This window comes from Rattus norvegicus, chromosome 3, assembly GCF_021556685.1.
Source record: "Rattus norvegicus strain SHRSP/BbbUtx chromosome 3, alternate assembly SHRSP_T2T, whole genome shotgun sequence".
In the NCBI taxonomy this organism is placed as follows: Eukaryota; Metazoa; Chordata; class Mammalia; order Rodentia; family Muridae; genus Rattus; species Rattus norvegicus.
The window spans coordinates 92,409,609-92,531,504 of NC_141536.1; the positions used below are offsets into that span (position 1 = coordinate 92,409,609).

Here is a 121,896-nt window from a genome sequence, read left to right on the forward strand (position 1 = left end):
GGAAAGTTCATCTACTCTGCTGCTCAGGCGTCCTTCACAAACATGAGAATCCCAAAGTATTGGGATTCCAACATACACTGAAGACCAGAAGCTTTCTAGGAATTCTCTGGACTCCAGCACCATATTTGTACTGAAACATCCAGTCTGTGGACTGACAATGACCAGATTCTTGGCCTCTCTCCATTATGAAATAGCAATTGTTCTACTAACAAAACCAGTGTCTGTAAGCTGCTCTAATCAATCCCACATATATGTGAGTGTGTGTGTGTATGTGTGTATGTATGTATGTATGTATGTATGTATGTATGTATGTATGTATGTGTTTTCCTTTAGTGAACTCTAACACATCCATGGTGGTCAATATGGCAAAATAAGGACTTTGACACACACTGAATAGAGCGCACTTGTGATGTCTGGAGATGCTCTTAACAATGTTTATCAAGGTCATTAAAAACACTCAGCTCTTTGCACGGAACATTCTTTTTGTATGGATTCTTGTTACAAGAAGGATGTTTATCTTGGTGTTTTCTTTTAAATTTCATATGATTTTTTTTTCTAATTTTTTTTTGCATTGCTTAGATCAAACCCAAGACCTATACCTGCCAGGCAAGTTCTCTACCATTGTGTTACATCACAGCCATCAGTTTTGACTGTTTCCGAGGCCAAACCTCAATGTAGCAGATTTGGTCCATCTGCTACCTGTCTTTATGACATTTTATTGAAAGAGAGCCATATATATATATACCACCTATGATTATGTCTGTCACAGGTTTGGACAGGAACCTTCAAGATCACAAAAGACAAAAATGATTTGCATTTGGCTTCTTTAAACAAGACTTCCTTTTAAAGCAGCATAGCAATCGTACACATCTTCAGGGTACATCTGCCATCTCGATACATCGCTACAGTGACATTATCTGTCCTATTTCTGTGTCTATTGACTATCTCTGTCTCTCTACATCTTCCCTAGCCTCTAATAGCACCACTTCTTGGAGAGCAAGTTTTTAAATGTGTTGTTTTACTACATTGAATTATGTAGTGTGTGTATGTGCGTGTGTGTGTGAGATGCTATGACAAGTGTGTACAAATCAAAGGGCATCTTGTAATAGTCTGTTCTCTCCTTCCACCGTGTAACCTCAGGAATAAAACTCAAGTCTTCTGCTTAGTGACAAGCACTGAGTCATCTGACCCGCACCTGCTCAACTTTAAAACTTTCACATGTGAGTGAGAACATGAAGGTTTTATGTTCGTGTGCATCTGGCACGTCATTAAAAAAAACAACCTATTGTCATGCTCTTTTTATATCAATCCCTAATATATAATAATAAAATGCTAAGTGTACTGAGTGTCTAATAATGTAGCAAAGTTTATGTTGTTATTATAATCAAATACAATATTCCAATATTACAGTATTACAATAGTATTGAGCTATTTAGAGACAATGGAACATGTTGTCTATATAATGTTAAGTGTGAAAAGGCAGAATTCAAAATGGATTATGTAATTCCTATTAGATGTAAAAATACGCATATATACACAAATAAGTGAGAGAAGTCAGACACCAAATGTTAGTGGTGATTATTTGCAGGGGTAAAATTGCTACTGGTATTTGTGTTCTCTATACTCAGTTATGTTTTTCAATGTTCCAAGTGGTGTTTTTATCATTGGATAAATATTAATTTTATTTTCATGCCCGAAGGATGAATTAAGTGGTGTAATTACTATGTCACAGAATTCTTTCTCATATTCTCATTTAACTAATAGCAGGGGATGAAAAGCACACTCAAGGAGGCCGCATACTTGACTGGGAATTGAGCTGACAATCACCGCCACTTCCATGTGTTCAGCCTTGGAGCCGAGCCCCGGTGACACAATATCAAACTGATAACGTGTGCGTCATTTTCTACCTGCCCTTAAAGAAGGATTTGAGAATTTGATTTTCAAGTTACAGAATTTGAGAATGCAGGAATGAATACGCTGAATTTGTCCCTCCTCTCTCATAGACAGGAAGTTTGGTGCAGACAATTGGCTATTTAACAGGTTACCAGCGTTGTTGGACTTCACATGGTCAGCTCTGAACAGACATTTTCTTACTGGCCGCTAGCTCCCAGTGGACATTCCCGCTGCTGTGAAAATTCTTCAGAGAATCCGGATGTGTTTTAGAGAAAGTTTGTTTCCTCCTTGGCTTCCTAGATCTACAACCGTTTAAGTGTTTCTGCTTAGCTGTGCTAACATTTGAAAAGATGTCTTTTTGATTCATCTGCCCCTGGATCGACTATAAGTACCTGTCAAGGGTAAAATTTTATTACTCTGGAAATGCTTCTCCAGCTCAACAAGTAGGTTATGTAACCTCCATGTAATTGCTGAGGAGGGAAAATGTATGTTCAATGTCATGGATGCAGAGAGAGGAAGGAGGCTGTTTGCATGTGAACTTCTTGCAGCTGCCTAAGCAGGAGGAAGCAATTAAGAATCTCAGGTGTGGAGCCCAGAACTCAAACCTCAGGAACGAAGTTGATGTGGGAGAGATTAAGGATGAGAACCTGCTCATTAAAGTGAGATATAAGGCTAGAAGATCATAAATACTATGATATAACTACCTCTAATGAGACGTGTTTACTGTCTGCACGTTGCAAGTGAGGAAGAACAGGTAGAACAAAGATGGGTTACTTTCCTGCAGACTCACAAACTATTGGACCAGGAAATAAACTCAAATGTTTTGTGCACCAATGGGCACAGTCTGTGCCACAGTTACCGCACATCTGCCAATCTTAATGAGATCACTGATCCTTCAAGAGTGATTCCATATCCTCACTCTCAAACATAGATATTAGGACACATTAGTCACAGACATCATCTGCTTCCAGAAGCAGCTATTATCTCAGGGTTCCCATGTCAGGCAACAAAGAGATATTACAGTGCCTTTCACACCATAAGATGTCAAAGGAAATCAGGAGTGAATTAAAAATCTGAAGGCTCATGTTGATAATACTCATATGTATAGTACCCAACATTGTTGGAGTATTTTACACAATAAATTAAAATCAGATATGGGAAGAGGCCATAGCACAAATGGTGACATAGCTTCCAAACCCTAACATTCTGGGTCATGGTTTTCTTCACTTGTGAACTGCAAGTGGCATTTATGACATCCCTGGGATATAAGATTATATGAAGGAGGTTATGTGAAAGACTAAGGTAAAGAGATTCTGTTCAATTAAAAATTGGTATTTTATTAACTTTGAAAAGCTAGGTATAATCTGGAAAAATGGCTCAGCGGCTAAAAGCACCTGCTGCTTTTGCAGAGGACCCTGGCTTGGTTCCCAGCACCCACATCAGACCCCTCACCACTATCTGTGTAATTCTAGCTCCTGGAGATCAAACACCCTCTTTTGTAGTCCATAGGCAACTACATGCACATATACCATATACATACACATAAATAAATAATAAAATGTGTATTACAAGTACAAATAGAAACAGGCACTCTGTGTAGAGCCGTGGATTTGATTCCCCAGCACTGAGAATAAGTAATCAAAAACTCAGAAATGAGGCATGGACCCTTGAAGTACATTTACCATGCTGTCACTGTTTTCTACCCTTTGAAGGATACTACTCTTTTTTATCTAAATTGGATATTTTTTATTTACATTTCAAATGTTATTCCCTTTCCAGTTTCCCGACCATAAATTCCCTATCCCATCCCCCTCCACCTTCTTCTATGAGGGTGTTCCCCCTCCCCAACCACCTACCCTTTCCTGCTTCCCCACCTTGACATCTCCCTAAACTGGGGCGACCAGCCTTGGCAGGACCAATGGCTTCTCCTTCCATTGGTGCCAAACAAGGCTATTCACTGCTACATATGCTGCTGGAGCCATGGGTCTGTCCATGTATAGTCTTTGGGGAGTGGTTTAGTCCCTGGGAGCTCTGGTTGGTTGGCATTGTTGTTCTTATGAGGTTGCAAGTTGCTTCAGCTTTTTCAATCCTTTCTCCAATTCCTCCAACAGGGGTCCCGTTCTCAGTTCACTGGTTTGCTGCTAGCATTCGCTTCCGTGTTTGTCACGCTCTGCTGTGCTTCTCAGGAGACAGCTGTATCAGGCTTCTGTCAGCATGCACTGCTTAGCTTCATCAATCTTATCTACTTTTGTTGGATATATATATATATGCTGTATATATATATATGCTATATATATATATATATATATATATATATATGCTGTATACCCATGTGGGGCAGGCTCTGAATGGCTATTCCTTCAGTCTCTGCTCCAAACTTTGCCTCCATCTACCCTCCTGTGAATATTTTTGCTCTACCTTTTAAGAAGGAGTGAGACATCCACACTTTGGTCGTCCTTCTTCTTGAGCTTCATGTAGTCTGTGGATTACATCTTGGGTAAGGGGAGCTCTGAGGCTAATATCCATTTATCAGTGAGTGCATACCATGTGTCTTTTTCTGTGATTGGGTTACCTCACTCAGGATGATATTTTCTAGTTCAATCCATTTGCCTATGAATTTCATGAGGTTTTTGGTAGCTGAGTATACACAATTGTGTAGATGAACCCCCATTTTCTGTATCCATTCCTCTGTTGAAAGGCATCTGGGTTCTTTCCAGCTTCTGGCTATTATAAATAAGGCTGCTATGAACATAGTGGAGCACGTGTCTTTGTTATATGTTGGGGCATCTTTTGGGTATATGCCCAGGAGAGGTATAACTGGGTCCTCATTCAGGTGGTGCAATGCCCAATTTTCTGAAGAATGTTCAGACTGATTTCCAGAGTGGATGTACCACTCTGCAATCCCACCAACAATGGAGGAGTGTTCCTCTTTCTCCATATCCTCGACAGCATCTGTTGTCACCTAAGTTTTTGATCTTAGCTATTCTGACTGGTGTGAGGTGTAATCTCAGGGTTGTTTTGATTTGCATTTCCCTGATGACTAAAGATGTTCAATAATTCTTTACTTACTTCTCAGACATTCAATATCCCTCTGCTGATAATTGTTTAGCTCTGTACCCCATTTTTAATAGGGTTATTTGGCTCTCTGGAGTCTAACTTCTTCTGTTCTTTGTATATTTTGGATATTAGCCCTCTATCAGATGTAGGATGGGTAAAGATCTTTTCCCAATCTGTTGGTTGCCGTTTTGTCCTAACCACAGTGTCCTTTGCCTTACAGAAGCTTTGCAGTTTTATGAGATCCCATTTGTCGATTCTTGATCTTAGAGCATAAGCCATTGGTGTTTTGTTCAGGAAATTTTCCCCAGTGTCCATGTGTTCGAGACTCTTCCCTACTTTTTCTTTTATTAGTTTGAGTGTATCAGGTTTGATGTGGAAGTCCTTGATCAACTTGGACTTAAGCTTTGTACAGGGCAGTAAGAATGGATTGATTTGCATTCTGACCTCCAGTTGAACCAGCACCATTTGCTGAAAATGCTATCTTTTTTCCATTGGATGGTTTGAGCTCCTTTGTCAAAGATCAAGTGACAATAGGTGTGTGGGTTCATTTCTGGGTCTTCAATTCTATTCCACTGATATATCTGCCTGTCTCTGGACCAATACCATACAGCTTTTAAGACTATTGCTCTGTAATACAGCTTGAGGTCAGAGATGGTGATTACCCCAGTATTGTTGAGTACAGTTTTTGTTATCCTGGGTTTTTTGTTATTCCAAATGAAGAATCTCTATGAATCTATATCTATGAAGAATTGAGTTGGAATTTTGATGGGGCTTGCATTGAATCTGTAGATTGCTTTTGGCAAAATAGCCATTTTTACTATATTAATCCTGCCAATCCATAAGCATGGAAGGTCTTTCCATCTTCTGAGATCTTCTTCAATTTCTTTCTTCAGAGACTTGAAGTTCTTGTCATACAGATCTTTCACTTGCTTGGTTAAAGTCACGCTGAGGTATTTTATATTATGTGGAACTATTGTGAAGGGTGTCATTTCTCTAATTTCTTTCTCAGCCTGTTTATCCTTTTAGTAGAGGAAGGCTATTGATTTGTTTGAGTTAATTTTATACCCAGACACTTTGCTGAAGTTGTTTATCAGGCTTAGTAGTTCTCTGGTGGACCTTTTGGGGTCACTGAAGTATACTATCATATCATCTGCAGATAGTGATATTTTGACTACTTTTCTAATTTGTATCGCTTTGACCTCCTTTAGTTGTATGATTGCTCTGGATAAGACTTTGAGTACTATATTGAATAAGTAGGGAGAGAGTGGGCAGCCTTGTCTAGTCCCTGATTTTAATGGGATTGTTTCAAGTTTCTCTCCATTTAGTTTGATATTGGCTACTGGATTGCTGTATACTGCTTTTACTGTGTTTACATATGGGCATTGAATTCCTGATCTTTCCAGGACTCTTATCATGAAGGGGTGTTGAATTTTGTCAAATGCTTTCTCAGCATCTAATGAAATGATCATGTGTTTTTTTTCTTTGAGTTTGTTTATATAGTAGATTATGTTGATGGATTTCTGTATATTGAACCATCCCTGCATCCCTGGAATAAAGCCTACTTGATCATGATGGATGATCGTTTTGATGTGTTCTTGGATTTGGTTTGCCAGAATTTCATTGAGTATTTTTGTGTTGATATTCATAAGGGAAATTGGTCTGAAGTTCTGTTTCTTTGTTGGGTCTTTGTGTAGTTTAGGTATAAGCATAATTGTGGTTTCATAGAAAGAACTGTGTAGTGTTCCTCTGCTTCTATTTTGCAGGATAGTTTGGATAGTATTGGTATGACTTCTTCTGTGAAGATCTGATAGAATTCTGCACTAAAACCATCTGGTCCTGGGCTCTTTTTGGTTGAAAGACTTTTAATAACTGCTTCAATTTCTTTAGGAGTTATGGGATTGCTTAGATGTTTTATCTGATCCTGATTTGACTTTGTAGCTGGTATTTGTCTAAAAAATTGTCCATTTCCTCCAGATTTTCCAGTTTTGTTGAATATAGGCTTTTGTAATTGGACCTGATGATTTTTTTAATTTCCTCATATTCTGTTGTTATGTCTCCCTTTTCATTTCTGATTTTGTTATTACACTCTCTGTGACCTCTGGTTTTTCTGGTTAAGGGTTTATTTATCTTGTTGACTTTCTCAAGAACCAGCTCTTGGTTTTGTTGACATTTTGTATAGTCCTTTTTGTTTCTACTTGGTTGATTTCAGCCTTGAGCTTGATTATTTCCTGTCTTCTACTCTGCTTGGGCATATTTACTTCTTTTTATTCTAGATCTTTTAGGTGTGCTGTCAAGCTCCTGATGTATGCTCCCTCCTGTTTCTTTTCGGAGGCACTCAGAGCTATGATTTTCCTCTTAGCACTGCTTTCATTGTGTCCCATAAATTTGGGTACATTGTGCCTTCATTTTCATTAAATTCTAAAATGTCTTTAATTTCTTCTTTATTTCTTCCTTGACCAAGTTATCATTGAGTAAAATGTTGTTCAACTTCCATGTATGTGTGGGCTTTCTGGTGATTTTGATTGTTATTGAAGTCTGTGGTGATCTGATAGGATGCATGGGATTATTTCAATCTTCTTGCAACTGTTGAGACCCATTTTGTGACTGATTATATGGTCAATTTTGGAGAAGGTACCATGAGGTCCTGAGAAGAAGGTATATTCTTTTGTTTTACGATGAAATATTCTAGAAATATCTGTTCAATCTATTTGGTTCATAACTTCTGTTAGTTTCTCTATGTCTCTGTTTAATTTCTGTTTCCATGATCTGTCCATTGATGAGAGCGGGGTATTGAAATCTCCTATTATTATAATGTGAAGTACAATGTGTGATTTGAGCTTTAGTAAGGTTTTTTTCATGAATGTAGGTACACTTGAATTTGGAGTGTAACTATTTAGGATTGAGAGTTCATCTTGGTGAATTTTTTTCCTTTTATGAATATGAAGTGTCCTTCCTTATCTTTTTTGATAACTTTTGGTTGAAAGTCGATTTTATTTAATATTCGAATGGCTACTCCAGCTTTTTCCTTTGTACCATTGGCTTGAAAAATTGATTGTTAGCCTTTTACTCTGAGGTAGTTTCTGTCTTTGTCTCTGAGGTACATTTCCCGTATGCAGCAAAATGCTGGGTCCTCTTTATGTATCCAGTCTGCTAATCTATGTCTTTTTATTGGGGAATTGAGTCCATTAAGAGATATTAAAGAAGAGTGATTGTTACCTCCTGTTATTTTTGTTGTTAGAGTTGGAATTATGTTTGTGTGTCTCTCTTCTTTCAGTTTCATTGCTAGGAGATTTCTTTCTTGCTTTTTCTAGGTTATAGTTTCCCTCCTTGTTTTGGAGTTTTCCATCTATTATCCTTTGTAGGACTGGATTTGTAGAAAGATATTGGTTTTGCCATGGAATATCTTGGTTTCTCCATCTATGTTAATTGAAAATTTTGCTGAATATAATAGCCTGGGCTGATATTTATATTCTCTTAATGCCTGTATGACATCTGCCCAGGGTCTTTCATAGTCTCTGGTGAGAAGTCTGGTGTAATTCTGATAGGTTCGTCTTTATATGTTATTTGACTTTTTCCCTTACTGCTTTTAATATTCTTTTTGTTGTTGTTATTGTGTACATTTGGTGTTTTGAGTATTATGTGATGGGAAAATTTTCTTTTCTTGTCCAATCTATTTGGAGTTCTGTAGGTTTCTTGTATGTTTGTGGGCCTCTCTTTCGTTAGGTTAGGGAAGTTTGCTTCTATAATTTTGTTGACGATGTTTACTGGCCCTTTAAGTTGGGAGTCTTCACTCTCTTCTATACCTATTATCCTTGGGTTTGATCTTTTCATTGTGTCCTGGATTTCCTGGATGTTTTTGTTTAGGAGCTTTTTGTGTTTTACATCATCTTTGACAGTTGTGTCAATGTTTTCTATGGTATCTTCTGCCCCTGGGAATCTCTCTTCTATCTCTTGTATTCTGTTGGTGATGCTTATGTCTTATGGCTCCTTATCTCTTCCATTGGTTTTGTATCTCCAGGGTTTGCTCCCATTGTGATTCCTTTATTGTTTCTATTTCAATTTTGAAATCTGGGATGATTTTGTTCAATTCCTTCACCTGTTGGTTGTGTTTTCCTGTAATTCTTTAAGGGATTTTTGTGTTTCCTTTTTCAGGGCTTCTACTTGTTTACTTGTGTTGTCCTGTATTCCTTTAAAGGAGTTATATATGTCCTTCTTAAAGTCATCTATCATCATCATAAGATGTGATTTTAAATCTAAACCTTGCTTTTCCAGTGTGTTTGGATATTCAGTATTTGCTTTGGTGGGAAAATTGGGCTCTGATATGGCCAAGTAGACTTGGTTTCTGTTGCTTAGGTTCCTGAGCTTGCCTCTTGCCATCAGGTTGTCTCTGTTGTTAGCTTGTCTTGCTGTGTCTGATAGTGGTATGGCCCTCATTGTAGGCTTGTATGTCGGCACTCCTGTAAACCTGTTTTCTTTCAGTTGGATCTGGAAACAGAGAGCTGCTCCTGAGGTTGTGTGACCTGAAGCCTCCAGGCATGTTGCTTGGCACAGAGGAGTTGGTCTTACTTCTGCTCTCAGGTGTGAGGCACTCTTGGTGACTGGTTTTCAGCTCTTGGAGTAGGCAGAAACCCGAAGGATCCTGCCCCTGACTCCTCCTAGGTCCCTGTGCCCATAGGGCACAGAGGGCATTAGGCACTTTCCTCTTGGGTCAGGAATGTGGGCAGAAAGTAGTTGTCTCCCCTGAGTTCTCAGGATTGTTTGCACTTCTGAGGGTCCAGCTCACTCCCTCATGGGATTTGGATGCAGGGGGCTGTGGGACTGGTTGAGTTCAGTTCTGAGCACAGACAGAAACCAGTAGGTTCCTGCTGCTGACTGCTCCTATATTCCTGTATTCAGAGGCCACTATGCAGGTTCCTCTTGGACCAGGAATGTGAGCAGAATATGAGCAGAAGTGGTGGTCTCCCCTGAGCTCTCAGGATTATCTGCACTTCTGGGATTTCAGTTTTCTACCCCATGAGATTTGGGTGCAGGGAGCTGTGGGCAGGGACTGGGGATAGGGGTTGAAACTCTTACCAAAAATGTTTTGTTTCTGTCTCCTTACCTATGAAGAAAATGAGTCAGTCAGGGTCTCTATTGAACACTGTCACTGGACAACCTTGGCAAGCTCCCATGCCGGCTACCAATAGGAAATGATTTAGATATTTGGAACAAAGATGTCAGTGGTTGTCTCGAGGCCTGCCTGCTTGGAATAAATGGGCTGAAATCCTAGCCTCCAAGGTGATGACATTGAGGTAGGACTTTGGATCATGAGAGTAGTTCCCTTGGGCGTGCTTCTTTTTAGCCCTGTTCTTACAAAAAGGCCAAAAAGGACTCCCTGGCCCATCTGCCACACAAAGACAGAAGAGAAGGTAGGGTCTCTTCAGAAACTAAGTTCACCAATGCCTTAATATTGGACTTCCTGACTTAACCACAGCCACGAAAAAGAAACTCTTGTTCTGTAAAAGCTGCCAAGCTTTCTGGAACTTTCTTGGAGCAACCCAGAACATCTTTCAGAGGATGACCTGCACCTCCTGGGAACTTGTTAAAAATAGAAAACCCAAGGCTATACCCTGGACTCACTGAGTTGGAGTCTACAAGGGCTCAAAAGCCCAGTTTATTCAGCACAGGTACTTTGAAGTTTAGACAACCTTGCAGGATGACTGTTAGAAAAGGAGGATCTACAGAGACAACTAGCCAAGGAACAGTTTGGTTATACTGTTGTTCTAATGGCCAGCAGAGTGTGGCATGATTTCTCATTTGGTCATTCAATTGACAATTGCTCATAGATACCTGTTAGATGCCAGTTAGCAGTAATCTGGGTATGGAGAAAAGAAAGTTCAAGAATAATTTCATCATACTCTTAGAGTTCACATCTTTACTTGCTTTATCTTGATCTCCCCTGATGGCCTCTATCTAAGGTCACCATCTATTTCCTCCCCCAAAAGGAACAACACAAAACAGCCCAAGAAGGCTTTGAGTTGGGATAAGAACATTGCTGAATGTTTCAAACACTGTAGTGGGACTCTCTATTTGGGGGACTCCAACCTTGATTTGTTTGTTTGATTGGTTGATAGGGTTTTGTAGCAGTATAACAGGTCCCTTTGGGTAATAATGGAGAAAGCCATTTTTCCTGTACCCTCTGGCATGAGGCAGCACAACTCATGACCTCCAAGGTTAGGTTAATCAGAAAATTTTTTTCCTTGATCACCTTTCGGAACCTGTGATCCAGTATCCAGAAATGAGACTTAATCCCAGGACTTCTGCTAGAACTATGGAATTCTGAATAAAAGCTACTTTTTAAAGAATATCTCTCTCTCTCTCTCTCTCTCTCTCTCTCTCTCTGTGTGTGTGTGTGTGTGTGTGTGTGTGTGTGTGTGTGTGTGTGTGTGTGTGTGATGTAGTGTGGCATGTTCATATTTGAGAATGCAAGTACGGGTATCACAGTGCATGTAGAGGTCCAGTGTGAGTACTTGATCCAGCGCTGCTGTGTATAGCAGACTAATTGGTTTTCAACTTTCCAGATATGCCCCTTGCTGTAGGAGCATAATGATTCCAGATCCCTGGATAAACATGGATTTACAGGATTTGAACTCAGGTTCTCACACTTGCACTTTAACAGGTTTACCCATAGAAACATCCCTTCAGCTGCCTAGAGTTTCTCTTTCTCATTAGATTTGCTAGACCAGTAGAATGTCTATTTGAAGCTAATTGCTGCTTGCTATCCTTGCCAACCCATGAAGAGAGTCTCCGTGAGAATAAAGCCAACTCAAAGAAAAGCAGAGCCAAGAGCTAGCGAACAGGCAGGTTTGAATACATGCACTAAGCATCTCTGCCCAACAGTGCATAAAGGCATCTTTGTACTCTGTTCTCCAACATATGAACTGATAAATTCCCTTATTTATTTCAGTGAGTTTGCTACAGGTTTTTTATGCCCTGCCACTGTTGATCTCCTGGCGGCACATATAAATGTTTCCAATGAGGTCCTTAAGCACATCATGAAACAGACACTGTTAATGTACCCATTTTCCTGAGAAAAGGGCCAGAGACTTTGAGAGCCTTTGATTGAAAAACAAATCAAATTGCTTGCTCAATAACATATAGCTGACTGTCTGGTAAGCTCAATATGAAATCTCACAAGGTCTCATTACAACGATTTACAATTCATAAGACTATTTTAAGTAGTATTTAATGTATGGAATTACTAAACACTGCATTTGAAAAAGATTGAAAAGAGATGAATATTCTAAAACCACATTCTAATGATGTCCTTACTAGGAAAGCACAGCCCCAGAGGAGCACATGAACAACTGCCCCATTGATAACTTCCCATAACTGGATGTCTTTGAACACAGTTTGCTACAGAATCCCTCTTAATTCAGCCCATGCTATAATAGGTTACAGGTTTATAGTTACAGCCATAGGTAATTTACCAAGGTCAAAGCCAGCAAAGGGTATACTTGAGAAATAAAATCCTTTTTAGCTTCATGGTTCTCCTCCAGGGTTTTTCTATTTCCCAACAGTGAAATAGTTCCCTCTCACGCACTTTTTTCCTGGAACCAATTAAAAGTTCTTTAATAAAAGAATCACAATATCTTTCACATTAATTTTTCCTATATTTATGATGAAAAGCTACCTTCCTTTGGACCTTAAGTCATCTAGTTTAAGCCCACAGCAATGACCTACTGATGCTGGAAGTCTGTGATGAAGGAATGCAAGCTCTAGAGTGTCGCAGTCGTAGTACTGACCCCAGATACACATAGTCTAAATGTCAGCAGTACTGTGTGCTTCTGGGCCTGAAAACAGTCACGCTAGCCAAATAATCATTTTAGAATTAAATTCATTTTTAAAAAACTAGCCATGTTATGGTTTGAATAATAGTGTCCTCACAGATTTATGTGTTGAAGGCTTAGTCCCCAGAGGGTAGTACCATCTGCAGAGAAGGCAGAGACTTTGAAAGGTAGGGCCTAGCTGAATGAGAGTCACCGAGGACATACCTTGGAAGACTGTCTTGCCCCTTCTCCATAGGGAAATTCTGCTCTTTTTCACCCTCTAACATAACCAAAACCATTCATGAAATACATATATAAGAACATTTTCTTGAGCCTAGAGAGATAGCACAGCAGTCAACAGCACTTACTGCTCTTGCAGAAGACCCTCCCTAACTGTATCCTTGATATATGACAGCTCTTCTTCCTCACTCTCTCTCCTCCATGATGTTTTACCTGAGCCAAGGCACGTGGTCGACACAGCCAGGCAGCCATGGAGTGGACTGTTCTAAAACTACAAACCAAAATAAGTTCCTCCTCATTTTAAATCACGCTCAACCTCAAGGATTCTGTGGCAGAGACAAAGGTGTAACAACACTGTAAATGTGTTGTTCCCAAGTAACAGAGCTCAGGCAGAGGAATGAGAAGAGGGCATCGCGGAGACTGTGGAAAGGTGAAATGGAGAGTTTGGCAGAGATGCACCATTCCCTTGAATGTAGACCTACCAGCAGAATGAAGGAGAACATGTGTGTGCTGCCCACATGCTTCTGTGGGTGGTCTACCCTACTCCAGCTCCCTCTCTCTCCCATCCTGTTGCTCTTATGCTTGCAGAAAAAAAACATTGTTAATTTGTCCTTTCAGCAGATTTCACATACATATGCCACACTGAATCTTTCAGCTGCTTTGCGCTGAGGTGAAATTGTTGGGAACTACAAGAGAAAACACAAACCTCATCTTCGTCTCCAGTGTCTATAGGGAAAAACTTACTGCCCAAAAGTCTTCCTTTCAAAGGAAAATTCTGCTGTTTCCTACCCTCTAATATAACCAGAACCATTAATAAAATATATGTATAAACACATTTTCTTGAGCCTGGAATGATGGCTCAGCAGTTAGCAGCACTCACTGCTCTTGCAGAGGATTCTGAGTCCATCCTTAGCATCCACATGCTGTCTCACAGATGTCTGTGACTTCAGTTCCAGGGAATCTGAGACCCGCTTCTGATTAATTTGGGACCAGGCGCATATACAGGATATGCCCGTACATTCAGGCAAAACATTCATACCTATAAAAATAAAATAAATCTAATCTAATTTTTAAAATTTTTTCACTTAATGTAAACACACATTTATTTCTTCATTTAACAAGCATTTTCCAGACCTCTGTCAGTGAGATGCTATGAATGGTATAGTACTGAATGACATGGAAACTAAAGAACTGTGTGCTTCTGTTTGCAATAAGTATTAATTGAGCAAATAAAAACTGGCTAGGAATTGTGGGACAGAACCCTGAACAACTTAAGCAAGGTTTCCATTCTTACCAAAGGTACATGCCGGTGGAAAAGACTGTGTATAAAAGGAAGTCTCGGCAAACTAATTTAGTTTCAGAAACGGTAAGAAGGCAAAGAAGAGGAAGAGACTATGAAGCAGCCTGGAGGAGGCAGATGTGTCCAGGTGGAGTTTCATATTTTCTCATGAGTATGTTAAGGTGAGGCTCTGTATTTGAGGCAAGTATGTTATAGAAACAGGAAATGAAAGTAGAACCAGACACAGTAGAAAAGAGTCTGGCTGTTCTTTGAGAAACATAAGCTAGCAGCACTGTATAGCCCGGCAACTCACGTTCTAACTCATCATCACAGAGCACATCAAGTCTGCATCCATACAGACATCTGCGATCCCACGTTCTCTTCAGTATCATTCATGATTGTCAAGGTATGTGTGATGCTAAATGTGGATTGCCAAACTGACAGGATGTAGAATCCCCGAGGATACAAGGGTCTGGGTGTGCCTATGAGGGACTTTCTAGATTAGTTTCATTGAAGTAGAAAGATTCACCCTAGCTGCCAGGCCAAATGAGAAAGATAAACAAGATGAGCGGGAACATCCTCTCTCTTTCTCTGCTTCTGTGCTGTGGATGCCATGGACCAGCCACCACTTCAAGACCCCAGTGTCATGCTTTCCCCATCATGATACACAGTAGCCAAAATAAGACCTTCTTTGATCTGAAGTTGCTTTTCTCATATACTTTGTCTTGCCAATACGAGGATAGCCTAAGTGTCTACTGACAAATGAAGGCAATATGTCTTCATATATATGTGATTATATATACAATCAGTCTTTTAAAATGAAATAGCCATGTTCTTTGTAACAACATAGAAGGTCATGGACATTAAGCCATGTGGGAAAAGACTGATACAGAAAGACAAATACCACATATTTCATCTTATATGCAGAAACATAATCAAGTCACTCACACAGAAATATAGTAAAAGGGTGGTTACAAGAATAGAGAGATTCAAGGTTACAAAACTGTGGTCATATAGGCTAAGTATAGAAATATAATGCAAACCATGAGGGCTGATGTCGATAGTATTGTGTTTGACGCTGGAACTGTGCCAAGACAGCATATTTTAGGTGCTCTTTTCACGGTACATTAAAAGAGAAAATATGCGAAGTGATGGATAAGCTAGTTTGCTTGACTATACTAATCATTTCACTTTATATATGAATGTCAAAACACCATGTTTTATAGCATAGATAGTATATACAAGTTTTAGAAATAAGCAACATAGCAATCATACTGTCTCGAGTCTTTCTCTAAGTAATTTATGGTATTCGTGTATTTATTAGTTTTGTAACCTTGGTCACTTGGCAAACCATCTTTTAGAGAGAATATCCCTACATTCCGGTACCCCGAGTAGGACAGCACCATCCTTTGGCTTCTGATTGTTTGTCTTGTTTGTCTGGCCTCAGTCTTAAATTCTCTCATTGCTCCTATGAGTTCCTTTCATTGGAGACTGGTGTTTAGAAATCAAGAACTGCTGTGTGCATTGCTATTGAGATGCCATTGGGTCTAAGCCTAAGGAGCAGAACTGAGAGAGGCATTCTATATCTAATGCACTGTGCTGGTGAGTTATTGTCAATGTTATACAAACTGGAGATACATTGGAAGAAAGAACCTCAATTGAAGAGGCATCTTCATCACATTGGCTTATGGGAAAATCTGTGAAGTATATTGATCTGATTGCTGATTGATATAGAACAGCACATTCCACTGTGGGCAGTGCTATCCCTAGGCAAGTAGTCCTGGATTATGGAAACAATCAGGCTGAGCAAGCCATGAAGTGCAAGCTAATAAGAAGAGTCCACTATGTTCATAGCAGCCTTATTTATAATAGTCAAAGCTGGGAAGAACCCAAATGTCCTTTAACAGAGGAATGGATTCAAAAGATGTGGTATATCCGTGCCCTATCTGGGTGGATTGCATATTTGTTCATATCTCTCTTAGAAAAGTCATATCACGTAACATGGCCAGTCCTTTAAGCTAATAATTCATATTTTCCATTTCAATCCAATACTTCAACATCTTCGCTTTAGTTTTTCTCTCCGCTATTTATAAATGTGTTCTCTTATAGTAGGAAATCCAACTCCTACTATTCACAACATATTTACCTATCTGCTTAATTTTAGAGGGCTCTAATGTACCAGCCTTTAAAAAAATGTATTTACCAACAGTATTACAAAATTTATGCATAAATAGCTCATTACATCTTTAGCCTTATAAAACAGTTTTCCAGAGTCAGTTCATCCTTGTCCTCCTCTGTTCACTCAGAATGGGCACGTTGTTCATTACTGAGTTAGGACCCACGTTAGTGTTTCTGATCCGTCTTGTATCCTGGGTCCATCCTGGCTGTCCTTAACAGGTCATTAGTATTTTGGCTTTTACTGAAGGAAGCATCACTATGGTTAAAGCTCTTATGTCGATACCGAAATGTCATCTGTGTCTCAGCCTTGCCTGACTTTTCTGATCCTTATTTCAATTTGATCCTTTCTTCCTTTCATTTCCTCTTTACTTTTCCTGGATCTCTTCTGTACACACACACACACACACACACACACACACACACACACACACACACACACACGTTCTCTTATTTTAAGGGTATCTGATTATAAACACTCATTTATATTTTGCTTCTTAATAAAGCAGTGTGTCTCGGAAATTAAAACTGTAGTAGAAAAGTAGAGAGGAAATGTCATATTTTCTCAATCACTTAAATTTTTTCTCCTACAAATTTAGTGCATAATACCTTTGAATTAGAGAAAAATAAATTTTAGGATAATATAATCAAGCAAAGCACACTGTTGAAGTATAAACCTTTACCATGTTCTTATTTTGCTTCCGTCTATATTTCTGGCAAAAAAGCAACTATTTCAGACCAGACCACAGACTTGTATACTCTGGGCAGCATTTGCCATTGTTAAGCTCAGATTTCCTTGAAGGCCAGCAGACTTGACTTGACATCTGCCGTGAAGTCAAGCAAATTGTCTTTCCATTTCCACAGTTGGAAACTATGCATGGTGAGGAGGGAAAAAAATCTAGAAATGACTGGCTGTGTTTGGTTTGGACCAGGCCCACAAAAGTGAGGGTGCCCAGCATGAGCTCGGCTTGAAGGAAGTCTGAGAGCGTCGCTCTGGGGTCTACCTCTGAATCCTAACTATTGCACTTTGACTACAGCTCAGATACATAAACCAAACAGCTCTGCTTTGGCCTCTCTTGAGTCAGATCAGTCTCCCTCTCATCCAGAGTATGAGGTTGAGAAGAACAAGGGACCAATTGAGCATCTGAACCCCAGCTGTTAATTTTGGCCTTCGGGGACATCAACAAATGGGCTTCCAAGTGTTTGCTTAATCATGTTTCATTGGTACCTTTTGTGGCTAGTAAAAGGAATGGTCTTTTCTATTGTCAACATGAAGAATTTATATCTACCAATGCCAACTTTTAAATTTGGGGTTTTTCTTAAAACTGCCTTTATAAAAAGAAAATACTTATCCAGAGAAGCCCTGCCAGGGAACGCTGACAAAGATTGATTTGTTGGGAATATTTAGAAAGCCAATTCCATTTCTGGTCATCCATTTAAAAGATCTTTTTGTGTTCCCAATGCTGTGTTTCAAAACGTAACTTAATGGTTTATCTACATTCAGAAAGATTAACAACTTAAAAAGGATATCTTGAGGAAAAGCAAAAGTGGCTTTAAACATTATAGAATTTAAACCAGAACTGCAAATACTACATTGTAATGCACTTTTTCTCAGAAACAGAGGAAATGCTCCAGATAGAAAAATGTCATATGAAATACCCATATTGTCAAGGTTAAGAGTGTTGGAAAGCAATTTACTGACATATCACCTACTCTCTATCTTGCGTTTGCATGTAAATGCCTTGATATTGTCAAATTTCCAACTTAGAAACCTGTTTTAAGATGTGCATATGATCCTAGAACTTTGCGCATGTGTGCGTGCGCGTGTGTGTGTATGTGTGTGTGTCTGTGTGAGTGTGTGAGTGTGTGTGTGTGTGTGTGTGTGTGTGTGTAGAAACATTTGTGAGCCATTAAAATAATAATTGTTAGAATCCTCTATCCCCATAGACTTTGATTAAATCTGGTCCTGAAATCTACTTTTACAACAAGAGCAACTCTTAAGGAACAATGTCCTAGACATGTAGGCTACAAGATGATCCTAGAGTAATCTAATACATATGCCTTACAGACAAAAGTGTTCAAGCCATAAAATTGCCCTAACTCATTTAAAACTCATTAATAGAAGTGCGTCCTTCATATGGTAGGCATTGGGACTAGAATGGCAGATTTACAAAAAGACAGTGTGGATTTTACTGTTATAATCTAGCAGGGTCAGTTGTGGAAACAAGGGCATGAGGACTTGATTGTTTTGGTTTTAATTATTACAACTCAGTAATGTTAATGGAAAAAACTATAACATCAGAAAGTGTTTAGAGACTAGGTGCTTGGGAGATGGCTAAGGGGTAAAGAATAAAAACTGCTCTTGCAGAAAACCCAAGTTCAGTTATTTGAACCAATGGCACTTGGTCCACAACCTCCTGTAACTCCAGTTCCCTCTGGAGGCCTCTACAGCTAACACAGTCACGTGCACATACATACACACAGAGACACAATCTTCATAACACATATGCACATAATAAATTAATAAAAGATAAAATACAATCTTTTTTAATATAGAGACGGGAAGGATATTGTTGAAGTAAATTCTACCAGGAAATGGTCATGGCAGTTTGCCTTTACTTTTTTACAAGTAACTTAGATGATTTCATGAGTAAATATGTCAATTTTAATTGCTAACAAAGTTCCTGCTTCAGGTTTTTCTTGAGTTCTTACAACATCTATTAAAATTTCACATTATATTTCCTTCCCTTCTTCCTCCTTTGAAACATTTGAGGTTTACATGGACATGTAGGAACTGGATGTCCCTTAACTAACATTTCCCACTGTTAGAACCCACAGTGGGTCCAAGCTGACATGACATCTAACTTCTATCCAGCTTCCTTCTGCTTATGCTAAGTAAGGCAAGCTTGTACAATATTATAAAATCCTCTTACTTCTTTCACGCTGGTAGGGGAAATAATATAGAACTAATACTGAGAAGAGCTCCAGCTGTCGGGTAGAAGTTGATGTGTTCACCGTGGACTTTAAGTGTAAAGGAAACCTCAAGGTGAAGACCTGGAGGTATTAAAACTCTAAGATATGCCAGGTCAGGGTTCCTGTATGAAAGATGACAGTTTGGAGATTAATTTAATCCCAGGGCTAATAGTTGGTCTTGCTGCTGCGAAGTCTGAAGTTTGGACACAGTAAACCTCTGCTGTCAGAGTTCTTTGGTTTGGTTTTTTTTTTGTTTCTTTGTTTGGTTTTTTTTGTTTTGTTTTTTTTTTTTATTAACTTGAGTATTTCTTATATACATTTCGAGTGTTATTCCCTTTCCCGGTTTCCAGGCAAACATCCCCCTCCCCCCTCCCCTTCCTTATGGGTGTTCCCCTCCCAACCCTCCCCCCATTGCCGCCCTCCCCCCCATAGTCTTGTTCACTGGGGGTTCAGTCTTAGCAGGACCCAGGGCTTCCCCTTCCACTGGTGCTCTTACTAGGATATTCATTGCTACCTATGGGGTCAGAGTCCAGGGTCAGTCCATGTATAGTCTTTAGGTAGTGGCTTAGTCCCTGGAAGCTCTGGTTGCTTGGCATTGTTGTACATATGGGGTCTCGAGCCCCTTCAAGCTCTTCCAGTTCTTTCTCTGATTCCTTCAACGGGGGACCTATTCTCAGTTCAGTGGTTTGCTGCTGGCATTCGCCTCTGTATTTGCTGTGTCTCTCAGGAGCAATCTACATCCAGCTCCTGTCGGTCTGCACTTCTTTGCTTCATCCATCTTGTCTAATTGGGTGGCTGTATATGTATGGGCCACAAGTGGGGCAGGCTCTGAATGGGTGTTCCTTCTGTCTCTGTTTTAATCTTTGCCTCTCCCTTCCCTGCCAAGAGTGTTCTTTTTCCTCATTTAAAGAAGGAGTGAAGCATTCACATTTTGATCATCTGTCTTGAGTTTCGTTTGTTCTAGGGATCTAGGGTAATTCAAGCATTTGGGCTAATAGCCACTTATCAGTGAGTGCATACCATGTATGTCTTTCTGTGATTCGGTTAACTCACTCAGGATGATATTTTCCAGTTCCAACCATTTGCCTACGAATTTCATAAACTCGTTGTTTTTGATAGCTGAGTAATATTCCATTGTGTAGATGTACCACATTTTCTGTATCCATTCCTCTGTTGAAGGGCATCTGGGTTCTTTCCAGTTTCTGGCTATTATAAATAAAGCTGCGATGAACATAGTGGAGCATGTGTCTCTTTTATATGTTGAGGCATCTTTTGGGTATATGCCCAAGAGAGGTATAGCTGGATCCTCAGGCAGTTCAATGTCCAATTTTCTGAGGAACCTCCAGACTGATTTCCAGAATGGTTTTACCAGTCTGCAATCCCACCAACAATGGAGGAGTGTTCCTCTTTCTCCACATCCTCGCCAGCATCTGCTGTCACCTGAGTTTTTGATCTTAGCCATTCTCACTGGTGTGAGGTGAAATCTCAGGGTTGTTTTGATTTGCATTTCCCTTATGACTAAAGATGTTGAACATTTCTTTAGGTGTTTCTCAGCCATTCGGCATTCCTCAGCTGTGAATTCTTTGTTTAGCTCTGAACCCCATTTTTTAATGGGGTTATTTGTTTCCCTGCGGTCTAACTACTTGAGTTCTTTGTATATTTTGGATATAAGGCCTCTATCTGTTGTAGGATTGGTAAAGATCTTTTCCCAATCTGTTGGTTGCCGTTTTGTCCTAACCACAGTGTCCTTTGCCTTACAGAAGCTTTGCAGTTTTATGAGATCCCATTTGTCGATTCTTGATCTTAGAGCGTAAGCCATTGGTGTTTTGTTCAGGAAATTTTTCCAGTGCCCATGTGTTCAAGATGCTTCCCTAGTTTTTCTTCTATTAGTTTGAGTGTGTCTGGTTTGATGTGGAGGTCCTTGATCCACTTGGACTTAAGCTTTGTACAGGGTGATAAGCATGGATCGATCTGCATTCTTCTATATGTTGCCCTCCAGTTGAACCAGCACCATTTGCTGAAAATGCTATCTTTTTTCCATTGGATGGTTTTGGCTCCTTTGTCAAAAATCAAGTGACCATAGGTGTGTGGGTTCATTTCTGGGTCTTCAATTCTATTCCATTGGTCTATCTGTCTGTCTCTGTACCAATACCATGCAGTTTTTATCACTATTGCTCTGTAATACTGCTTGAGTTCAGGGATAGTGATTCCCCCTGACATCCTTTTATTGTTGAGGATAGCTTTAGCTATCCTGGGTTTTTTGTTATTCCAGATGAATTTGCAAATTGTTCTGTCTAACTCTTTGAAGAATTGGATTGGTATTTTGATGGGGATTGCATTGAATCTGTAGATTGCTTTTGGTAAAATGGCCATTTTTACTATATTAATCCTGCCAATCCATGAGCATGGGAGATCTTTCCATCTTCTGAGGTCTTCTTCAATTTCTTTCCTCAGTGTCTTGAAGTTCTTATTGTACAGATCTTTTACTTGCTTGGTTAAAGTCACACCGAGGTACTTTATATTATTTGGGTCTATTATGAAGGGTGTCGTTTCCCTAATTTCTTTCTCGGCTTGTTTCTCTTTTGTATAGAGGAAGGCAACTGATTTATTTGAGTTAATTTTATACCCAGCCACTTTGCTGAAGTTGTTTATCAGCTTTAGTAGTTCTCTGGTGGAACTTTTGGGATCACTTAAATATACTATCATATCATCTGCAAATAGTGATATTTTGACCTCTTCTTTTCCGATCTGTATCCCCTTGATCTCCTTTTGTTGTCTGATTGCTCTGGCTAGAAATTCAAGAACTATATTGAATAAGTAGGGAGAGAGTGGGCAGCCTTGTCTAGTCCCTGATTTTAGTGGGATTGCTTCAAGTTTCTCTCCATTTAGTTTAATGTTAGCAACTGGTTTGCTGTATATGGCTTTTACTATGTTTAGGTATGGGCCTTGAATTCCTATTCTTTCCAGGACTTTTATCATGAAGGGGTGTTGAATTTTGTCAAATGCTTTCTCAGCATCTAATGAAATGATCATGTGGTTCTGTTCTTTCAGTTTGTTTATATAATGGATCACGTTGATGGTTTTCCGTATATTAAAACATCCCTGCATGCCTGGGATGAAGCCTACTTGATCATGGTGGATGATTGTTTTGATGTGCTCTTGGATTCGGTTTGCAAGAATTTTATTGAGTATTTTTGCGTCGATATTCATAAGGGAAATTGGTCTGAAGTTCTCTTTCTTTGTTGTGTCTTTGTGTGGTTTAGGTATAAGAGTAATTGTGGCTTCGTAGAAGGTATTCGGTAGTGCTCCATCTGTTTCAATTTTGTGGAATAGTTTGGATAATATTGGTATGAGGTCTTCTATGAAGGTTTGATAGAATTCTGCACTAAACCCGTCTGGACCTGGGCTCTTTTTGGTTGGGAGACCTTTAATGACTGATTCTATTTCCTTAGGAGTTATGGGGTTGTTTAACTGGTTTATCTGTTCCTGATTTAACTTCGGTACCTGGTATCTGTCTAGGAAATTGTCCATTTCCTGAAGATTTTCAAGTTTTGTTGAATATAGGTTTTTATAGTAAGATCTGATGATTTTTTGAATTTCCTCTGAATCTGTAGTTATGTCTCCCTTTTCATTTCTGATTTTGTTAATTTGGACGCACTCTCTGTGTCCTCTCGTTAGTCTGGCTAAGGGTTTATCTATCTTGTTGATTTTCTCAAAGAACCAACTTTTGGTTCTGTTGATTCTTTCTATGGTCCTTTTTGTTTCTACTTGGTTGATTTCAGCTCTGAGTTTGATTATTTCCTGCCTTCTACTCCTCCTGTGTGTATTTGCTTCTTTTTGTTCTAGAGCTTTTAGGTGTGCTGTCAAGCTGCTGACATATGCTCTTTCCTGTTTCTTTCTGCAGGCACTCAGCGCTATGAGTTTTCCTCTTAGCACAGCTTTCATTGTGTCCCATAAGTTTGGGTATGTTGTACCTTCATTTTCATTAAATTCTAAAAAGTTTTTAATTTCTTTCTTTATTTCTTCCTTGACCAGGTTATCATTGAGTAGAGCATTGTTCAATTTCCACGTATTTGTGGGCATTCTTCCCTTATTGTTATTGAAGACCAGCTTTAGGCCATGGTGGTCCGATAGCACGCATGGGATTATTTCTATCTTTCTGTACCTGTTGAGGCCCGTTTTTTGACCAATTATATGGTCAATTTTGGAGAAAGTACCATGAGGAGCTGAGAAGAAGGTATATCCTTTTGCTTTAGGATAGAATGTTCTATAAATATCCGTTAAGTCCATTTGGCTCATGACTTCTCTTAGTCTGTTGACATCACTGTTTAATTTCTGTTTCCATGATCTGTCCATTGATGAGAGTGGGGTGTTGAAATCTCCCACTATTATTGTGTGAGGTGCAATGTGTGTTTTGAGCTTTAGTAAGCTTTCTTTTACGTATGTAGGTGCCCTTGTATTTGGGGCATAGATATTTAGGATTGAGAGTTCATCTTGGTGGATTTTTCCTTTGATGAATATGAAGTGTCCTTCCTTATCTTTTTTGATGACTTTTAGTTGAAATTTGATTTTATTTGATATTAGAATGGCTACTCCAGCTTGCTTCTTCTGACCATTTGCTTGGAAAGTTGTTTTCCAGCCTTTCACTCTGAGGTAGTGTCTGTCTTTGTCTCTGAGGTGTGTTTCCAGTAGGCAGCAGAATGCAGGGTCCTCATTGCGTATCCAGTTTGTTTATCTATTTCTTTTTATTGGGGAGTTGAGGCCATTGATGTTGAGAGATATTAAGGAATAGTGATTATTGCTTCCCGTTATATTCATATTTGGATGTGAGGTTATGTTTGTGTGCTTTCATTCTCTTTGTTTTGTTGCCAAGACAATTAGTTTCTTGCTTCTTCTAGGTTATACCTTGCCTCCTTATGTTGGGCTTTACCATTTATTATCCTTTGTAGTGCTGGATTTGTAGAAAGATATTGTGTAAATTTGGTTTTGTCATGGAATATCTTGGTTTCTCCATCTATGTTAATTGAGAGTTTTGCAGGATACAGTAACCTGGGCTGGCATTTGTGTTCTCTTAGGGTCTGTATGACATCAGTCCAGGATCTTCTGGCCTTCATAGTTTCTGGCGAGAATCTGGTGTGATTCTGATAGGTCTGCCTTTATATGTTACTTGACCTTTTTCCCTTACTGCTTTTAATATTCTTTCTTTATTTTGTGCGTTTGGTGTTTTGACAATTATGTGACGGGAGGTGTTTCTTTTCTGGTCCAATCTATTTGGAGTTCTGTAGGCTTCTTGTATGTCTATGGGTATCTCTTTTTTTAGGTTAGGGAAGTTTTCTTCTATGATTTTGTTGAAGATATTTACTGGTCCTTTGAGCTGGGAGTCTTCACTCTCTTCTATACCTATTATCCTTAGGTTTGATCTTCTCATTGAGTCCTGGATTTCCTGTATGTTTTGGACCAGTAGCTTTTTCCGCTTTACATTATCTTTGACAGTTGAGTCAATGATTTCTATGGAATCTTCTGCTCCTGATATTCTCTCTTCCATCTCTTGTATTCTGTTGGTGAAGCTTGTATCTACAGCTCCTTGTCTCTTCTTTTGGTTTTCTATATCCAGGGTTGTTTCCATGTGTTCTTTCTTGATTGCTTCTATTTCCATTTTTAATTCCTTCAACTGTTTGATTGTGTTTTCCTGGAATTCTTTCAGGGATTTTTGCGATTCTTTCAGGGATTTTTGCGATTCCTCTCTGTAGGCTTCTACTTGTTTATTAATGTTTTCCTGTGTTTCCCTAAGGGAGTTCTTCATGTCTTTCTTGAAGTCCTCCAGCATCATGATCAAATATGATTTTGAAACTAGATCTTGCTTTTCTGGTGTGTTTGGATATTCCATGTTTGTTTTGGTGGGAGAATTGGGCTCCGATGATGCCATGTAGTCTTGGTTTCTGTTGCTTGGGTTCCTGCGCTTGCCTCTTGCCATCAGATTATCTCTAGTGTTACTTTGTTCTGCTATTTCTGACAGTGGCTTGACTGTCCTATAAGTCTGTGTGTCAGGAGTGCTGTAGACCTGTTTTCCTCTCTTTCAGTCAGTTATGGGGACAGAGTGTTCTGCTTTCGGGCGTGTAGTTTTTCCTCTCTACAGGTCTTCAGCTGTTTCTGTGGGCCTGTGTCTTGAGCTCACCAGGCAGCTTTCTTGCAGCAGAAAAGTTGGTCTTACCTGTGGTCCCGAGGCTCAAGTTCACTCGTGGGGTGCTGCCCATGGGCTCTCTGCAGCGGCAGCAACCAGGAAGATATGTGCCGCCTCTTCCGGGAGCTTCAGTGCACCAGGGTTCCAGATGGCCTTTGGCGTTTTCCTCTGGCGTCCGTGATGTGTGTGCAGAGAGCAGTCTCTTCTGGTTTCCCAGGCTTGTCTGCCTCTCTGAAGGTTTAGCTCTCCCTCCCACGGGATTTGGGTGCAGAGAACTGTTTATCCGGTCTGTTTCCTTCAGGTTCTGGCGGTGTCTCAGGCAGGGGTCCTGCAGCTCCTGGGCCCTCCCCCATGGGAGCCCAGAGGCCTTATACAGATTCCTCTTGGGCCAGGGATGTGGGCAGGGGTGGGCAGTTTTGGTGGTCTCTTCCGCTCTGCAGCCTCAGGAGTCTCACAGTTCTTTGTTAACCTGAAAGATTAACCAAGTCAGATTCCATTGCATGAATCCGTGAATTCAGCAAAGGCAGTTTTCGAGAGAATTCTTAGGGAAATGTTAAAGAGTTTTATAGTAAATTATTAGCCTGACTGTCAAGTTGTAGGCTTCACGGAAGGTGCTCAGTGTGAATTTCCTAAGCATACTAATAACAGTATTAACATTTGATTTCATATTAGCTTAATAGAAGGTATAATATATTAAAATAAATATTAGACTTCAAATCACTTCATTCATTCCAATTAAGTTTTCACTTATATTTAGATAGACTTTGGGTGGAATTTCATACAATTTTTAAGAAGGGCAAAACATGAGGAATTATTTCATTGGATGTTGAAAAGTTTGCCTATTTATTCAGACCTTCTTAACCTTGCGAGGCTGCTAGAGTAGTGTGGAAATTGCTCACGAACAGGCTTTCTCGTTAGATTTTGGCACCCTTACATCAGTCTCAGCCAGAACCCTGAAAGGCAAAGGGAAAGTTGGAACACATTTATCTAAATATTTCAGAGTCTCCGATGAGAGTACTTTACAAAGCTAAAGGAGGGTCATGGGGATCCTTTTTCCCAGTTTCTTCTTCAACAAAAGCTCTCATTATCCAAATTCATTATGGGAAAAAAGTGCTATCTCTAAAAGTATGCTTTATTTGTAGAATGGCTGCAGGGGGGAAAAGAAAAATAAAACAAAACAAAAAAGTCTTTGGTTGAGTTTCAGGTCCAGAAAACAATCTTGTTAAACACTTCGGCCATCCAAGTGCAATTTAAAGATCCCATGGCAATTTTCAAAAGGAATAAGGATTAGTCCCAAATCCTGGCCAATATCAATAAAACTGTTTCTAATTTCCACAGTCGCATTGAGCTACTGTCAAGAACCTAATGGCTTTCTCCATTAGCACACATAGTTTGTCACTGCGAGTGTTTAACTCATTACTTTGTAAAGCACTTTAAAGTACTTTAAAATACCCCAAGTATAAAAACTGCTCTTTCAAAACAATGCCATGCTGTTCTGCACCACATCAGAATAACCTACCTTGCCCACCTGAAATAACACTAATGATTCCTGAACTTGGGGCCTTATAAAAGCCTTTTCTTCCTCCACCAATTTCAAATAAAATGCATGGCACCATATAGAGTGCTTACAACCCATATCTAATTAACGTGCTATAGCTTAGCACACTTTTGGAAATGGCCATGACTGGTATCAGTCACTTCCTTGACTATTGACATACTGAAAACAGGCTTGAGTTTTAATATCTCTTTCCAAGAGCCAGTAATGGTATCTTTCAACTTACACAGCTATTTGGCATAAAATTGTCATATATTGATCCTTTCCCATACTCTATCTATCTATCTATCTATCTATCTATCTATCTATCTATCTACCAATCTACCTACCTACCTTCCTATTTATCTACCTATCATCTATCTTTCATACATGACAATCCTGAATAGGGCACCAGGATAAAGAATTAAATTTCAATAGATAAAGGTCAGTAAATATAAATATACCTCCCCATAGTTCTTGCAATGATGTCGAGAAGTGATAATAAAATGAAAGCCATGAATCCCTGCATAGAGAGTTTCATGGGAGCACATGGATGCTGGATGACAGACACTGAGGTACATCACTAATGAAGAGTACATGACAGCAAGAACAAGCAGAGAAGAATCCCACATAGAGAAATGAGACCAAGCAAACTGTGCAGAGAATTCTAAGCACTTAGTATAATCAGGGCCATATTCTCTATGGGAGTGGGACCAGCCCAAGATCCTAGAGGATTGTTTAAAATTTTGATGGGGATTTTTCTCATTATAATTACTGAGAGGCACTACAGACCTAAAAATGATGAAGGGCCAAGGGACACTGATGTTTTAAAATCCTGCATAATGAAAAATTTCCTCAACTTCCAGTTGGGATGAGTTTGGAACATCAGTCCAGGGAGTGTCAATGAAAAGCCTGTATATAACTGTCTTGGCATAGAACCTAATTCTTAATACATATAATGCAAAATGTTTTTGAATGGTTTTAATATGCACTGGATTTTCCAGGAATGCAATTTTTGTGTGAATCAAGTTAAGAGAGTACATTAAGCTGTTTGTAACTTTGTCAAGAGTCATTCACCATTCCAGAAAATAACGTCAATGGTGCAGTTCAGCTGCCTGCACCAATGTCTATCTGTAGTTCTAGTCAGCAGGACCCTATATTGAAGTCCAAATATCTCCCAACTCCATAAACTCCCCAGTACCAATGTGAACAAAGACTTTTTTATATTATTAAACAGGAAGTTTTTTTCTTTAATTATTCTTAGAACTTTTAAAATTCAATAACAAGATAGATTATTTACCTCTGAGTTAAATTCAAGGATAGTAAAATTGTATTACTTTTTTATGCCTGCCTTTCCAATGAGGGCTTAAAGGTGCAAAGACAAGTGTGGGCTTGGTATAATAGCATCCGTTTACACACAATCCAAGTTTTAAGCATGAACTTTTAATTTCTATGTCTCTACTTCTAAGTGTCTGGCTGTGATTTAATACTTTGTGGAAAAATAAATGAGCAAAATCAAATTAGGAGACCACTTAGTTTTCCCTCCATGACACACTTTAATGTGACTTTATACTTATATTTCCCAGCGATGTAATAGCTCTATGTAATCTCAAGGCCCAAATGAATAAATTCAAGAGCTGTTTTTATCTTAACTTCCCTAATTGGTTCTTCAGTATAAATCACAGATGGTAACAATAACATCAACAAAGCAGAATTTATTAAGCACCCACTCCTTGCTAGGTACTATGGCAAGTATTTGCCAAATTTAATTCCCCGGCCTCAGAGTTGACTTCGAAGGTATAACAAAGAAAAGAGCAAACAAACAAACAAGCAAACAAAAACACTTTTACCCTCACACTGTAAATGATCAATGAGGAGTAAGTCACGATGCTGGTTTTTCAAACGCTTTAAGACCTTACATGTCAAGGGTCCAGAGGTATTCTTCTGTACCAACAAACTTTGCTCACTAAAGATTGTTTTTCTCATTTTGTTTCTGTGATATCTCACATTTGGGCAAGGCAGGGTCAGGTACTAAGGTGGGACACAGCATCGTATGAGGCCAAAGGCTGATGACCTCTGGCCTTGTCACTCTCTCTTACTGTTCTGGAATCCAGAAGCTGCTGCCTTCTGGTGACTGAACTAACTCTCTCTCTCTCTCTCTCTCTCTCTCTCTCTCTCTCTCTCTCTCTCTCTCTCTCTTGCTATACAGGTACCAAAAGCTGTTTTACCTTGGTAATTCTTTAAGCCTTTGCTAGTCTGTGGGAAAAAAAGTGTTTCTTTCTGGATCAAGGACCCCTTACTGGCCAGGCAAAAGGCTCAGAGTTCATTAACTCTTCATGAGCCAGTGAGAAAGATAAGGATAAAGAAAAAATCATGCACACACACACTAGTCAGGCCTGACCACACATCAATTTCACAAGTGCATATGCATTCTAATATACATACACCTATGTTTACATATTTATGCATGCACATACAGACAGACAAACATACATACATTTGGTGGATGGTACTAAGCCCCAAATGCCACCCTTTCTTTTCTCTGGCAATTTATACCTTCGTAGACAAAAGTTCTTTATAAAATTACCTCATAGATAAAGTCTAACACAAAAAGGCAGTTACAGAAGGATGTCTATAGTAAGTTCAAAGCATTGTTTCATTCTGTAGGCTTATTATAAGTTCAAAGCAACAGTTTCACATGGCCTTGCTTTACCATAGTGCACACCTGGGGCTTCATCCTAGGGCCTGACCTAGAATGAATGTTTTCCCTTGATCACAAAATCTGTCCCAAGCCTGTATCTCTTCTCCATTCAATTTATGATATCTCATTGTATTCCATATTGTGCATTCTTTACTTACTATTCTATGAGGAGGAGGCACATTCTATTCTTGATTCTAACTTTATTACACCTTTCTGGCAAAACAAGTAAAACCATCTCCTTAAACTTTCTTCTTGAATTATTTGAACCAAATCAGGAATGCTTATAGTAATTAATTAATCTAAACAGCATTAAATCATGAATGTCCATCTTTATGTTAGTCTATAGAAAATCTGTGCAATGGGGGACTAATGCCAGGAATCATCAGGCTATGTAATAATAGTGACAGGAAAGGCATCTCAGTAGTAAGAAGCAATGCTAGGATGAAGTCTGTAAGGACCCTGCACTCTCAGGGATCACCATTGCACACCATGCAGAACACTGGGCCATTGTGCTTAAATATGGGATCCTATGGGGGACATTCTCATTTAAGCCACTATAGCTATTATGGCATCATGACAAAAATAGCAAATCCTCAGGCTTCTTATGAGATGTAATAACTACCAAGGACCAGCCTCGACATGGAGAGGGGTTCTAAGAGAAGGGATGTCTGGGAGCAACAAATACAAACGACTCAAAGTCAAATCCCGGATCCAAGCTGAGAACCCGTGTTCTTGATACAGCTTTTCCAGTCTGCTTCTGTCTATATTCTGCTTGCTCGCTACTCTAAGAGATCTCTCTATTCATGTCCTGCACGCGCGCGTGTATGTGTGTCTGTCTGTCTGTCTGTCTGTCTGTCTGTCTGTCTGTCTGTTCTCCAAGCAGTTCTCCTTCCTAAAAAAATTCTCTGGATAGCTCACCTCCTGCAGAACACAAGTCTTGTCTTTTAGTTTATATATCAATCCAGTCGTTTACTCCAGGTTTCCTTTTGATTATCTTATGAATCAGCATCCCCTGGCAATAGCAGTCTTTAGTTTTCTAAACATTGCAAAAGAATTCAGAGATCTGTCTGCCTTTGTTAAGCACAGACAATAAACTAGTTGAATGGGACCCTGCCCTGAAGTTATCATTTCTACATACCTGGGCCTAACCTTGCTCTGTCCTAGGCTGACCTTGCATTTAGAAATCTGCTGGGCTTTGTATCTTTCTGACAAGCTTGCTCATAATTTAGCTGCCTTTGTTCCTTTACATTCATGAAGCCCTTCATAATTCTTATTGCATCCTCACATTTTGCATAGTTAAAAAATTATATATATTTTGACCCTCTATATTTAGAGTTCTTTTCCATAGCCTTAAGGGCTGTCCGGAAGATCTCAGTGTTTACCATTTTGCTGAGACATTAGCCACGCCTTTGTTTCCTGGGCTCATGCTGTCTCAGATTATCATGGAGTCATTAAAGTTGACAGAGAGGACATTCCTCTGAGGAATGTGAAAACATGTGCATTATTACACAAACAAACCTTATGTTCACAGTAGCCTTTGACCACGTGGAGGCTCACACCCCAGGGGCAGAGAGCTTGCCACTCTGTCCCCACCAGGGACATGCTAGGCTCAGCAAATGACAGTAAACCAGGCAGAATCATATTTATTCTGAGCTCATCCACAGAAAACTAATATTGCTGTAAGTATGAATGAAATAATTGGTATTGATGTAGCTGGCACCAAGCAGGATTGGCTGAAATAGGGAGTGTGATAATGATAAGTTAACGGGAGGATGGTTCCCACCAGAGTATCTTAAGAAATGACTTTTCTCTTTTTGTTTCATTGTATTAAAAATAAAAGAGGATGTGACATTGAACTCTTCATTGTGTGAAATGACCAAGTCCTTTATGGTACAGGCAAAGGGCCCATCCCATTGTTACTATGGTAAACAGATATCTATTCTGAGATATGTTATATAAAGATTTCAAGTAAGCTATGAAACAGATTGGGACTAGAGAGATTGCTCAGTGGTTAAGAGAATTTAATGTTCTTGTAAACGACCCAGCTTTGATACTCAGCACCCACGGCTCACAACTATCCATAACACCAGTTCCAGGGATGTTCAATTCTCTCTTCTGAACTTCGTGAGCACTGGCATGTATGTGGTGCATATACATACATACATACATACATACATACATACATACATACATACATGTAGTCAAAACATAATATATAATCATAAAATACATTTAGATTAAAAAACATTCATGCCTTATAAAATAATTTTTAGACAGCATTTGCTTTAATATATAAAACTAAGTGCCTGCTTAGTCAGATTTTCTCTCATTTTTGCTCTCCTTTCTTTCTTTCTTTCTTTCTTTCTTTCTTTCTTTCTTTCTCTCTCTCTCTCTCTCTCTCTCTTCCTTCCTTCCTTCCTTTCTTTCTTTTTTCTTCCTTCCTTCATTCATATTTATTTCTTTTTTCTTTTTTTTTGTTTTCTTTTTCTCTTATTCTTTTATCACCACCACCATTCATGAATGGAAACTACTAAGTTGAGAGATAATCTTTGGAATCAGAGAATTTTAGATTAAGATTCTGAGTCTGGGTAGGAGGCCTGGAGAAAGCTGTTGTTGTTATTGTTGTTGTTGTTTTTCTTCTCTGTAATTCTAATTTTCCTGAAAATTAAGAATAATTAAGAAAATTAAGAATAATATGGGAGAAAAAGTCCAGGCAGCCTTGCACAATAGGTTGCCTCAAAGGGAAAGATGTAGTCTTAGTCCATTTTGTGCCTCTGTAGAGATCAGGACTGGGCGACGTAGAAAGAATAGAGATAGTTTTGGATTATGCTTGTTTGCTCCTCTGTGGCTGTGCTAAAACAATGACCAAAACCAATGTGTGAAGAGAATGGTTTATTTCATCTTGCAGGTTATAGTGCATCATTTGAAGAAAGCCAGAGTAGGAGCTCAAGCCAGGAACCTAGTGGCAAGGACAGAAACAAAGACCAAGTAGGGATGTTACACATTGGCTTGTTCCAGGCTCAACACTAGGCTACCTCTCTTATTCAATTCAACACCTCCTACCTGGAAGTGGAACCACCACAAGGGGATGGGCCCTCCTCCATCAATTAGCAAGTTAAAAAATGCCCCCCACAGTCATTCCCACAAGCTAATCTGATATGGGCAATTCCTCATTTGAGGCTCCCTCTAGGTATCTCTAGTTTTTAACCAGCATCATCATTGAGCTAGAACTAGAAAACCCAAGAGCACCAGCACTTGGAAAAGACCTCTGAGCTATATCATTCCATGAGGGAAGAAAGAAGAAAGTAGAAAAGACGGAGAGAGAGGTAGAGGAGAGAGGACACAATAGAAGGCCGAAACTTGCCTTCACAAGACAAGCAGTTGCCTCTGACAGCAATTGTGCTTCCGCCAGATGGCATCCTCACATTCCTGCAGGCCCTGGCCCAACAATCTTAAGTGGAAAATTCCAAACAAAAATGAATTCCTGAGTTTTAAACTCTTTTCCATACTGAGTAGCACACTGACTCTCTCATTTCTTCTCTTTCCATATCTGCACAATACATACCACCCACCTATTAATCCCCTATCCTAGTGACTGTCTCAAGGGCTGTGGTTTTGTAAAGTTTGTTGTTGGTTAACACAATTTACTTAACAATGACTGCAAATTGCAAGAGTAATAATGATGGCAATTCTCTATGTCAAAGAGAAGTATTATGCTTCTTTGAGTAAAAAAGCAGACGTTTAGACGTTTATCATAGGTACGTAAGTATAGAATTCACGAGAAATATTCAATATTATCTTCAGTTTCATGGAGGCACTGAAGTCCAGGAACACATCTTCCTCAGATAAGAGATTATTAACATGGTTACAAAACCTTAGTTTTAGTATTTTCATGGAAGAAAAAACTCATAGGCTGATGATTCCAGAGCACACATAAATCATAGCACAGCCTTACCAGAGAGGAGTCGGGGAAACTTCTGAAATCTTCATCAGTCCCTTTCCTACACTGCTTTAAAGAGTTTGAGTCAGATACATTAAAACCAGCAATCTGCTACCTAGAAACCCTAACTTGATTAATTTTATAAATATATAGCATTTTATGTATTAGTTCATAGACATTTAGTTGGCTCCCATTTCTAAAAATGGTATACATAATACTGCTATGAATATGTAAATATGAACTTGAACAGAATCCTCTATTTTCATGAAAGGAAAACTATGAGTGGATTTTCTAGTGGATTTTAAAAAGCTAGGATCTAGTTTTTTAAAAAATGAAAATTTACTTCTAAAGAGATTTATTAAATTGGGTAGGGGCAATTGATTTCCATGTGTTCATATATTGTAAATTGAAACTTTCATATGTGTTCATGTGTTGTACATGATCCATATTGTGCTATAAGGAGATCTTCATATAAGTATACATTCTCCGTAAAACATATTCTAACTCTCCCTATCACTGTAAAAGTGAATTTTAAAGGAGGAATTTAATAACACATGAAATTTTTCATCCCTTTAAATATCCTTTTATTCTGCCTCATAGCAATCTCCTGAGCCGACGACTCTAGGTTTCTCAGAGCTCCCAGGGCAAGCTCTTCAACCACAGGGACCCACCAGGATGGAGCTTCTCTGTGCCTGTGTCCTCCTGTGCTCTGTTCAGATGCTCACTGAATTAGATGCTGTGAATTCCATCCCCACAGAAGCAGATGGAAACCAAAGCTTCTGGCTGGGATTTCTCCTGAGATTGTGGTCACTGACAGGAGAGACAGCTGTAATACTCCTCACTGAAGAAAGAGAGAGAACGGCTAAATTTGATGTTTGCTTGTTGTTTAATTTTCTTTCACAAAGAGTTAAAAATTACCATTGTATTTTGTGAAGGTTAAGCTCGGTGGTAAGCTTGATGGAATTTAGAGTCACCATGGAAATAAAACTCGGGACTTGTTTATGACAGAGTTTCTAGATTAGATTAGTTGAGTTAGAAAAACTCATGCTAATATGGCAGCACCGTCCCTTGGGCTGTGGGCCTAGACTGAACGAAATGGAGGACATGAGTGCAGCATGGTTCTCTGCTTTCTCCCTGCTCCCCGATAAATTCAATGTGTCCAGCTGCCTGGAGCACTTCCACAGCACGGTAGACCAGAACGATGAACTGTGAGCCAAAAGAAGCCTGTTTCCTTTGCTCTTGTGGGTGTGTTGTCACAGCAATGAGAAAGGTTACTTCCTTCTTGTGTTCAGAATATGGTGAACAGGCCCCAAACTCACTGCTGAGGCCAATGTCATAGTAGGGAAGTAGAGTTGGTTTCTTTTCCCCCTGAACTCTTTCTAGTTGAGACTCATGGTCTCAGAATAACATGAACACATGGAAATGAAATTCACCTACTTCCTTCTATTCTGTCTTTAGGACTGCAGCTAATTTAATCCTCATCACCACATTTGTACCTTATTCTTCCACATAGCGTCCCCATAGCTGATGGCTGGATTTTCTTTTTCCAAGTTGGATGATGATGGTGATGGTGATGGTGATGGTGATGGTGATGGTGATGGTGATGGTGATGGTGATGGTTGATGGTGGTGGTGGTGGTAGTGGTGGTGGTGGTAGTGATGGTGATGGTGATGGTGATAATCACCACCATCATCTTTTTATCTATTAGAATTTTGAGGAACAAATTTACATTGTTTTTGTTCATCCATCATTCAATACTTGCCCCTTTAAACATTCCAAACCAACCAATCCATGTTCAGAATATGGAAATCCCACCATGAGCACTGCCTGCTGTTTAACCTGTGTCTCTCAGGTCACCTCTGCCTGATGTTATAAACCCAATCCTTTGGTATTGCATATTTACCAAGACTCTGATTGTCACTTTATTTTACATGCCACACTTACTTCATACCTTCTGTATCTTTTATAGACATCTTTGGATTTGATCTCTAGCCCAGTCCTTGTACTCTCTAATCACGATCTGGGTTCTGGTCCAAGGATGCATGCACCATTACCTCTGTAGACGATATCCCTATTTCCTGCTCTAGTTCTACAGACTCCCACATGCTTACTTCACAGCATCCTCTGCAAGAAATGGGATATTAAAAACTGGGAAAACTGGGCATCTTCTCATAATGGTCCACTATCACTTCAATTTCAAGATGACAGGAGTCTACCTGACATCCATTCATATCCCTTCTCCTTTGTTATTGGGTCTAATTACTTTCTGATGCTCCTAAATTTGAAATTTTCTGCTTGTCTATTTTTCCTTAGATTATTATTTTATATGCACATCCTACTTTGTGGTCCATTGTTACCCCCTCCATCACACTTTGGTGACATTAAGTCAACTTCCATGTAGGTTCTACTATCTCCAGTTTCTATTTCTCATTAAAGTTCATGTCATGACACCAGGGCAAAGTTCTCCAAAAAGCATTTCTCCAGGGAAACATTAGAGGCTAACTTGAAGGAATGCCTATGATGATCTATCCATATTATGATGTCAGAATAAAACTGAAATGAAATGAAACTTTTCAATTCTTTTGAAAATATTGATCAATCTTAAAAGTTTTCAACACAGTATTTTTTTCTAAAAATGTTCTTTTCTCTAATAAGATCAGTAACAGGGTCTGAAATTAGAGGAGATTAGATTTTAAGAACAGTTTGTTTTGCTATTTTCCAGGCCTGCCTAGCCTTACTATTGGCATTTACATCTTTGTTTTATGATAGGTTTGGAATTTACTCTTTGACATAAGGATGATTCAGCTCTTTATTCTGGAAATCTTTACACTGAAGACTGAACATCCGCTAATACTTAAAATGCAAAAAGATTATTTTTTGCATTAAAACTAATGCTAATGTTCCAGTTATATAAAGCCTGCTAAGAATCTAGTACATAATGGCTACTGGATGAATTTCATGGGTTTAACAGCTTATAAGACAAAAATGTAAAATATAACATCTAATGAATTCACACTGATGAGATGGCATATTAGAATATTATCAGATTTGATGCTAAGAGATATGAGTTCAAGCCTCAGCTTTAGATGACTTGGGTCAAAGCTCTTAATGTCTTTGAGTTGCAGTTCTATTTAATTGTGAAACTAGAAAAATGATGATATTATATCACAGAATTTGCTGGTTGGAATTTCATATAAAATTACTAATATTATGTAGCCAACTCACATCCTAAGTCATGTCAATGGTTTATAAATTTTCTTTATTAATAGTAAACTATTCCTCAAATGTAGGGGGAAATGATAAGATTAATAGCTTTATATGCAATTTTATGTTTTTTATTATTTATATCCTCTACATGTGATATAAATGAGAAAAATATCCTATGCTTTAGTAAATTAGCATAGGTTCATCCTCATAGCCTATAACTACTCTTGGAATATAAACAGTACTAAAATAGTGTGTGCACTGATTAGTTTAAAATGTCAGCTTGACATGACCTAGAATCACCTGGGAAGTGAACCTAATGAGTCATCATCTTGATCCGGCTGGCCTTCAAGCATGTCTCCTGTTACAATTGAAATGGGAAGACCCAGCTCATCTCAGACAGCACCATTTCCTAGGCAAAGGTGAAGAGAAAGCTAGCTGAGTGCAAACAAGCAAGTGAGCACCCATGAATTCTCTCTCTCTCTCTCTCTCTCTCTCTCTCTCTCTCTCTCTCTCTCTCTCTCTCTCCTCTTGATTACAAAGATATGTTTTTGCTCCTGTCTTGACATCCCCAAAAATAATAGATTGTAAAACCAGAACTGTAGGCTGGAATAGGCCCTTTCCTCCATAGGTTGGTGTTTTGTTTTGTTTTGTTTTATTTTGTTTTGTTTTGTTTTGTTTTGTTAGGGTATTTTATCACCACAATAAAAATGAAATCAGAATAATGTGCTATCTGAGTGCTGAAACTGTTACGAGATTCCACAAAAGTCTTAGCTGATGAGAGAAAGGATGAGAACTCTATGGAAGAGGAAAAAGGACAAGCAGGAAAATTACCAAAAGAGGAAAATTGAGTTATTCCTGAGAAGTGGCAGAAAGAAGTGGCACTGTTCCTTCTTTGAAGGAAATGACTGGACTCTGCTTCCCACAAGCGTGAGTGCCCAGCTGCCCAGTAAGTCCTGGCAAGCTGACCAGCCTCCCTCTCAAAGTCATGTTTACTTTTCATCTTTCTGATGTCTCTTGCCTCCTGTCTTCTTCGTTCTGCCTCACACCTACGCTGCCTCTCTCTTCACTGCCGACTGCATGTACATGGGAGTCCTCACCCTTGGTGAAGAAACCCTCGAACAATCTAAAGAGATAAGGAGAACCCTTGACCTCAAGACAATGGTATTTTAAAGACTCAGAGTTCATTCATTGACTGATAGGGATTTACTTTACTTTGCTTTCAAGTTTCTAGATACTTCTTCCAGGATCTACTCTCCTAGACCTGCTGATCTAGATAAGGGAAAGAGCTATGGTGTCAGGTTCTTGCCACATGGTGTCAGACCTAATGATTTTGGAAGGACGTGTAATAGCCAGAGCTGTATATTCACAAGTCAAGAGTTGACAAAGGGTTAGATAAACATTTTGGTAGGGTTCCATCATGATTATTAAGGAGGAATAACTTCCAACAGTCATGGTGATCTGAGCACAGATCTATGCTCTCCTTCGTCAAGTAGACTTAGACATAGATCTATCTAACTCAGGTAGAGTTAGACAAAGGTAGTAAACAACACAGGTAGTAAAGCTCAGCCATCATGGAGCAGTAGCAGAAGATAAACATCCAAGTGTGGTATCTCCTGCTGCAGCTATAACCCATTATCACATGTGGAGTGACTAACACAAGTTTATTCTTGTGAACTCACAGAGGTCAGAAGTCCATGCTTGATCTCAGCTGGTCAAAATCAAGGACTGTGTGGCGCTGCATGAAGATCTATGAGAGGATGTATGTCCTTGCACTTTCTACTGTCTATTGGTTGTCCATATTCCTTGCAGTTCATTTCTTAATCTTTAAAGCTAAGAAGACAGGCAGACCAGTCTTTCTTTCTTTCTTTTTTTTTTTATTAACTTGAGTATTTCTTATATACATTTCGAGTGTTATTCCCTTTCACAGTTTCCGGGCAAACATCCCCCTAAAACCTCCCCCTCCCCTTCTACATGGGTGTTCCTCTCCCCATCCTCCTCCCATTACCGCCCTCCCCCCAACAATCACATTCACTGGGGGTTCAGTCTTAGCAGGATCCAGGGCTTCCCCTTCCACTGGTGCTCTTACTAGGATATTCATTGCTACCTATGAGGTCAGAGTCCAGGGTCAGTCCATGTATAGTCTTTAGGTAGTGGCTTAGTCCCTGGAAGCTCTGGTTGCTTGGCATTGTTGTACATATGGGGTCTCGAGCCCCTTCAAGCTCTTCCAGTTCTTTCTCTGATTCCTTCAACGGGGGACCTATTCTCAGTTCAGTGGTTTGCTGCTGGCATTCGCCTCTGTATTTGCTGTATTCTGGCTGTGTCTCTCAGGAGCGATCTACATCCAGCTCCTGTCGGCCTGCACTTCTTTGCTTCATCCATCTTGTCTAATTGGATGGCTGTATATGTATGGGTCACATGTGGGGCAGGCTCTGAATGGGTGTTCCTTCTGTGTCTGTTTTAATCTTTGCCTCTCTATTCCCTGCCACGGGTATTCTCCCTTTTAAAGAAGGAGTGAAGCATTCACATTTTGATCATCCGTCTTGAGTTTCATTTGTTCTAGGCATCTAGGGTAATTCAAGCATTTGGGCTAATAGCCACTTATCAATGAGTGCATACCATGTGTGTTTTTCTGTGATTGGGTTAGCTCACTCAGGATGATATTTTCCAGTTCCAACCATTTGCCTACGAATTTCATAAAGTCATTGTTTTTGATAGCTGAGTAATATTCCATTGTGTAGATGTACCACATTTTCTGTATCCATTCCTCTGTTGAAGGGCATCTGGGTTCTTTCCAGCTTCTGGCTATTATAAATAAGGCTGCGATGAACATAGTGGAGCACGTGTCTTTTTTATATGGTGGGGCATCTTGTGGGTATATGCCCAAGAGAGGTATAGCTGGATCCTCAGGCAGTTCAATGTCCAATTTTCTGAGGAACCTCCAGACTGATTTCCAGAATGGTTTTACCAGTCTGCAATCCCACCAACAATGGAGGAGTGTTCCTCTTTCTCCACATCCTCGCCAGCATTTGCTGTCACCTGAGTTTTTGATCTTAGCCATTCTCACTGGTGTGAGGTGAAATCTCAGGGTTGTTTTGATTTGCATTTCCCTTATGACTAAAGATGTTGAACATTTCTTTAGGTGTTTCTCAGCCATTCGTCATTCCTCAGCTGTGAATTCTTTGTTTAGCTCTGAACCCCATTTTTAATGGGGTTATTTGTCTCCCTGCGGTCTAACTTCTTGAGTTCTTTGTATATTTTGGATATAAGGCCTCTATCTGTTGTAGGATTGGTGAAGATCTTTTCCCAATCTGTTGGTTGCCGTTTTGTCCTAACCACAGTGTCCTTTGCCTTACAGAAGCTTTGCAGTTTTATGAGATCCCATTTGTCGATTCTTGATCTTAGAGCGTAAGCCATTGGTGTTTTGTTCAGGAAATTTTTTCCAGTGCCCATGTGTTCCAGATGCTTCCCTAGTTTTTCTTCTATTAGTTTGAGTGTATCTGGTTTGATGTGGACAGACCAGTCTTTCTTATGAATCATTCTGATATGACATCATTTTTACCACATTTAAAGTTCTTCTGATTACGAGGAACTCATTATAAGGTCAAACAAACAACAGCCTTAATTTTCTACCACCTTAGTTCCATTTCGTCATGAAACACAACATAGTCCTATATTCTGGGGTGTAGAACATGGACATCTTCAGAAAGCCATTATTCAGTCTACCACACCTGTGTGTGATGGCTGATACTTAACAGAAGGCACAAAGTGTATAGGGAAAAGCCAACTATTTTGTCCTCATGTAGCTGAGAAAAACATGGACAGGAAATGGGAGTATTGGAGAACCAAAAGAGATTGTATTGTCAAACTTAGAAGGATACAAGAGGTCTCTATAATAAACAAGAGAATGAGAATAGAAAATCAGATGTCTTAGATGCTGAGGTATATTTCCGTAGTTAACAGACCATAAAGATGCTGGCCCCAGACCAAACTTTGCTTTTGACTCCAATCACCTTATGATAAATAGTATCTGACTCCCCTCGACCCTTTCATAAGCTTGGATACAACTTCAGTGATAGGAAGAAACAGGAACCCCTAAAATACCCTAGTTTCCCTGTTACTGACTCAGACAGTAAGACAATAATGTCTTACTGTCAGTGCTTAGGGAAATACAGGTACAAATAGGGTACACTTCTAGAAAAAACTACCTGGCACTTTTTTGGTACTTATATGGTAAATTATATTAATTTCTCAATACTTAAATCAACTTCAGTGGAAAGCATGTTTGCTTTCTCATCTAAACCCCCTGGGAATGCGAGACCTCACCTGTGCTTTTGTTTCTCACATTCATATATCAAAGGTGAGGCTGAAGTGATGAATCCCACACTAGAAGTCTGTATTCTAAGAAGTCAGCATTTGTCCTCTTTCCTTTCCAAATGGATGCATTTTTCAAGAAACATCCTTACAAATTCCTGTTTCTTATCTGCGGAGCTACCTTAAAATGGTAGAAAACATCGGAAGAAACTTTGAAAAACCATCACTTTCTCAAGGCTCATGTGGAAGAATTTCTCCAAAGCCCTCTCTACTTAAAAAAAAAATTCTGTGAAATGTTATCTTGAGTATTAAGGGAGATCATTATGATGAGTATCCATGGTTTTTGCTAGCAGCTCAGTATGTCATCTTTAATTCCTACAACACTTCAAATGGGCATCATCAATCCCAATTTACATAAATTGAGGTCCTTTCTAAGAGTGCCCTAGCTCCCTCCAGAGAAAAGCCTTACACAAAGGTATGTGGCAGGTAGTTTATTTGAGACATTAGCTAGGGAGCAGGGCTGAGGACACAGGGAAGAAACAAGGAAGAAGAAAAAGCCAGTTATATGTGCTAGGAAGCTGGCTACTTCTGAAGGCATCAGTTGAGTTCTTCCGGGGCCCTTCCAGTGAGGCCTGTGAAGTGTGCCACAGAACTAGGGCCTCAATTAAAAAATATAAAGTATTGTTTCCTGATGTTTGACCTTCATTCAAATAAGATGGCCCCTCCAGGGACGACTTCCTTGAACTTCAGGTTGCAATATACTAAAATGTTCCCTTGGGAGCTCCATATCTTAGTCCTGGCGTGCTGGCTGGAAGAAAAGTGGGAATATGAATGGAATAACTCAATTTCACTTGCACCAAAGCAAGTGATTGACAATCAGAGCTTGTAATGCAAGTTAGGGTTGGAGTACATGCAATGTACTCCCTGTGTAGCAGCTACTCCAGCCCACATGGCTATTCAATACTTACGATCAGGAGCACTTGATAGCAAGCCTAGGGAACCTCCTACAATTCAGATGAGCTGTCAAGAAGATATTTGACTCTGTGGAACTTTACCCTAGGCAGTTCAGAGAGAGCCTGGCATTAATACCCCAATGAGTAACAGCTAGAGCATTTTATGAGTTTGTGTATTTGATGGCATGGCTCTGTCTCCCATTAATCTCCAACACAGGTTTGAAAACAAATACAGCAAATATGCAACTCGAGGGCAGTGGCACCAAGAAGGAAAATAATGTGAACTCCATGTACAGTATCAAGTAGTTTAGTAGCCACATTAGAAATGGAAAAACAAACAACAGAAATTAAGTTTCATAATTCGCGTCATCTAATCCACTCTGTGCAAAGCACTATCTGTCCTTCAACATGTGATCCATAAAATGTGTTGATACAGCTTACGTGCTTTGCGTGTTTTATCACACTGCCTTCAGAGCCTGCTGTGCACTTCACATTGGTCAGTTCTTCTCACATTGGATGAGTTCCACTTCTATTGCTCGGTGGCCAAGCGTGGCAAGTGTCACAGGTTGGACAACGGTGGCTCTACTGCATTTTTCTCTTACGAAGGATGTTAATTAGTGAACAGCAATGCTGTTTCACTTTCTTTGCAACGGGATGGAGAAGGGAGGCTGTCAATACGCCTTCCTGACACTATAACGCCTGCCTGTATCATTTTTCTCTAGAATAAACAAAATGTCAAATCAACGAGGTCCATGGCCTGAAGTGATTAGAATAGCAATGTGAAGAGAGCGCCAAGCCATCCATGAATCAAATATCGCAGGTTTGTTTCTTCTCACTTATCTTTAAATGGCAAGACAGGTAATTTTTAACTTGGAAAAAGAGAAGGGAGTTTTATGCATTTTTGAATTATACCACACGGTGAGCAAGCCACGGCAGTGATTCTAAAATTGAATTACCGAAGGAGGCATCCAATTCCACCTGAATTCTAATATGCCAATCTGTTTGCCTCTGCTCCTTTGAAATAACATATTTTTTTAAAATTTTATGGGTTTGTATTTCACACAGCATGCATGTAGCATAAAAATTTCAGTGAGACATTTGACAGACATAGGTATTAACATACAACGGTTAACTACAGCATTTAGTGATGGATTTCCCAAGTTCAAGTCCCGAGACTTATTACGTACTGTGTGTAGCTTTGAGCCAGTTGCTTGTTGGTTTTAACTTCAGGTTTTTTTTCCTTTTCTTTTTTTCAGAGCTGGGGACCGAACCCAGGGCCTTGCGGTTGCTAGGCAAGCACTCTACCACTGAGCTAAGTCCCCAACCCCTTAACTTCAGTTTTTATTTCTCTAATAGGGATGTCTATAGTGGGTTATGGTAAGAAATACATAGGTATGTTGGAATCAGTTCATTATCAGTGCCCTATTAGTGGCAGGTTTTGCTATTAATAAATATAAAGATGGCGGTAATGATAAAGCAAGCTGATGAGTGAAGCTTGCCTTCGACCTACGTAAATCTGCTAGCAAAGAAATGTCTGTGTGGAACTGCAAGTTATTGTGCATACGTTCAGAAATATCCCAGTAAAGAGAGTATTTTCAATTCAAACCTCTCAAAATTGTTCATTAAAGTGTATAGGCTCAAAGTGACCTGGCTGGAAGGTGTTTCTTTCTTCCCTTCTGTCCTTTTGTCTCTTAATCCCCACACTGTGGCCAGACTCCCCTAACGGCTGAAATTAGCACTCTGATTTCCATATTATCTCTTTCATATTACAGACGAATAATGTGCTAGAATAAAGAAGGGGATCTGAGGGGGGAATTACCAAAGATGAAAGAATGTCTTAGGTTTCTTTATGAACAGCCCCTTAGATCCTACATGGACTTACAACTGTAGAAGGAGCCTGTGTTCCCACTCATTCAGCCTAGGGACAAATCAACAGCTCTTCCTGAGAGACAGCCTTAGACAAGCACCTGCCATTATCTCAAAAGGCTTGCCTCTTTTTCCTGGGTAGTGTAAATCAGGTAGTGTGACGACAGTTGTGTTTGCTCACAAATGTTCTAGCTTGCACAGTGGGATCAATTCTAACAGGTAGAGGTTATCGAATGCTGCCTTAGGGGGTCAGGTATTGTGCTATGAATTTCGTATACATTAATTCATTCATTCAGACTCCTGAGATTCACTACAGATATGGAACCTGAAGCACAAACACTTAACAACTAGCCACAGTTTGTTAGTTATGTGCTGAAGTCAGGATGGCCACACCCAGTAGCAGTGCCTGTCATAAAGGACGATGAACACTGGGGTAATCGGCCAACAAACTCTATCAACTCTACATTCAATCATATTTCCAGCAGCCCAATCATTCTCCCCATCTTCATCAGGACCACCTTCTCTTGTCTAGAGAGGTAAAATGGCTCCCAATAAATGTCCATTTTTGTCCCGACTCCTGACTTCCCTTCCCCTACAGCTGTCCCACACAGTAGCCAAGTAGAATTTCAAAATAGAAATCTGACTTACCTCTGATCTTGCTCCCCTCTCTGTCAAAAGCTTCCCAGTGGCTTCTCCATCCCTCTTAAGATAAATCTAAAGCCCTTCCTATGCTCTTAGAGATGGCACGCAACCCGGGTGATCTTTATTCCCTTACCTTAGCCACCTACTGTCCTCTTCCGTCACATTCATCTTGCTTTTGTCTAAGAATGCAAAGCTCATTCCTTCCTTAGAGAACTGGTACCTGTTGTTCCCTCTGCTTGGCACAGTAATTCCTCAATTCTTCACGTCACTGACCACTTGCAACGTTCTAAAGCTCAAAGGGTTGAACAAGAATTCTTCTTCATCACCTGAGTGAAGTTACCCACTGCCTTCCCTATTTTATGTTAACATTTATCTCTATTTCAAGGTATTCGCTAGTGTCATCTGCTTTGCTTTCTTCTCTCCATTCTCAGCAGGATGTAAGGCTTTGTAAGGCTCTGTGTCTTTCTCTGTTACTGTAATAAAACTCTGGCTCAAAGCAACTTGGGGAAGAAAGGGTTTATTTGGCCTTCAAGTTACAGTCCATCATCCCCACAGGAACCCAGGACAGGCACCTGAAACAGACCATGGAAGACAGTTCCTTATTGGCTTACTCTATGTGTCTACTCAGCTTGCTTTCTTAAACTGAAGATCACCTTCCCAGGGAAGGCACTGTCCACTGTAGTCTGGGCCCTCCCACATCAATCAGCAGTAAACCAAATGTCCCTCAGACTTGCCCATAGGCCAAGCTCATGGAGTAGTTCCTCCATTGAAGCTCCTTCTTCCCAGGTACCTCCAACTCATTCAAGTTGACAAGATCTAACCCTCACAGTTAGGGATCTTGACTGCTGTGTTTACTGGGCCTAGAACATAACCTGAGACACTTACTCAGTAAAAATTGTTTTAAATAAATGTACAAATAAATTAATCAACAAGACAATAATAGTCGCCTTTAAGCACATGTTTCCCTCACACCCTCTCATTGAAGTCAATGAAGTAGGATGAGACATGAGATGTAGCAGGGAAGTACAGAAAACTATCAAAGATGAGCTCAAGAAATAATCATGAAAGCAGAAGATAGCTCACATTCCCCATGCCTCCTGTCATGTCTCTACCTGTGATACAAGAGCAATGTTGTTCCTCTTCTTTCTCTTGAATAAAAAAATAATTAAGATCTTATAGAAAAACAGACACTGTGATAGCTACTAAGGATTTAGGAAGGCTTTGTGTGTTCACACAAATGATGATAACACTGATGTGCCTCCTTGTGGTGTGCGTTGTTTCTACACAGAAGCAGTTACTAAGAAGAATCCATACACCCCTCACTGTAGCCTGTTCCCGTATTCCCAACTATGTGGACAAACAAGGAAAGAAAAATCCATTGAGTCTAAATAAAGTTCATACCCAGCCTGCTGGGGCCCTGACTCAAAATTCAAACCAAAGCAAGAATGCTGAAATAACCTGTTCAATTTTAAATAGTACTGAAGCATAGATTTTCAAGAAAAATATCAATATATTAAATACCTAAAATACACATGGCAAATTAGTATTTTTCAGCAAAGGAAATTACTAACAGTATTTTTTTCCTGTTCATAGAATTACAAATTATCCACTCTGATGCCTCCTCCCCCCCCACCCCCAAATTTGTCAGCCTGGGTCTAACCTCTCTTGAAGAAGAAATTAACACAGACCTCCTTCTCCTTCGTTTTCATCCCCAGGTATGGCTAGTGGCAGCTGCACCCATGTGCATTTCTCTATTATCTATTCCTTGACCACACAGCTCTCTTTGAGAGTTTCTAGTCCCTTGACAGAAAGGAGGGGGCTTCTTTAAGGTGCCATACACCATTTCCCTCCAGTTTAATTTGTCTAAGTAAGACCACACGGCTAGACCATATGCCCTTGTGAAGGAAATGTGGACTTTTTATAAAGATAGCCTTCGAATATTTAGACAGATATGGCGGTCTACCCTAGTAGATATATGCAGTGTGTGTGGGGGGGGGGTGTCTGGGGACATAGCATATTTGTCAGGTATGTATGTTTTACATTTATTGACTGTGTGTTATAGATCAAATCCTTTTAGTCTAATCACTTCAAAAAGTTTTTGTCACCACTCTGATGTGACTACCATTGTCCCCCATTTTATTAAGAGGCTGATGCCTACAGTGTGACTCAATACCTATCTAAAGTCACTTGGCCAATGGATGATAGAACTAGAACTGACCTGACCTGCATGCCAGAGCCCTAGAATCAGACTACCTGGAACCCACACCCTTGTCTTTCTTCATTTACACTACCATTCTTGCTCCACTCTCTCCTACAATGGCCCCATTGAAGTCCCTTATGACCACTGACATAAATCAAAGGCCCCTTTGGTAGCACACTTTCTTGAATATGGACAATAACTAGGAAGGGGCTAGAAACAGGAATGTCCAAGAATATCCCTTTTCCTGTCTCTACATCTCAAATCTGATAAAACTTGAGCCTCTGCTCCTCCCTCTAGTTAATTTTCATAATATGACAGAAACAAGAAAGTCCAAGAAAGCTGGGTGATAACTGACAGATAACTCATCCACTTTGAGGGAGGAAATGAACTTAACAAGTCAGCTTCTCAGAAACATCTCTCAAAGCTGACTCACTCTGAAGAAAGTATTGCCTGAAATACTAATAAATACTGGAAAGTCAGATAGTTTTTAGACTGGTTAAGCAGATCTCTTCTCCAAGCGGCAGTGTTCTAGCTCTTATGACAGAAGCTCTCAAATGATGGAATAATTCCTGCACACCTTTAATTCTGAACACATCATTAAATACAGTTTTTTGGATGAGTCAGTGTCTGACAGCAGGTACTTCCTATTGGTTTGGCCTGAGAGCTTGGGAAGACCTCATCTACATATTTGGAGGTGTGGTCCTGCTTTTATGATTGATCTGTGTTGAGCCTATGTGACCTGTGGTCACAACCTCACCTGTGGAGGAAGGGTTGAGGCATTGCCCTACATGCAATGGTCTGTCTCAAACTTCTCTACAGGAGTCCTTGGGGGATGCATCTATGTGGAGCTCTGATATTCTGGGAGACTGTGAATGTGTCTGCCATCCCTTTTAGGGTCTCCCAGGGATTCAACCTATCTTGACCAGGAATCAGGGTACCTTTCACTGTCTGCTGCCCCACATCCCAGTCCTAAGAAGGTACAGACAAAATTACCCTTGGGGTCTCACTGGCAGGCCAGCCTAGCCTGATCAGTGAACCCTGGGTTCCAATGAGAAAGTCTGTCTCAAAAAATACAAGGTAGATAGCCCCTGAGGAATGACACTCAGTTTTGATCTCACCTCTATGCACATGTGTGCTGCACACATACAAACACCACCCCACCCCACACACTCAGACATCTTCAGACACATACAGCCACACACTCCCAGTGTAGCTAAATGATTGTTATAATGAAATACTACAAAAAGAACAGTAAAAGAGATAGCAAAAAAATTCTGAAAACAATAAAAATGTATTTCAAATAAACAGAGGAGAAAGCCAAATTGCAAAAGGAACCACAGTGTTTCAGACTATGAATTTTAAGGTAGTCAAAGACATCTTTATTAATTAAAATGTGAACCATTAACAACACACTTTTTTTTGCCAGAAAGAAATAAGTTTGTTTGTTTCTGTGGTGTAAAATTTGTGCGTCGAGATTTGATAAACTCTTGGAAAGCATTTTCTGCATCCTGCTGGTGGTGGAAGCAATTTCTCTGAAGAAGTTGGCAGGATGCTTGATGAAGGGAAAGTTGGTTGGCAAGAGGCCAGGTGAATGTGGTGGATTAGGCAAAACTTCACAGAACACCATGTTCAACTTCTGAAACACTGGTTTTGTGACATGCCACTGGGTGTTGTGGAGTAGAATTGTGCTATTTCTATTGGTCAGTGATAATGACAGGCCTTATACTTTCTGATATGTCTGGACAAGTTGCTCAGTACACCTCTCAGAGGTAATGGTTTCACGGGGATTCAGAAAGCCAGAGTAGCAGCAAACCCACTAAATAATGACCGTGGCCTTTTGGGGGACAAATCTGGCTTTGGAGCATGTACTCTCCAACGTACTTCCCTGCACTCTCCTACCTAATCAATAAGCTAGTTATTACTAGTTTTTCGTAGACCATCCACTTTCAGTTACTGCCACAAGTCATTCAAGTGATGGTTCCTTGTAGTCAGGAAGAATAGGTATAAATGGTAATTTTAATATAAATATATGCTGGAAATTAATAGAGCAGCTGTTTTTCTTTATCTGAACTAATTCCCTAATAATGGCACAGAGAGACCAAGATCTATTTTCAAGCTTTGCCACAATACCTGGGCAGTCATTTGATATATTTTAATCCTCTAAGCTAATCCGGCTACCTCCCAGCCAAAATCCTCATAATACTTGCATTTAGGGTCTCCCTTGCTCCAACTGAACTCTCATGATGTCTTGTCTCCTTTCCTCAGGGCTCAGCCTGCTTTACTCTCCTCTCTCTCCTCTCCCTGGCTGGTGAAAGCCCCATCCTCCTCACCCTTCTGCTCAGGCACTGCCTAATCAGCTTTTATTGTGAAGGTGGAGAATAAATGGTAAGCATTGTTTACATTAACTTGAAACAGAAGATTCTTGACATTACATTCTTGGTATTACAATATGTGCCTGGATTGAAACAAGATATGAGGGCAGAGAAATCAGCATTTGAATAACACAAGGAGAATGTTTACACAGTGCACAAAAAAAAATGTGCCTACAAATAGGAGATGATGATCCAGCTCATAAGGCACCCACTTACCTAGGTTTTGCACCCTTTTAATTTACTCCAAATGTCAGATAGTTGGATCTTTCACACTGCATCCTGTAGTAATTTCTCATGGAGGTGTAAGAAGATGTAAGCTTTCACAGTTGTTTTAAAACAATTGCCCTCAGCTTCCTCTGGCCAGCCCTCTGCAACTCCTCTCCAAGGCTTTGTCTCCTTTGAAAATTTCCCAGAATCACCAGTGCATTGTGTATTTCTTAGCAGTTCTTGAACATTGTTGATATTTCAAGCTGTTTTCATCACTTTGTGATTGGTTTTGAATTTGGATAAGAAGGGAAGCTGAAGGACCCGAGTTCACTCCATGAGACCTACTCAAAGCTAGAAGGATACAATTGACTCCATAAAGCTCTTTGTTCTTCAATGTCCACATACACAGACTCTCTCTCTCTCTCTCTCTCTCTCTCTCTCTCTCTCTCTCTTTCTCTCTCGTGTGTCATATTCAAATAATAATAATAACAACAACAATAATAATTACAATGATCTATTATAAAGTTTAAATTTTTCCTTTGGTCTAACATCATTCTATAACATAAAACAAACAGCCTGTGGTGCCATTATTAAGAAACAATAAGGTGAGAAATGTGCATTAAAATGATGTATGATATAGCCACATTTATTAAGAATGTACTCCAACATCAAACAGCAAATTTCAATACTGCAAAAATACACAATTACTTTTGCACCCACCTATCATTAATTCTCTTGTAGTTATGATAGATACATGAGAAAACAACTTCAAGGGAGGGATGATTTATTTTACCTCAAAGTTTCAGAGTTTTTAGCTCGGAGTCCAGTGGTTTCTGGTGAGGCAGAACAGTACAGCAGTGGGAGCATGTGGCAGTGGGTATTCACCTCACAGCAGAAAGGATGCAGAAAACAAGCCAGGGAAGCAAGCAGGAGAAGATGTTGCCTCTAAGGACACACCCCAGAAATCCTCTTGTAGTCAGGCTCCAACCTTCTAACATTTCCATAATCTTACAAAATAGCACTAATAGGTACAGATCAAGTCTTTAATAACAAGTCTTTTTGAGACACTTATTTCACTTCCAAGTCCTCCACAAGAAACGCATCTATCTCGCAATGCAAACATGTAGTCAGTTCATCTCTAACAACCCCACAGTCTGAACAACTTCAGCACTGGTCAATGTCTAAGGTCAGAATCTCCCTGAGATCCGACTCTTTTATAAAGACTGTGAGGCCCTATGAAAGATACAAGTTACACATCCCCCCAAGTCCAGTGTCAGTGAGCAAACATTCCCATTCCAAAGAGAGCATAGCCAAAAGAGACAGGATCAAACCAAGCATGAAGTCCAGAAGGGAATGGGAGAAAGCCTGTAGCTTCTTGTCTAGACTCTACGATGGTACGATATAAGTTCAAGAGAGTTTGAGCATCCCCCACCCCAGTGGCTCTGCCAAATGCAGCCTTTGGGGCCTTTCTTGAGTTGACTTCGCTGTTCGCTGGCTATCTACTGCTTTCTCCTAGGCAGATGTTGCATATTTTGGCAATGTTAACTCCCTGACTTGTCCATTTAATCTGTTTCTTCACTCTCGAAGTTTTATGCATCATCTTCGCAAGAGCAGCCTTTGGGTATCGTGGTACTTTGACAAACTGCCTGGCTTCCCAGGCCTTCTTTTGAGACGCGGGTGGAAACATTCATGACACTAGAATACTTGCATGCTACATGCCTTCAAAACCCAGCTTTGAGTGGATGACAAGAAGCCTTATACCAACTTTCATGGTAGTCAGGTCCTCTTGGATCACACCACCAATGATCTGGTCACCCCAGTGGCTGAGAATTGAAACAAATAAAGGGGAGATAATATCCCAGATGACCTGATACAGAGGGCCTCAGAGGCACTGTCTCCTGTAGGGGAAATTAGACGAATTTACTGTCCCATACTGGAGACCCACCATAGGTGATAACTGTGACATTCACTTATTCCTGATATACATTCAAGATCAATGCTTGCCTGCTTTTCTAGTTGCTCTAAGCTCTGACAACTACAGCATCCTTGTTTACAGGGAACCATACTCCCTTTTCCAAAAAAAAAAAACTGAAAAATTCTCAAATCTTTCTGTTCTGCTTTTTGTTCCCAGTTTTTATTAAAACCAGCTCCCAGTAACTATTATATCTTAATAGCTAAACAGCTCCGAAATTACTGATCAGATGAGTCAGTCAGTCATCTTTAAATTTTGCCTTCCTCAACACTTTGGAGGATGGGCAAAATGTAACCAGATTCCTGTATAACATAAATGATCTCTAGTTCAACTCCTGATAAAATTCTCAGTTTCATCAGAGACACCATGAGTAAAGTGTGGTATCCAGTGGGACTCCAGAATTGGACCTGCCTGGGGTGGCAAGTGAGAGAAGAAAAGACAGACTTGAGGACACATGGACACACAGCTGAAATTTGGGCTCTCTAATAGAAAAAGCTCGGCACATCAGAACTCATTTTGTTTACTATTTAGAGTTGAACAGAGTGGAGAGGTTGGTGCACACAGTGGAGTGAGGAGGTAGCATTATTATATACCTATTAAAAAGGAGGCAGGGTCTATGATATGCAGTTGGACCAAGGAGACAGGTTGAGCTAGTCTCAGTAGGAGCAGTCTCTGGGGAGCAGTCTTCAGGCTGCAAATATCTGGTAGGGAGAAAGCTATGGTGTGGACACTTTCTACACACACTGTCAACATTCCTCCTCAGCTCCACAGGAAGTCTTTGGCATCAGTCTGACCCTGAGCCTATGGGGTCCTTGACTTGGCTGTGCCCATGTCAAGAGCACACATTCACCCAGGGATTCATTTACTCCAGGCTTTCTCCACTCTCCACAGTAGTCTGTTGTCAGTGTTATTGTTATGGTTCTGCTCTTCTGAGCTCCCACCAGAATCATCCATTAAAGTCTAATGGTGTCTGACAAATCTGCAGCCTGCCTTTTTAAACATCTTCAAAACTGACTCCTGAAAACAGGTATAAAGCCTTAAGGACACACATAGCCAGGCTTTGCCGTAACAGTGAACCCATTCTGGTACCGGTTTTCAGCGCTACCTATTTTCTCAGCGCACTGACACATACCTAACAAAATGATGCATGGGGAACAATTGTTTCATTCATAGTTTCAGAGATTTCAGTACCCAGTCCTTAGCCCAGTGGTTCTAGGCCCATGGCCTGGCAGATTCTCATGCAGCAGCATGAGGGCAGAGACTACTTGTCTAATGGTATGTAGCAAGGAAAGGAGAAAGGGAAGAAGCGATAAAGAGAGAGGAATGGATGAAGGGAGGCAGACAGGGTGGGAAGGAGGGAGAGAGCACCCATTGACTAAGATACAGACCTTCAAACTTCATACACTCAGTGACCTACTCTGACACCTCTGCTTGGCTCTATCTCCTAAAGTCTATTGAAAGCCCTGAAATCGTTCTACCAACTTGGGACTAAGTCTTTAATGAGTTATTTAAATTTATGTGTATGAGTGCTTTTCCTGCATGTTCGTATGTGTACCATCTATGTGTCTGATACCTGTGGAGGTCAGAGGAGGGTATTGGATACCCCAAAGCAAGAGTTGTGGGTAGTTGTGGGTTCTGGGAACTCAATCTGGGTCCTTTGCAAGATTATCAAGTGCTCGTAACTGCTGAGCCAGCTCCTTAGCCCCAAGGGACCAAGTTATCAATGCACTAGCCTCTGTGAAGGGAACATACCCAAACCATAACACCTCATAATGCAAAGCATCCATTCGTTTACGTATTAAGCTCTAGAAACCGTGTCTGATTAATCCTCCTGATCTGTAGCATTGAAGTGACTTTCGGTTATCATAGCTCATAGCATTCCTTGAATCAATGGGATGACTGTGCACAGTCATGTAAAGCTAAGTCACAGCCCCTGGAACCACAACGTGGCTTTCATTTAATGTTCACATCTATTTTTTTTTTCTTTTTTTCAGAGCTGGGGACCGAACCCAGGGCCTTGCGCTTCCTAGGTAAGCGCTCTACCACTGAGCTAAATCCCCAGCCCTAATGTTCACATCTATAGACTCACTGACATCCTTTGTCTGAATGACTAAATGACTGAATGAACTAAAATTCCTATGTTGAAGCCTTTACAGAGGTTCACCTGCCTTCCCAAGGAAAATAAATAAGTGTGGCAGTGAAGGGTTACATAGGCACACAGCTTCCTTAAGTTCTTTCTGCCCTCAGAGATACAGTTTTCTCTTGTGACAGAACTGTCTTTAGATAGCACTATAATACCAGCATGGGCTCATCACTATGAGTGAGGGACATTTTAAGCTGGACAATGTAAATGACTTCTGGTTATGTGTAATTCAAATAAAAAGAAGTCATGAGTACAAAGAACATTAGCAAATAAATCACTGGTATGGGAGGCAATAAAATAAAACAAGAAACATTAAAATTCCAGCCTTTTTATTTTGATATTTCATAATCAAAGATGGGATCCAGTCTACTAGAGTATATTTTGGTTTAGCAGTAAAATAAAACAGCTTAGATAAATTTGCTCCAAATGTAAGTCACAAGTGAAATACAAATGATTTAAGGTTACTCATGTAATAAATACCCATTTCTGTGTTAGAAAAGTATATCTATAAATAAGTCATTTAAACTGAATTCATCCTAAAATTTTAACTAAATTATTTCAAACTAGAATCGCCACTTCTATATTTTAATCTTCAATGTGACTGTTAACTCAGTGAAGACAGTTTTTTTTATTAGCACACGTTTGATAATGCTAATTTACCTTTGGATTTCAGTTTTGTACCAAATTTCTGATTTCAGGAGAAAATGATTTCGTTAATTAGAAGAACTTACTCTGTTAGATATTCCCTGTTCCCTCCAGGCTCCAACTCTTCATCACACTGCTGCGGATGCTTTGAGGAGAGCTTTAAACACTCTTGGTTTGCTGGCTTGTGATGGGGTTTCAGTGACAGAAGAGGTTTATAGCTTCCTCTGAGGACCCAGTGTGACAGTGTTAAGAAGTAGCGGACGGGAGAGATGACTCCATGAATCTGAGCATTTGCTGTGCAAGCTTAAGGACCACAGTTCATACCCCAGCATCCACATAACAGACATCGTGTGCGTGCCTGTTACCCCTGAACTGAGACAGTTATGGAAGGTTAAGTGGAGCTTTGCTGACTCTCCTTGCTGGCAAGGTAGAGACTCTGACTCCAAGAAAATGAGGCCACCCTCTGTTCTTCACGTGTACACCTACATACATAAACACACTGCCCAGTTCATCCCAACAAAACTGAGATAAATTAGAAATTTAAAGAAGTAACAGGACCCTTAGGAGGTAGGGTTTTGGGTAAGAGGGTAGGCATTTAATAAGGATGTGTCTCTGTAAAGAGTGCATTTTCTCTAGAAGTTCTACAAGAGTGAGTTGCTAGATGTAAGCTAAGGTCCGCCCCGGAAGCTCTTCTTCCCTGCCTGTGCTCTCTTCCAAATGTGCTTCTACCAACTAAACACCATCTGCTCTGCTCCCCCCAACAAGCTGAGCAGATGCCAGTGCCATGTTCCCAGCCCTTCAGAGCTGTAATGTAAATGAACCTCTTTTCATTAGAAAGCACCCCAGCTTTAAATATTTTGTTGTAGCTCTCTGGAATCAATCATGAAATTATCAGAAGAGGGGTAAATGGAAAGGAAATGAGCAGGAAGTATTTCTTCCCCCGATTCCCGAGTTCCATGGTCATGGAAGTTTTGCTGCGCCACATTTGCTTGGCAGCCTTCCTAGAGGGAAAGCTGTGTCTAGTAACTAAGTTCAGGATTTACTTCATGTTCTCATTTCTCTACTAGTACACCACTCCTGAATCATAAATAGTCAAAATTAGGCCACCTATAGGATGGTTACAAACACATTATTTAACTTTTGATAATCATCAAAAAAATCACTGGATTCCTTCCCCATTGTGTCAATAATAGCCCTGAGAGTTGGCATTCTAACGTTCTAATGCTTTGAGAGAAATCTTATGATGTCCATTGATGTATCATGTGGTCTTAAACCAAGTTCTTAACTTCTCTACTTCTTGGTGAATCATATGTGTGTGTGTGTGTGTGTGTGTGTGTGTGTGTGTGTGTGTGTGTGTGTGTGTGTCCTGTGCATGACTGTGATTGCAGAGGTAGAAGAGGAAATAAGATGCCTTCAAGTTACAGATGAGCTGCCCAGTGTGGATGCTGGGACTTGAACCTAGGCCATTGGCAAAAGTAGTAAGCACTCTTAACCACTGGGCCATCTATTGATCTCCAACATGTAGTATTCTTAGTAAGAAACATTAAGCAGGCTTTTTTTTTAACAGGAAATTTATCTAAAGTGAGAGGTAGTGACTGTTTCAATGCTTATATTCTTTGGCCTCTGTTCCTGAAGAAAAGCATATTAGACTGACTTCCTCTGGACCTTGGATACCATTCTTAGTGTCATTGTTCAAAATTCACCTGTAATAATAAATTGTAACTGGAAAAAATAAATTTATTAGTGGTTAATTGATGTCATGGTTAATTCAAGTTATTTTTTTTTAATTTGATATTTTTTTTTATTAACTTGAGTATTTCTTATATACATTTCAAGTGTTATTCCCTTTCCCGGTTTCCGGGCAAAATCCCCCTCCCCCCTCCCCTTCCTTATGGGTGTTCCCCTCCCAACCCTCCCCCCATTGCCGCCCTCCCCCCATAGTCTAGTTCACTGGGGGTTCAGTCTTAGCAGGACCCAGGGCTTCCCCTTCCACTGGTGCTCTTACTAGGATATTCATTGCTACCTATGGGGTCAGAGTCCAGGGTCAGTCCATATATAGTCTTTAGGTAGTGGCTTAGTCCCTGGAAGCTCTGGTTGCTTGACATTGTTGTACTTTTGGGGTCTCAAGCCCCTTCAAGCTCTTCCAGTTCTTTCTCTGATTCCTTCAACGGGGGACCTATTCTCAGTTCAGTGGTTTGCTGCTGGCATTCGCCTCTGTATTTGCTGTATTCTGGCTGTGTCTCTCAGGAGCGATCTACATCCGGCTCCTGTCGGTCTGCACTTCTTTGCTTCATCCATCTTGTCTAATTGGGTGGCTGTATATGTATGGGCCACATGTGGGGCAGGCTCTGATTGGGTGTTCCTTCAGTCTCTGTTTTAATTTTTGCCTCTCCCTTCCCTGCCAAGGGTATTCTTTTTCCTCATTTAAAGAAGGAGTGAAGCATTCACATTTTGATCATCCGTCTTGAGTTTCGTTTGTTCTAGGGATCTAGGGTAATTCAAGCATTTGGGCTAATAGCCACTTATCAATGAGTGCATACCATGTATGTCTTTCTGTGATTGGGTTAGCTCACTCAGGATGATATTTTCCAGTTCCAACCATTTGCCTACGAATTTCATAAACTCGTTGTTTTTGATAGCTGAGTAATATTCCATTGTGTAGATGTACCACATTTTCTGTATCCATTCCTCTGTTGAAGGGCATCTCGGTTCTTTCCATTTTTCTGGCTATTATAAATAAGGCTGCGATGAACATAGTGGAGCACGTGTCTCTTTTATATGTTGAGGCATCTTTTGGGTATATGCCCAAGAGAGGTATAGCTGGATCCTCAGGCAGTTCAATGTCCAATTTTCTGAGGAACCTCCAGACTGATTTCCAGAATGGTTTTACCAGTCTGCAATCCCACCAACAATGGAGGAGTGTTCCTCTTTCTCCACATCCTCGCCAGCATCTGCTGTCACCTGAGTTTTTGATCTTAGCCATTCTCACTGGTGTGAGGTGAAATCTCAGGGTTGTTTTGATTTGCATTTCCCTTATGACTAAAGATGTTGAACATTTCTTTAGGTGTTTCTCAGCCATTCGGCATTCCTCAGCTGTGAATTCTTTGTTTAGCTCTGAACCCCATTTTTTAATAGGGTTATTTGTTTCCCTGCGGTCTAACTTCTTGAGTTCTTTGTATATTTTGGATATAAGGCCTCTATCTGTTGTAGGATTGGTAAAGATCTTTTCCCAATCTGTTGGTTGCCGTTTTGTCCTAACCACCGTGTCCTTTGCCTTACAGAAGCTTTGCAGTTTTATGAGATCCCATTTGTCGATTCTTGATCTTAGAGCATAAGCCATTGGTGTTTTGTTCAGGAAATTTTTTCCAGTGCCCATGTGTTCCAGATGCTTCCCTAGTTTTTCTTCTATTAGTTTGAGTGTGTCTGGTTTGATGTGGAGGTCCTTGATCCACTTGGACTTAAGCTTTGTACAGGGTGATAAGGATGGATCGATCTGCATTCTTCTACATGTTGCCCTCCAGTTGAACCAGCACCATTTGCTGAAAATGCTATCTTTTTTCCATTGGATGGTTTTGGCTCCTTTGTCAAAAATCAAGTGACCATAGGTGTGTGGGTTCATTTCTGGGTCTTCAATTCTATTCCATTGGTCTATCTGTCTGTCTCTGTACCAATACCATGCAGTTTTTATCACTATTGCTCTGTAATACTGCTTGAGTTCAGGGATAGTGATTCCCCCTGACATCCTTTTATTGTTGAGGATAGCTTTAGCTATCCTGGGTTTTTTGTTATTCCAGATGAATTTGCAAATTGTTCTGTCTAACTCTTTGAAGAATTGGATTGGTATTTTGATGGGGATTGCATTGAATCTGTAGATTGCTTTTGGTAAAATGGCCATTTTTACTATATTAATCCTGCCAATCCATGAGCATGGGAGATCTTTCCATCTTCTGAGGTCTTCTTCAATTTCTTTCCTCAGTGTCTTGAAGTTCTTATTGTACAGATCTTTTACTTGCTTGGTTAAAGTCACACCGAGGTACTTTATATTATTTGGGTCTATTATGAAGGGTGTCGTTTCCCTAATTTCTTTCTCGGCTTGTTTCTCTTTTGTATAGAGGAAGGCAACTGATTTATTTGAGTTAATTTTATACCCAGCCACTTTGCTGAAGTTGTTTATCAGCTTTAGTAGTTCTCTGGTGGAACTTTTGGGATCACTTAAATATACTATCATGTCATCTGCAAATAGTGATATTTTGACTTCTTTTCCGATCTGTATCCCCTTGATCTCCTTTTGTTGTCTGATTGCTCTGGCTAGAAATTCAAGAACTATATTGAATAAGTAGGGAGAGAGTGGGCAGCCTTGTCTAGTCCCTGATTTTAGTGGGATTGCTTCAAGTTTCTCTCCATTTAGTTTAATGTTAGCAACTGGTTTGCTGTATAGGGCTTTTACTATGTTTAGGTATGGTCCTTGAATTCCTATTCTTTCCAGGACTTTTATCATGAAGGGGTGTTGAATTTTGTCAAATGCTTTCTCAGCATCTAATGAAATGATCATGTGGTTTTGTTCTTTCAGTTTGTTTATATGATGGATCACGTTGATGGTTTTCCGTATATTAAACCATCCCTGCATGCCTGGGATGAAGCCTACTTGATCATGGTGGATGATTGTTTTAATGTGCTCTTGAATTCGGTTTGCCAGAATTTTATTGAGTATTTTTGCGTCAATATTCATAAGGGAAATTGGTCTGAAGTTCTCTTTCTTTGTTGTGTCTTTGTGTGGTTTAGGTATAAGAGTAATTGTGGCTTCGTAGAAGGAATTCGGTAGGGCTCCATCTGTTTCAATTTTGTGGAATAGTTTGGATAATATTGGTATGAGGTCTTTTATGAAGGTTTGATAGAATTCTGCACTAAACCCGTCTGGACCTGGGCTCTTTTTGGTTGGAAGACCTTTAATGACTGCTTCTATTTCCTTAGGAGTTATGGGGTTGTTTAACTGGTTTATCTGTTCCTGATTTAACGTCGATACCTGGTATCTGTCTAGGAAATTGTCCATTTCCTGAAGATTTTCAAATTTTGTTGAATATAGGTTTTTATAGTAAGATCTGATGATTTTTTGAATTTCCTCTGAATCTGTAGTTATGTCTCCCTTTTCATTTCTGATTTTGTTAATTTGGACGCACTCTCTGTGTCCTCTCGTTAGTCTGGCTAAGGGTTTATCTATCTTGTTGATTTTCTCAAAGAACCAACTTTTGGTTCTGTTGATTCTTTCTATGGTCCTTTTTGTTTCTACTTGGTTGATTTCAGCTCTGAGTTTGATTATTTCCTGCCTTCTACTCCTCCTGGGTGTATTTGCTTCTTTTTGTTCTAGAGCTTTTAGGTGTGCTGTCAAGCTGCTGACATATGCTCTTTCCTGTTTCTTTCTGCAGGCACTCAGCGCTATGAGTTTTCCTCTTAGCACAGCTTTCATTGTGTCCCATAAGTTTGGGTATGTTGTACCTTCATTTTCATTAAATTCTACAAAGTTTTTAATTTCTTTCTTTATTTCTTCCTTGACCAGGTTATCATTGAGTAGAGCATTGTTCAATTTCCACGTATATGTGGGCATTCTTCCCTTATTGTTATTGAAGACCAGCTTTAGGCCATGGTGGTCCGATAGCACGCATGGGATTATTTCTATCTTTCTGTACCTGTTGAGGCCCGTTTTTTGACCAATTATATGGTCAATTTTGGAGAAAGTACCATGAGGAGCTGAGAAGAAGGTATATCCTTTTGCTTTAGGATAGAATGTTCTATAAATATCCGTTAAGTCCATTTGGCTCATGACTTCTCTTAGTCTGTTGACATCACTGTTTAATTTCTGTTTCCATGATCTGTCCATTGATGAGAGTGGGGTGTTGAAGTCTCCCACTATTATTGTGTGAGGTGCAATGTGTGTTTTGAGCTTTAGTAAGGTTTCTTTTATGTATGTAGGTGCCCTTGTATTTGGGGCATAGATATTTAGGATTGAGAGTTCATCTTGGTGGATTTTTCCTTTGATGAATATGAAGTGTCCTTCCTTATCTTTTTTGATGACTTTTAGTTGGAAATTGATTTTATTTGATATTAGAATGGCTACTCCAGCTTGCTTCTTCTGACCATTTGCTTGGAAAGTTGTTTTCCAGCCTTTCACTCTGAGGTAGTGTCTGTCTTTGTCTCTGAGGTGTGTTTCCTGTAGGCAGCAGAATGCAGGGTCCTCATTGCATATCCAGTTTGTTAATCTATGTCTTTTTATTGGGGAATTGAGGCCATTGATATTGAGAGATATTAAGGAATAGTGATTATTGCTTCCCTTTATATTCATATTTGGATGTGAGGTTATGTTTGTGTGCTTTCATTCTCTTTGTTTTGTTGCCAAGACGATTAGTTTCTTGCTTCTTCTAGGGTATAGCTTGCCTCCTTATGTTGGGCTTTACCATTTATTATCCTTTGTAGTGCTGGATTTGTAGAAAGATATTGTGTAAATTTGGTTTTGTCATGGAATATCTTGGTTTCTCCATCAATGTTAATTGAGAGTTTTGCTGGATACAGTAACCTGGGCTGGCATTTGTGTTCTCTTAGGGTCTGTATGACATCAGTCCAGGATCTTCTGGCCTTCATAGTTTCTGGCGAGAACTCTGGTGTGATTCTGATAGGTCTCCCTTTATATGTTACTTGACCTTTTTCCCTTACTGCTTTTAATATTCTTTCTTTATTTTGTGCGTTTGGTGTTTTGACAATTATGTGACGGGAGGTGTTTCTTTTCTGGTCCAATCTATTTGGAGTTCTGTAGGCTTCTTGTATGTCTATGGGTATCTCTTTTTTTAGGTTAGGGAAGTTTTCTTCTATGATTTTGTTGAAGATATTTACTGGTCCTTTGAGCTGGGAGTCTTCACTCTCTTCTATACCTATTATCCTTAGGTTTGATCTTCTCATTGAGTCCTGGATTTCCTGTATGTTTTGGACCAGTAGCTTTTTCCGCTTTACATTATCTTTGACAGTTGAGTCAATGATTTCTATGGAATCTTCTGCTCCTGAGATTCTCTCTTCCATCTCTTGTATTCTGTTGGTGAAGCTTGTATCTACAGCTCCTTGTCTCTTCTTTTGGTTTTCTATATCCAGGGTTGTTTCCATGTGTTCTTTCTTGATTGCTTCTATTTCCATTTTTAATTCCTTCAACTGTTTGATTGTGTTTTCCTGGAATTCTTTCAGGGATTTTTGCGATTCCTCTCTGTAGGCTTTTACTTGTTTATTAATGTTTTCCTGTGCTTCCCTAAGTGTGTTCATGTCTTTCTTGAAGTCCTCCAGCATCATGATCAAATATGATTTTGAAACTAGATCTTGCTTTTCTGGTGTGTTTGGATATTCCATGTTTGTTTTGGTGGGAGAATTGGGCTCCGATGATGGCATGTAGTCTTGGTTTCTGTTGCTTGGGTTCCTGCGCTTGCCTCTCGCCATCAGATTATCTCTAGTGTTACTTTGTTCTGCTATTTCTGACAGTGGCTAGACTGTCCTATAAGCCTGTGTGTCAGGAGCACTGTAGACCTGTTTTCCTCTCTTTCAGTCAGTTATGGGGACAGAGTGTTCTGCTTTCGGGTGTGTAGTTTTTCCTCTCTACAGGTCTTCAGCTGTTCCTGTGGGCCTGTGTCTTGAGTTCACCAGGCAGCTTTCTTGCAGCAGAAAATTTGGTCTTACCTGTGGTCCCGAGGCTCAGGTTCGCTCGTGGGGTGCTGCCCACGGGCTCTCTGCAGCGGCAGCAACCAGGAAGACCTGTGCCGCCCCTTCCGGGAACTTCAGTGCACCAGGGTTCCAGATGGTCTTTGGCTTTTTCCTCTGGCGTCCGAGATGTGTGTGCAGGGAGCAGTCACTTCTGGTTTCCCAGGCTTGTCTGCCTCTCTGAAGGTTTAGCTCTCCCTCCCACGGGATTTGGGTGCAGAGAACTGTTTATCCGGTCTGTTTCCTTCTGGTTCTGGTGGTGTCTCAGGCACAGGGGTCCTGCCGCTCCTGGGCCCTCCCCCACGGGAGCTCAGAGGCCTTATACAGTTTCCTCTTGGGCCAGGGATGTGGGCAGGGGTGAGCAGAGTTGGTGGTCTCTTCTGCTCTGCAGCCTCAGGAGTGCCCACCTGACCAGGCGGTTGGGTCTCTCTCTCACCGGGTCCAATTCAAGTTATTTTTAAAGTTCAACTCAGGGAGTATTTGTATTAGAGGAATCATTACCTGAACATGGAGGCTTCTCTGGGAATGAGAGTAGGGAAAAGTGCTTACAAATTCTTACTACAGCATGACAAGAAAAAGAGCTATGGTAGATGAGCTCAGAAATAAAGATATTGTCATTATTTGCAATATTAGTAATATATCAATTACACAGCTCTTAACAAGTTTAAGATTTTATCAAGTTTCCTTTATACAAAAGTCAGCATTGTTCTTATATTCTGTGAAAGCTGGGACAATTACCTTTTCATACATAAGAGAAATTACTAAATCTGTAAATTGCTCTTGGCTTCAACAGAGGAGCCAACTCGTGGTTTAACACAGACACTCATGGTCCTCAGTCAGCTCCAGCTTCCTGTTGACACTTCACTGGAGTATGAGAGGCAAGAAACCCAGCCGCCCAGCCCACGGAGTACAATGTTCTAGGAATCAGAACAGGATGCAGGAGTGAGAGGGATTGAGCCTTGGTGTGAAGAACAAGTAAGAAGTGCCCCACCCAACACACAGGAAAAAACAAATACAACTCTGAGTCTGCTTTTCCTAGGTGCCCATTTCTGTTTCCTTCTGAAATGCCCCATCAGCTTTAATTGTCATCCTAGAGGATCTTATGATGCTATAGCTGTGAAATGTTTTGTGAAGTATGTGAGTGATGTTAGCAAACATTAACATGTCAAAAGCATGGTCGGTAGGCTGGAGAGATGGGTCAGTGGTTAAGAGCACTGACTGCTCTTCTAGAAGTCCTGAGTTCAATTCTCAGCAACCACATGGTACTCACAACCATCTTTAATGGATTGGACATCCTCTTCTGGTGTGTCTGAAGACAGCTATGGTATACTCATCATATAATCATGTGTGTGTGTGTGTGTGTGTGTGTGTGTGTGTGTGTGTGTGCATGTGTGTGACACTTCTACTTAATTATATATGTAAAATAGATAAAAATCTTTTATAAAAAGCATGATTGGTATATAAGATACATGGCCAAGAATGCTGCTCCTGAGATGATAATGGTGATGATGATGGTGGGTACAGCAATCATGCTTACCTGCGTGCCAGAGCTTTACACACATACTTTCCATAAACTTTTCCTCCTTCCCAGAAGGAAGGGAACAGTATTCCATTTTATATATATATACATAAAAAGAGGAGGTAACTACCTAAGAAACATCAAACAACCTGACAACAACTCACATAGCCAAAGTAACAGTCTCTCAGAAAAACTCCATAGCCAGTCAACCTGGCAGCTGGAAAACCAGGTTAAATCCAAAGCAACTAGAGAGAAGAGAACAGTAGTGTTAGAGGCACAGACCAATGGAAAAGAAAAACGAAACAAAAATCATAGTCATAATCACCAAAGCCAATAACACCGAAACAAGAACAATATGTCTCATTGTACATATAATTATATAATAGGTAAACAACATATATAACATACATAAATGTAAGTATTTATTTATATTTATATGTTTATATATAACATATATTAATAACAGTATGTTATTATTTTTATATGCTATTGGTGTGCACACACACACACTTTTTTTTAAAGCATTGGCCATTGCTGTCAAGAATGAGATGAATGTGCGTGTTATCTTCACTATTAGCATCACTCGGACTAGAAATTCTTACTACAGTATGACAAGAAAAAGAGCTATGGTAGATGAGCTCAGAAATAGAGATATTGTCATTATTTGCAATGTTAGTGATATATCAATTACACAGCTCTTAACAAGTTTAAGATTTTATCAAGTTTCCTTTATACAAAAATCAGCATTGCTCTTATATTCTGTGTAAGCTGGGACAATTACCTTTTCATACAGAAGAGAAATTACTAAATCCGTAAATTGCTCATGTCAAAATTTCATTCCAGGTTGACTAGAGACCTGTAGGGAAAAATAAAATTTTACGTCTGTCAGATAGAAAAATGAAAATAAAATTTTAAGTTATATACCAAAAGCTCAAAACATGAGGTAAATATTTGATACTCTGGCTTCTGTCATCTTTACTGACACTGGCTGTCTAGACTCCTAGAGCCAAAAGAAATGATGAACCACAGACATAGCACATGCAGCAGCCAATGAGAGACTGTGTTGCAAAGGAGGTAGGTAGCGTTCCTAGGATGATGTTTGCGGTTGTTTTCTAACCCGGACACTCGCACACAGCCTGATTCAAGTCATAGCATGTAACTTCAAAGTAACATGGAAATGATAGCCCAACAGAAAAATGGGAGATCATTGTGAATCATTAAATTATGGGAAAATAAAAGTGATAGATAAAAATTTAGGAGATACAAAATCTCGAAAAAAGAGATATAGTATAACCTGCCACCAGAACTATTACAACATCACATTTTTGTCCTGGTAGCTTCAGATTAAAAATTAAAGACCAAGGTCATTACTGAAAAACTTAAGTTCCCAATGTTCCTTGTCTAGTGCCTTGTGGTTTGTAGATTTACCTTGTGGCAATGACAATTGCTTTCCCATATGTAATCCCAGTTTATGTGTGTGTGTGTGTGTGTGTGTGTGTATATCATTGTGTTGTTTTAAAAATACGCTTGGTCAATATTTTTTCCAAAGCTAAAGATAGAATATTGAGATTTAATTCCAGGTTGACTAGAGACCTATAGGGGAGAATAAAATTTTAAGTCTGTCAGGGAAAAAAATGAAAATAAAATTTTAAGTTACGTGTACCAACACTCCAAGCCATGTATTTCAATCCCACGTAGCCTAACTTCGAGCCTACACATTTCACATCATGAGTGATTGCGTGTCATTTCCTAAGCCACAAAGGTCTCTGGTGACTCTCAGACCCAGACTGTTATCTCAGTGCGCGAAGCTCTGGGGCTTTCCTGGCTAGCGTGGTGGGACGTGAGGCAGAACAGAGCAGAGGGGAACCAGGCCGGCGACTGTCGGTGCTGCCTGCCCTCATGAAACTGCCTCAAAAAGAAAAAATCCAGCGCTGAAGATCAGTGAAGGCCATGTATAAACCTGCAACTCATCAGAGGCAGGACATAAATTTCGATAGGAAGATCAAGACTTTAGCTTCAGTGGACGGTGGGCAGAGGCAAAGCAGTTATCCATGAGACTCCAGCCCTGCTGAGCACTGACTGGGGGCCACTGGACTTTAGAGAGCATGTAAACTTGTGCGATCAGCTTGCTTTGACGAACCAACATCCGCCCCCCTGCCCTTGAAAGTAATGATTTCTGGCTCTTGAAAGCTTCCCTCCAGACTCTCCTTTTACATCAAGATGAAACGGAAAGACAGCTTCTCATTTCCATCTTCCCTTTTCTTCTTCCTATGAGGTGACAGTCAACATGTCACCTTCATCCATTGCTAATGACGAAAGCAATGAAGGACAGCATGTAACCCCATCCTTTTCTAACCTTTCTGTGGGCGACTGACCATCCTATGGGCGTAGGCATGGAAAGGCAGTAACAAGTGTGAAAAAAGAAAAAAAATCACTACCCAGCAGACCTTAGTGTGGGGCTGGCACCTGGAAGTTTGAGAGAGAGAGAGATGAAAATGGCTTACAGAGGGGTTAAAGAAGTCGATATCGAGAGAGAGAGGGAGAGAGAGGGGAGAGAGAGAGAGAGAGAGAGAGAGAGAGAGAGAGAGAGAGAGAGAAGAGGGAGAAGTCTTAGGAGCATAGTAAAGCACTTCAGCTTCCATAACCTCACCACAATTGTGTCAGCTTAGCTGGGTCAATTAGCTGCCTACTCCGTCTTCCTCTGTTGTTAATAATGGGCAATATCCTCTCCCCTGAACGAATGAAAATGAGGGATCTGTGGTTATAGTAAGCTATCATTAAAAGCACATGAATTCCTAAAAGCCTCTGAAAATAAATTAGTCTTCACATTACCATCTGCAACCATTTCACCTTAGCCAGTGATCCCATTAGCCCCTGTGCACTCTAAATAGGAGTGGGCTTGGATATTACTTAAGGAGAGATCTCCAAGGGCAGTCAAGTGGTTGCAGAGATCATAACGAGAAATTCCAAAGGTGGCATCATTGCTCTCGCACCGATCCAGAGCCTGGACCCTGTGCTCTGAGCCAGCTCTCAAAAGTGAAGATAGATTCTACAGCATAACTGCCGTGCTTTTGGAATGGCTGGTGAGAAGGCAGGAACCAGCACAGGTGGAGGTCAGCAGGAACGAGCTCAGTTCTCTGTACAGATCTCTGCTCCCTACTGAACCTCAGTAGGTTGGATCTCTCAGTCATATCATATTTTGAAGCTCCTTGCTTCATTTTGGGTATTGATTGGATGGTGATGCCCTCCAAGTTCATGTCCTCTCAGAACCCTCCGGATGTGACCTCATTTTAGAGTCATTACCTTAACTCAGTATAACTAAGAAGAAAAAAGACAAACGGGGCAGAGATTTACAAGGACAGCATTGTGTCTCTCAGAGATAGAGAATGTAAGGCGTGGACCAGCCAAAGTATGCCAAGAACTGCTGGCCACGGTATGAGCTCAAAAGCAGACAGTCTGTCCTCTACCTGAGCTGCGGAAGAGGAAACAACCCCATGGACATCTTCACTGGAGATTTCTGTTTTCCTAAAGTGACCTTGTACACAGCTATTCAATGACTGCATTTTCTTATTTTGATCTTAGAGGAACACAAACACACACACACTCACACACACACACACACACACACATTTGGATATGGAAACTGATATATTTGATATTTGGCGTCTATGTTGGCACATTCCTGCCTCCCCTAGGTGGTCTGTTTATACCTGGATACTGGCGGCCTCCATACCTTTATTACTGAGGAGATCTGTGGTTATAGTCATCCCATTTGAGATCTCCCTCAGCCATGCTTCCATCAGACGGGGCTACAGTGAGGTGTGCTGGGTAGTGTTTTCTACAATCTTTGTTTTTGGTTTTTCCATCATAAGTCTGATACCTTCCATACTTTTACCAATGGAATTAACTCTTCACCACCTAGGAAAGGTAGAGCATTGCCAAGGGTGTAACTTATTTGACTTCATCTCTTCACCTTCTCTAAGCACCTGAAACACGCCATGCACACAAAAGCATACAAAATCACAGATTCCCTTTCTCCCAATCTCATATATTTCTTCTCCCCCTTCCTCTATCCCTCCCTCTCCCTTCCTTTCTCCCTCCCTCCCTCCATCCATGCACCCTCCCCGTGTGTGTGTGTGTGTGTGTGTGTGTGTGTGTGTGTGTGTGTGCATATGTTCTGTCTGCCATAGCAAAATACCTGACATTGGATGTCTCATTTTGAAGAATATTTTGACTCTGAATTTTGGAGATCGAAAGTCCAAAGGGCATAGCATTGGCTCTAATGACCCCCACCCCGCACCCCCACCCCCACCCCCACCCCCGACAGCTGCATCATTTTGCAGCAGATGCAATCCAGGAGGGAGTTGATGAGTGAAGGAGAGATTTCATTGTAAAGCAGGGAACCAGAGTTGAAGAGAGGTTAGGTTTAACCTCCACCAGCCCTCACCTCTTTAAGGTCCCTCCCTATATCAGCTCTGTCACACAAGAGACCAAGCTTCCAATACATGAGCTTTGGGGGGAACACACAGAAATCCGAGTCACAGCAGCGTGTATGTGAGCTTTCTCTAAGACTGGGTTAAGAAAGTGATTTCTTTGAAGATAGAGATAAAAGATTTCAGTTTTAGGAACCATGTTGGTCACAACTTCTCAACTCCACATTTGGGGTGTAAAAGCAGCTACATAGAAAGCACAAACCAAGGAACATGGATGTGACCCACATACTAAAGTTTCTGACCCCTGCTCCAAAGGAACACCCTCTCACTAGAGGAGCCTATTACACCAGCTAGAAACCTGAATCTACCATCCTTCCTCCACCACTCCCCCACCATGTCCGCAGTCCTGCAAACTTTATTTTCTAAATAACTCTGACCCACTGACTCCTCCACAATTTCTTAACCCTCTTCTTCCTGGACAAAGGATTGTTCTTCTGACTCGTCTTGTCATATCCACTCACAGCTCCTTCCCAAGTTTTGTACACCCACAGCAGAGGGGCCTTCTCAACTAGCAAAGAAGTCATGTGCTAGGCCTGTGACCTTGGATTGTCCCTGCCCCCTTCCTGAGCCAGCCATCTCAGCCCCCTCATCCCTCTCACCCCATTGCTGTCATGGTTTGCTTTCTTGTTGCCAATGCAAGCCTGTGTTTTTTTTTCATTGTTCAGCTTCTTCTACTCAGCTTTTAGCATAGTTTGCCTTTATACATCCACTTCCTATTTCCCAGCAATTTCCAATTCCCCCTTTCACTATTAAACATAGATTGTCTTTCAGACCCAGCTCAAGCACTCATCCTTAGAGAACTCGTAGAAGACCTCTTCCCTAGACCACGTCCCTCAGTATAAATTCTTCCTGTTGTGCATGCTCTTTGCAAGGGCCAGAAGTCAAGACTGGAAGCTTCCTAAGAGTAGGGACTTCATTTCCTTTCTACTTCACTGACTTCTCACTACTAAGCAGAGCAAAAATGATGGGCAGACGAAAGACGCACAGGAACCGCAATGGCTGTTCTCAGTTGCCAATATGACTACATCCGGAATGAACTACAATCCAGAAGTGGAAGTCACACCTGTCATCTGGATATTGAGGCTGAAAGTAATACTGATCTCGGGGCACACCTTTAATCTGGGCCATGCCTTCTTCTGGACAATGGAAGAAGATTCTTTTGTCCTTTCACTGCTTAAACTCACCTTGCATGTGTATCCATTGGAATCTACTTCTTCGAGATTCCAGCTTATATAGAAGACCAGCTGAGACACCATCTACTAGATGCTTACACTTTCCATTCACAGCTAGCTGTTGTTGGATTAATTGAACTGCAGTCTGTAAGTCATTCCAATAAATTCCAGGTAGACAGACAGATGGACAGACAGATGATAGATAGATAGATAGATAGATAGATAGATAGATAGATAGATAGATAGATAGATTCATTCCATAAGTTTTGTAACTCTAGAGAGCCCTAACTAATACAGAAATCTTGTGATGATGGAGACTCAGCCTTCCCTCACCCCTGCTATAACTGTGGTTTTCCATTCACCTCTATTTCATGTACTGGAATTGTACAAGGACTGTTTTTGGTGTTGTTGTTGTTTGTTTGTTTGTTTTTTAAGCTAGATATAATGACACCTGACTTTAGGGATTTATTTATTCATTTATTTATTTGGTTTTTCAAGTTAGGGCTTCTCTTAGTAGCCCTGGCTGTCCTAGAACTCGCTCTGTAGACCAAGGGGACCTTAAACACACAGAGATCTGCCTGCCTCTGCCTCCCAAGTGCTGGAATTAAAGGGTGCACCACCACAGAGCCTAGGACTTTTATATGTAAGAATAGTTTAGGATGTTGGTTGCATGAGTCAGTAACCCCTCAGCCGGGTTTCCACAAATAAAAGCCAAAGTGTCAGCTGTCAGGAACCTGTATAGGAGTGGCTTTCCTACATGCAGCAGTGAGACCTGCTACTTAGAAAAACTCTCACACTTCATTCAGATGGTGATGGTATAACATTCTAAACTGTAGTTATTTTTTTTTTCGGAGCTAAGGACCAAACCCAGGGCCTTGCACTTGCTAGGCAAGCGCTCTACCACTGAGCTAAATCTCCAACCCTCTGTAGTTATTTTTTAACCTACATTGTGATTTTCAAAGATAGGGCATCTTGGGATATGGCTAAGTGAGCAAAGTGTTTGTTTTGCATACATGAAGACCCACAAAGGAAGGCCAGCCATGGTGGTCCAGTACTTGTAATCCCATGGCTATAGAGACAGAGAGAGACCCTAAGCCTATCTGGCCAGCCAGCTCATCTTATTTGTGAGCTCCAGACCAGTGAAAGATCTAGCCTTCATCCATCCAGAAATGTTGTAGATAGGGCTTGAAGAACCCAACACAGGAGGTTGACATCAAGTCTCTGTGCACACATACAGATATGCGTGTGCACCTTCAAACATGTATTTGCTTTATCCATGTGAAAACACACACACACTCACACACACACATACACACAAACACACACACACACACACACACACACACACACAAAATACAGCAGCTGCCATACTATTTTATTTCTCAAGATTAAAGACAGCATCAAAGAGATTGTTGTGTTGTGTTATTGAGGTCCATGGCTTAGTGGGCACTCAATCGCATTAGGCAGTTGCAAGTATACAGCGTAATTTAGAAAATCCTCACAAAGTCACTAGAAAAAATAACCATCCTCTGTCATTGATGAGCTCGTTTGTCCACTGTGCTTGCTTCAAAATGTCCATTTTCTTTGTAATGATGGAATTAAATGCCTATCCTCATTAGATCTGGGAATAGCATCAAAATTAGTTGTGTTGAGCCTGACGGAGTGGCAAATTCTATTTGAGTCCATTTCTTCTATGTTAAATGTTATACCTCTGGTGTTTTTAAGAAAGACTGTTTTTATATATTTGGAAGGTTGTATAGTGTCCAAGAAAGATCTTTGGATAGGAACTTGGAGAATCAGTCGCTACCCCTGCCTCTGCCATTAACAAGACTGCCAGCCCTATGGTTAACTCTTTGGTATCTGCTCTCCACCCAGAATAATGAGAGTAACAGTGCACTCCCTGCAACCTGGAAGGATCGTTATGAAATTCCAGAGTAATAATGTATGGGGAAGGCCTGAAATAGCACCGGGAAAGTTACAGTGCTAGGCAAAGATGAAGAGTAATTATTGCTAGAATTATTTATCATGATCTGCCTTAGTCGGTTTGTATTACTATAACAAAATAGCCTTAATTGGGTGACTTATAAGCAAAAGGAATGTATTTCTCCAGTTCTAGAGGCTGGAAAGTCCAAGGTCAAAGTGTGGGGTGTGGGATGCGCATGTGTGTGTGTGTGTGTGTGTGTGTGTGTGTGTGTGTGTGAGAGAGAGAGAGAGAGAGAGAGAGAGAGAGAGAGAGAGGTCATAAATATGGAAGAGGAGGTCATAAGTTGGAAGGGGACACTTGAGGAATTGAAGGGGGAAAGAAAAGAGTGGAAATAATATAAATACAGTACTTGTGTTTGAATATTTTTAAAAAAATGTTTTAAAATATAAGAAATTGTCAATTTCTTCTAGATAGAAGAAGCAGAAGTAATTTTTTTGTATGTTTTAAACAATGTCATGCTTAGCTTCAGTTGTTAATCTAACACAAACTTAGTCATCTGGAGGAAGGAACCATGTCTGAAGAACTGTCTCCATCACATTTAACTATAGGCAATTTTCTTGATTCTTAATTGATGTAGGAGGCTCAGCCCATAGCACCCTTCCTAGGCTGGTAGGCCTGGGTTGTGTAGAACAGCTAGCTGAGCACGAGCCTGCGGCAAACCGGGAAACAGTGTTCCTTCAGTTCCTGTTTCCAGGTTCCTGTCTTGAATTCCTGCCTTGACTTCCCTGTAAGTTCAAGTAAGCACTTTCTTCTTAGAGTGGCTTTTGGTTATGGTGTTTGCCACAGCAACAGAAAAGCAAACTAGAATATATATGGAGCATGAATAATTATATACATGGAGAGAAAAACATTTCTAAAGTGTATAATTTATTGGTTTATAAAGACAGAGTTTTTTCATATAATTACTTAAAAATAAAGTTGAAAATATGGCGTGTTTTCTGTTCTTTTCTGCAGCCTTCTCTGTTCTGTAGGTGGAATGAGATTGCTTCCTCAGGATACAATGATAAGCTCTCTTTAGAAAGCTGGGTGTTCCTCCTGCTCCACAGTTTCCTAACACAGTGTCACTTATGAAGTGCCACTTCTGTCAGAACAAAGGGAGAAAGGGGGTGGTCTCATATTTTATGGCTATTTGGGTTCTGGTTTAAGAAAAAAAGCGTATAAAATATTTTTAAACAGAGTCTGTCATTGTATATTCATAATGGATCTAGATATCAGTTAAGACAGAGATTGGGCATGTCCAAAATCAATTTTCTTCTTCCTTTTGATGAAATATCCTTTTGGTTTTATGTGTTTAAAATTCTGAAAAATAGGTAGAAGAGGGAAAATATCTGTAACAACCTCCAGACCCCCACACACATACACATGCCCCAGAATTTAAAATAATATGATGTGAGTGACTGAGCCATCATCTGCCCTCTCAATGGAAGGACTCATTGAGATTCTTGCACAGGAAGCACTGAAGAGTTTTAATATCACAAAGTGTGTTTGAGATAATCTAGTCCGGGGTAAAGAAATAGGTTTCCCTCTCAGGTGTTACTTACAATGTATTGATTGAGTGTCCATCTCAGGTGTCACTTACAATGTATTGATTGAGTGGCCTGGATGGCTAGACTGGAAGCGATGAAAAAGGCACAGCCATGCTGAACAGAGCAGTGTGTTGTGATGGAGCCCAGAGTCTGGGCTGGCCATGGAAAGGAGCATGACGATAAGCCAGTCAAGAAGCTGTCATCCCAGCTGTCTCCCAGCTCACGGATCTGCGAGCCATATGCAAGATGCATGGTTGCAACTGACTCAGGAGTCTGATGGCTCTCAGCTGGGCCACCGCCCTTCAGTGTCTCACACCTACCAGTGCCAGCCCCACAAAACCCCGAAGCCGTGCCTTCACACCCCGTCCCTACCATACTGTGCCTCCTTTGAATCTGTTTGGATTCCAGGCACACCAGACGCATTGAGGCTCTGGAACAATCAACACTCTTCAGTTATAATCATCTGAGATCCTGTCTCCCTAGCCCGGTTTTCTTCTTTCAAGTACTCATTTGGGAAAAGATGGCCCATGATGGGCTTGGGGAAAGGAATTATTTTGAATAGAAAATTTGATTAAATCATCTTAACTTGATTGCTGATTTTTGCAGGCAAGTTTCCCACTTGTTTGTTTTAACTTCAACTGCCAATCAAACAAGATTTTTATCTTCATAGGTCACAAACCTGAGGTCTGGCCCTTTATCTCGTTTATACATCCTTTATAACCCCTCTCATCTCCCTTCCCATGCGCTGACAGTTAATAACAGTTGTGCCTTGTTGGTTTGCTGATGAAGACAAGCTTTTTCAAAGGTGAAAAACAAATCGGCCGAGGAAAGGACATCAGTAGCATTTCTAATTGGGGTGCTGCAATTCTTAACCATAGTAACAGATTCCATTTGTTAAAAGCATGAATGTAAGCCATGTCTCAAAAATATTTGTCTAAAGTTCACAGCTTAAATGGTCACAAGTTGGGGTTGGGGATTTTGCTCAGTGGTAGAGCGCTTGCCTAGGAAGCGCAAGGCCCTGGGTTCAGTCCCCAGCTCCAAAAAACAGAACCAAAAAAAAAAAATGGTCACAAGTTCTGTTATAGGTCCTTTGCTCTGAGATACCTGTGGCCCTTGAAAAGACTAGCCTCCACTCAAGACAGCCATGGCAGATGCAATGTCTTCAGGGGAAGACAGCAACTTCTGAAGAGAAAGGAGGAAATTATGTTAGATTAAGGGACTTTATTGGGCCAACGAGATGGCTCAGCTGGTAAAGGCTCTTGCTGTGCCAGTCTGGTGACCTGATTTCCATCCCTGGAATCCAGGTAAAGGTGGAAAGAGAAAACAGACTCATAAAGCCGTCCTCTGAGCTCCACACGTGTGCTGTGGTGCACACCTAAACGCATGCTGCACACATACTTGCTAATGATAATGATAATAGGAATAGTAGCACTAAAATGAGTTATTGCTTAAAAAGAGAATTTTATGACTCTATGAACATTATGGACCTCTGGGAGCACTGTTCAAAAAACTCAGAGAAGGGTGAAAGGAGTGGTTAATTGGAGCAGTGGATGAAAGGGGCATTCAGGTATCAGTGTATAAAGAAAATGTATTTTCAGAGGTTTGTAGAATGACGGGTATAAAGGGCAAAGAGTGAAACCCAGGCTTCTCAGTAGAGTGTGAGCCACAGGAGGTTTCAACCAACACGGTCACCTCATGTTTGGAGAACACGAACTCTCCAGCACTGTGTTCCAGCTATCACCGAAGGTGGCTCATGGGACATGCAGTGTTCTTTGACATGGCAAAGAAAACACAAAATATCAGTAAAATTCGAATTGCATGCAATCCTGAAATAATATGTGTCCAGTGTGATACTTGGTACATCATTTTATAGAACTACTATTTACTATTGGGCTGGCACCCACATCTCACTGTGGGCCTTTCATTTTATCTGACAACATTAAAGTTGGAAAAGGAAATGAAACAAAGTCTTTGTAGAAATGATCCTGTCTGACACTCCTGGTAGCTCAGTAGGGCAGAGGCTGACCTGGGCCATGTTCCTGCCAGTCTCGTGCCCTCCCTCTTTCCATTTGCCTGGTTGACATTCTTTTCTTCTATCTATTCTTCATTTGTAATTTTTATCCTTGAAGATTTTTGTGGTGTCAAACACTAGCTCTCCACAGGTCCCTACTGTGACCTTACCATTCCTATCCCAACCACCACATTTACACATTCTTGTGTGCTGAGAGGGAATAAAATTGCCAATTTCTAGAAACGGGGAAAAGAAACAACTTCCTCAGTCACATCCTCAAATCTACAACCCTACCACCTCTGGAAGAATACAGCCCTAACAAACCAGGAACGAAATCACCACTCGTTCATATCGAACAATCTGGGCATAGATGCATTCTGCTGATTCCAGCACTTGAGAGGTGAAGTCAATCTAGTACCCTCCAGTTCACGGTCATCCTCAGTTACGTTGTGAGTTTAAAGCCAAGTCGGGATGCATTAGACTCGGACTCAGAGCTTGTGAGCTAGCTCCGTCAGTTAAGTGCTTGCTGTGCAAGTGTGAGGAACTAAACTTGATTCCCAGCACTCATACAGAAAGCTGAGCTGGGTTCCAATCCTCAAATGTATAACCCCACATCTGGAGAGATGGGGACAGGAGGATTCCAAGGGCTGGCTGGTCAGCCACTATCATCAGAATGTTGCACTCTATACTGGAGAGACTTTGTCTAAAAAGGAAACAACAATAATAAGACAGACAGTGATAGAGGAAGATATCACACATCAACCCCTGGCTTCTCCATACGTGAACACAAACAGGCACACACACAGGCACACACAAACACAAGCACATAAACAGGGACACACACACACACACACACACACACACACACACACACCTACCCACCTACCAATGAATTTAAAAATAAGTACAAATAGCACCTTTAAGTGTGTTTAGATTTCTCATCCTTGGTTGATGATAGACAGACATCCTCAGGCTTCATCAGGAAAGACACCTCTCTTTATGAGCAGTGAATAAACACCAAAATTAAGTACTTAAAGTTGGCTTACAATACACCTCAGTGCAGAGCCAATAAATTAATAAAACGTGATACATTTTCAGCTCCCTTGAGGGGAAATCCACAGCTAGCAAGAAGACAAAGTCACAGCAGCATCACACAGTGGTGCAAGCTAATTTTCCCATCCCCTGTATGGAAAAGCTTGGATGATTCTTCACTGACAGCCCCCACATCCTACCTCTTAAATATATATATATATATATATATATATATATATATATATATACATACATATATATTCCTTAAAACATATTTCTTCATTGGGATTTTCATGTTCTTCTTTTCTCAATTGCTTTTGAAAAATGCCAACTTACAAACAAGCAGTACAGATGGCTTTTATCTTATTTAGTCAAGTCTTTCCTGTGCATTCAGTAATCAGTGGGGTACACTTACCCTGATGTTGGGCGGGGAATTGCATACCCAACTCTTATTACCGTTCATAAATTATTGTTCCCATATGCACCATCCTGAAAATGGACCCCAGTAGACTTCCTCTGGGCTGACTACTCCTGAGGTTAGTAGCGTTAGGTATCTCACCAGAAATCTGGGAAAAGTCAATGAAAAGGCAAAGTCTCTCTCATTCCAATAACTCTCACCAAAGCAACGCAACATAGGAAATAAAGGTGAATTGTTTTCTATGTTTTGCATAAATTTTAAAATATATTTTACACGGAATGTAGCATAAATACCCCCAGAGTGTTCTGTTTACAGATCATTTAAAGACACATGATGCACTCAGCTAGCTCTCATAATTAGAATAATCTTGGATTTTTTTTTTCATTGAAGGAGTCCTGGGGGTTCAGGTTTGAGCCAGCACAGCATGAAATGGGGACATGGAAATTCTCCTATTTTTTAGGGTACAGATTAGACACTCAATATGGCTAGAGGGTAATCAGATCAGGGTTGAGCCCCCACATCATAAAAATAATGTTGCTATATAGTTAGTTCCTCAAGTCTGGAAGGCTTCACTTCACCACACAGACTCGGATGAGAGCCAGGAGGGTGTGAAATCAATACTGACTTCTGTTTCTTGAATTTCTGGGCATAACTGAACAGGGTGCCAGTCCTGTCCTCCAGGGACTTCCAATCCAGCAAGACAGCTTTAAAGATACATCTGAAAGATGAGGCTGCCCAGCGGGTGCTGGACCCTTTATAGCAAACTGGTCACGGGGGTTCCAGCCTCCTTTTCTTCTCATTGTTTTTAAAACTCAAATCACGGATTTAACTATCAGAGGAAACATTTTCATTTGCATCCCTTGCTCTATTTGTAAGGGTTGTTCCCCCTTTTCCCCCACGAAGCTTTCTTTTTGAGGGGGCCTCAATTAAAACAACTGCCCCAAAATAATGTAGCCACATAATAATATACAATGACTAGCTAAATAAAAAGAAATATTCTAGCTCAAAGGAAAGAAAGAAAGAAAGAAAGAAAGAAAGAAAGAAAGAGAGAAAGAAAGAAAGAAAGAGAATTCGGAAGGAAGGAAGGAAGGAAGGAAGGAAGGAAGGAGGAAGGAAGGAAGGAAGGAAGGAAGAAAGAAAGGAAGAAAGGAAGGAAAGAAGGAAGGAAGGAAGGAAAGAAGGCCGGTCACTCCCACAGAGGAGAACGAACAAATCATTTAAAGACACAGGACTATTTTTCAACACTAGCAGTGAACCTTCCTTCTATCAACCTAAAACATGTCGTGCTGGTGAGCAGTTTGTATGGATCTATTTTATCTTTATTAGAGAGGTTGATGGAGCTTTTGATGTTGCAAAAAAAAAAAAAAACACAATATAGAATAACTCAAACGTCATTTTCACAGTCCTGGGTGCAGTGCGAGACTTGAGGCTTTTTACAATCTAGCCCACCAGCGGCCAAGCATTACCCAGAATTATTAACATTGTCTCCCACAAATTTCTCTCCCAGCCTAATACCTCATTCTGATTAATGGACTAGTAGCAGGGACTACTTTCAAAATAAGTAGTCGCACATATTAAGGAATATGGTGTTTTAGAAACAAAGGAAGCAGCCAAGATTACAGGAAAGTTAACTGTTCCCTGGGGAGAAACCCTAGTGTTTAAATTGTTTCATCAGCAACAACTCAGAAATTGTTTTAATGGTGTTTTGAATGTCTTATTCTTGTAAAAATAATGCCCGTGCTCATAACACACAAGTGGGTGAAATCTAGACTACAGGTTGGGCAAGCTGGCATTTATGGAGTGCAGTTATTTCTATACTGTCTGTTAGAGCCAGGAAAGGAAAGGCATGGAAACAACCTACTGCCTTCATACTGTTGACAGCAAAACACACTTTCACGTTCACAGTTACCTTCTATTCCTAAATTACTGGGCAAAACCCACATCATAAAGCCTAGCAAATAGCAGCCGGTGTGAAATCGCACCGGAAGCATAACTGAAGCCCCCTATTTATGTAAAAACAAAGCTGTGCCTACAGAGGTGGCTTTCTCCTCCCACATGAAAAACATGTTACACCCCCACACACACCTTTTATTACTGATAATCTAGTAAATGGAGGCCCCTAAATATTTGGGAGGACGTACTTTCCTTACCTTCTAAAATCTACTTTAGCCTCTCCCTGTGGGGATTACAGGGAGCCACTGGGAGAAATGCAGGACTTTTTGATTTTCAAATAGTGCTGAGGGCATGGAATATCACAAATTTCTGCTTTTGATATTGACCTGACAGTAGCTACTGTGTCATTTATGATTATTTTAGTGTAAGTAAAAGTAAATAAATAACCTCCGCTCGATGCAGGCTAGCACCGGTAGAAACTTCGAGGTTGTCATAACGTGGAATTTTCACACACACACACACACACACACACACACACACACACACACACACGCACGCACGCACGCTTATGCTATGCTCGGGTCTTAAGTCTGAGGCACCTCCGCGGTGAATTGTGACAGTCTCTCCTTCTGTGGTCCAAACTACCGACTGTTTTTCTTCCGTGGGATGTTTTGCTTTGCTTTGGTAAAGCCTGTTTGAACTGGCCTGTGTTTGGAGGCAGAAGTTCTTTGGTAAGACGTGTCATTATTTATGTACAAGAAAGTGAAACGTTATCTCTTAATTTAATTAGAAAGTGGTCTGCAAAGGATTTTTTTTAAATCAACGAAAACAGAAATCTTCGGCTAAAGGGGGAAAGAAGAAGAAAGGGTTCAAATACAAAGCCGATTGTTTGCAGAGAGCCTGCCGCTCCTTTTGTGCCTAACTGAACCATGCCAGGAACCCTCTTGAATCTCTACAAGAATACAGTTTCAGATCATCTGCATTCAGGGCCAGAGTCATGGCCCTGGAACCGATAATTGCCTCTGACAGGATTTAATTACCTTCTCTAGGACCTTTTCTCTGTTTGATTGGAGACCACCCCCTGCCTCCGATCAAATCAGACAGTAATAACACGCTGAAGCGCAGCAGCCAATCACGAGTCAAGTCTGAACAGTGACCTTGCTGAGCCGAAGCTGATTGGTGGTGTCAGCCTTGTCAACGGTGTCAGTGAACCATCAGACAAGAGCGAGCGAGGGGGGAGCGCAGGAGAGCCTGGGAGATAAGAGACCCGCATTAACGCTAATGGAGGCTGTCAGCATTCAAGATTCCAGGCCTCCTTGCTAGCGGCCTTGCACAAAAACAAAAATATGGGAGAACTCACACAAGTCTAAAATATTCAGAAGAGGAACGACCGCGTTCGTTTCTCCAGTGTGGGGAAATCTATTCAAGGTATAATTCACATGCAATTCAGATGAAGTGACAGATACAGGCACAGTGTGCGACAGAATAATTTTTATGAAAAGAAAAAAAAGTCCCACAGAACAACTAGAAGCGTTTTGGGGCTGCTAGAGACTGGGGCGGGGATGGGGGAACTGCAGGACTTTTTCATTTTTAGCTCTAAGACTGAATGACCTGGGTGTGTAAAAGATATTACAAAATCCTGCTTTTAATACCAAGCTGACTTAACTGCTGTGTTATTTATGACTGTTTTAGTGTGAGATATAAGCCTACACGTGATCTTGAGGAGGATGAATACATGCATTAAATGGCCAATTTTTATGTATCTAACATTTTAAGATTGTTTATAGCAATGCATAATTCTAATGGTTTGTATATATGTGTATATCTCCACCAAGACATAAATCTTGGCTAACCTCTGTTCCTTTTGTAAATCTGATTATTCCCAAGAAACAACATCAAGACATCGCCAACTCAAATAGGCAGAAAATGTTACCAGGCAGCCGAGCCTGGGAGGAAGACATTGGATTATTAGGTCTGAACTAATTTAGAGTTTAATTTATTCATTACATTTTTCTGTAAACCAAGTAATCTTCCTTGTTACGTTTATTTTGTTTATGACTCATTTACCTCCTTACAAGTACAGCAAGAACTATGAAAACAAATTTACAGAAGCTTGTTGGATTTTTCTTAAAGGCTCATCTTCATCTACGTTTAGTAGAAAGTATTTACTACTCATATGTGACTTATTTTCATATAAATCTTTTAAGAGAGTCTGATCCTATCTAATTCTCACAAAAAGAAGAGAGTTTTTATGACTCTGTACTGTAACCAAATGCTCTGTTACTTTTAAAAATAATGTCAGCTCCCCGCAAGTGTAAGGCCAGCTCCTCTGACATCAACACCGAGAGCTTTCTTTGTGCCATTTCCTGCTTGGTGGTGGGCTTTCATGGAAACAGTTACTGTGAAGATTAGGGATTCATTTTTATTTCTCTTTTATTCTTTATCTACCTGCTCACCAAGAAAGGCATATTTAAATAAAGAATTTCCTTCGTATCTATGATTCTTCTCTGTGGTAGTCATGAATGCAAAAGACGGTTTAATTAATGTATAAATAAATCATGTTTTTATATTGGATGCAAGTATGAGACGGATTTGGTAAGATGAGATGATTATTTTGACTTTCAAGGGATTTTTTTTTGAAACAAGTGAGAGGGATACAGCACCACCTTGAAATTGTTCTTCCTTTTCTGAGTCTTAAGATTAAAACAAGACATCTGGGGGGAAACTTTAGAGTCTAGATCCGGCTTAACCACTGTCAAGCTGTCCACACTGGGTCAAACTGCTTTGTTTACATGAGTGTTGGTATCCTCGGCTTTTTATAAAACGCAATTAGAATGAGGTTACCCGAAGAACTGAAAGTTTGTACAATGCAAGTGGCATCACCATGGCAACGTGCTAACAGTTGTGACTCTCAGGAACTGTCAGTTGTGAGCTGCTGGGCGCTGCTGCATTAGGCCCATCATATCGCACACTCACGGACCACTGCTCAGAACCAAACACACTTGACCAGTATAGAAAAGTAGATAACACCTGTCAGTATCGCTGTCGACACGAGAACCAAACAGGCCAAATCCCTGGGCTCTTTCCGATCCCTACTTTCTGCCACTTGGAATTAATAAGTTGTACTCAGACAAGAGCTGAAGTGTTACTGAAACAGTATGACAAACTTTTCATTTCTGGACTCTAGAGACACCCTGTAATCTTAGCCATGGGACTCAGAACAAACACTTCCTAGAGACAGAGCTAAACACAACGTAACTCACGTGTGATGATGATAATCTATTTCTGATTTATGTCATCATGATACCTTTCAAGTCATAGTCACTTTCGGGCCAGTATCTCCAACTCCCAAGAATATAGAACTCTAAAAATGAGGACAAATTGGGACTACTTTAGAAGTGTCAAAGAGAGACCAACACTCAAGCGTGCATACATCTCCTTGCCAGAGGGATTTAATGTCTCAAAGCAACCGGTCAAGAACACTTCCTTTCAATAGAGAGTTTTACACTTTCCGAAGACAGTCTGCCCCTATGGTGAAGAGACACCTTTGCCTGCCACATCTTTAGCCAGTTCAGCACAGACAGACTGACCTCTACAGAAGAGCAAGGAACGATGCCAGGACTGTGGCTTCATTAGTTCCTTTCATGACAGCACTGCCCTTGCCCTTCCAGGGTGAATCACTATCATCTGACTCCACCCGCTTTAGTCCTCGTTTGTTTATTCCGTGCACTTTAGGATGCTTTCATGGAGACAATGTAGCTTGTGCTCCTCCTCATGATTTATATTTTTAAATGGACATTTCGCAATCAAAACCTTATATACGTGTGTGGTGTGTTTGTGTACATACGTGCACATGCTCTTGTTAATAATTTAAAATCAACAATACTGTTGACTGCTATTTTTCCCAACTAGAAGTCAGAAGGCAAACCAATCTTTTGTCAGGAGCTTTATAAAACTGACAGTCAAGCCTCCTGTGTGACCCTCGGTAACACTTCCACTTTTTAGTTAGGGAAATGATAAAACAAAATGCTTTTTGGTTCTATCAAAATTGAATATACTACCCAAACCTGGTCGATTGGAGAGAAGCTCTGTTCCCAATTCCTGTTGCTGTTCATAGTGATCATTGCATAACCCAAGTTGCACAACAGAGTAACTCTAATTGCAGATTCAATCACTCTTTGACTGCGGCTTAGAAATCAATTCCCACTAAAATATGACACTCAGTCACTCAAAACAATAGAGTAGTCAATATTTCACCATCAGCAGTCTAGTTAGAACCTATTTCAATACAATAAAAATTCAGGTCTTTGACTGTGCCAGGCAAATCTTTTTCTGTTCTTTGTAACCCTGCCTAACATTCCCGGTAATCAAAACCATGATGGAGAGTTAAATAAAATCACGAGGATGCCAAGACGTATAGGGAGAATTTCATTCAAACCCTCCTGAGCTCAGTCTCCGAGAGCTCCTTTAATTTGTATTGATTGTTCGCTTCTCCTGTATCCTTGTGGCTTGGCAATTTAAATTTAGACATAGCTCACTGAAGTGAGAGAGGGAGAGTATTATGGACTGGAGGTAGGAGCAGGGGAGATAGGAAAGCCATGTGTTCACTCAGACAGTCTAGAATCTGAACGGAGACTACGGAATACTTCCATAAAACGGAAGTTGCAATGCTGTTTCCCAACAAAAACTCCACTGACACCATTTTTCTCTACCTGCAGAAGAGAAAGGGTAGAACTCAGATGTGAAATTAGACATCAACCCTAGGAGCTGGGGAAGTGGGTCAGTAGGTAAGAGTGCTTGAGCTGTGCGCTTGAGGATCTGTGTTTGAATCCCCCGTACCCACAGAAAGGGCCAGCATAGCTGCATGGGCCTGTAATCCTAGCCTACCCACCCAGGAGGTGGGGTGAGGGCCAGAGATATGTGGATCCTAAGAACTTGCTGGGCCTAGCCAGAAATGGAGAAACAAATATCAAAACAACATCAACAACAAAAGACTGTGTACTTCTGCTTCACTGTGAGAGACCCTGTTTCAAGGCAATAAGGTAGTGAGAAATCTCAGGGGAGGTTCCCAACATCCTGCTCTGGACCCAGTGCAGGCTCACAGACACAGGCCCATCTACCTGCCCACTGATTTGCTCCCAACATAGGGACACAAAGAAAGAAAAGCTATGTAGGAAACTCGTAGATGGATAGTCTTGAAGCATTGACTGTTTCTAACATTGACATTCCTTGTGCTGATTTTCATCTCTTAATTACTGGACCAATCATGGTCTCTAACTGAGGAAAATCTCCATTTTTCTTTCTCAGCCCTGGACCTTTAAGGTATTAAGACATGGCTCCCACCTTTCAGCTTGAACTTTCCCCATCATTTACAACATACCCAAGGCTTATGTCCTTCGCTCACAGAAGTGTTATTATTGTAACGAATTTAGGGTTTGCCCGGGTGCTGGCTAAGAGGTGTATCTAAAAAGAATCCATCTGATTAACTGCACTGTTTGTTTACTCTCAGACGCACACTTTAAAGGACCTGCACACAAAAGGCTCAGAAATGCTTCCAGAATGAAAAACTCCAGTCAAGTGATTACTTAGCTGGCAAAATGGATATTTCAAGTTGCATAGACAGCTAATTGTGGCCTGCCTCGGGAATGACAGGTCTATAATTTTTAGTTTTGTGTGCATTGAAAGCCAGTCACCTTGACACTCAGTAGTCCATTATCCGCCGGCCACCAACCATATGATGATGATCAAGAAATGACAGGCACTTTCCATTATGAGTGATGAAACACGCTGTGCTGTATTTGGATAAAGCTGCCCTAAGAAAAGAGAGCCAGGTGCCTACCCCTCCCCATGAGCAACAAGCATCCCGGAACACCTTTAGTTACAAAGGAGCGACTTCTTTGTCCTGCATAATAACAACCTTCAGTTACCCTGGGTGTTGGTTGCCAACATCCGTTAACATGTCAGGAATCCAGGCCTTTTAAATATAAATTTTGCCTCCTGCTGTCAAGAACTCTCTCCTATTAAATTATATTATGTTGGAACTCGAAACCTGGTTAAAGCCTGTGTTCCAGGGAAAATTTAACACATTCTTTGCTTGTGCATGTCTATGGGTGATGTGCGTACTTGTGCTGGTGCATGTGTGCATGTGTATGTTTGTATAGGTGGGGGAGCCATGTACATGTGGGGGCCATGGGTCAGCAGGACGCGTCATCCTCTGCAAACATTCAACTCTTCTCGCGCTGAACGTGGAGCTTATTGGTTCCACTAGTGTGGTTGGGCCGTAGGCTCTGGGAAGACACCTGTCTCCCCCTCTACAACAGCTTTTAAGATGGATTCTGGAGATTTGACAAGCACTTCACCAAAGAATCCCTCTTCTCAGCTTCCACCTTAAAAAACAAAGAAACAAACAAGCAAACAAACCCTCAAAGTTATCATTTCAATTGTTCTGGGTATTCATGAAGTAGTGGGGGTATGACTAAAGCAAGATGGAATCCTAATACAGTAGCTGGTGCATTACTTCAACTTTGAATATTCAAACTATCTTATAGAGCCTCCAATCACTACCCTAAAGGGGATAACCCAGAGCGTTCGTCTTCTTCTGTCCCTGCATCGGCATGTTTCTGCGTCTATATGACTAATTAAAGTTGCAGGCGTAAATTCTTCTAACCAAGAATGGCACACTAGCAATTTTGGTTTTTTGTCCAGAAGAGTGGTGACGGCAATGCTACCCAACTGCAGTGTGCACAGAAAGGATGGCTGCCCATCTTGCCCAACAGGAAATTAGAAGGCATGCTCTTGGTGATTCTGTGTACCGCAGTGCTACTGAGAACTGAGTCCTTGCTCCTCTCTGCTGTGAGAAGGGCGCTTCCTACCTGACGTTGATTATCAAAGTCATTGCAGCAACTCCAGCACAAAATTTTCTCCAAGAATATCCCCCAAAAGAAGGGAGGGGAGAGTGAAAAGAGGCCTCTCTGGTTATTAGGAAGTAAAAAAAAAATTCACCCGGAGTTCTTACAGTGAACTCTATCTTGGTGGTAGTTTCCAGAGCCTGTGAGTGTCACCTTACATGGCTAAAGGACTTGGCAGGTGTGATTCCACTAGAGATCTGGCGATGGACAGATTCTTCTGGAAGTACCCCACGGCCCTAAATAGAATGGTAAGTGTCCTGATAAGAGAGAACCTGTGGGAGACTGAGCACAAGACAGAAGTGAAGGAGACAATTCTCAAACCAGGAGTCTGGCTTGACAGAAGGAAGGACTCGTGGGCTAAGAATGCAGGAAATTCCCAACACCCTATCATAGGTGGTTACCACCAAGATGCCTTTTGACTGGAAACGAAGGAGAGACACTTAGGCTGGAAAAGACAAGGACTATGATTCACAAACCACCACTCCCGTGCCTTAGTTACCGAAAGGAACTGTGGTCCAGGCACTCCACTCTAGCCCTATGAGACTGGTTCCAAGCCTCCAGTCTCTAGACCTATAAGAGAATAAAACTGCCTCTTTGGGGTGTTAAATTGCTTTTACGTGTTACACTGGAGGCACAGGAGCAAATACAAGTCCTCAGGAACAGACTTTTACTTCCAATTGGCCAGCCACATCAGTCACAGATCTACATGCCAGAGAAGCTGGTACATAGGAAGAAGATGATTATACTAGACCAATGCTGTCTGTCCCACCCCTTACCAGGCTGAGCAGGCTGCCTGCCTCAGAGGCATTGACAAAAAAAGTCAGCCATATGAAAGCCCTAAAGCATAAACTGAAGTTGTTTGCATCCTGAGACATTTTGAAACTATATCCAGTTACACTTCTGCTCAGTGACTGTCCTAAGTTTCTCAAAACGTAGGCGAGTAACAGTTCTCCATGGTCTAACCCTTGTCCACCTTTCAGCCTGTCTCCAGACTCTCCGAGGACACAGCCTTACCAACCCTCTAGCATATCTCTTCCTCCGCCATGTCATCCCCTTGCACACGTGTCGTTCACTGTCCATGAGAAGCCGCCCCGCTCATCCCCACTCTGCACTTCACCAGGACACTTTAAACAGCAGTCTCTCTCCAGTATTTTCCCTGGTGTTTGCAGCCTGTTGTGGCAGTCCCAGGAATATTCATTCAGTCTGCTTTCTGCAACACTCAACAGGCTGCAAACTACCTGCTTGGTGGTGTTTTATCACTCAGCTGAGGTGAAGCCTGCTGACAATGACAAGAAAACACTCTCAGAGAGAGGCCAGGCTGGGAAATGAAGCCAGCTCTGATGAGGTGTGAGAAGCCAAACATGAGGTAGGTGACACCATCACCCAACTAATGTGCTGTGTGAGCACCGACCGCCTCCCCTGCGTGAAACCAAACTCTTGACTTCAGTCAACTCCTTGACATCATTTTTATCACAGCCTCTAACAGGAAAGCTAATATATTACGTTAAAAATATTGGAAAGGAGCCATGTTAAGAGATGTCCTAAGAAAAGTGAAAGTGCTGTTGAAGATGACTCCCTCTACCATAAGTCCAACCTCTGTGGGCCCTGAGGACTATTCTTTGCAACAGAGCCAGACACAAAGTATTTGCCATGAGGAAGATTATCTTTATTAAGGGATGGCAGCAAATTGGACACTAATGCTGTGCAAGTATAAGGCATGAACTTTTTGTCCATTGGATGACCAGATGCATCAAATCACCCAGCAGTATTTCCTGAAATTTGACCCATCCTGCCTACCTCTCCCAGAATCATTTCCAGTGTTTGTTTAGATAATACTCTTTTCTGCTTTTTCTTTAGACAAATTCTTGATGTGCAGCCCTGGCTGGCCTAGGATTTGTAGTCTAGAACAAGCAGGCCTGAAACTCAGAGACTGACACCCTCTGCTCCCCAACTGCTGAGACTAAAGATGTATGCCACTATACCTGCCTTAATAATAGTCTTGAGTCCAATCCTTGACCTACTGTTGGGATTTATTTTGAGGTAAAACACTCTAGTGATTTTATGCAACAAAAGTTCAGTAATTGTTACCATTATTGAAATAAAAATAAATCATTCTGTTAATTTCTTAACCACCTAAGAACCATTTTGTTTTTATTTTCTTGAGTCTAGTATCTTCGCACCATCACACAGACACCAGCCTTTCCTCTGTGCACATTTAGCACAAGGTGTTCCACACATGCACCAATGAAGTATCACTCAGCCCAGGAATTCTGCCTCTATTCTTCCACAAGACCATGAAATAACACACTGTTCCCAGGACAGAGGACATTGGGGGACGCATATTTCATCTAATTTCTTACAGATAATGAACAAATCCTATTGGTTTTAATGCTATTCTCAAGTCCACATTTTGACATAAATTATTTATTCTACTAATTTAATGGCAAACAGTCACCAAGGTGAACTTAAGGCAATAATTTCACAAGTATATTGGGTACAGGTTAATTATTTAGGTGCCTCGAACAGCCTCGCAATAATGAACTCTCCTGGGTAGAGCCCATAAAATACATTCCTCAGCTTAAAAAGGTAGAGAGGGTGTATATATATATATAATGCTTTCAAGTTTCTTGTGTTGAGGTTTATGGAATTTTCTGAATTGTACTGAAATTTTAGCGAAAAACTGCAGAAATGTTCATGTGAAATAAACTGAAAGGGGAAACCAAAATGAAGGCCAGGGGAAGCTAGCCTGTTTATAAAATCTTTTATGTAAATGTTTTGAAAAAATGAGTGGTATCTTAAGTCACAAAACTGTGGAAGTTAAAATACTAAACAAACAAATTTTAAGGCATGACTTGTTTTATAAAGAGCCCTTGACTTCCTCCATTTGTAATATATGGGCTTAATATCTATAGAAGAGTGAACTCAGTGCAGATCACTCATTCATTTAATTACAGTAGATATCATGGCTAAGAATACCCATGCAGGCTGATGATGCAGTGGCTTCCACCCCTTCGAGCTGGCACTCCCCAGTGCTCTGTGTGCTTTCTGCATGTGTGTGCCAAAGTTTAGTCTCTCTGAAATCTGTATTTATTATAAAGTAGGATGCATGCTATAAGACCAAATAAGGAACTGGGCTGCTCACACACTGCAGCAGCAGCAGCCTGCAGGATTAAAACTGGAAGAGTTGTGATACGCAGAGCTGTTGAGAAAGCCGTACATCTTCTGCACAGCTTTCGACATTAGCTTTTACATGTGCAGATCAAGACTTTACGTTTTTAACTGAAGCAACAGGAAGCTAAAAGACTTCCACATTCACAGGGTGATATTGATGGACATTAATGCTCTCCTGTGCTCTGACCCAAATCCCTGAAGTTGGTGATGATTGAGTGGTTAAAGTGCTTATTGCTCAAATGTGAGGACCTGAGTTCAAATCCCCTCCCCCCTCACAGACACACAAAGTTAGGTTTGGCAGCATGCATCTGCAATTCCAGAGCTCTTTAGGCAAGATGGGAGTCTGAGACAGGACCATATCAAGAAGCTCACTGGCCAGCTACCCAGGAGGGCACAGTGGCAAAGAGCAGAGACCAGATCTCAACAGGAACTGACACCCATGCTTCTACTCTGAAGCACACAACAATACCATGACACACCCACACTAATTAGGCCACCAATTACACCACCATCCATAACTCTGGCTTCAGAGGATTCGATGCCCTCTTCTGGCTTCCAATGACACTGGTACTCACACGGTATGTTCAAACACAGACACATAATACTTTTCCTAACTTTAAATTTTTTTATTTCCCTTCCTCATAAATTATTTTAAAATCTTTTGAAATTGCATGCTGTCAAAGATCCAATGTTCCATCACTTGACATTTTTCCCACTTCTGCTTTCTTATGAAAATAATTAGGAACATATTTCACTGTAATTCTGGACACTTCACATCCTGTCCATTGAGAACCAGTTACATAAAGCATAAGAAGGAAACCTTTCAATAACCCATGTCAGTATAAACCCTGTCACATCAGCTCCATGGTTTCTTTCTGCTTCTTCTACTCCAGTGACATCACTATGTTATTGTCCCATAGTTCCACCCAGTACTTAGAAGGAATTTCTGTCCTCCAAAGCCCTGGTTTGAAAGCCCAGCAGACAGTCAAGCCTCCTCCCTTTTGCTCATAGCCACAGAAGAAGATTCTTTTACAAGCTTGAAATAGTCTCCTCTGAGAAGACCCCAGGTCCTTATGTAGAATGGCAATTTCACAGAGTCACAGATCATTTTACTATGTTGTTCATGGACAAGCTCGCATTGCAGGGGTGAGGAAGGGGTTAAATAAAGTGAACCCTCAGTTCAGAGCTCTGAGTTTCCTGAAGCTGTGACCATGGCTTACTACAGAATTAACTACTTACGATGCCATATATAATCTTCCGTCCCCTAAAATATCGCTAATGCTTCACCTCTTGGTATTTTACATGTCTTTGAATGAGTGGCAGGATAACAGAAGATTTTGGCATTTTTGAAGCCTTGGACCTGGAATAAGTACAATGAAGAACAATTGCTTTGTTCGAAAAATGAGCCCAGCCCAGCCCAGCCCAGCCTCTCTATCAATTTAGAAGCCTCATTTGACCTTGATTGATCAGAGAGATGCCTCTATATGTTATGCTCTTGGCCTCGTGCAACCTATTCAAGGCCTGTGAAGAGGTAGTGCTAATGTTATCACTGAAGTACCCTTTTTTAATGTGATAAGGGGAAGAAAGGTCATCTGAACTATAAACGTGCACATTTCCTTGCAATGCAATGAAATAAATTTTATTTTTAGATTAAAAATGCCTTTAGCATGACTTTTTTCTGAAAACTTATTTTTAAAAGTTAATTCCCATTACGGATACAGACCATCCATGCTCCAAACAGTAATCCTGAACTCCTAAAAGAAAATGGCTGACTTAGTTTTTGGTTCGGTGTACAAACAGATTAGAAGACTTGACAGCCTCCTAAAAGAGTAGAGACTTTTAAAATGAAAAGCCAAGTCTTTTTGGGTATTGGCAATTCAGAGAAGGTCACAGGATAAACCTCCAAACCCTGTAAGTAATGACAGAGAACATAATCACTTAGAGAAGCAAAAGGTTCCATGCGACCAAGCCTGTGAAGAAAACCCACCACACCTGATGAATCAGTTGCTGGAGGCTCGCTGTGGACAAGCCTGAAAATTAAAGCTCCACTAGGAAGATAAAAGAGGATCCCTGCACTTCTGTGAGCATATTAGCCAAGTTTTCATGGCTGTAACTAATTACCTTCTTGCAACTTAAGGGTCTTTTTATGTGGGCTTGTGATTTCAAGGAAGCGAGCCATGCTTACTCAGCCCTGTTCCTGCGGAGACAATGTGCTTTGGGGCAGAACACCACGACGAGGAGCGTATGCTGAGGAGGCAAAGTGGAGTGCTTCATGGCAGACATGAGACAGAGAGAGACAGGGGGAAGGGTTAGGGTCAAGTCACAGCCAGTGATATATCTTCTGGGACCTGGTCTCATGTCCTAACCATCCAATCAGCTATGAATTCATCAATGGAGGAGCAATGAAACGACACAGTTCCAGCCTTCTCCAGCATCTTTTCCCATGTTAAGTTGCAGGGGTTAATTAGGGAACATTTGGGAAACTCATCTTGGAACACTTTAACTGGCCTCCGTGCATGGGTTTATATATGTGTGAATGTGGTATACAAATATACTTGCATCTAAGTAAAATGAACCAAACCAATAGTGACATGAGACAGCAAGGAGGCCATTTTGTTATTATAAAGTGTCCACACTGTCTGTGGGCAGTGGTTATTCCAAAGTAGACTTGGATTTCTTTTTTAAATTAGACTTTGTAAATGCATATTGCAAAATGTAAGCCACTAAAAAAAGACTAGAACCACTGAAAATTGTTAATAGAAACATAAGCAATAGCCTTCGAGTGGGGGAGAAATGAAACCATATCACATAACTTGGACATAGTTCACCAGAAAGTGCACTGTTCTGTGTGGCCCTTGTACCTCTAATCCCATGAAGCTCTGTAAGACTTCTTCCTTTGCAGCGTAGTCTGTCTCCAGTATTTCACCAGAGCAACTAACCTAGAATAAGAGACATACATATACTATTCAATTAAAACCCATAAAAGATTAAAAAAAAAAAAACCTGTAGAACGTAACATAGAAAACAAAAACAAGGACAAGATACAACAAGAAGTAGAAGATAGGTATGGATATAATGTCCAATAATGACTTGAAATAACAACTGTCCTACGATAGCAAGAAAGTGTGACTGGAAGTGGGCATCAGAAAGTGAGACCAGGGTTGGGGATTTAGCTCAGTGGTAGAGCACTTGCCTAGCAAACGCAAGGCCCTGGGTTCGGTCCCCAGCTCCAAAAAAAAGAAAAAAAAAAGAAAAAAGAAAAGAAAAAGAAAAGAAAGTGAGGGGGCTGGGGATTTAGCTCAGTGGTAGAGCGCTTACCTAGGAAGCGCAAGGCCCTGGGTTCGGTCCCCAGCTCTGAAAAAAAGAACCAAAAAAAAAAAAAAGTGAGACCATTGATATGTTGTATATAAGAAGTCCACTGTCAATATCAAAACAAAGTAACAGCAACAAAAACAAAGCCACACATCAGATTGCCACCCCTATTGCACTCCTCACCCCCTCTCCCACACAGATCAGGGGACATGGAAGGGGGTGGCTGAATGGGGGTCAGTGGGAAGCATCTCTGAGACTAACTGGAGGCCTGGGATGGGAGTGGGGCTACAAGAAGTCTATTGGGGTGACCTGAGCTGTGATTCCTACCGTGGTGGTATATAGAGACTGAACTAGATACCTCCTGTAGCCAGGCAAGACTTCCTGTGGAGGGAGGGGGACATCAACCCACCCATAAAATCTTCAACCCAAAATTTGTCCTGCCTTCAACATGTACAGGGATAAAGAGGGAGCAGTGATTGCTCCAACTTGAGATTCACTCTATAGAAAGAGCCAACCCCAGACACTGTTTATGATGCTCTGCTATACTTGCAGACAGGAGCCTAGCATAACCGTCTCCTGAGAGGCTTCGTCGAGCAGCTGAGGGAAACAGATGTACAGAATCACAGCCAAACATCAGGCAGAGCTCGGGAAGTCTTGTGGAAGAGTCGGGGTTAGAATTGAGTGAGCTAGAGGGATCGAGAACACCACAAGAAGACTCAGAGTCAACTAATCTGTGCCTATGGGGCTCCCAGAGACTGAGCCACCAACCAAAGACCATGCAGGGGCTGGACCGAGGCCACCTACACATTTGTAGCAGATGTGCAGCTTGGCCTTCATGTGCATCCTCTAATAATTGGAGCAGGGGCAGTATCGGGTTCCGTTGCCTGCCATTGGATCCCCTTCCCCCTGCCTGAACTGCCTGGTTGGGCCTCAGTGGGGGAGAATGTGTGTAGTCCTGATGGGACTAGATGCCCCTTGTTGAGCCAATACCCAAGGTGGGAGGGGACTTCCCCTTCTCTAAGGAGGAAACAGTTGTAAAAGTAAGTCTGAGAGGAAGGGAGCAGGGTCTGTGATTGGGGTGTAAAGGGAATAAAAAAATTACTGAAACAAGGCCCACACCTTTAAGGTAAATGGATGAAGGACAGAATACCTGGTAACATCAGTGAAGGGAAGCTCACCTGTTATATGCATTTTATACAGAGCAGACTGTAGGAAGAAATGGATTGGGAAGTGCGAAAGTTTGGAAGGCCTTGAAACTTCCTTGTACGATACCACAGTAACCCAAATATGCCAAACATTAATTAAAACCCATAAAGTACACAGCACCAAGAGGAAATCTTGGCATGAGCTGTGGACTTTGGGCTATGGTGACGTGCCAGTGTGCCTTCACTGGTCACAGTACGTGTACCACTTCGGTGCGCTTGAAGGTAGATATAAGATCTCCCAGCCTCTCACTCAACTTGACTCTGATCTTATTTTTTTTTTATAATCACACCAATTTGAAAAACATTTAAAGCTGGAGCTCCGATCCCCTGCCTAGAATTCCCCATTGCACTAGGCAGTCACACATCTGCCAGCTCATATTTTTGTTTTGTTTTGTTTTTATCCCAAAAAGTCAGATAAAATACCTGTGTGTCCTGTGCGCTTGGGAGATGATGCCTTACTCCATCATAACTAAGCTATAACTTCCAGGTGCTCCTACAGTTACATCTTGATTAACGCTGCATGCATTATTCATATTGATGAAATGGGGATTAGACTTTTTATTTCTGGATTCTTTTTCTCTCAGTCTTCTTTTTTTTAAAAAAAATATTTCAGGAATATTTGTCTTTGTCTTTTCAGGGTATCTGAAATGTCTCCTATGCTCATGGTCTTCAGCCTCTTCAAGTACAACATCACATGCCAAGACCTGTTTGGTGCCATAAATTTTAATTTTTTGATTATCTGTTTAAGCGTAATCTGTATTTCATTAGTATTATTATTTCTCCCCAGAGAAAGAGGCAGGCATCTCACATCTGTTTCTCATCGTCTGATCAAAATAATGAAGATAAACCGTATTCACAAAGACAGTGTACTCTTTCAAAATATTTTCTACTAAGCTCTTGTCAGTTCAAGGTTCTTTTGTTAAAATTAGCATTCTATCTTTTATCATCTCAATCACAGCGGGAGTGGTGGAAAAATACGGCAAATGAGCACCGCTCCCAACCGTCCACGCTTTGCAGACTGTTTATCCACTGTCGGGAAGCAGGTTAGAGAAAGGGTCTAGGATTCCGGTAGAGCTCAGCAAAATTCTTTCAACTAAGATTTGAAGACTTTAAACTCACCTCTACCAGAAACCAGAAACACCATTGCACTGAAATCCTAGAAAAGATGCTAAACAGAAATACCAACAGAACTTACTGGGCCTGACCACAGGAGAAATTTGAATTCAGGCTAATTTTTTATTTAAAAAAAAAAGTGAACTGAAGCATGTTTAACTGCCCTTGAGAAATGTGATATGTGTGGTGTCGATGTATATTTGAAAACTGAAGCTTACAGGAATAGAAAAGGATGGAAGTCGCTTTTCTTTTTAATCTCCTCAGGAACCGTAGTTTGGCCACAAGGAACCAGTCAGTGGGTCCGTCTAAGCGTTCAATTACAGAAGAAAAGATGAGCAGGAAAAGCAATGTATGACCAGTGGACATTGCCTGGACCTTTGTTTGGGGACTCTGCAAATCAAGAGAAAATAATGAGAGACTACGACAGAGAAGAGAGCAGTTGGCAGCATTTGGGTTTGTTTGATTCAGTTTGTCCTGCTTTGCTTACGGAATCTTGAAATGGTGTGTCAGCTGAGACAGTAATCAGCTTAGAATTCGAACAGTTTCATCCAACCATCCATTCAACAAAATGCTTATCTGAAGAATTGGCAATTAGGCTGAGATCTGCAAGATGTGCCCAGGTAAGGACAGAGCTAGAAAGCACCACATGGAAACAAAGCTCAAGTTTTGAGGAAAGGACAAGTTGGTGCCATTGTAACTTAAAACTCTGAACAGAAATTTGGCATGAGGTGCTGTGAGGAATATGAACAGTGACCACTTTGTAACAGAAATAAATGAAAGTGCCTTTGAGAGACTTTATAGATTTTTGATGAGCACTTACAACATACATGAATGTGTGTGTGTGTGTGTGTGTGTGTGTGTGTGTGTGTGTGTGTGTACAAACTTCTTATTCCAAAAGATCAGCACATTGTTGAGAAAAACATTTTCTACTAAAGTCTCATCCATTCAAAGTTTCTTTTATTGAAACTTCAAACTTCTGTGCTGGGATTTAGACATTTTGTATCAATGGATTAATACACTAATAAGCTTATTAAGTCCCTATTCTTTACCTCTGAGTAATGGATACGAATCATGTTTCTCACGGGGGATGACTTGTCTGTCTCACGTGGAACATTTGGAAATACCGTCTCACAGGAGAAGGTCTTGCTTGTCATAAGGAAAGGAAAGAGAGGGAGTGTGTGCAGGGTAGACACTAAATTTCTGCAGCGCACAAGACAGTTTCCCTCCTGATTCACAATAAGGTATCACTCCTGAACTATCTAGAGTGCCAAAGCTGAGATTCCCAGAATTCAAGGCGGCAACCAAGCATACAGAAGACTGATTAAGGGCCTCTTGGGGTGGTTTAGTTACCAGAGGATGGACTTTAGATGTTGTAGACAAAACAAAAAGACATAGATGGAATCTGTGTAGAGTGTGTGTGAAAACTTAGAGAACAGGATTTGTTTTGGAAATCTTACATTAGATTATTCTAATCACTGAAAAGCTTGAGTAATTTTTAATTTGTTTTTACAATAATCAGAGGTCTAACAAACGGGAAAATTACAGTTGACTGATATACTAAAAGATGGAAACTCAGAGACAGGAGCCAAATACTTTAGGTTTTTGTTGTTCTGTATTTGTCCAGAAGAGAGTCTGAGATTAAAATTTTTCCCTTAACATCAATGAAATACTTTAACACTAAAATCAGAACTCAGATTTTGGTAATAGTAACAATTTTGCAATTCCATCTCTATTTTGGCTTCAGCCCAGCAGGATTACATCACAGAGCATAGGTAAGGTAGAAGCTCTCTGACCTTACACAAATGGATCTAGCTTCCAGGAATTTGAGTGACCCAGAAAAATCACAGGCCTAGAAAGAGGATTGGGTTGATATTTAATTGTTAATACTTATAAACCTACCTAAAAGAAGATAACACTTTTGAGAAATTTTCTAAAAATATTTTTAACACAGCATAAGACCAAACATAATTAAATACATGGAAAAATAAGATAGATGTAGCCAGCTATATAGATTATGACAGATTTAAAATCTGATAAAAATAGACCAACCAATACTGAACTGGACTACTGGATCACAGAATGTAAATCAACTACATATGGAAGTTGAAAATCAATCTTAACCACTTCAAGAAGGGATGCAAAGACTATTTTTTCAGACAGAGTCTCGACGTGTAGCTCAGGCTGACCTTGAACACATAACTTCCCTATCTCTGCCTTCTAAATTCTGAGATTGTGTGCACAAACCAACGTACCACAATCCAGAGGCCCTTGGGGGTGTTTAAAATATATAGAAGACCTAACTGCAATTTCAAGAGGGAAAACACCAGTATCAAAGCTGAGAGCCCAGTGAGTGGTTGACAGAGCTGAAAGGGAAATTTATGAGCAAGAAAGAATTTCTTAGGGGGAGAAAAGCAAGAAGAGACAAAAGAATAAAACATTCTAAAAATCTCGTTAAGTGTCATAGGCTAGAGAGAAAGATTTGCCATGCATTTAACTTCAGTCTGAATATGCAGAAATGCAGCATTTGAAAATAGAAACTGATTATTGTTCATTTTCAAATTTGCTGAAAGAAATCAATCCATGGAAACCAAGATCTCAACTAATCCTAGAATGATACGTGAAAACACCTCACAGCTAGACACATCATGAAAGAAAAAAGAAAATCCAAATTAAAATACTGCCAGCTATTCACAAGAAGAAAGAACGCAGGAGAGAAGAAATGGAAGCAAAGAGTCCAAGTCTGCAGGTAACAGACAGCTGGACTAGAATATGCAAATGAGGTCTTAGCGAATAGGGGTCATGACCAAAGAACCTCAACATTTTTTCAACTAATAGAATACTACACTTTAGATTATATGTCTCTCCTAAACCTTCTTCTGACATTTGAACTCCACTTCATAGTATCACAGTCACCTGTTAAATTAATACAGTATAAACATTTTTAAAAGCAAAAATAATGTTTCTATTTGTTATCCATTAAACAATACTTATGGATAGGCTTCTATTAAAAGTGCCAGCTGGAACTTTTACACTCACCGTGTTGAACTTATAAATTACTATGAGAAGTAGCAGCATCATAATACTGAATGTCTCCAAGTTCAAATACATGAAAGTGGCGTATATCTCCATTCATTACAGGATGTAGCCTAGGCTGGCCTTCAACCTGAACTTGCATCACCATATGCTGAAGGAGAAGATCATCTCCAAAGTTCTGGATTTGCAAGTTTATAATACCATCTGTGTTCTATGCAGTTCTGGGGATGGTATCCAAGTCTATGCATGCTAGGGATTAACTCTACCAGCACAATAAGTCGCAGCCATTTACAACTTTTGTAATGTTTTTATTTTTGCTGCAGGGTCCTTTAAAATGTTTTAAATGCTTTCATTAAACTGTTTCTAGCTTAATACTTTCCCATGTATGTTATACCTCATGTTGATAAATTCTTGTGTGCTTTTGAATTCACTGGGAATCAGGGTCTGAAGGCAGAGTTGCCTCCCATGTTTCAGACCCAAATATGTTTCAGTGTCCTCCAGGGCACTTTGTCTGAGATGCTCTGCCCCACCTCCAAGTGAAGTTGTTGAAAAGATGCTCAAACCTTTGACCCTCAAGTCTGTAGCAGCAGGGACAGATGCACAGTTCCACACTATGGCCCTCAGCAATTGGAGAAGTTCCTTTAATCTTTTAAATACCTCAGTGTAGGTAAAGATAAATCCTTGGTTTTGACACAGGAATGAATTTCGAGATGAGCCAGCATGGATCAGAGTTTGGAATTTATTACTAGAAGGGCATACAGAGAAAAGTGTGGGCTTCTTAAAGGAGCATCATAATATGTATCTTAGTGGTATATGTATATTGTGTGTGTGTGTGTGTGTGTGTGCACATGCACATGTGATCTACTTGCTATGATAAGTACACATAATAGAGGTCATAGCTCAATATCTGGTGTTTTCTTCAGTTACTCTCCACATTATTTTTGGAGACAGGATCTCTCACTAAACCCAAAGCTCAAAGATAAGCTTTGGGGATTTGCTCTTTCTGTCTCTCCAGCTCTAGGGTTTCATGGACTCACAGTCACACCCAGTTCCTGGGATCCAAACTCAAGCACATACTGTTCACACAGAGGACCCAAGTTTGATTCCCACCATGGTCAGCTGATTTAAAATTTCCTGTAACTCCAGCTCCAGGGGATCTTTGATGCCTTCTTCTGACATTCACAGGCATCTTCACACAGAAAGAGCAACTAATGCAAATACACATGATTAAAAATAGAATAAATTAAAAAATAATGTCATGGTTGCTGTTAGGTTAGTTGGTGAGGGCAAAGTGCTTGTCAGGCAAGCATGAGGATCTGACTTGGTCCCCAGTGCCCCTGTACAAATATGGAGTACAGTGTGTTTATAATTCCAGTACAGAAGAAGAAGAAGGAGAAGAACAAGAACAAGAACAAGAAGAACAAGAACAAGAAGAACAAGAACAAGAAGAACAAGAACAAGAAGAACAAGAAGAACAAGAACAAGAAGAACAAGAACAAGAACAAGAAGAACAAGAAGAACAAGAACAAGAAGAACAAGAAGAACAAGAACAAGAAGAACAAGAACAAGAACAAGAAGAACAAGAACAAGAAGAACAAGAAGAACAAGAACAAGAAGAACAAGAAGAACAAGAACAAGAAGAACAAGAACAAGAACAAGAAGAACAAGAACAAGAAGAACAAGAACAAGAAGAACAAGAAGAACAAGAACAAGAACAAGAAGAGGAGGAGGAGAGAGAGGAGGAAGAAGAAGAGGAAGAAGAGGAAGAAGGGGAAGAAGAGAAAGAAGGGGAAGAAGGGGAAGAAGGGGAAAAGGAAGAGGAGGAGGAAAAGAAGGAGGAGGAGGAGGAAGAAGATGAAGAAGAAGAAAAAGAAGAGGAGGAGGAGAAAAAAGGGTCCTTGGGACTCAGGAGCCAACCAACCTAGCCCAATCTGCAGGCTTCAGGACAATGGAGATAGGCTCCATTTCACTGTAGTATGCACCTTAATACAAGCATCGAGGAGGCAGAGGTAGATAGAACTTGTGAATTGGAGCTCATCCCAAATGACATAACAAGGTTCATGCTAGCCAGGGCTATACATTAAGACCACATTTCAAAAAAGAAAATCAAGGGGGAATGATGCTTGAGGTTGATCTCTGGCCTCCACAGACATACACATATACAGGCATGGGTACCTGCACATGCACATACCTACACACATGTGCTTCCCTACATATGCATACACACAAACGATTGTAGCAGAATGGTGAACAGAGGCAGCAAGCAGAACCTGGATGATGTGGGAGATCCTGTGGAGGAATTTCGACATTTTCCTGCTCTTTTAAAGGAGCCACTGCTTTTCATGGGGCCCTTATATATATTCTGATCAAAGCCTTAGAATTGTCCCGTAGTCAGAGGCGTGCCAGGGGTGATAATACTGATGAACATGTTCAGCTGGTCGTGGGCAGGGCCAGAATTAGCCATGATGTCAATGAAGATTTGTATTGACTTAATGTTGTTTGTTTTGACTTTTTGAACATGTGGTCTCATGTAGACAGGCTGGTCTTGAACTCATGATGTAGCCAAAGATTTCTACTTTTGCAAAGCTGCAGGTATACATACTGATCCTCCTACCCCCATTACCCAAGAGCAGGAATTACATGCATGAAACCCTAACTAAGCCAAAATGATTTACTTTTAATGAACTAGATGTCTACATTGAACCCAAAACCTTAAAACAAGGCTAGCATCACTTTAGAAAGGAGAAACTGCACAGACTGCTATCATCAGCGCCACCTCCATTACCTGCATCTCTCAGCAATGACCACTGACCACCTACTCTCTCATCAGCACCATTCTGGAGCCTCATCACTCTCTGTCACAGGCGCTACCGTACCAAAACTGTGTCATTTTGTAGGTTAAAGCAGTAAGACATTGGTAGCTTCTCAGGTTCCCCTTAGATGCACACATCTCTTGTTATTTTGACTTCTCAGTATGCTGGATAGTTTTATGTCAATGACACAAGTCTTAGAGGAGGGGACCTCAAGTGAGAAAACACCTTCATACGATTGGGCTATAGACAGGCATTTTCTTAATTAATGATTACAGAGGAGGACCCAGCACATTATAAGTCATGCTGTCCCTAGGCCGGTGATCCTGGGTGCTGTAAGAAAGCAAGCTGAGCAAGCCGTGGAGAACAGGCCAGTGAGTGAGCAGCATTCCTCTATGGCTACTCAGTTACTACATTAGGTTCTGTTTCCAGGTTACCTCCCTGTGTGAGTTCCTGTCCTGACTTCTGCTGGTGATAAACAGTGATGTGGAAGTATAAGCCAAATAAGCAGATTCCTTCCCAAGTTGTTTTCAGACATGTGTTTCACCACAGCAATGGCAAACCTGACCAAGACAGGTAGGCGGCTCAACAGCTGTTGCAGCCACAGAAGAGCACACAAGCTAAATATTCGCCCTAGACTGAGATATTTGAAAGGTGTTGGACATAGGATGGGTTAAAAATTCCTGGCCTGGAGAATGGCATGTTCAACCTAGGCGTGAACTGGTATCTTTGCTCAGGATAAGCTGGAAAGCAGAGGGACACACAGGGGTAGCAGGAAACACTAGAGGGAAGGCAAACAATAGCAGGGTGTTCCGAAGCAGGCCCAATTCCTCCGAAGGGTGTGCTGTGAAAGTCAAACTCACTGTGAGGGAGGAAGGTGAAGCAATACCTTACCTCCTCGATGGGGAGCTGTTGGAACTTTGTTTTGTCATGGAGTGTACCCAAAGCATAGATCATTGTCTCGAACATGTCCTTGGTAAAGGACAACATTACCCTCCTACTTTCTATTTCTTACAAGAAGGAACTTCCAAACTCTGAGATATGGAGTGGGCTGGATTAAGAGTGACTCCTCCATGAATCTTTGCCCCAGCAGTCTACCTGGGGGACAGGAAAGACCCACAAGTTACAGAAAGAGTATTCACAATTCTCCGAACGTCTTTAGTGTGTGTCATTGCTTACTGATGGCCACTAGAAGAGATAAAACAGGAGTATCAGGCGAGAGAGTTGGGAGGAAAGAAGAAGAGAGAAGAAAATACGAACATTTCGCTAATCGATGAGTCGGGTGAGGGGTATATTGATGATCATTGTGATGTGAAATAATTCAAAATTAAAATCAGAGAAGTAATTGCCTATCTTGCCTGCTGTTCCACTTGGGAGACCTGGAAGTTGGGTACCTTTTCTTTTCTTGTGGTGATGATTTTAGTGGGTTGTATTATTTTCATTTATGGACAGATATCTCAGAAGGTCAGTGGTAAAGTGTACTCCATGCATCCAATCAACAAACAGACCAAAGTTTTTAGTAAGTGGGGCTGTGGGGGATTTCTTTTAATTTCCCTGGTTTGATGTTGGTGGTAGTTGACTTCCAAAGAGGAGATATGTTCCCAGGCTTCCCCCTCAGGTGCACTGTTTTCAATAAAGGGAATGTTTGAGCAATCACGAGACCCCTTTTCATTATCACTTCATGATGTATTTATTTAGATTTATGAAATTTTAAAGGTGTCTCTTATGCCAGACAAAACTTATTTAATGCTTACTAATGTCAGAGGACACTTTACATTCCATTTACTTTTTCCAATCCAAAATGTGATCAGGTAGTAAAACTACTCCAATCAAAGTTTCTGCAAACTTGGAAAAAGTTCACTTCCCATCTGATGTCCAAATACAATGTTTTTTGCTTTATGGTTTATTGACACCTCATCATATTAGGCTGAACCATGTGAAATTAATGTTTTCTAGGTTTGAAACAGATATTGACAGTTCTATATTCACATCCAATCCACACGTTGCTTATGATGTTGATTTCATGTGGCTTATTGTGATGGTTTTTATATTCTTGGCTCAGGGAGTGGCACTATTAGGACCTGTGGCCCTGTAGGAGTAGGTGTGTCTCTATGGTCATGGGCTTTAAGACCCTCATCCTAGCTGCCTGGAAGGCAGTATTCTTCTAGCAGCCTCCAGATGAAGATGTAGAACTCTCAGCTCTGCCTGCACCATGCCTGCCTGGATGCTGCCCTGCTCCCACCTTGATGATAATGGACTGAACCTCTGAACCTGAAGCCAGCCCCAATTAAATGTTGTCCTTATAAGACTTGCCTTGGTCAGGTGTCTGTTCCTAGCAGTAAAACCCTAACTAAGACACTTACATACTATTTTCTCCGACAATTAAGGCTTACAGAAGCATAAAGTGGTATGTGCCTTGAGACCCAGTACTCAGGAGGCAGAAGCTGGCTAACTTCTAAGTTTTGGATTAGCCTGGTCTTTTCTGCATAGCAGTTCCACACTAACTAGACAGAATAGTGAGGTCCTGTATCAGAAAACCAAAATAAATAAATAAACAAAACAACAAAACAGCAAAAACCATGACAAAAAAAACAAACAAAAAACAACAAAAAGCTTAAAGAAACAGAATGAGGAACATATCTATAATGGTCCTAAGGTAAATGCAAATTCCCAGATAAAGTTAAAGATGATATATGCCACTTTGTAGCATTCAAGAGACTGACACAATTTTATGACTTTTCATCCTAGCTTGACAGCGCTGGAAGAGTAAAAACTACTTACCAACATTAACAGAAGGATTTCTTATAATGGAGGAATATTTTAGTGTCCGATATAAATTCCTGAACTATCAGAGTATCTTTTCCATGGATCTGATAATTGTCACTGTCAAATTTTGTGACTTTGGTTAAATGGAAACCTCACTGACAAGGTTAGAAGTCCTCTCATTGGACAAACTACCTTTCTTTTCATTCTTCCCTGAAGTAAAATTTCCCATAATCCCTAATGGAAGGAAAACCACCAACTCACAATCTCTTTCTCTTCTTAACAAGCAGGTATTTTCAAATTAGCATGTGTCTTATAATGTCACGTGATAAGATGAAGCATAGATTATCCTAACTGCTCTGGGAAATGTTATTTAAAAAAAAAATCTTTGAATCTGTGTTTTTACCCCCACAAATAACTAGTGTTTCCCTTGGGTATTTCTCACTAAGGCCCTTAAATACCGTGGTCCTGAGAGCTGGGATTTTTCTAGAAGCAGCAGATGACATAGGTGTTCTTTTATCAGACTCTGGCAACAGCCAGTGGAACGTTTACACTCCAGCACACCACAGCAGCTCTCACTTTCACCAGGGTGATGCCAGGCACTGAAAGTGGAGAAGCTGGCACTCAGGTTTGTTTCCTTACAGAGCTGACATACATCGTCCATTCCAGGCACTTTGAATGTGCTCTATTTTGGCCAATGAAGATTCCTCCTTTTTTTTTCCTGGGCTTCCAGTATTTACCTAAGTCTCTTAGTTAGAAAAAACAGCGGAGGAAGAAGAGGCTGGGACCAAGGGTCATTTAGAGAAGAGGCACAGAGTAAAGAGAGTGGAGGGGAAAACATGTTAAACTTCTAGAGAAATCTATATGCCCGATGAACACATGTGAATTCTGCCAACCAGCACTTTCCTAGTGTGACAGCTCACAGTCTGGACGCTGAGGTCACACTGTCCGGGGCCAATTCCTGGATGCAATTTGGCTCTTAGGTAAATTGCTAGCCTCTGGGCCCTAAGTCAGTTGTCATTGAAACTGCTTTTAAACCAGCACCGTTGGGGGTTGAGTTAAAAGGGTTCACCATGACATCACAGGCGAAGCACACAGGTGCTGGTTGGGATTAACACTGGCAAATGTCAACTACAAAGCAGCGGTTACACTCCAGTGGTTTCTTTTGTAGCTGTTGCAGCAAGACTTTCAGAGACACGGAAACAAAGTTACTCCTCGGCAACATCTTCAGAAAAGACCTCTGCTGAATGATGAGTTCAGATGAAGCGGAAGTAATTTCTAAGGGCTTCACAGACTGACTCAGCAGTAGGTACAGCCTGAGAGCTGCACCCGCAGGAACGCCACATCTCAACTCAAAGCCACATATGGCCAGGTCCTGGTTTTAGCTCCGTGAACTTCAACTATTGATTCAATCGTCTCAAGTCCTGGTTTTCCCATTTTAATGGTGAGAATAACAACACTTGTCCTGCAAGATTGTCATGGGATAAACAATAACAACTACTGGGCTGCAAGGCACATCCTAGACATCCAATAAAAAACACTTCTTGCACTGAAGAGGGGCCAGGTGAAGTATTAGAGAGTTTCATATACATCCAACAAACTCTCACACTTTGAAATCAAAATTAGAAAAAAAAAAAGCTTACACATAAAGTAGAATTTGAAAAGTCGCTTGGGTTCTTTTGGCCACCTTTAATTTTTTCTATTATAGACGTTTAGATTTTCATTATGCTCATATTAAGATTTTTAAAAGTCTACCCCGGGCAGGAGATATAGCTCAATGGTAGGACACTTGCCTGGCATGCAGGAGACCCTGGGTTCAATCCTGAGTATACTGCAGGAAGTGTCTAGCATGAGCTACAGCCCTCTGATGGTCCTCACTCTTCAGGTCTTACTGTGCATCTCTCAGGTGTGTCTTCTGCTAAGCCTGAAGCAGGAACACTAGTTTTCTGAAGATCTCAAACACCATCAACTCACAAGACAAAAGCAAGAACTGAGTTTCAGGTAGAGAGAATTGTTTCCTATGAAGTATATTGCAAATATTTCTGTAATTAATCACTGTGTATTTTCTGGGCCAATACTATTATTCTAAGTATTTTGCAGGCATTATAGCATGTATTTCATTAAAGTATGAAGAGTGGTGCTGATAAATAAGAGCCGTGAGCCATGAAGAGTTTTCTTTTTACATTCCAACTTGTAAACATAATTTTCTTATGTCAGATTTAAAATTCATCCCCTCCATTTCATGAACCCAAACGTCTAGTATTCAGTGACTACTGTAATAATTATCTCAGAGTGCTGAACACGGAACAGTGTCACAGAGTTTATTAGGCAGTGAGTCCTTAGAGTTTTAAGATTTATTTTATTTTAAGCGTGTGTGCATGTAAGTTTACATGACTGCAGATGACCATGAAGGTCCAAGGTGTCAGATCATCCTGCCATCTTTGAGATAGTCGTGGAGATGGAGACTGGTGGCCAAATTTCAAGTGTAACTTCTCTCTCTCTCTCTCTCTCTCTCTCTCTCTCTCTCTCTCTCTCTCTCTCTCTCTCTCCCCATGTCCAGCAAGCACCCGGAATTTCTCTTCATGAAAATGAAGCATTCCTAGCACCTTGGCACTAGCCAATAATGTACACTCACCTCAAAAACCCCTGCCCACTCCCAAGATTTATATAGTTCTTATTGCCCCCTATTAGAAAGAGTCAGTTCACTGAAAACTGTTTCCCATTCGACTGGATAAACGTCATTCTTTTCAGTCCAGTCAGGTGTGCAGTGGTGCCTGGACACCGAGAAGACAGAAGCAGACCATGGTAGTGGGTTGGCGTGTCCCTCAATTTTAGCTACATCATCCACTCAGCATACCTTTGCTGCCCTCAGCTACTAAGACACATTGAAGTTCTAGTTTCCTGAGACTTCTAATTGCTTCCTCATTCCTAAAGATCCTTTCCACATTCCACTCTAGATGATCAAATCTCATTCTCTCTCAAGACCTTCAACCCTGCCTAGCCTTCTTCCTTCCTCCCTTCACCCACCCACTCTTCAGGCTAACTTGAATTCCTGAGAATTTTTCCCACTGTGATGTAGATGGGCCATCAATCCACCCATCTTTTCTCAAGTCTAATTTGATCAATTCATAGCTAGAAGTCTGGAGTCCTCTGTACAGTCATGCTAATCTTACTCAGTTTGTGGCTTTTCCTTCCTTCCCTCCTGGTCACAATGTCTGTGAATAATTTTGACATGCTGTATGAGCATTATTAATCTCATTATGTCCAAGAAGTAGTGAGAAGAATAAAAACTCCAAACTAGTAGCAGATTATGATGGGGAAAAGGCGAATGCTGATGTTTATTGCTCTGGGCAAGACTGTCACTTGTATGAAATTGCTTTAAAATCTGAAGTAATAAGCACGAATAATTTTGTAGGCTGGGTGTATTTATTCCCCAAAGAGTTTTTCTGGTTTGTCATCATATTTTGATTTTTCCTTACTTAAAGCTCTGTGTCACTAAGGAATCAATTCTGTTTTGTTCAATGTGGTATCACCGACTGCTTCACAGCAACTTCAGTGACGTCTGAGACTCACTACTGGAATCTGGAGAGACTTACAGACAAAGCGCTTGTTCCTCCTCTCAGGTAGCAGCTTCACGTCCATCTCTCCTTACTTCTGAGCAACTGGCCATAGACATCAAAGCTCTCCTTAATTCCTAAGCTTGCTAATACACAGAACAACCCACAGAAGTCAGGGTCATGTTGTACTTTATTAATAGTGTTTGACTATGAAATGCCCCTCATAGGCTTACATATCAAATGTTTGATCACCAGATGATACCATTATTTAGGGAAGTGAATCCCAGCTGGAAAGGTAGATCACTAAAAAAGATTTAGGGATTGTACACCCGGCTCCTGGCTTTTTCCCACTCTGCTTCCTGCCTCCAAAGATGTGAGGAAGTCCTCTGCCAATGCTCTTGCTGTAATAATATTCCAACGAATTACCCAGGGCCAACTAGCCCTGCCATGAGCCTCGGAAACTGTGAGCCAAAGCAAATCCGTCCACATTTAAGTTGTCTTCGGCAAGTAGTTTGGTTACAGCTACACAAAGGTACCCAAACAATAATGGCTAAAGTTTCATGCTAGCAAAGACACACAAATTGGAAATAGCCAAGGGTAGAGGCACAAAGTGCAATGTCTAAGGTGGCCAAAATCTGTAGTATTCTTGCCTTTATCAATGTATGCTGGACCCAAGGCCCAAACCAAACCCCTGCTTCAACAGAGAAAGGCTCTCCTTCAATGTTCATAGTTGACTCTGGGGTTTCACCATGATTGGTTGGATTCTTGCCTGGGTGACTAAGTATCCAAGTCTAATCTTGTCTTCCCCAAAGCTCAGTCTTATATCATGTAGTCCAAAATTCCAAAGCTTAATGATGCGCTTTGCTTTTCTATCTAGGGAAGCTCTCATCTTGATCGTTTCATTAGCATAAAGGATCCCATCATGAGTCACCTTGTGTGCAACACTATAGTGTGGCCTGAAACATCCACTATGGATAACAAAAATACCCCTGTCTCTAAACCGAAGAGTTTAGAGGTTTACTGGAACTCGAGTACTAGAGATCTAAATGCCAGACCATTTAGTTATCACTCAATGATACATAATGGGTTGGATTAGTGGCTGTTAAGTAAATAACACATTGGGAAGTTTAATTCGATTAAACTAGAAATTTCTATGACAATGTTAAACAAAATAGTACAAGGAAACATGTGATTGGGTCTAGGTGACTATTTAGTTTCAGATATTGGCTTATTAAAGAATACAGTGATTAGACTTGGAACTTAGAGCTTGCTATTTTAAGATGCTTGCCATTGACTAGAAGGTAGAAGATGTAGGATTCAGAGATACAAATGATGGGAAGGAAAGAACCAGAGACTACAGAAGCTAAGGAGAAGAAGTGATGGGTGAAGGTCAGGATGATCAAATACAACTCTCAGAGGGAAGGTTAGAATCAAGTTCTGAAAAACATTCAGGACTCAACTCTGTAGAAATAGTATTTTAAAAAAAACAGTTTGTTGCTTTGGGTAACTTCTTCTTTTTTACATTTCTCTTTGGTTTTGTGTGTATGAGGTTCCTGCAGGCTTGTGTGTAGCAGTAACACATGGCTTCCTGGTGCCCTTGGAGGTAAGAGGATGGTGTCTGCTCCTCTGGCACAATCACTGAAACAGCTCTAAATAACCATCAGGCTCACTCTGGAACTGCAGTTACAGATGGCTGTGAGCTGCCACCAAGGTGCTGGGATTGGAACCCAGATGCTCTGCTAGAGCAACAAGTGCTTTTAAGCTCTGAGCCAATTCTCTAGCCCTAGGAAACTGGTTCTTAAATAAGAAGATATTTAGCTATGTCTGGGCACGTGTTTGTTTATGAAGATGGAAATCACACTCTTCAAAAGAATAAACAGATAATGAGCTAGCAATCCTCTGGAAAACAGAAAACTCCAATGCATAACTATATATACCTACCTGTGTGCACAGCAATGCTATCCACAATAGCCAATGGAATCAGCTCAAAAGCTTTATGGCAGACATTCAATGGAATATCATGAACTGAATAAAGCAAGTAACTCTTAACATAGACTGCAACACAAAGGGAGCTTGGAAGACATCATGATAAGTGAAATAAGCCAAGTATGGAAGGACGAATACTACATTATTTCCACATATCCATTTATAGGAGATACCTAGAGGAATCAAATTCATGGGGATGAAAAATGATGGCTTCCAGGTGGGTGGCTGTAGGAGGAAATGAGAAGTTACAGTTTCATGGGTATAGAAAATTGATTTTCAACCTGTGAGTCATAAGCCCTTTGGGGCCGAGTGACTCTTTCACAGGGGTCACATATCCGACGTCCTCCATATTAGATATTTACATTATGATTCATAACAGTAGAATAATTACAGTTATAAAGTAGCAATGAAAATAATTTTGTGGTTGGGGATCACCATACCATGAGGAACTGAAATAATAGGTCACAGCATTAGGGAGGTTGAGAACCACTGGAATAGAGTTTCATGACATTGTTGAAGAACCTGACAACAGTAAGGGCTGTAATGTAGATGTACCCGATGGGACCGAGTTACACTCTTAAAACTACTGAGCAAAATTTAAAACTATATATTTTGTTTCTACCTTTGAGATTTTTGTACCTGTATGTCTATGCTGTGATCATATGTACTTCCCATGTACCCCTTCAACTGTTCCTGGATTCCTCTTAAATCTCCCTTCCAATTTCATGATTTTGTTCCTCCCCCACTCCACCCCTCAGAATCCAATTAGAGCCATCTTTATGAGCCTATGTAGGAGGCATCCGCTAGAACACGCAGGTGCTTCTCCATTGCTGTGATAAAACACGGACAACAAAAGCAACCAGGAAGGAAAGGTTTATCTGACTTACAGGTTACAGGTCCATCATTGAGTGAAGCCAGAACTCAAGTTGGGAGCTTGTGCCAGAGGCCATAGAAGATGGCTGCTTGCTCATTTGCTTTCTTTGTGGCTCATAGTGTTCTTACACAACTCAGCACCCCTACCTAGGGATGGTACTGGAAACAGTGAGCTGGACTCTCTTAGGTTGAGTAGCCATCAAGAAAAGAGTCCACAGACATGCCCACTAGCCAGTCTGATGAAACAAATTCCTCGACTGAAGCGAGCGCCTTCTTCTCAGGCGCATTAAATTGACAAGCAAGATTAGCTGTCCCAACAGTCAATCAAGTCGTCAGCAACCACACACCAAGGAAAACTGACTCCCCTCCCCCAGCAGCCCTCAGCTGCCGATAATTCCTCAGTTAGGTCCTGCTCCAGGTTGGAATGTGGACTGACTTGATTTCGTGTGAGTCAGATCTTGTGCAGGCAACTATAATGGTTGTGAGTTCACGAGTACAAAGGTTCAGTCATAACCGCACACATGGTTTTACTTCAGTCCTTCTCAATCTCTGCCTCTTATCATTCTGTCCCCCACTTTGTGATGTGCTCTGAACCTTGTGGGGAATGATGTGTGATATAGATGCCCCTTAATGGCTGAGCACCCTGCAGACACTTACTCTCTACAGTCTGAGCAGTTGTCTCCCTGATAAACATTGTCCGCTGCCAGAAGACACTTCTCTGATGAGGTCTGAGGCATCTCCCGCACTTACTTATTACAATGTAACAAAAAGACTGAGACTGCTGTGCACATGCAAGCAAGTTGCTTTGGGCTTGGCTTTCCTTTCTTCATCAACAAAGAAAGCCTAGAGCTATGAAGCTGACAAGGCGGTCTTGTCTCTAACATGAATTTTCTCAGGTTTCTTATGCTCCTTAATTCTATTACGTTCATATTTGAGGAACTCATAATGAACTTTCTAAGCAAAGATATAATGTTTCAGCACGCTCTCAGTTTAAACATATAATACGATTTAATGTGGTTCAAATTCCTTGAAAATTAGGAACCTTTTTGTACTTCTCTATTAAAAATAGGGCATGCAAGATCCTACACTTCAGTCCCGCCACACTAGAAAGCTGAGACACTATGGTGTTTCTGAAAGATGCAGAGAAATGTGTGGTAAAAAGACATGCCGATGGCACTATAGTTGCCACTAGAAGCAGCAGCAGCAGCAGCAGCACACCCTCTTTTTCCAAGGCCTTCATTTCTCTTGTTCAATAGTGCAGAGAAGTCTCAGTGATGAAGAACCCCTTCCTTACAGCTTACAGGAGTGTTAAAAACAGAACAATAGCTGCTGTTAAATAACCGCAGCAGATAAAGACCCCAATGAACGCTGGCAATAGGGAGAAACAGTCCTTGGCGTTTGCTGTCCATGGGGATCAATGGATCAATGGCCGTTTGACTCGGCAGATAAACTTCTCATGCTACTCTCTCTCTCTCTCTCTCTTTTTTTTTTCCGGAACTGGGGACCGAACCCAGGGCCTTGCGCTTCCTAGGCAAGCGCTCTACCACTGAGCTAAATCCCCAACCCCTAAACTTCTCATCCATATCAAAAGCCTACGACCACTACTATTTTCAAGAAATAGAAAAAAAAAAGATTCAAGAAGTTGTATATACAGTGCCACAGCATTTGAAGTCCGAAGTAACAGAGACTCTTTTTGAGAAACAGTGGCCCAAAAGAAGAGGGCAGAGCATAGGGAGCCTAATAGTTAAGATTCAATACATTTTGAAGGCTATTTCAATACTTACTAGCACCATTAGTAGGCAAGGCATATGTTTTACTTGCTTTCTGTTTTCAAAAATATGATAAATATGGAAATTATAGAAACAAATGTCACCTGAGTGGACTCTTAATATCTCCCTGCCACACCTATAATCTTTGTCCTTATTGTACAGGCTTGATAGAGCTGGGAAATACAGAACTAGGAATGCCTTCTGACTGGAGATTCTCCAGGGCTGCTGCTGCGGCTGCTGCTGCTGCTCCTGCTGGAGTCAGCGATGATGGCAGCGACATGTCTTTCTCTGCGTCTCGCAGAAACGCTGTAGAGGTTCAGTAGGGATCGGGGGCTTCTCCTCTATTCATGTTTTAGCATGGTGGGCTTGCATGCCCAGCACCTAGTCAAGAAAGACTTGGATAGGTAGGAAGCAGAAGAGTCTGGTCCCCACAGTCTTGACATAGTTTACCTGTCACATGTTTAATGAGCGACCACGTTCTTAAATAGCAGATCAAGAGTACAAAGATCCTTTCTCTCAGAGTGGCAAGCATGGAGACCCTGTCTCCTTCCTTGCGCTGAACACTTGAGGAGGCTAAGCCTGTGCAGCCTCACTGAGCTACACATGCAGTCCTGCACTGTGACCTGATATGCCATGAAAGTAGCCATAGTTGGAGGACGAAGAACACAGCTCAGGCCCCTCAGTGGAAAGCACTCTGTATCGCACTGGAAGAACGTGGGAGACAAGCTATGCATGGGTGCGATCATCTCGGAGAAATGTAATCCTTTACTTCGAGCCTTCTTGATGGATACCATACTGTTACTTTCTGGAAACTCCTTGCTGCTGACCTGAGTCAGGGTCAGATTCTGTTATCTGAAAACTAAGGGGTCCCAATGTAATAAAAAAAAAAACCTACTGTACTAATTCCTTAACAATTAAAGCCGCTTCGGTAGTGGATATTTAATTAATAACACCATCAAGAGGTCGGTACTTACTCATTGATTAATTTCTAAGCACACCTGCCTGGCTCAGAAGGCGAACCTTCTGCGGCAAACAACTAGAGCTGCTTTATCCAGTTTCACTCCATCGCTGCAAAATAGGCACCATTATAAGAAAGCAGCTGGGGCGGAGAAAGGCGACTTGGTTGGTGACAATGGGTGTGCGAAGCTTCTAGAAACATACCCAGAAGTTTTCATTCCCTGGGCCAGGCTGGAACTATTAAATCACATAGAAATACCAGGAAAGATAAGCTACAAGAGCCAGTGATTGAGAAGTTAAGCACTCGGGTGAGTTCAAAGAGCCCTTAGGGCCTGATGTTTATTTGGAAAAACCGGGGGTTGGGACTGGGGTTGGTGGTGAGTGAATGACAGAAATAGGAGCCTAGCTGCATTAGTGATGATGGTATCTTAACCAGTCATGTCTGAAGAATTTTACACATTAGGGATGCATAAGTTCGTGTGTGTGTGTGTGTGTGTGTGTGTGTGTGTGTGTGTGTGTGTGCAAGCACATGTATTTCTTTTTTTTATGATTCTTTAGTCCTTTAAAAAAATCTTCAGGATATATATGCACATGTTGCTCTTTTTTAAAAATGCTTCAGTCTATCCATGTACACTGTTTAAGTAAAACTTATTTCCCAAAATGTATTGTCCATAAATAATGGTAATATCCCATGTAAAAAAATTTGTGACAAAAAACACAAGAAAGCAACTATACAAGTTGAAAGGAAAAAAAAACAGCAAATAATGCAATGCATTGAGTTTATTTTTTATCAAAAATGAGAATATTAAATAATGGAATGAAAACGTGAGTTTGTCATTTCTAGTAGTCATTCCTTTTTCTGGAACTTATTAGTCGATTTCACTAAGAGGCTAGAAGGTTTCAGAAGATATTTTAATGTAATTGAGTGATTATCTTCCACAATCTTTTATTAATGAAGCCCTTAGAAATTAAAAAAAAGAAGAGAAGAAAGACAATATATATCAGTGATTCTGGCCACTGATATTTTTCAGGATTTAATTTTGACCTTGCGGTGTTTTATTACAAAACGTCACATTTTTTTTATCTCTCTATAGGTCTGGTTTCTTGGTCCCTTCTCAGCTTGGTTCTCTCACAGAAGCCAGCATCTTTGATGACAGACATGCCCCTGGCTGTTCTTCATGAGCACCGGCCGTGGTGTGAGAACTCTTTGGCCTTGCTTTCCTTCATATCTGTCAAAGTGCACTGAGCGTTGAAGGCCAAGAGCACAGCCTGTGTCAGGGGGCCCCAGGGACCCTTCCTAACATCTCAATAAAACTTCCAGGGAGACCCAGTTTGCACGAAGGGTTTCAGTTTAAGGATATGCACGTCACCCATAAGATGTTCTATTAAATAGCACCTTTGAAAGACCCAGCTATACAAAAAACCCATGCAGAGAATTAGACCCCCAACATAAGTTTTTATCATCCATCATAAATAAAACTACAAAACCCCAAGCACAAAAGCCATGCTTATACTCTTCTCAAAATTTTCAAACATCTTAAAACCTTTGACTTGAAACCCTCTGGTGGCCAAACTCCTGGAGGTCTCTAAGTGCTTTAAGCTATTGTGTAGAGAATTCCGTGTCAAGGTTCTTGCAGGAATGAGCCTCCCCGCTCTCCCCAGCAAAGAATGCTCACAAGGAACACTATCAAGTCTCTTCTCCATGGACGAATTTAGGAGCTGTCTGTTTTGCTCCTCGCTTTCTGTTTGCTTTTATTGACAATGTTCTGCCGGATTCTAATATATTCACTCCTTGCCACAGTGAGGTTTTTGTTTAATGTTCTGCCTTGCTATGAGAGCCCTCTGAAGACGTTACATTTTCACCTCTCAGTACAGTGCTGCTGCTGACCTAAGCCAGGCACATAGCTCCGTCCCTCATCTGTGTTCCCTCTGCTCTGGGTGTCTCACTGGCATGAAAATCAGAGCCCCTGCTCCAATTTTTCCAGCTGTCTCTGCTGCCCTGTGATCTTTTGGTACAAATTTTCTAGCCCGTTTAAAAAGGCAAGCTCCTAGCCCCCTTCTTTGATTGTGTTTAGGCATTTTGCCAGTTCAAGACATGGATTACTATGAACAGAACCACAGACTTTTCTGAACGAGACTCATTTATGTGCAGTTAGTAGCATAAACCAGGCAAGGAAAAAAAAAAAAGGCAGCCGGTCCCTGACTTTGTCCAGCGTCTGGGTAGGTTTTGATTTTACTTAGAGTAAGAACAAAGCAACCGCTGACTTTTCCCCCAAACTCAGACCTTACAGAGTGACTTTTAATGACTTCATGAACCACCAGTCTTCAGACAACTGGCGCAGTTTTTTCTTTACTATTTTAGTTTCTCTCCTTCTGTGACGTTTTATGATTATACATTATGGTACAATTCTATTTTTGTTCTTCATGTTTTTCTGAGTTCTTGAAGTCAAGAGGGCAATTTTTTTTCCCAATCATTTGCCCACCATCAAATGTGTTTTATGGTTTGGGGATAATGTGGAGAGAAGCTTTAAGCTCTGTGCCAATCCCAAACATGGCATTCACTATTGAGTGAGCCAATTCCATCTCCTGAGTCTGAATAACTTAGAGGAGACGTGATGTCATTGTCTACTTAGAGATAAATGGAAAGGAGTCTGGGTGTAGAATTTTGGAGTGGTCTTTGTAATAATAGTAATTAAAAGGAACATTACCTCATATATTTAAACTTTTTTCTGCAAGCCATGTGCTTTTCTCATTTTTGCTCAGTTTCACTCGGAGAGGGCTAGTATTTCTGTTTCATTATTTTTGAAGCGCTGTTTAATGACACTGGTTTAACACTTTCTCACAGTTCACTGCTTCAGTTTTCATCGAATTATAGTTCTTGTTACACTAGACATTTTCATCACCAATTTCCATGTGCCTCAAAGCCATGCAAGGACCAGTTTGCCAACAGTGGATTCAGACACCAGACCATGAGAGCTGCAGAGTACATTTTTTTTCTCCTTAGCTTTTCCTTCCCTTTCCTTTTCTTTGAAACTATGCATCAATTGTACAGTTTCTCTGTAATATTTCCACACATTCATATCATGTACTTAGAACCCATTCATCCCCTCTATCACCTTTTCTTATCTTTAATCCCTGAAGCTTTTCCAAAACAAAATGTTTAGAAAGCACACAGTCCCCAAAGCCTTGGTGCTAAGGCATCATCAGTATGTGTTCAACTCGATCAGTGCGAGTCTCTGGTGAAGGTTTGGCTTACTGCAGTTTGGGGTTCTGATCCACAAATATTCTGATAAGCTAAGTCTTGACTATCTATGCATTCATATTCTTCATAACTCTGTTGTGGAAAAGCAACAGCCATACAATTTACCAAAGAAAATCGCTGGCATCTAAAGGATCTCTCCTAAATTCTCTAGCTTCCCCACACTGTTGCCTTTGCCTATGAAGGTCCTGCTTTCACAGGAATGACATGGATTGGATTGCAGCTCTGAGTTTGCAGATCAGGGTTATATTACCAGTGACACAAATTCATTACCAGTTAGCTGACACTTTTCAATGAACGTACTTCTCTTGTCTTTGGATCTGGATATAACGAAAATGATGATCCGATGGTAATTAGCAAAATGTTAACTCTTTAATTTGTTTTTTTCCCCCAAATTTCACCTATGTACCAAGAACGAACGAACACTCAGAAAGCCAGGGAGTTAGTATAATTGTGCCTGAGGACTAAATGCAAATGTTTGGTCTCTCAAATATCAATTCCGGAAATGTGGTTATCAGAAGACTGCAGAATTCCAGAGGAGGAGCCTCACTACAAAGTCTCCTTGGCTTTGTGAAGTGTCCCAGAGTGGAATATGACTCTTGAGTATGCTCAACGTAGACGATACATTTTACTATCTTTAGTTCATCTTTACTTTATCTTTAGTCTCTCAAGATGCTTAATGACACGGGAAAATGTATACAGTGTTAACTCAGTGGGAAAAAAGCTACATAGGGAATGAGATTAATTCATCATTTTACTTAATATATATAATACTTTCATCAATTTTGTGTGAAAGATTTTCAAGTGGGTTATAAAACTCTAATTGTTGGGTGTTTCAGGCATTATCTAAGCTTTTTTAAAGTATTAATTCATTTAATCCTTACAATAGCTTTATAAAGCAGGGTCTTTCGAAAAAGAAGAAAACAAAGCAGAAAGGGCTTGTGGAACTTGCCTGAGTTATAGAGTCAGTGCTAGGGATAGACCAAGTTCAAACCCCGCTCGGCCCTCCGAATTCCCAACTGTCTTCTGAGTTTAGAAAACACGCTTGTCTGGAAATCAAGTGTTCACAGTAGATATTTCTGAGTGATGGAATTAATTTTAATCTAGCCGTCCATTTTCTGATCTGCATTTTCTAGTCCTTCTCAAGGTAATTAAATACTTTAAGAGGGAAAAATGAAGTTTTGTTGTTCTCTTACGCTCCTTCTGTACTAAGTGCAGAATGTGAATTTTAACATTTTATTCTGTTGTTACCTAAAACCAAACCAAACCAAAACAAAAGCTACTTTCTAGTAAATGTTCCTTTAATTTGATGCAGCTGGTAAAGCCACATGCCCGAGATCTTGGCTTTTCAACCATTGTCTTAAGTAGGAATCTCACTTTGTTTATAGAGCACTGTGGGGAATCCGGAGGACAAAAGAAATAGAAATGGTCCTTTCCAAGCACACAAATACCAAAAGGAGTGAAGTCGGAAAATATAGTTGTCATTGCATTGGTTCTAAATGTCTCTATTAATTTCCATTCATTTTCTCTTTGCAGTCTGAGCGGCTAAGGAGAGCAGTGACGTAGCTTGAAGCAAGGAGCCCAGTACTGGATTATTGTTCTTACAATAGATCTTTTCAAGACTAACAGAGGTTCACAGGGAACCATCCCATTACCGAGAGAATAATATTGTTATTGGTTGCCACTCTGTCTACATTTCAGCCTCCCTGAAAGCATATCTGTTTCTCTCTCTCTCTCTCTCTCTCTCTCTCTCTCTCTCTCTCTCTCTCTCTCTCTCTCTCTCCTGACATGGTTACTGAGAACTGAACTCAGGTCCTCTGGAAGAGCAGTATCTACTTTTAGCTGATGAGCCATTTCTGCCGCTCTTTGAAGATTAAAAAAAAAAAAAAAACCCAACCCAAAAAACAAACAATGTTTTGTTAAGAACCACTTCAGAATTTTCTGTGTAGTACTAAACATAAGTGAATTAGTTCTGGTAAAATCAGATGTAGAACTTTTACCTATAAAAGTTCTGGAAGGAAAACAGAACTACATTTGCCTCCTGCATTTATATTTCATGGGGAAAGAGAACAAGTCCACAAATCAGTCAAAAATGAATGTACACCACTGAATGATTTAAGGTTCGTAGGCTTCAACCAAGGTACATAACAGCACTTTACACAACTGCTGTATTTAGTGCCGGGTTCTTCCTAAAATACAGGATTCCAAAGGAGACCTACATGATGTAGGGAGGATGACTGGAAGACTCAGCAAGGCTGGGCTCAGACTGCCATTAGGGGCTTCAGGATGATGTCACTAGGTCGTAGAGATCTGCCTCTGTGTCTGGAGGCCACATGCCTGCAACCTGATAGTCAAGATTCTGGTAAACGTCTTAAAAATTATTATTTAAAATGTATTCACAATTTTTAAATGCATTCCTGCCTTCTCATGTCTCTCATCTTCATAATCATCCTTATGAAAGTTGGCCTCCCCTTCAAGGCAATGGCCACAGAATCTCCCTGTTGGCCTCAGTGTGCTCACTCTAGCCTCCTGAAATCCATTCTCCACACTGGGAAAGAATGCCCTTTACAGAACACTAATGTCATCATGTTACTGTTTTCCTCTATTTAAGATCTTTAAACAGTTTCCGGTTGCCCTCAGGATAAAGTCAAACATCTTGAACAAGGGTTTCAGCTATGACCTTCAGACGTCTTTAGCTTAGCCCTGCAGATCCGGCCACCAGTTCTATCAGTTCCAAATCCCTCTCCCACTGCAAAAAACATGCATCACTCTCAGTACCTGGCCACCCTGACTTCTCTTTTCTGTAGTGTCTTTATGCTCCTTTCTTCCACAGGAAGCCTTCAATCAACCCCATGAGATTGTAGGGAGTTGCTCCCAGATATCCATGGGTTCCTCATACTCAGGCTCAATCTGCTGTTGATATAAATATTCAAAAAGCAATCGCATCTACACTATAGATGCACTTGGCTTTTGTCATTGTTCCCCAACAGTATTAACAACTATTTACATAGCATTTGCATTGTATTAGGTATTTTAAATAACCTAGAGATAAGTATGCTGGAGGATGTGCCTGTCATACAGATAATACTGTGCCATTCTATATAAAGGACTTTGGCATATTCAGACTATGGGATTTAAGAGGCATGGAGGTCTGGGGAGGGATTATTTGTGGATATTGATGGACTACTATATTTTGTAACGTGAGAAAAAGATCCCTACTTTGGGCACAAGTGGATCATCAGCATAGTGCAAGAACTAAGACTGGAGAGATGGCTCAGTGGTGAGAGCGCTGGTTGTTCTTGCAAAGAATCTGACTTTGATTCCCAGCACCCACATGGCGGTTCATAACGGTTTGTGACTCTGTTCTAAGGGACCTGATTCTCTATCCCATCCTCCTTGTGCACTCCATGCATGAGACCTACAGACAGACTTGCAGACGAAACACCCCTATGCATTCATATGGTGACTAAGGAAATCATTAAAACGTCTAGAAAAAGAACTGTGTTGGGCCGTGAACAAGGCCTGGAAGCTATTCGAGATGGTAGCCCAGCACAGTGGCTTAGTGAGTAAGATGCTTCTCACCAAACCTAACCACCTGAATTCAATCCTCGGGCCCCAGCAAGTTATCCCCATCACACATGTGTCATGGCATTACATAGCCACCTACATACTCATATACATACTAAATACATAAATGCAATAAACATTTTAAAAATGTACCAGTTGTGTAATTGAGTTATTACACTGGTGGGGAAATTTTTTGTTTCTGCTGTTCTCTGAACTCAGTTTTAGAAGTTGTATCTACCCACTTTTTTTTTTCTGAGAAGGAAAATTATGCTACCTTGTTAAATTGAATTATCCATTTTGAAAAAAAGAACTTACGCTGGTATTGTTTGCGGGTTGCATGGCTTTTCCACATTTTTCATCTTTATGAGTCTTTTAGCTCTACTTCTGTGAGAATGCACTCTTTTTTCCCTGACGAGCCTTCCCTGAGTAGCTCCAGAGTCTACCACGTTTCCAAAATCAGGAACATGGCACATCAAAAGGCTTTGTGTAGTACATGAAAACTGATGGCAGAACTCATGCAAATCTGTTAGGATGGATATTTGTCTAGCTCATTACGTGTCCATATAAGCTCATATGTTATTAAATTTATTCATAATAAATATATTCACTCTTTTTAACAGTAAATATGTTTGATACATGTTAGACATCACTTACTAAAATGGTAAGAATCAATATTTTGTAAATTTCTAAGATTTTTCACATCTCCCATGCTAGTCATTATTTCTGCTACTAGCAAAGCTAAGTCAAATTTACTTTTTCTAGTATACCGATTATGAAACTTTTCAAGAAAGTGAAATTTCATCTATTCTAGTATGTCTCAAGTCTTTCTCAAGTGCCACATGCACTTTTGTTATCCAAAAGAAGTTTTAAATAAAATGAAGCCCCGAATCATTCTTACATTTATTTTGAATGTTTCACAAAAAGACATATCCATGGGTCCCTTTTGAGACTGTATCTTGACAAACGGTAAATATTTCGGGGTGAATTTTACTCAGGCTTCTTTTCATTTGGAGTCCTACTGTATTCCCAGAGAAAAGCCTTCAAATGGGCCAGACACTGTATAGTCAGTATTCAGTCTCTTGCTGAGAAAATGATTTGGTAAAACAGTCTTATATTTCTAGAGACATGAACAAAAACACTTTAAACTCAACTATTTTTCCTACATGGAAAGTTCTGATTTGCCCAACACCAGCCTTATGACGTCACTTCCTTTCTTGCAGAGCTGGCGCGGACTTTTCTTCGTTGTTCGTTTGATTTTCTCACTGACGCGCTCTGTCCTTTGCTTTTCTCTATTGATTCATGTAGTCATTGAACAACCTTTTCCAAGGGTCTACGTGTGCACTGTACCTAAGTGTGGAGGGTAGAAAGAAATATAAGTCATAGTTTGACAGACTCGGGAGTTACAATAAACACACCCGAAGACTATTTTTAAAAGTGAGAACCATGGGGATTTGGGAGTTTAAAAAGTATTTTGTCGTTGAGTATTTTTATCATATCTTAGTAGAAGTGCTACAAGGCACTCTCGTTTCTAGTGATACCTCAGATTTTGATGGAAAACAATTATCAAAAGCTTGGACAGGTTAAAGACAAAAAGAACACAACTGTATTTTTTTTCATGAGATGTACATAATTTCCTTGAAATTATCCAAAGAAGGTTAATGATTTTATTCCTTTAAAGGCCATGGGACTAACCTAGGTTTTAGGGTGTTTTGTTCCAGCAGTCTTTCTTACAGGAGGCTGAGCAGAAATTTCAACAAAGCACTGAACTTTTAGGGGAAGCATCATTTGCTTCTAAGCTTCTACCCACAGTTCTGCCATGGCTCCCTCATTTTCTTTTCTAAATGCATTATGGAGAGATATTTTGCTGGGATTTACAGTGCGTATCAGGAAATGGATGCGGTCTGTCTGCATCCAGTCATTTTTGAAGTAAGCTTTTAGTTTATGTACCTGTACTTGTGGATAATATCTCAAAATGTAAGTTCGAATCCACATACTGAGAATTATTTGAAAAGTGACTTCCTCTTGCTCCTGACTTACTGTTTAAATTCACTTACATTTCTCCAGCTTTTTTGTTTGTTTGTTTGACTTTAACAGACCAATGATAATAAAAATTACCAACCCACACACAAGTTGGTCATTGCTGGATAATTAATCTATAAATAGGGACCCAGTAAGGTTGGTTTCTTCTTATATCGAACATTTGTTTTAAATATTATTTTCCTTAGTTTCCCCTACTCAGTAAAATGACACAAATTCCCACCTACTTTGCAAAGAACCACACACTTGACTTTTATTCACATTAAATATCCTTTAAAATGTGCCAGTAAAACAGAGCACACTGCTATGTACAGTCCACGTGCCCATATTTAGATCTCAAACCATGTTCAAACTAGTTTGACTGTTTCAACTGGCGATTCAGTGTATGTGGGATAGTGCTCCATGATATTATTTGGGCTGATCAAGTCAGTCTAATCGGCCTTAAAATTCAAACTATTTACAAAAGAGGAGTATATTGCTAACTCTTCTGGGAAACAAAACTCAGTGTCTTAAAAGGACATGTTTCTAGTCAGTGTTCACGGTTGGGCTGAAAACCAAAAGACAGAAAAATATAAAATTGCCCCTTCACCTCATCTTTGGCATCCTTTAATGTCAGTGTCACTTGCTGTGATTTGTGCTGGGCAAGGGAAGGCACCGTCCTTTCCCCTCAGCACATCAGGCAAGCACTGACACTCTGGGCATGCTGTACAATGAAAGTACATCAGTAAGCCTATCTTCGCTTCATTCCGCCTAAGCATAAGAGATGGGCTACTTAAAATTCAAGTGTCAGGAAAGTCCATTGTAAAAGGGAAATATTTTCAAGCGAATTCCGTTTGATCTTTTTTTTTTTTTTTAATAAGGGGCTCTTTCTGCCTCTCTCCTTTCCTTCCTTTCCAGTCCTTGGAAACCAATTAGTCTCAGCACAGAGGCCACACAGACCAGGATGAAATGACTCTTTTTAATTTTAGGGGATATAATTTCAGCCAGGACGTCTAGTCAGTTGTCACATAGTATACAAAGCACACGTTTCTCTCCTGTGCATACTGCTGTTCCCTTCGGAGAATGGTGATTTTTTTTTTTTTTTTTTTTTTTTTTAGAGTCTGACTCCTAGAAAGGAATTAGATCTGGTCGCCTTCCAAATCCTTCAGCTCTGACAGTGGCATAACATCACAGGGCCACCTCATCTTTCAGACAGCCGTGCCAACCAAGTTTTCTAAAAAGCCTTCTGTCTTCTGTCCCACCATTTCAGCGGCTTTTTCTATCCTTGCCCCGCCCCCCTTTGCATACAATTCCTAGGGTTCCAGCCCCCTCCCCGCCAGGTTTCCAAAGTAGCAGAGAAAATTGGAGTAACTTCGATTTAAAAACATTTTTTTAAAGAGCAGGTCTTTGGGAAAGGGAGAATGTGATTCAAAGGGGCGCGCAGGAGGTGGGGGTGGGGGTGCGGAAACAATTAAAGCCTTTGCCTGACTTCACCTTCTTATCCTGAACCTGTCTTAATTCA

At 40.6% G+C, this 121,896-nt stretch overlaps 1 long non-coding RNA gene across 10 annotated transcripts; it reads right to left on the minus strand.

Annotated features, from left to right (window-relative positions):
• Positions 1-56,111: 56,111 nt before the first annotated feature.
• Positions 56,112-109,165, minus strand: LOC147995621 (LINE-1 retrotransposable element ORF2 protein-like). Of its 10 annotated transcripts, none has more exons than XR_015683696.1 (8): positions 108,821-109,091; positions 94,003-94,174; positions 93,095-93,375; positions 91,473-91,508; positions 91,016-91,093; positions 79,116-79,326; positions 64,328-64,402; positions 62,471-63,791 (listed from the first exon to the last, which is right to left on the minus strand). It is a non-coding gene; the product is annotated as an LINE-1 retrotransposable element ORF2 protein-like (long non-coding RNA). The 10 variants fall into 10 exon arrangements; XR_015683701.1 differs by lacking the exon at positions 79,116-79,326 and adding an exon at positions 67,280-67,464 and having other exon boundaries at positions 62,625-63,791; positions 108,821-109,154; XR_015683699.1 differs by lacking the exon at positions 79,116-79,326 and having other exon boundaries at positions 61,458-63,791; positions 108,821-109,164.
• Positions 109,166-121,896: the final 12,731 nt, after the last annotated feature.